The following is a 142,090-nucleotide window of genomic DNA, read 5'->3' on the forward strand; positions in this document are numbered from 1 at the left end:
ACTTGCTAACTCAGGAAATATAATCATTTCCTATTGGACACTATTTCAGCATCCTACTGTCAAATAGGTCTTGTGGTGCCTTCCACATCTCCAGTCCTGCAGAAAATCAAGCCTTGCAGTCTCATTCGCTTTCTGGCTATGGTCCAGCAAGGTTTGATCACAAGTTTTTCAACTTTACTTTAAATCCATTATATTCACCTTTTTCTATGTTTCTCCTGTTGGTTTATCAACACCGAACATATAGTTTACCTTCTTCCTTGATTACTAGTTTTTGGTCTCCAACTGCATTCTGATGTAATTCCCTCTTTTTTACTTTCTTGTCCAAACTCTTCTCCAAAGAATGAGGTAAGTACATTACTTACCAGATCATGCCTGAGTTGGCAGTGAGTCAAATGGGTGACAGCTGCTTGACTGAGGGACTCTTGAGTGCTGCAGAAATGGCCTCATTTCTTGGTGGAAATGCTCTCCTGTGGAGATGCTTGTTTATCACTCTTATTTGTGCTTAAACAAATTACCGTGAGGCATTCCCCTTTTTGCTGAATTTGTGAAAGGAAATAGAAGAAAAATAATGACCCTTGTTAAAGTGAAAAACTTAGATACTGTGAAAGTTGCACGCAGTCATGTACAGCCTGTGGCAAAACCAGGAAGAGTATTTGTATCTTCTGAGTGTTGGCCCAATATTTCACTCAACCAATTGTATTTCCTCTCTTTTTGTTATTCTTTGCATTTGTTAACTGTGTCTTGGATCTCTGGGGTGGACATAGGACCAGACATGAAGGCATGGGTTGGTTCGGTGACCAAACCATGGCATTGTATTGGCACGATGGCCTCCTGTGTGGGCACCAAGCCATGGGAGAGTGGCACAAGGTGGGACCACAGCCACAGCACATATCAGCACAGTGCTCCACTGCCAGCTGCAGGGGCAAATCCAATCACAAATGGGCTGCAACTGGCAAGGGAGGAAGGAGGAGGCAGAAGCCCACCCAGCCTGGTGATCTTATTGCAAAGGCTCAGGTAGCTTAACTGATGAATAACTGTATCTGTTTTGTTTTTAATCATATGCTTGACTTCCACACAGTGTTAACTAATGAAGTCATGGTTTTCTTTATTAAAAATCACACGTATGTCACTGTTAGTTCATAACAAACAACATGGCTTCATAGTAAATTATATACGCAGTGTAATTATTTTCCACTCTTAATGAAAAACACACTGTTTGGTTTGGGCCATCTCCAGACTTTTCAGATATGAAGTTACTCACTGAAGGTGGAAGCTTGTGGGAGGTTGCTTTAAGCAACATTACTAGCAAAGCCACTTACTCCAAATACTGGCTGTTCTTTTACTTTGTTTGGATGAAAAGAAATATTTTCAAAAGTGTCAGAGCTACTTAGGAGTCTACAGCCTACATCAGAAAAATTTCACTGGTTCATGCTGGGCTGGATGTGATGTTTTTCCTTCAGTACTTGGTTCTTCACACAGCAATACAAAGTACTGGAACAAAGGTGCCTTTTACCAGCAGTTCCTTTTGGTTCCTGAACCAGAATAACCTGAATTGGCACAAGCACGAGTGGACTGGTGCAGACACATTCACGCTGAGGATTTTGTGTTTCTTGCATCGTACTCAGCAAGATGAATGTGGCCACATTCATGAGTGGTGTGAGACACTTGGAAGAAAAGTCCTTTTAATGTTTTAATGTTCAGTAAAAGCATTCTACCAAAACTTCATGCTTCTTCAGATAAGTAAATTCTTTGGGGAAACAGAAGCCTGGCAAGTAAAGGGACGGGGTACCAGAAATAAACAGAAACAGCTGTGCTACATGGGCTTTTTAACTTGATTTTGTATGGATGACTTTTCAGATGTTTTTCTCACATAACTACCTTTTGTCTGCTCACCAGCAAAATGGCAAGTTTAGCCATACCTGTGTCGCAGGAAGCTTCCAACGTGTTCCTCAAATGCTGGGAAGAAAAAATCCCCAAACCCTGCTGCAAAGTGCGGCATGCACTTATCCTGCTGGTTGTATCCGTAGTGGCAGATACCTCCCAGTCAGCCATCGCAAGCCAGAAAAGTCCATTTGCCAGGAGCTACTGGAGTGGCAAGAGAACATCAGGCTGTTGTGTTTTCCACCCTGCTAGTGGGACCCTGTCATTTGAATGAAGCCATATACATCCTTGGATATACCCTTCTCAGCTAAGCTGTACCCATCAAGCACCATCAAGTGCCGTAAAGCTGAAGCTGGTGCTTCCTCGCCTCCACCATCTCCTCCAGACTCTGTCTCCTTCACCCTGCAGGGTGAGATCTGGCCTCCCCAACCACATATTTTTCTCTAGCTTCACTGGCTGTGGGCTGGATTCAGAAGCTGGTGAGAGTAGTTTCCAAGGACTGCCGTCCCAGAGCAGCTTAGGTTTACATGGTTTGTTTAGTAAAGGAAGCTGCCATCTGTGTATGTTGACTAAAAACCATAATTTCTCCCTTTAGTTTTGTCCTCTGTGCTTTTCCAAGATTTTGTAGCACTTGCTCAGCTTCAGGGTGTGTTCTGCCTAGAAAAAAAGTGATGCTGCCCAGCTTCTCTCAGTTTTCCACAAAGAAATACAAAATAATAATAAAAACCCTATCCTCTTGAGTGAAAGTCTTCTAACCTTGCAAGTTTCCATGGAGTTTATCTAAGCAAATGTGCTGCCAGTGTTGCAATTTTGTTTTATTTGTGTACTTCGAATCAGTCATTCAACACGTCTCATGTTCCTAGACCAAAACAGCCATCACAACACAGACACTATGCATGCCTCCATTTGAAAGAAGGGAGGTCTGGCCATCAAGGCCCTCCTTCCCCTTGAGGCCTTGAGGTCTGCTTCCCTGGGGAAGCCAGGTGTGGCCAGCTTGTGCTTTGATCCACATGAGCCAGAAAGCAGGGCAGGAGCACTCCTGAGCCCACTGACAGGCCTCTATTTCTGCCCCAGGGTGAGCAGGGCTCATCCCACCATGAGTTCACCAGCACTGATGCGAGGAGCCTCAGGAGAATGGACAAATGTTCTGGAGACTAAACAACAGCTCATCCCAAGGCATAGTCATGCAAGGATACAGTGATTATGTTTGGAAATAAAACCCTTAACCTGTTCCAGGGTAGGAAATTGTGTTTTCGTGGTGTTCCTCCTTAAGCAATGCCATGGTGGCAGCCAGTGTTCCTGCAGGACAGTGCATCAGTGATAATGACATACGTATACTACTGGCATCTTCTCTGACATAATTTCTAAACAAAATAATTGTCACTTACTAACATCCAGTTGTGGATGAAGCTCAGCCCTCACTGTCAGCACAGAAGAGAGGGGTCTGGGAGGCAGTAGCAGCTGGCCTAGCTCAAACTAGGCACATTTTTGAGTAACTCCCTTGAACTAAGGAGTGTTTACATATTTTGAAAAAGCAGGATTGCAAAGAGACACTTGAGGACAAGAAGAATGTACAAACTTCAAAATCTGTGACAGAACAAGCATTAAAATATCCAGATATTGTGAGCCTTGGAAAAACAGAGAACTGAAAAAAATACAATCAATGTCAGTCCTTGAAGCATCTTGCAATCTTTCAGTGGTAAAACACCATTTATATAAAAACAGTTTAAATTTGCCTTGTGTGTGGGTGGGAAATGGGAAGGCTTATCCTTGTTTCAGTTGGCTTTTTTAGCCCTTACTTAATGAAATACACCTAAAACAACAAAGTCTTCTATCAGACAAAAAAAAAAAAAGAAGTCATGCCATGAAAAGGGCATTATTCATTCTAAGAGATTTAAAAAAAAAAATAAAAGGACCAACAGAAAATCTTTTCTGAATTTGCCAGAAAGCCTTTAAAACAATGACAAACAACATCCTGCACTGAAGGTAGGGGTTCTCTCCCATGTCTCCCATGCTGTCCTTCCCTCTCCAAAATTCTTCACTTCTGCATTCTCCCTGTGCTGTGTTTATTTCCCAATTTGTCCTCAGGGAATTACAAGGAAATTGTACCAGTTGTGGCAAGCACCTAGAGAAGGCTTAGAGGAAACTAACACTAATGAGGAGTTTGAACAGCTCTTTAGAAGGGCAGTAAGAAAGAGGAAGTCATAGAATCATGGAATATCCCCAGATGGAAGGGACAAGCAATCATCATAGAATCATAAAACCACTGAATGGCTTAGGTTGGAAGGGACCTCAAAGCCCATTCAGTTCCAACCCCTGCTGTTGACTGGTTGCCCCCCACCAGATCAGGCTTCCCAGGGTTCCATCCAGCCTGGCCTTGAATGCCTCCATGGATGGGGCATCCATAGCTTCTCTGGGTAAATGATCATTGGGTCCAACACCTGGCTCCACACAGGACCATCCAAAATTCAAGCCCTCTGTCTGAGAACTTTGTCCAAATGCTTCTTGAACTCTGGTGGGCTTGGTGATTCTGGGAGAGGCTTTCCCAAATCCACAGGCATGTGAATGCCACAGAACTAGGCAGAGGAAAGCTTCAGGTAAAAGTGGAGGAGTCCCATTGACAGCAGGTCCTACTGGGACCAGCCCATCTGCAGCAGCTCGGTGCTGGGATGAACACAGAGGAGCTGAAGCACTTTGCTAGAGTGCTTCCAAAGCAAAGCCAAAAGCCTGGTAGGCACCTGAGGGAGGTGGATGGTGGGGTCTTCCTGCAAACCAAAGCTGCAGTTTCCCAAATGCTACAAAGCAGAACTGGAATCAGCCTCCTGATTCAGTCCATATAACTCTCATGATCAATTTTTTCCTTATATACTGGCTAGGAAAGAAAATAGAAGTGCTTTTAGACATCGAAGAAGTATGCTACTCACAGCAATTAGATAGTAGAGAGTTTTTCCTAAAGAGGCTGGTTACCTGTCCCTATCAAGGTACATCCTTCCTATGCTTCTCTCCTGAAAAGTAGGGCCAGAACTGCAGCTTGCTCCAGGGAAAGAGGCATCCTTACTTAAATTTCCCATGTTCCCAACCACAGGTGGCTCTATCATCCCAGGCTACAAATAAGGTGCTTAAAGCCAGGTAAGCAATGTCAATGAGCGTTGGGCAGCCTGCAACAGCCAAGGCTGGAGTTCCTGCCCGAGGAGCGCATTGGTGGAAGGGGATACTATTCTGCACCAGTACCATGGGGATGTGCACACCTCATTTTTTCTCCCAGTTGTCGACGGTTTACGGGCGTTAGGCCCGATTCCGTGACAAAGGGGACAGGGGACCCAAGGGCCCACGTCCCGGGAAAAGGGGAAAGGGGAAAAGGGTAGGGAGATGGCCCTGAGAGCAAAGAACAGCGGCAACAATCTGAGGAGAAACAAACTAATTTACTAAATAAAATATCGGAATGCAAAACAACACACTATAATACAATATAATTACAATTTAAGCTGATAAATTCAATACAGAGAGAGAGAATGTCCCAAAATCAAGGTAGGCCTTACTCTACTACTGACGATAAGGCGGCTGGAGAGCGAGGTGCTGCCAAGACGAGAGACGGCGGAAAAAGGGACGAGGTCTCGTGATCTGCAAGTTTTTTATACTGCGAGCTTTTATCTTTTCCCTCCGGCTGGAAAATGGTAACAAAGGAGCAAAGTACCGTGGGGACTGTAGTAGTCCTTCTCTTCTGAGAACTAGGTATGTCCACTACATGATGTTATGATGTGGAATACCAATAACCGAAAATCACAAAACCATGACACCAGTGGAGCAGCTTTATAGTTCCAAAAAGTCCTGATGGTACTACATGAGTGGGTTACCCCCTGCAGTCCCAGGGCTATGCTGCAGGCTCTGGGCACTGTCACCCCAAGGAGGCTGGTTCTCCATGTTCATGTTTGGCATGCTGCCCACTGCAGCCCCATCCTGTGTTGCTGCATATGTTGTGTGTTTAATGTTAACAGATTACCATATAAGCAGTCTAACTTAGCCACCAAATTGTGATCCAGGTCTTAAAACAAAAAATTCCAGAGGCATTGCAGTGCATTTTCACAAAGTGTGATTTATTTAGCAGTTGTGTATTTTGGCTTTCTGTTCATTACATCCAGCAGTTGAGCCCATGGGGGCTGCTTTACATTACATATGCTGTGCCATTTAAAGCCCATCACCAGGGCATTCATTACTCAAGGATCACCAAGGAGGTTTTGGGAGAGGAAAAAACTGGACTCTTCCTTTTTTATGTTTTTGTAAGATACTTAATAATATCCCTATTTCTTAGTATGTAATTTTACCTTTGGAATGTCAACTTTATTTGCTGCTGTTTTGCTGAAGCAGGCACTTTGTTTTGCTTGTTATGTATGTTATGTTATGTCAGCTTCTCTAGCAAGGCCAGGGGTTAATCAGCCCTTTATCAGCCCTAGGTAAAGACACCTCTTTTCGTTAAAATGTTAATGAAGTGGGAATTAGCACAAAAATAGTTATAAATCAGTTATGCTCTTCCAGCACTGCAGTTCATACTTTTTCTTCAGTTCCACTTCAGGTGGCTTTGAAAATATGTGCATGGACATACTCATTTCCATATGTAAACTCTCTAACCCCAGTTTAGTCAAACTATGACCTTCTATGGTTAAATTAAAACTGTGGATGTATTCTGTGAGAAACATGTCCATGCACAGAAGAAAAGGAAAGAAAAGGAAGGGTGAAGGGAGAAAGAAATAGAGAAAAGAGAGGGAGAAAGGAAAAGAAGAGGGAACAGGGAGAAGAGGCAGCAGGCATGTCTCTGTGCAGGATGACTTTTCTAAGCATCATGAAGAGGCCTGGGGTTAAGAGCTACAAATGTGGACACGGAATAGAGAAGGGTGGGAAGGTCAGAGCCAGCAGCAGAAATGATTGCCCTTCATTGTCCCTGCATTTCATCCCTGGGCTGTTGCCTGGGACAGGCAAGCTCGTACCCCCACACAGACACAGTTCTTGAAGAATTTCCCTCCACACCCAAAAATACCAGCTCTCCCAATGAAGGGCATTTCTTGCATGCCCCATATTACACATGCTAAATACTCTATTGTACTAGATACAACCTCTAAACATTTACAGTAAGTGCACTTAATAGCAAAAGTGTTTGCCAAATCTCATTGGCTCTCTCTGTACTTGCAAGTTATAAACATGGTTTTGTTTAAACAGGAAAACAAATGGGCAGATTCCTGAGTCTTTCACATACACTTCTGGTTATCAGAAGTTTTTCACGGGCAAAAGGGAACATTTCACGGAGGCTCTTCTTAAAATGCTGGCAGCTTATCAGTGGATTCAATTTCCTTATACTACAGAAGACAGCAGCATAGTTTAATATCCTTTTATGTTTTTATCTCTCTCTCTTTTTTTTCTCATTGGTGAACTTAGAAAACAGAAGCTAGGTAAATAACTGTTTGGAAAATCCTCTCAGAGGTGAAAATGGGAAGAAAGGGAAAGATGTTGTCTTGAGAAATGGCTGAACAGGGTTGAGGATTAAGCTTGAAAAGCCTTTTCAAAGTGGCCTTTCTAATCAAACTGTAAAGCCTGGGTAGTTTGGTTCCAAAAACCTAGGAAACTGCAGTTGCAAAGATCCTCCATGCAGTTTTATCAGTGCACTGCATAGACTGACTGCTGTCTGCAAGAACTAGTGGGAAAGAGAGATGGAGAGACTTGTAAGGTAACTGTGAGGGCATACCAAAGCTCTCCATGGTCTCATGTCCCCTCTGTGGAAGAATCTACTGTCTCTTTCACTTGCAGATTTGGCACAAAATAAAGGCATCATCCCTCAGTACTAGCCAAGTCTAACACAAGTAGCAATTATCTTTCAAATATTATATTAGTAAAGACTGATATGTACCTCCTGAGTTGGCAAGCCTCAAGAATCACAGAATTGTAGCGTTTGGAAGGGACCCGTGTGTATCATCCAGTCCAACCCCCTGCTAAAGAAGGATCCCTATAGCAGGTTGCACAGGAAAACGTCCAGGTGGGTCTTAAGTATTTTCAGAGAAGAAGATGCCACAGCCTCTCTGGGCAGCCTGTTCCAGTGCTCTGTCACTCTCAGAGTAAAGAAGTTTTTCCTTATGTTCAGATGGAACTTCCTATGTTCTGGTTTGTCCCCATTGCTGCCTGTCCTGTCACTGGGAAACAACAAAAATAGCCTAGCCCCATCCTGCTGACACCTGCCCTTTAGATATTTAGAAGCAGTGTCTTCTCTAGGCTGAACAGCCCCAGCTCTCCCAGCCTTTCCTCACAAGGGAGGTGAACCAGGACCCGATAATCTTTGTGCCCCTCTGCTGGACTCTCTTCAGCATTTCCATGTCTTTCTTGAACTGGAGATCTCAGAACTGGGCAGTACAGTACTCCAGACATGGTCTCCCCAGGGCAGAGTAGAGTGGGAGGATCGCCTCTCTCGCTCTGCTGGCCACGCTCTTTTTAATGTAACCCAGGATAACATTGGCTTTCATGGCCACAAGGGCACACTGCTGGCTCATGGTCAACCTGGTGTCCACCAGAACACCCAGGTCCTCCTCACAGCTTCTTTCCAGAAAGTCAGCCCCTAACTTGTACTGGTGTGTACAGTTATTCCTTCCTAGATGTAACACTCTACACTTGCCTTTGTTGAACCTCATCAAGGTTCCTTTTTGCCCAACTCTCCAGCCTGTCCAGGACCTGCTGAATGGCAACACAGCCTTCTGGTGTGTCAGCCACTCTTTCCAGCTTTGCACCACTGGCAGACTTGTTGAGGGTACATCCTCTATCCTTTGACCCAGGTCACTGATGAAGATGCTGAACAAGACCAGACTGGGTATGTACCCAAAGGAAACAGTGCTAGCTACAGGTCTCCAACTGGACTCTGTGCTGCTGATCACAACACTCTGAGCCCTGTCAGACAGCCAGTTCTCAATCTACCTCGCTGTCTACCCATGTATACCATTCCTAAGCTTACCTACAAGGACGTTAGGCGAGACAGCATCAAAAACTTGGCTGAAGAAGTAGGATTCCAGATCTGTGACTTTTCTATTCTGCTGGCTTTCATTCTGGTTTAGCAATGTTAAGTACAGCATTTGCAAATTGTTATGTGGGCAAGCCATGTAACAGACCAAAAAGAAGTCCATATTTGAGATGTATGATTTCTGGAAAAATGAAGTATTGTTTCAGGATCACCTCTGTGAACCCTAACCCATCTCAGGGACCTAAAGGAGTAAGAGGTACCATGGGACAAGGTCATGCTTCAACACAGTGTGGAGGCCATGCCCTGGAGAAATGTCCTTGCTTCTCAACTTTGGCATCAACCTGGTTTACCATAAGTAAAAAAAACAGAGTACGTGTGTTTGTATCAAAGTCTCTCCAGCTGATGCTGTCCTCTTTAATTCCATTGGGGAAAAACACGTTTATTTCAAAAACAGCGTGGTTTTAGTACATAGGCAATTACTGCAGTGAGGATGTACAGGGCTGGTGGTAACAGCATTGCAGAGAGAAACTCCAGCTGGTTTATAGCAGTTAAGCCTGGTATCTGATACCATACTTCTGAGACAATGGGAAGGTCAGAAGAATCTGTAAAACCTGCTTCCTAAGCAGGGCTGCTTTGAGCCTTCCATGACAGACTGCTCCTGTGACCTGGGCTGGATGTGGCCTGGCCCATGGATATACAGCCCAAAAAACATACTCCTTGGAGCTACCTGAGTTCATCTCACTGACATGATATACAGGGAGAAACTTATGCTGACACTGACAAGTTACTTGGGAGGGGAAGGAAAACTAAGACATCAGTCATAAAAATGTATTCTTCTCTTTGACACACAAATCACGCAGACTTAGTTTGCACCATGGACATTTACTGCATGCCTGTTGAAACAGGGCAAGCTTTTGCTGGCAACTTTTTAAAGTAACGCCACAGCAGCATTCATGTGTAGGGAGGACAGAATTAAAGAGCTGACCTTGGGGCAACTATTTATATAACCCAGCTACTGGTGCATTATGGACAGGTGAGCATGGTTTTAGGAAGCCCTGCAGAAGCTCTTTAATGGTTTGCCATTTCTCCTTGTGCCAGTTATGTGCCCAGCTTTCAGCATCCCAATCAACAGCCACCCTGAAGCTACCAAAACATCCTGGAGAACATGGAGCAATAAAAGGCTTGACAAGAAATGCACTGTGTCAACCACAGAATGCTCTCAAATTTTCAAGTAAATGCTGTGACTCCATAAAGCAGTCTGTCACCCAGACTCTGTAAGAGCATATGTGATAGCAACAAGGAATTAAAATCCTATTTAATAATCCCTTAATCAAGGGCAATCTTTTCTATCACTTTCCAGACTTGTGCTGCTACTCAATAAATTAAGTAGAAAAAACACATTTTCTTCGACCTGCAAGTGACTTCATCAGCCATTTTGCCATTAATACACAACTTCCACTGCTACAATTGCTGAAACAAATACTTTTACATTTGAACTTCAAGAGGATTTACTTGGACCAGAGGCAGCCAGCAACAGAAGAATTTTAATGACTGTGGGAGGACTGTTGGTATTTTAAGAAGTCTTCTAAAACCCTTTGTAGGATTTGAGATAAGAAAAATAAGTGGAGCAATTTTTTTCCACTAAGTACTTTGCACCATGTTTTCCCATAGCAGAAAGTGAACTCTACATCTGCATAATGAAAATGGCAAAACCTGAATGGAAAAGAAGAAGTTAATAAAAACGGAGACGAAACCAAGTGGCATGGGAGCCACTCTAAAGAAGAGAGCAAAAATCCTGCTACTCCAAGCTCTTGATTTTATTTTCTTTGCTCACAGCAGCTTTAATTTCATTAGCTTGCAAAGAAACACTCAATCCACAGATCAGAGTTCTCAAGGATATAGGGAGATCATGTCAATAAAACAAAGCACTAATTAAATCTTTAAACAGTAGCCACATGGTCAGTTAGTTCCTGTAGTGGAATCTTAGAAGAAACTTTTGCATCTTGTTGCCTTTGATCTAAAGTATCACACTTTACCTTCTACAAGGAAAAGCCACGTGCTGCCAGAAGTGCTCCCAGTTTAATCTACCCCACAAGTGAAACTTATCTGCTGCTAAGAGTTCAGAAGGTCAGGTCCAGCTTCTTGAATTGCTGACTGTCTCGTTGGAGAAGGTCTGACCGACGTACCTGGGCAGCATCTGCCACCTGCTGCAATTGTAATGAGAACAGAAAAGCCTCCTTGGGCATCCATCTTCACGTGGGCCCTTGGGACCCACCAGCACGTCAAGAACAATCACGCTGCTGGTTACATTATTCAGACGCTGCTTCTCCAAAACTGCCGCACACTTTCAGCACAGAAAACTGGGGTGAATGAAACTGCTATTACTCAACTTCACCCTCCCAACTCATTCTGTAAAGAACATGCAAACAGCAGTTAAAAGGACACTGGGAAATGAGAAACCTCCCTCAAAACAAAGTGTGCGTGATGCTCCTCTTTTGTGTGGAAGGAAGGGACATGAAAGAGTGCTCTCCCTCAATCCAGGGAAGAAAGCAACTTGGAGCATTCTTGAAATAAGAAGAAAGAACTGTTTGTCAGATGCCCCCTCTCTTTGGAGACACTCTTACCCTCTCCTTTCTTCTGCTTACCTGCACTTGCCTGACCATCATGCAGGCACCATGAAACATTTATGAGTGGCTTAGCAAGCAGATGCTTTTAAATGAATAAGATCATGCTGCCTGTACTCCTCTTTCTCAGTACAGTCATGTGAATAAAACACAAATCAACCTTCAGATTCACTTACTCTCATACAGTCAGAAAAAGACTTCTGCTTTGTCCAAAGAAGTGCTACCTCGGTCAACTGGCAGACAGTGCTTCTTCTATCCCCTCTCCTCACATCTCCTTCAACACGGTCCATAAAAATTTGGCTCAACAGCACAAGTGAATTTCAGTTTTACTGAAGGCAGTGGCAACACTCTCACTTTATTCAGTGGAGTCAGATTTTGCTCACTTGTTGTTTTTTCCTCCCTCTTGCTTTTTCTAAGCAATTATTTTTTTCCCACGATTTTAAACAGAGATGCTAAAAACTCTCCTTTGTGATAGGCTGACCATCTCCTCTCCATTTCTTCCCTGCCCACATGGGAGAATACTGTGCCTTATATTACATTCCAGTACATTACACTGACTGATACACCTCAGATTTTTTTTTTTCCTTTTTTTTTTTTTTTTGCTATAGAGACATATTACTACAAGGAAAACGGTCCTAGAAATTTACCGTTGATTTATTTTACATCGTTAGAAGAACATAATTTCTCAGGGAAAGGTCCCAAGTTCTTTATCTGCAAAGTCCCATCTTTGCTTGTGTTTATTCCTGTCAAGGAATTTTGACTAACATCTTTGATTTTTGGGAAGTGACATTCATGTTAGTGGCATTTCTCTTTGAAACAGCCACATAGGAAAAAAAACCCATGTGTTACCTTAGCTTTTCATAACAAAGTGCAAGTGTGGCTATTACATATAGAAAAGTTCGTTTGCAGTAGACTACTAAATATTTGGCCTTGACTTTACAAAATATAATTGTACCTTGGTTCCTAGTAGCCCACTGCTTTTAAAATGCAGGGTAAATAAACTAAAAGATACCCCACAAACATTTCTCAGTGCAAGACACAGAAGTTATTTTGTTTCTAATTACAAGCATCTTCTTAAACAGTATGTTTTTTTCACATTAAAAATCTTGCTCCTTTCCATCACGAGCTAGAAAAGCATTCCAACGGCAAAAAAATATTTATTTCACGCTTACCAACATGACTTTAGCCCTAGAGATGTGTCCTGCTTTAAGAACTTGACCCTGAAAAACTTGGGACCCCTCATACGTTACACATTTCATACCACACTTCAAAGAAGAACATGAAATACCTTGTGACTAGAGTATTGTTTATTTCATAATCTAAACAAACACTGGAATACAGTCTACGCCTTTCTACTTTCCTGCAGACTTTACAACGAGCTTTTTTCCCCCCATAATTAGAACAATGCGCATACACACAGAACATGCATGCTTTCTAACACCAGTAACGAAGGTAAGGAGAGTCAGTTCTCATCATCTTCCTGTTGCCTGTATTAGAAAAAATACTTTTGCTTTTACTGTAGTTATGGCAGTGTGTCTAAGGATACGACAACTAGAGCTCAGTTTTACTCCCTGCACAGACAATGTTCATCAAAAGCATGCTGATGGTGATAAATATTACATGTCAATTAAATGAAAGGCATACTTTTATCCCCTTTACTCCCTTTTTAAAAAGACTAAGTGGCTACATGTAAATGCAGTGAAGCAGGTATAAGCTTAATTAATCAGTTTATTCAGACTGGCACCAAGACGCTGCAAGGGCCGACGAAGTCTCAGTGAGGCTCCCCAGGGGCCAGCTCTGCTGCAAGGTCTCTGCTTTCCACCTTCTGCAAGCAGAAGGCAAAGGCCTTGCAGCACGGTGATGCCGGCACAGCGCTGCACCGGGCTCCCTGGAAAAGAAGCGCTTGTGGTCCATTAGTGTTTGAGAAAATCTTGCGAGTGGGTTACCTCCCCGGGGCAGCTCCGTTGGTGGGGCAGCCGGCGGGGCCTTTACACCACCGAGTGGTCGTTGCTGTGGACGCCGGCCAGGATGGTGTGGTTGAGCGAGGAGGCCGAGCGGTCGGAGCCTTCGGTGGGGCCGTTGGCGCTCTCGCTGCGCTGGCAGCAGAGGATCTGCTTGAAGGTCGCGCTCATCTCCTTGTCCCGGTAGGAGTAGATGATGGGGTTCATGGCGGAGTTGAACTCTGCCAGGAGCAGAAAGAACTTCTCGTAGGCCAAGACATTGCACTGTGGGCAGCACACGTCAAGGAGCAGCAAGACTAGTCCTGGGGTCCAGCAGATTATGAAAGCACCTAGAGAGAGAAAGAGCAGACAAAACACAACACAGCTGGTCACACACCGTGAGATTCTAGTGGTTGGCAGCCCTATCCGCTGCAGGGGGTTAGAACTGGATGATCTTCGAGGTCCCTTCCAACCCAAACCATTCTATGATTCCACAGCCATCCAACTGGAAGCAGTGGTACTTCATTTTCTTTTTTGAGAGTATTCACACTATTTCTTCACTGATCTGATGAGATGGCTGCTTCTCAGAGACCCACAAATAGTTATGAGCAGCACATCAGAAGAGCAAGGTGCTTCTCCACACTCATGATTTTAAATGTTCTCTGCTTGGCAAGTACACTTGCATTTAACACTGATGATGAGGAACATCTTTTTCTTCAGCTAGAGACCTCTGACTAATCAATCTGTTGATCAGGAGAAACAATGCTGTAATTTATTTCTCTAGCTAGTAACAACAAAGAAAACCCTTTTGTGAATGCTGTGACTGAAGCAGCAGTAAGAGAGAAACAGTGGTGCAGGCAGCCATTCTCATGAAAAAGAAAGCCTGGGTCATGTTAATCCATTTCAGTCCCATTATGTAATGGAAAGTCCTAAACACACGTCCTTCTTGCACTGAAATGTCGTCCTTCAACAGATCTACTTTTTTTCTTAGGGCACTATTCAGCAGAAATTCAGAGGCTCCTCAGGCTTCAATAGGGTAAATGCCAAAGAGCCTTACTCTGATTAAAATGCTTCCCCCTCCCTTCCCTACTTTGTAAAGCTCTGACAGGCACAAAGAACAAAATTCTGAGTTCAATGCAGAAATAAAATCAGATTGGCTTGAATGTTTTCAGGAGTGAATGGCAATGCTAACTTATTGCAAGGTTAAGGATGTTTTGAATACAAACACCATGGGGAAGCCCTCGCACAGGGATCATGGCAGGGCAAAGATGGTGCTCCTGAGGTTCTCCAGGTTGACATGCTTGGTGGAGGTGGGAACTGGAGCCTTATCATCAGCCAGAGGGCTCTGCTCACGAGCTGCCACGGGGGCTTCCCAACACTACCCAGCCAGAGCTGTTCCCAGTGGGTTCCTGTGTCATTGTGGTATGTGCTAACATACCACCTCCTTCTTTTTGACAGCAATGTGCTCTGTGGGTGTCATGGCTGATCTCAGTCCATCTATTTGCCGTGGCCATCAAGAAGGTGCTGTGTGACACCTTTCCCTTTAGACACACCAGACTCAGTTAGGTCAAAAATAAAAGTGGTTTCCAAACAGCTTTGCAGGGTGTGCTGTGCTAGAGATGCTGGATGCCAACCAGGAAAGCACAGACGGGCTTTCAACACACCAAAAAGCAACTCTAAACTGAGCTTGCTTGCTAACAGTGGTGGCACAGTGCCCCTCAATGCCTATCGCTCTGCTGGCCAGCAATGCTCACACAGGGAAAGTAGCTGGAGGCGAACTGCCAGCTGCCAGTACAAAGCTCTGGCTTCTTTTGCCAAATGACTTTGTTAGGGGCTGCCAGTAAATTTACAGAAGAGGGCTGAAATTCTCCCACGCTGAGGTGGCATCAGACACATGAATCCACTTCATAGCTTTTGTCTGCAGGTCTTTTGGATTCCAGCAATCCTAGAAAAGAGTACTTCAAGCCTGGGCAAAGGACTTTATTCTTTCGTTCCTTCCTCATATCTATTCCCTCAAGAGCAGAAAATTGCATCTCTTTATGCACCCATTACCCAGGTTGGTTCAGAGGCTGCCCTCCATGCTGAGCAGCAAGGCTGGGCTGGTTTCTGCAGAAACTGAGCAAATCTTGCAAACTAAACCACTCACTGCAGAAGTGATGTGTGTTGTACTCACGCTCCTAGCCAGTGAGGCAGTGGTGGACTTTGTTCCAGTTTGAGCTTGTATTTTTTTCATTACAGACTGCCTCAAGACAATAACATCAGAGACGGGAATACTACAAGCCATGGGATCTCCAGTCAAGGACAAAGGATGATGACATGATGGCAGCATCCTCACCTGGCCTGCAGCACAAAGTCCAATGTGGGAACAATGGAGCTGGCAGGAAAGTTCTCCTAGGGCTGCCCAAAGTTGCAACAGAAAGCTTCCAACTTTCCAACAATCTATTGATTTTTTTTCTTTGTTGTTTTATTTCCAATCTTTTGTTGAGAAATTAAATACATCATACAGAATGTTTTATTGCCTTCTTTTTTTAAAATATCTTAGCAGTACTAAGAAAAAGAAGTAGAGAGCCATTGGCCCCTGAGAAAGCCCTGAGACCTTTGACTGAAGTCTGGTTGCAGGTGGAGTTCCGGAACCCCTCCGAGCTACACAGTGTCTTGGCTAGGTCTCATAAACTACACTGTTTTTCAAGAAATACATGGCTTCATACCCTGACTTTCCAGCTGGTTTCTTCCATACAACATCCAAGACTGACCTTTGGGCAGGCAGAGCAAGTTCCAAGCTTCTGAGCAGATGGCCCATTTGGTATTGGGAAGCAAATCCATCGAAGCCAGTCCCATTCAGTCTAGTGGGTTTTGGTTTTCTTTAGCCCCTGGGACCTTCCTGGCACAACTTCCCACCATGTTAACGGCTCCTGTGGCTTATTATGCAAAGTGCTTGCAAACCGTGTCACAAACAATGACTTGGGTTTTCTCACTTGTTATTTAACTGTCAGTACCCTGGAAAATACTGGATAGCATCACACCTGGTGAGGGCATGTTTGAATTGGGAACGTAAAAATGCCAGGCTCCCGTTATTTTAGATTGAGGTCATTAGTTAAAGTGGAATTCCTTCCCTGGAATGAAAAACTTGAAATTTATTTTTTCAGCGTCTTACTTGGAGTACTTGTCAAAGCAAAGTGCTACAAGCTAAAAGTGAGGTTAAATTCTTCCCTTTTCTGAAATCAGTTGTGCACTGATTTCACAAACACTGAAGATCTAAAAATATCATGTTCAATAAAACAATGAGTTCTGAAAGCCTCCTGCTGTCTACGTACTGAAAAGGTTTCATCATAGTTCAAAGTGTTGATGTATTCTTCTGCTCAGGAGCACTGCTGATGGCGTGAGCAACTTCCAGGTGCATCTTTACATGGCACAGAGGCAGTGAAACCCATGCTACAATGACATAGAAAGTGGATATCTTGCATTCAAAGAATCAAATCTGACCATCTGTGTGGACGTGTCATCGTTCTGCCACCACACTAGGAGAGCCCAGTATGCACAAATGAAGTGTAGACAGTATGCTGTGGTGGGGCTGAGGAGCAGTGCTGCCTGGTCACCCTGGGGTGCATGGCTGAGCTCAGCCCCGGGGCCTGGGAAGGCAAACCTGATGAGAAGTGTCTGTCAGGCTGAAGAGAGAATGGCTAGCTAAGGGGTGGGAAGGCTTGGGGAAACTATAAGAAACGGCACAGCATCTTTTAAAAAGATTTAATGAGACGAGAAGGGAAGTCTTGGTATAGACTGGGAAGCACATTTTTACAGCAGGATGTCTGAGCTAGAACAAAGCAGTCAAGAAACAAGTCTCATCTTCTAGAACTTGCTGTGTACCTGACACCCGGAGCTGAAAATCCCACTCCCTGAGTGCAGTTTGGCTTGCTGTGCCGTGGCAGAAGCCCACTGAAAGCTTTCCAGTGACCACAGTGAAACTACATCAGGTCTGCCCTGAACCCTTGTCAGGTGCAGCAGTCTGGATTGTATTTCTATAGTAGATGCAAGCTCGGAAACTCCTGTGCAAGTGTGGCATCACGTCACAATTTGACTGCAAGAGCATAAAACCATTGTGGACAATAGACATATGAAACCAAGCATGATAAATCACACAAAAATGAGTAACTTGAAAAAAATAAGAGAAAACAACTCCAACAAAATATCAGTGTAAAGGAAACAAGCTACATGAGAACAAACACTGACAAACCAGTCACTCATTTCTAGGACCTTGGTCCTCTCAGGAAGGTCTGCAAGATCAACACAACAACTTCAAACAGTAAAGAAAGAAAAAGCAGGAGAAAAGAGTACGATAAAAACAACGTCTGAAAGCACAGAAATATTACCTCAAGGCTGGATGTGAGATCACCTCTGTGTTACAGCAGCCAGCCATGCCTGCTGGTTTAGCTTATTGCCAAGAACAACCATCCAGGATGATTTGTTTTCCTACAGGGCAGATGTCTTACTCTGATGCCTGTATCTGCAAAAACTTGGTAAGAGATAGAGCAAGAACGAGTCACCTTCCTAAGAACCTGACACAACTGGAGGGAGGATCGCTTGTGGTTTGTGGTAAAGACGTGAAAGGGCAAGGAGAAACTCTGCCAGTTTGTCTTAAGGATCTTCCCTTTGTTTCTCAGTGAGCTGAAGGGTAGATCCAAAACTAGCCTTGTTTCAACCCCAGGGCCAGGTCCCACGCTCCTTGCAGCAGGTCAAGGACACAGTCCATCCCCAACAGCGAGGGCCCTCATGTGGTCCCCTCCCAGCCACCAGGCAGGATGACTGCTCTTGCAACTTCACACATCAGCAGATGAAGCATTTCCTAAGCAGCACTATTTTTTTCTCTGTCTTTTCGCCTTGGATGGCATAAGACTACGTTTGTTCCATGAGCGTTCATTTTCCTCTTGCTCACAATAGCGAAATAAAAGGAGCGCCTCTGCTCCTGCCAAGTCACACACCGCTCCGCTCACAGCCTGGCAGCCACTCCTCTGCCCATTGAGCACCTACTGCTTCTCACGAAGGAGGAGAAAAAGCCCATTTCGAGCAGAAAGCAATGAGGCAGACAGAGATGGAAGGAGGGTGAGGGAGGTCACCCTCAAGCTCTTGCCCTCACCACTACACCCCTCTCCTGAAACACTCCTGTTCTTCATTGTAACCACTGTGCATCTCCCCTGTGAGCCCTCCTCCACCTCTGTGAGTGTGCACCCAGGCTCTGCAGCTTTCCTGCATGGCCTCACACAGCCTGCTGGCTCCTCATGCAGAGGAGATGTAGAGGAGAGAGATGTATGGGAAAGGCCCATCTTAGGGAGGTAGAGAAATACGGAAAGCGCCCATCTTAGGGAGTGAGAGGAGTGGCTGTCCTCTACAAACCCTGGTCTCAGAGTGCACTCGGGCAGCCACACCAGCTCCTCCACCAGGGCCAGAAGGACACTGAGCATCACTGCTGGTCACCAACAGGGAGCAGGGTCTCTCTGCGCTGCCTGCAGGCTGTCAGCAGTGCTGGGGGGGACAACTTCCAGCAGCACAGACCCAGCTGGCGGGTGGCTGGGAGAGGAAGCTGGAAGGTGTGGGAAGCACAGCGAAAGAAAAACAAATCGCTGCATCCAAAACAAGCTGCAGGCAAGTGGTGGCCTGCCTGCTGTGCAGCATCTGCCACCTCTGTGAAGGTGCAGAGGAAAGTCAGCAGTGCAGCTGCCTTGCTGATTGAAAGCAAACAGAAGCAGAGAGCCCTAGCTCTGCTTAACAAAGCGTCAGCCACGAAGGGCTTCGGAAATGCCTGGCATTTTCCATGTCCCCACACAATCACACCCTCAGCAGGGAGAGCCGCTCGCTCATCAGCTGCAGTATAACTGCACTTCTTCATGCCCTCCCCATCTGTAAGCTGTATCAATAAGGCTTCTTATCACACTGCATACTGCCATGTGCATAGCATGAATAGCGATAAGTACTGTGCGAAACAGGGCTTATTTATAGCTATGCATTGTTTCCTTCCAGATAGAAATATTACAGAATTTAATGCAAAATGAATGCTGAATTATTATAAATGCAGAGGACCTGCAAAGACCATTCATCATGCTGCAAGCATGCAGAATGTAGGCGTCATTCTTCTAATTCGAGTCTGACATCATTGTCCTTGATTCTGACACAACATTACTACAATATAGCCTATAGTTCTTGGTGAATGAAAATACTTGTTGCTATTATTTGTAGTTGTTGCTGGAAACAGCATCGGGTAAGGATTACTTCCACCCATGGGATTCTTATGTGAAAATATAAAATACATCTACCACAAATGGACCAGATTAACAAAGGTAAAATAATCCCACGCTAAACTTGTAAAAATCTGTAGAAACCAAGGTATGAGAGTCACATCCCTGCATCCACTAACTCCACAGGTCTCTGTGAGGATGGCACTGAAAGAGCATCCTTGCAAATACTCCAGGCTTGACAGGGAGCAGCATGCAGTCTGTCAGCAAGAACTATCTTATTGAAAAGGGTGCTGCCCAAACCCTTCGTTTATTTAAGGTGTCTGTATTTATGGAGTTCCCCTGGATGAATAAGGAGCACATTTCTTTTGCCACAGTTTGTGTTCCTGATTGAGTGCAAAATGTTGCTTTATTCCCCTGGCTGAGAAACTCTGATGCAGTGGAAACTTTGGGTTTCACACTAGACGGTATGTGTAAGGGGAAGGGGGAATATCACCAGCAGTGTAAAATGAGAAATGAAAATAAAGGAAAGCTAATTAAAACCTGCATCTTTGTGAAAAAGCATCTTGCATGTACTTCTTGTAAGATGATTTAGAGCAGGAAAACTCAGTCAAATGGGAGAAAATTCTCAGCAAAGAGGCATATGGGAGAACCCTGGTGCTACGTGCTACCAATCGGTCTTTCCCAACACTATACTTGCCCCATCCCTGGGGCTCCCTGTTCTAGTGTCCCATGAGCTGCGTAACTCTGAATTTGCAGGTTACAGACAAAATTCTGACCTCCCTATGGGCCGGGAACAAATCTCCAACAGTTTTTTCCAGTATCTAAATTTAACATGGAAAACTGACAGGTTTGCCAGATTTTTCTATCCACTGCATGCCTGGTTGACAAAGGGATTTTAAAATAATAAACTGTTTCTCCTAGCACTGCCTCCGTTCCTGATTTCCTACCTTCTGCACAAAGAGATGCACACCCACACTCCCAGTCTCTTCCTGAATCCTTCTTCAGGATATTAAGCTGCTGTGTTTGGTCAGACTTTGCACAAATTAATGGCTGCACTGCAGAGGAACACAGGAGCCACACACTGCTCCAAAATTCACTTCTCCTTCCGAGGAGGAATACAGTACGTGTCTGCTTCAGCTTTGTCTTTGAACTCCTGTGCACAGAATTTATTCAGCATTTAAGGCGTGGCTATGTTTGTCAACAAATCATCCTCCTTCAGAGGAACCTGGCAGCTTCCCTCTTGAAACATTTATGCTTCACTTCTTAAAACAGAGTAACAACTTAACATGAGAGTTTCCTTGGGTCTTTGCCCTTGCTCTAGGTGGGCAGGAAGCACCAAGCAAGTGCCAGCAAAAAGTGATGTTCCAGTATATATCAGCACCATCTCATTCTTGGTCTTAATCTCGAGTATTTCATCTGTGACTGCTCACCACTTTTGTCCTCATCACAAGATCACAGAACAACAGAACAGCCCAAGCAGGAAGGGACCTCAAAAGGCCATCAAGTTCAACCTTCCATGGGAAAAAGGAGCCCCAGTGAAATTATCTACCACCCTGTCCAGTCGCACCTTGAAATCCTTCAGTGATGAGGACCAGGCCATGTCCCTTTGGTGGTTCTTTCAGTGATGGACTGTTCTCACTGTAAAAAATGTCTTTCTTGTATCATGACAAACCCCTCCCATTCCAGCTTACACCTTTGTCTTCTCCATGTGGCTCCTTGTGAAGAGAGAGCCTTTGTTATCTTTGCAGCTGCCTTTTAAGTATTGGAATACTATGATGAAGTCCTCCTGAGCTTTCTCTTGTCCAGGGAGAAGGCTTCCTTCTTTTTAGAAAAAGTGAGTAAAATGAAAAACTCTCCCTAAATTCACATACAGTCTTGACTACAATTGATAATTTTCTTGGCATACGAACTCTTTTGCTGGTTTTTGCTTTCCGTGCTCTCTTTCAAAGCTCACATCACCACACTGCCTCATACAGTTTATCATTTAAATACTTTGTCTTATAAATTCCTCTGTGAAACCTTTAAGTCTCTACTTTTAAACCACGTACTGTTCTGCATCTACATCTGTTGCACAACTGAATGTACACTGAAGATACACCTGACTCAGCACAGCGATTCATGAAATGCTGACAATAAATGCTATTTAACACCCTCAGTAGCATCCCTAACTGCCTAGCAGCATGGAAATGCACACACGGAAAACACCAGTGGTTGGTGGGGCTGCATCTACAGTCCTTACCATCGTTACGTTTTTCTATTTTTTGAGTGGCTGACATCCTTCAGTCTTCCTACTTCTGACAGCTGGCATACCATGGTGCTCCCAGCAGAGCCAACTTGGTTTATAAGCCTAAAGCAGAGATAACACCGAGCAGGTTTCTATCACCAGGAGTAACAAATGGCAGGCTTGACGTTTGTGGGGGGTCCTCCTGCAGCTGCAGGTGGAGGAAGGGCAGTGCTCTCCTTGCAGCGCATCACGCGCTTGCTGCCAGGTGGTGCTGGAGGCAGGGCATGCCCACCTCAGCCTTCTGGATGCCCTTCTGAAAGCCCAAGCTGCTGGGCATCTTCCTACTTGGACTCCGGATGGCCTTTCCACAGAGCCCTGCACCAGCTGGGGATGTTTTAGATACCGTGCAAGTCCCTGAGCCCTCGTCAGTCTTGCCAATGTCTGAAACTTTTGAAGTCCGAAATGACAACAGACAGAAAAACCTGAGGATGATCAACAGCAAAGCAAAACAAGCTAAACAGACAAATGAGATGTGGGCAGCAGCAAGCTGTCAGAATGGGCTGGTTCATTTCATGGGTACTCACTGAACTCTGTACCAGGTTAGCACTTGCTTGGTGTCATTCTTTGCCTGCTGTGAATTAAGTTTGCTGGTCTCTGGCCAGCTGATCCAGCCACATAGAAATAGACTTTGGCTGACATCTCTGCAGGAGAAATCTAATGCAAATGGAGGAGAATGGGGCTGTTTTTCAAATGATGGGTGCAAACCAAAGGTGTTTGAGTATAGCCTCATTTCAAATGTATGTTTTTGTAAATAAATAAATGTCTAAGGCAGATTATCCATATCCATTTGAATCCCTCAAATCAAAAGGTTGTTAAGAAAAAATGGATACTGTCACTGATCTAATGACTGCACGAGAGAGACAGTCCTTTTTTGTTTTTCCCTCACAAAAGACAAAACTAAGCCATTTATCCATAAAAAAGCATTTTAGACAAAAACAGGAAATCATTAAGTGTCAATGGTCAGGATTCCAACTGATTTTTAAATTCTTAAAGATATGTGAAGCTAATCTCTGAATAAAGACCTGGCTGCTGCCAAAGCAATTTGAATATTTATCTCTGTGTTAAGACAAACAGTAGTCCCTGTGGAGTTTCACTGTTGCCAAAAACCTGACACACAGAGGAAACTTTGGTGTCTTTTTCAACTTCCAGTGTTCTACAGGAGACTTAATGCTTTATTACAGACAGAAACGCTCATGCAGTCTCAAGCCAGTGGCAGCAGCTTGGTAGGGACAGGAGCACAAAAGTCCTGCTGATAGCAGGCTCCTGGGGCAAACAGCATTGGTGCCCCTTGGCCATGGTGACACAGGACAAAGAAAAGCAGGCAGCAGAGCTGTGTGGAAAATTAGGAACAAGAAACTGCCTTTCAGCCCACATCAGTTGTCCTACTTGCACCACCTAGCCCATATTCTGCCACTTCGGTGGCATGAGGTCATGACTTGATGGGCTGCTCATGGTCATTACATGATTCACCATATTGGGGACAGGTGGGTCTCAGAAGCAAGAGGACCTGGGTGGGGCTTTCAGGTCTCTGACATGGGGACCTGATGAGGGTTACTCACCAGAAAGCAGCTGCTCTGGTCAGAATTTAAGCTCTGGCACCAGACACCTGGAAGCAGAGGTGACCAACAAGCAGCCCAAAGCTCTTCCACACAAAGTATGGAAAACATTCCTCATGTCCATCCATAACCCCATGGAAGATGCCAAAAGCCCCATACCTGCCGTGAACACGGTGGCAAGGCAAGTGTGAAGGCTGATGGCCAGAGGTCACCTCAGGCAGGTGTCACCTGCAGACAGCTCACAGGCCAGGCTCTGTTCTGCCTGTGCCTGCGAGGTATATTTAGCAGGAGTGTTCCTTTGCTCCTGTACCTGCAGGTTTTAAGCACAGAAAAATATTTCACAGTGATGCTGAAAAAAAAAAATACCTGTATCCCCTACTTTTCTTTTGGAAATCCATTAGCTCTGTGTATTCTGGTATTTTCCCAGCGATGGTCAGAATCCTACACTTAGACAATACACTTTGATTGGTAGATTTCAAACAACACTGGTAGAAGAGATTGTTTAATTGTACATTCTGTTGTTGTTAAGGATGTTAAGCATTGCCTGTATTATGTTTGGATGGGCTCCAGTTGCAACACAAGTTTCCAAATGAAGCTTGGGTGGATGCAACTTAATGTGCAAAGGCCTGCTTTGATCTTACATAAGATGAAACCAGTAATATTAGAAGAGACATATTAACTTCTGTTTCCTTAATAGGAATAAAAACTGTTTCTCCCATGGTAGTACCAGACTGTGAATAGGAGAAAGTGCTACAAAAGGGCAGAGACACTTGAAATGACAGCATTATATAATCAACTGCCAGAAATCTGTGCTTGCTTTCTCTTGATAGAGCCGTAGTGAACTGATCTGATGATAGCTGGCTGGATAAGGTGTGGCACACGTCCCTCGAGGCAATCATGTTAAGTCCAGTTACTCACAACACAGCTTTTAGAAGCATCATCCACCATGACAGCTGTGCAAAACAAAGGGCACCGCTCCAGGGTGATGTGGACAGTGGGGTGGTTACGAGGACTCCAGAGTAAGTCCTCCTGGAAAATCAGTCTGGGTTTGTCAGGTCCCAAAGAGACCTCCTGCTCCCAGTATGGATGCTAAAAAAATAAGACACTGCCCGAGAGCAGCAGCAGCCTTGGGATACCACCGCATCATAGAATCATAGAATCCCAACAGCCTGCCACCAAGCAGTCTTCACAAAGTACAGGGAGAGTGTCCGTGCTGAAAGGACACTGCTCCTGCTATCAGACAGCGACTGACATGTCCACAAATAGCAGCAATAAAACAGAGGGAAGGGAAAAGCTGTGGGACAGCAGACAGAAACAGCATTGCTCTGCACAAGGGAACCACCGAGTGATTAACTACCTGAATTCTGCTTGTGTTGAGTATATGCTGACAGCTTATCAGACGGTCAGATTCCAGGTTTCAGCACTTAATTCTATCTGTGCTCATTTAAACCTGTCTAGATGAGGCTGATAACACGGGCAGAAAGCACAGCTTTTGGCTTGTATTTCTACTCTGAAGATGAGACATGATTTAAAGGGAAGCAGCTACCTCCTGGCTCTCACAGATGCCTCTGGTTTCCTTTGAAACATCCAATGTTTGCTATCTGGACAAGATCACACTGTCCTGTAACTTATGTCCTAGGTATCAGGGAGAAGGAAGATTAGTGTTTTATGAACTGCAATGAAGCCAGCCTCTGGATTCATTAAAACTATTACCAAGAAGAAGGAAGGACTGCAACAGTGTACAATAAGTAATTTTTTCCATCAGAAGGATATTTGCTATCCTGCAGCATAAAATTTCACTGCAGAAAAGACAGCATTTCCCATTCTTAAAATGGGAGATACAGTGAACAAGCCTGGAAATGTTTTGCTGCTACTGGTAAATACCCAAATTCCATAGGCAGCTTCTTTGTAACTTCCTTTGTCCATGCCTTCACTGTATCAATATTGATTAAAACTTTTCAGGCAAACACAGAACACCACCCTGATAAAATTTAGTCTTTATTACAACTCACAGATTTGAGAATCACATTGCCAAAACATGCCTAATACGGAAAAAGAGCATGCATCTTCAGCCGGTCCTTTCAGCTGTTAATGATGGGAACGCAGTCACCACTGAAGAGATGCTTTGCACAGCACTGTGTTTTGCTGTCAGGTCAGCAGGAGCAGGCAAAAATCAAAGCACGGGAAGAATTCAGAATGCATCAGACACCCCTTATTGCTACGAAAGAGGCAGTCCCAGCCTCATCCCCCTAGAGGGCCATTAATACTGCTTCTGGGTTGGATCAGTGATGAGTACTCTGAGTTTGCTCACATTTGTGCATTTATTGCCAATGTGAGTTTGATTCAGACCACCGGTCTGATTCCTGTGTCCTCACTGCTTTTCAGGAGCAGTGCTCTCCTGGTCTAAATTTAACCCCTGGTAGGCAAAGCATGGCACCTGGAAGTACCCAAGAGTAGCAATTGCCTTTCAGCTGCATTAACACCACATCCTGCGTCACTGTGGCTTAAAGATTTCTGTATAAATAGCTTCTGAAACCACAAAAAAAAAAAGAACACTATCACACTACACTGAAGGTTGCTCAATCCATGTGTTTCTGGGGATGTGACTGCACTAACCTCTAGCACACAGCTTGCTTCAGTGTCCCCATTAAAGACTGTAGATTTTGGCAATGATAAAAAGAATAACAACAATGAAAAAAAAATAGCGTAAGATCTTCTCTTTCGTTTCATTCTTTCCCACCTACTCATGAAAGAGCAACTATGCTGTGCTAGAACACTGTGAGGCTTTCCATGGCACAACTGGTGGTTCCCAGCCACTTCTGTCCAGACAGACAAAGGTCCTTTAAATCCAGCCCCTATCTACCCAGCAAGGAAGGAAGAGGTAACAACTCACATCACTATCAGGTAGAGTTGGGTAGTACTTTCATTTTTTAAAGGAACCACTAACACCAGACGTGTAAGCATGCAGGCCACAGCACTGGGTACCAGAAAGAATCTTCTCCATGCTTGGAAATCCTGAGACTGAAAGCAGAGTACGAAAAAGACTGGTATCCAAAAAGCAAGCCTAATTTGTTTTGCATGTTCAGGACAGGCCTTAGATCCTCCTGATCCTTCTAATTGATCCTGCATGCTATGCTCATGATGTGCTGCTCTGATCTCTCAGCCAGAAGAGGTTCTAGACTAAGGATTTGGGAATTGGTGCAAAGAAAGGTGACAGCATGTAGTCAGGGCACCACCCATCAAAGACATCATAGCCACACTGGCTGCCAAGAGCAGTTGTGAAAACAGCCAGAAAAGGTCTCTAGAAGAACAATACAAGGCCTCTCCTTGCTCTCTCCATGGAAGGGCACAAGAACTTTCTGCGAGATTATCAAAAGAAGTTCTTGGTATCAAAAGGAATTGTTGCGAGGTCTTCAAAAGAAGTTCTTAGTATGCACCCTTCTACTTGAAACAATACACAGTTGTGATCATAGACACAGGCTTCAAACCAGAAAACCCAGCCAGCATACATCTGCTGATATTCCCTGGTGAAAGAGGAAGTGGAGCACCATGTTTGTTACCAAGCCATAAACGCCATGTCCAGCTGGACTACCTTCAGCAGCTGCAGAATTCTGCAGCCAGCTATTGGCTGCGGAGTCACCAACTTAATGGAGTAGCAGAAAGGGTACAACAGAGCCACTGGGATTAAAAAAGACACCTCTGGTACTGAGAGGACAGGCAGTGCTCACAGGCATGGCTAAGCAGTTCCAGCACGTGTCCAGTAGGTTGAACGCAGGCACACAGGAATTACATTTTATTGAAGTACCAGAGCACCAACATTGTTTCTTCTACAGCAAAAACCTGAAATAGTGCCTGCCTGCAGGATCATTCACAGGTTTTGATTCAGTAGTGCTCACAATTTGACTCATAGAGTCATAGAACAGTTTGAGTTGGGAGGGACACTTTAAGGCCATCTAGTCCAACTCCTCTGGTACGAACAGGGACACCTTCAGGGACACCAGGTTGCTCAGAGCCCAGTCCAGCCTGACCTTGAGTGTTTGCAGGGATGGGGCATCCACCGCTTCCCTGGGCAACCTGTGCCACTGCTTACATCTGGTTACTTTGGGATGGACACATTGATGTATGAGTTTGCAAGATTTCTACAGTTCTTTTTAGCAGACAGTTGTGGGATTGCACCTAAAGCATATGGGAAGCAGTCTGAGTTAAACAGGAGATCTTCAAGGCCCTCTGCCCAGGAATTTTTTTTTTTTGGAAAAAAAAAAAAAAAGAAATGAATTAGTACCCTGTAAGCAAACTGCTTGCAAAATCTTTCTACTCAGCAAAGTAACTGCATCCGAGAAGTACTTCTGGTGCTCTATGTGAAACAAACAGCTTTTCTTCTTCTTCAGATAAGAAAAAAAAAACTTGAACCATTCAGTAACAGGCTAAAGGAAGCCAATCAGAGCTGACCTCATTTTCTTTCAAAATGTGTTACAACAAAAGAAGTATTAAGGAACATTTGCCAAAACGCCAACACGGGAGAGGAGTGAGCAGGGGTGCCCTGATGCAGCTCCGATAAGCCTCGTGGACACGATGGAAGGCTCCCAGTGGCCCTGGCTGCTTTCTCACCATGAGCTGTCTCCTTCCTGTGCTGAATATTCAGAAGCACAAACTTGCTGACCGAATCATTCCTTGCTACAGCTCTTAGCTAACTTCTACTGGGAGCATTTGTACTTAAAGTGACCTCGAAGGCGCTGAGCACCATGTCCAATCCATGCACATGCACTTCAGCCTCCAACGATGGAAATAACTTAATGCGAGCTCCCTCCACCTCCACCACAGAACGATTCAGCTATGAGGGGAGCTACAGAATTATTAAATGTCTTCGGATGTTTCTGTCAGTGATATCTCTCGTGCTGGTTCAGGAAGTTTCTGAACCTATCTCTAACCCTAGAAACCCTCTTCTAACAGCTCTTTAAAGTGCTGGCAATGTGCCTGACTTTTCCTAGCACTTTGCATTTTTTTTCTTTTTCCTGGGGCACTGAAGATAGCGGTCTTTAAACGATGAAAACATACTTCCAAGTACACAGACTTTTTTCTTTCCTTTTTTTTTCTTGAAAAGTGGTCAGTCCATGTCATGGAGGTAGTGGAGATAGATTCAAGATGTGTTGACGCACATCTCTTATTACCACAGATTTTCAAAGCACATGCAAAATCAAGTACGTTCAGTTTTGTAGGCAATACTAGTGCCTTCTCCACACATCATCATATAAATGCTTTCTTAATAACAAAAAAAACCCTAATTCTGAGCACCAGAAGCCTTCTTCTCATGCTTACTTTTTGTTTGTTGTGGTTCCTGTTGAAGAGATACTCAATAAAATTGCTACATCCAGCAGACATTCCTCTTTCCTGTTAGCAAGCAACAGCAGCACAAAGATGTCAGAGCTTCTCTAAAAAAAATGCTGGCAAATATAACAGTTTTTTATTATCCTTTTAGTTAATTTTTGGGAAATTTCCACTCAGCAATGAAATATGCAATGGAGACATCTCATAGCTGACACCCTGCTCTGCTGTATGAATTGAGGGTAATGTGTTCACCAGAGAAAGAACTGGGGGCAGAGGGTAGCAATGAGCTGTGGTGGGCCACAAGTACCAGAGGTCCATAGGCAATATATCTGAACACAGATGCTTTGAGCAACCACTCACTACTCAGCTGAGCAGGCAAGGTGGTCCTTCCACCCAGGTGGTGCTCCCCTACAGACAGAGAGATAAACCCACATTCGCTTGTGAAATTAAGATCCATACCCATAAAAGAAATGTAAGCGATTAAACCCTCAGCACATGCTCCTCACAACAGTTTGTTCACATCTACTCATTGTTTAAATAAATCTGTTTTTAATGCACACTGAATAAAACATGAGATAGGATGCCAATGGCAGTGTCAAACACAAGAAATGAAGAATACCTCCTGAAAATATGAAAAACAAAAGCCCCATGGGAAACAGCACCCACCACTAATGTATGCTCTGGAATGTGCTTAAAAAGCCTAATTTCCTGTGTGCATACAGCTTAATACAGAGCTCACATGCCTGTGTGGTGGGGCAGCACCGTGCATCTGGAAGCCTTTTGCTCTCCACAAACAGCATACAGCAGCATGCTATATTTTTCTATTCTTCATGCTATACTTTTTCTATTCTTCCAGATCAAAACCAGCACAGGAGATCTATCCAGAGGGATGTGGACAGTCTTGAGGAGTGGGCCCTCAGGAACCTACTGAGGTTCAATAAGGCCATGTGCAAGATTTTGCGTGTGGGTGGAGGCAATTCCAGATATGAATAAAGACCGGGAGAAGAACTCACTGAGAGCAGCCCTGCCAGGAAGGATATGAGGGTATGGAAATGCATATGAGTTGGGAGTTGGGTGGGCTTTGAGGTCCCTTCCAACCCAAGTCATTCTGTGATATTCTATGACAACTCTCTTCATGCAGAATGCTGGCTGAACAGCCAAAGATTAATACTGATTATCCTTAATGGGGGATGTTTTAACCCACACGGCCTATATAAACTACATAACCTGTAACCTGTCAGCTAATACACATTCTCTTCATTTTTACCTGTTCAAAACACAAAAGGAATATGAAGGATGATGAGCTGCAACACGCTCTGCTGTTGAAGGGAAGTGGATCCAAGTCAGAACAGCACCTGTGGCTCAGAAAGGGCAGGTGAAAGGCCAACTCACTGTGCTCCCAGCTCCACTACACTACGTAACAGGTACTTACATTAAAATAGTAACTAAAAATCATCAACTCTTTAAGGAACAATGAATACATTCCACTGCTCCATTCTACAAATGAATGCCTTGTTGAAATAGTTGCATAAATCCTCATAAAAACATCACACAACTCCCAGAAGCCATGCCAAGCATTGCAAGAAATACCAATCTATTCTTTGCCTGCACTGCAGCTGGTTTCTGGAAGCCAGGCTGATGCCATTCTTTCAAAGGTAACTTTCGTGGCTTTGAGGTTTTACACCTGTCCCAGCGCAAACCTCCTTCATGCAAGCACTCACACCTGCCATGGTAGGGCACTTAGAAGTTTAATTTGCAGTCAGTGCAGTTACCAAATGGACACTGAGGCTTTATGATGGCACGTGCTCGGTGGCCTGCAGTAGAAGAGTCACTGACCAAGCAAGCCTTTTGGTATTCTAAATTACATATAAACACTCACTGTAAGTAGACGCAGCTGTCAAATCATAAGCTTCTAGTGAAGCTGTAGGCACACTCACAGAGGCATAACAATGAACTACCCAAAATGGAGACTGTGACCTCTCTAACTTCTTTACAGGTTGAAAAGAAGAGAGAAATTTCTTGTTCTTGTGTGGAGGCTGCAAAACCTGAAGATCTCAGCCAGAACACCACATGCCACCCTCACTTCCTGCCCTAAGGTGGAAGAGTAGCTTGCAGTCTCCTCAAACGCTCTCCTCCACTCCTCCAAGCATGAGAAGGGCAAGGTTTCCAAGTTACAAATGGTAAATGAGAGTTCAGAAAGCTTCAAGGGTGGTTTAGATAAGAACTACAAGCAATACATGGCAGTTTCTTTTGTGTGCAGCAGTATGCAAACAAGACCTGCCGCGTAGGGGAGGCTGGATAACATTAGTACAAAACAGAGAGAAAAGAACTTTTTTGACTCAGAAATTGGAGAACCAAATATCCCTCTACATTGCTATTTCTTCAGAAACCACCCATCAGAAAATAAAAATACGATAGCTTTTTGTAAGATGAAAAGGGAAAAAATAGTCTTAATGTTTTTCGGTTTTGTTCTATGCAGTCTTTACACTATTTTTGCTTGGGCATACACACAACAAAGGCAGGGAATCTCCTGGGATATGAGCTGGTTTGCACTGAATGTATCTGCATGCGAATAGTCCCAAATGTTCATGTTCAGAGCATCAAAGCCTGAAGTGAAGAGTCAGGAGAGAGACACAGCTCCCATACTCCAATCTGCCACAAAAACAGCTGCAGAAAGAGGAACCAAGGCAGATACTTCAAACCAAACAATAAAATATACTCTATCAAAACTTCCATAACCACATAAACATGTGAAAGAGTGCTATGTCTTAGCAGTGCGAGGCACGCTGGCTATGCTAGGCAGTACTGCTGTGTCGGTCAAGATGTTTGCATCCTGGCTATGGACTGCGGATGCAACAACATCCATTTTGAGACTGGTGCAGCTTTCTTCCATGTCACTCACTGCCTCCAGAGCAGTCACCATGCCTTTCTATTTGCAGAAAAGCCATGCTTTGGGTCCTTCAGCGTAAGCCTTGCCCCACCCATAAGACTTTTCAGAAAACCTCTTTGTATTCCTTTTACAAATTAACTGAGACAAAAGGTTGCCTTCCACATCACTTAAAGGTGGTAGTTCCTTATTATACATTGAAAGAAAATATATTTCCTTGTTAAACATTTGTAATCTGGAGGTTGGTATATCATTACTTAAAGTACTCACCCAAATAAATGGCTATGCTAGCAAATTCTTAAGTGTAACCTGCCTGTGTCAAACACAGACCTTGCAGCTGATGATTAGTAAGCACAACAACACTGGCTTTGCAAAAATGCTATCAGTTTCTCTTCATTTCTCATCCTGCTGCCAGCTGAAGAGAGAAATCAAAACCCAGTCTGTTTGTCAACTGATCACTTCAACTGAAATGAAATGGTTCTCCAGTAACTACGCAGATGCTCTTTTGCACAACTCTTGGGAATTGGCTGACACGTGTGCATGGATTGTTAAGTGACACTGGGTCCGCCGTGCTGGTACAACTGCACCATGTTAGGTGTGTGAGCAGGGTGTCCAATGCCCTCTCCTCTAAGAGGAGTCAGATGCAGTCATGGTAGAAAATGTTTCATTAAATAGGTTTATTTTGATGATTGACAAGGGTTAATGACTTAAAAAAATGCAAAACAAGACATCCAGTTACAAATCTAAAACCACTCGATATCTTTTTTTTTTTTTTTTTAAGTATCCTTCCTTTTCCTTTCATGGACTAGAATTTCATTTTAGTTTGTTTAACAGAAGAGTGCAGCAACTGCTCTACAAATACACAATAGATTTATACAGCCTTTTTTCTTTCTATACACACAGCTTCTGCTGGGAAAAGTTCAACTCTTTGTTACTCCTCATACTTCTAGAAAAGTAAAAAGTGGGCACATAGAGGCAACTTCAAACAAGGGGAGAAGAGATTTATCAATACCATATGTAAGAACAACTTCTTCCTGTTGCTACAGCAGTATCAGAAAATGGGAAACAGCTCCCAGAACCGCTTTTAGGTGAACAAGGGAGGCACTGAGTCCAGTCATAGGAAACAATTTCCATGAAAAGGAGATAAATGTGTCAGCTTGGCAGCTTTTCTTGCTTGTAACAGCTAAATTCTCTCCCTCTTCTTCAGGGGAACATTTCCTCTTTCACAAAAGGAGATATTTCAAAAAACTCAACTGTCCTTGCAAATCTACGGTTATATTTGCAAATGCGTACTAAGATACAAAGTCATTTATTGAAGGACAAAGAGCCAAGCAGACACCCCTTAGTCCAACACAACAAAAACCTACAGGCATGCTCCTTCTCAATTCCCTCACAGGGTTACTGAAAGTGTAGTTTTGTTGGTTTGTTTGTTCCAAATAACCCCCTAGGCTTTCAGCACCAGCATCTAAAGGGTACTAATCCAGCACACTGCAACAGATGCCTTCTGGACACCAAGCATCTTCATTTACAGAAGGCTCCTGAGCTTGAGCACTTCATTATTGAGCACAGCCTCCCACCACCAACACCACTTGAGGGTGGAAAAGAAATGCATCAGACTTAACAAATGATGTCATCACTTCAGAAGCCCTGTGACCTTCCATACCAGCTCAGAGTCTTTTTATCTGCTCTCCAGGTTTTCCTCCGAGCTCACACGGATCATGCTTTTTGACCTTTCTCACTGTGCCAGGGAATTAAAATAAACAAGAGAGTAAATTCTGAGGGAAGCCAAGTTCCCGATGAGTTCAGGATTTCAGACAGTGCAGCTATGGGGAGTGGGGAGGAAGAGGAGGGACAAGTAAATGCCCAGACCCAGGCCAACACCGTGCTCGCCACCAGCCTAGTCATGGCCCCAGCCATGACACAGCAGGCCTGACCACCTGCTTTTCTGCAAGCACCCGCATTTTCCAACAGCATCTCTCTGACAACCTGTGGTTACAGACAGAGGGCTGTTTTTCTTTTTTAGGCTGAGCCAAGTGGAAGGGTTCCAGAATGAAGGGTTCCAGAACGAGACCTGCAGACAGCATGAGGATTTTCTGCTGTTGTCATTACTTTCAGCATTAAAGCAGTGCAACAAGTGTGCAAGTGCATGACTGAACCTTACTCATAGAAGGGCTGAAAACAAAAATTAAAAAAGCAGACTTTTGTCTGAAACTAAAAAACACACGTCCATCTGTGAGCTCAGTGATGGCATCCACAGATGTACGAAACAGGAAGCTGTCCTGCTAATAATGCCAGAAACAGAAGCGCTCCAATCACATTTGTCATTCACATTCAGCTTCAAAATGCATGCATTGACAAAAAAAACCCAGGCCTTCTTTAACACGTTTCTCATGTGGAGACTGCAAGCAGGGAGGCACAAAGGCTGTTGTTTGAAGGCTGCAGTCACTACCCACCAGCCAGGAAGAGGGCCGATGATGCATCTTAGATATCTGTTTCCACATGCATTCCTACTGGAAACAATTTTATATTTTGATGTTAAGAGCCATTAAAACTACAGAGGCAGGAATAATTTCAGACAGAAAATTCTATTTTTCTATTTTCAGGACCCGGAGTCCTTGCTCCTGATGCCTGTGTGGAACGAAACAACTTGCCAGCAGCACCCTTCTCCTCTCCCACAAAACAGCCTCTTGTTCAAAATGTTTTCCACTGCTGCAAACAAACAGTCCTTCAGTGCCTTGCTGAGTACAGTCTTGCTGTGTGACAAGTTAACAGCTGGCATTTTTGTGCACACAGCCCTAAGCTGAGGCCTAGCTGTAAATTCGGCCTTGCTCTCTCGTCTTAGCATTTCAGCAGTTTCCACTGATACACAAACACCATCCTGAAGATGAAAATGCAAGCCAGTGTCTGGACATGTTCTGTACTCCAGGTCTCCCCACACTGCAAAACGATGTACTCTAAGCCTGTCGCCCCTTCTAATGGATGGATTCCCATTTTCTGTTCCAAAAATTCAGGTGAGGAAGTCTGAGATCAGAAGGCCTTCCTAGCTGTGTGCTTTTACAAGTGTGTCTACTTAGATACACCAACTACCTGCTTTTTTTATTGATCACAACTTCTAACTTCAGCTTTTTTCAGGTTGCTAAGAACTCTGGCTTAAAACAAACATCCCACAGGTGTGCGTCCATCTCAGCTGCTTCAGAGAAGCCCAGGCTGATAGGAATGGTCATGGCTGCAGCATGGCTAAGCTGAATTAGGCAGCAGAGAGTGCGCTATGGCACTGATGCATTTTGGTTTAATGTGGATTTTCACTAAGTAAATTTAACCCTGGAGCCAGTGGTTTGTTATTTCACCTGGACTCAAGAGAAAAGGGTGTCCTCTACTGCTCGGGGATAAAGGTGTGACTTTCAAATCCTATTATTCATAATAAAGATAAAAAACAATTCCTTTGGCCCTGTAGAGAAGAAAACCTATTTTTGAAATTTATTTTTGTAAGACTTTTTGAAACAAGAAACAACCAATGCAAGCAATTAGAAGACTTTTTATTTCACTTTTATTTTTAAATAAAAAAAATAACATTCATGTAGACCTTGAACTACCCAAGTTTTATCTCTCTCTGGCCATTCTTAGAGGAACGCAGAGAGCTCTTGTTTGCCCTTTAAATTTATTTCTTCCCTGAAAGGTAATAAATTACAGTGAAGTCAGGGGAAAGACTTTTATTAAACAAGGTCTCCTTTCCATCATGTGTAAAGAAATGGATTTACTAGAGGGATTTTTCCCCTTTGAAAATAAAATAAAACCACATTCCTGCCTTGGGAAACGATGGAAGTTCCTCAAACCAGAGTTTCAAAGGATCCCAAATGTAAATAAATAATACTTATTCTTAACTGAAGGGGGAAAGAAGGGGAAAAGTTTCAAATGGTTTCCCCAGGGTGAAGTGATGAATTACACAGGGATACCTGGAATACTTCAGAGGAAAGACAGTTACCAAAGACATATCAGCTTTAGCTGAGGATGCAATAAATTTAATTGGGAGAGTCAGTGAAGGAGTTAAAGAAAACATTATGAACCAAACTTCTAACACACCCCGTCAGGCTCTGGGTTCAGAGAAAGAGTTGTGTGATTCCAAGGCACCAAAAAACTTCTCCTTCAGAAGCGAGAGCTTGCACGGGCTTGTTTTGAAGAAGGAAGCTAGTCAGGAGTTTTATCACACAAAGAAACAGTCCAAGGTAGTAATTTCTACATGCCATGCTTCTTTATTCTTTTTCTTTTCAGTATCCTCACCTGCCAAGCAGCACTGAAAAGTTATTTGGTTTGGGGCCACAAGGCATGATTTGATAAGATCAGCTGGAGTACATTTGCAGGAATAAATACAGCAGTAAAACTGACCAGCAAATGACATTCAGAGGGACACATTAACTGTCAGAGAGCACACAGAGTATTGCTCTTTCTAGCAGCATAGAAAAAGCAAGAAAAAAACCATCAAATCCAAATTACTGCATAATGATGTATGCATTGCAGCTTAGACTCTTATCAAGTTTTCATGCTTCCATTACTACTTCAGCTGAGAGCAGAAACCCTTATCTCTGATTTTTAAATAGACCTCCATGAAAACTATTTATCCTTTTATTGAACAATGCAATATCTAGTTAATTCAGCAAGTGAGCTATATGAAGAAAATAAGAATATGGACACTTACAGGTAAGAACATAAAAAGTAGTAATCCGCTTTTCTTATGGGTAATAAACAGCATGAAAATTTTATTTTTTGTTGGTATTAAATCAGAGTCATTTCACAGTTAAATACTGTAGCAAATATCAGCAATAATCTGAAGACTTCTATTTTCTCTCCTTATGTGCTAGTTGAAGGTACAAAGGTTTTTTTAAATTTCAACATCAAAATATCATTAGGACAGAAAAAATGATAATACATAATAACAATCTTTGAAGTCATCCGCATCTCAACTGTATGCACTATTTTCCTTAAAGGAAGCTTCAGAGGAGAAATCATAATGGCTTTTATGGAATTCCACTGAGAAAAAAAGAAAGAAATCCATCCCATCAAGAATCACAAAGGACAAAATATGATATTAAAAATATTGTAGGATAATTTTAATGAATTCATTACTTCATGCGCATATTTGATGACACAGCTTGGAAGTATTGCAGCCATACTACAGCTTTGAAAGCACTTACTATAAATCTTCTGTTCCTCTACCTTCCCCACACAATAGTAATAAGAATTAATCTTATAAACTCCATAAGGAGCACTCCATTTAGACTACGGCCATCAGCCACAATTTCCCAGTTTACTTGACTGTGGGTTAAATTCACAGTTTATGCACTTTTAAAATATACTTATCTAAAAACACTGGGACTGTGCATAACTGCACCCTGTGTGTTAGAACAGAAAGTCATTGATGCTCAGCCTCGTATTGCCAGTGCCAGTCCCTGAGTTTATTGCCCTGTTTTTCCACCAGGACTAAATCAATACACAAGTGACATTGCTGTGATGCAGGGGTCAGACTGGGTTGGTAACTCTGAATGAGACCCCATGCTGGCCACAGGGTAACCTGGTATTTATGGCTTCACATTCCCTCACTTCCAGAGAAGATGGGAAATGTCCTCATGCTGGCCAGACCTCATTACCCAGCTCAGCTCTCCACGGAACACACAGTATTCATGAAAACAACTGGATGCTACTTTTTTCTGCAAACAGGGCCACCAATACTTTGTTGAAGGATGTCTTCAAGGGAAGATGACAGGCTCACGGCCAGCTGAAAAACGCTGCTGAAGGCTGTGTCTCTCTTCATGCCAGCACAACTCCTCAAGGAGAAGATGGAGAGGACGAGCTGTCCCCTTCCAGTCGCAGGGCTCAGAGTTCAACCCCAGCCTCTCTGAAACATCCTGCTATCAGCTGCACATGCTACCAGAGCTGTTGTTTGCTTTGGACCAGGAGAATAACCTTCCATGGGCAAGGAAGGTCTGCTGAAGGTCAAGTGAAGCCATGACCAAGCCTTGTCTAAACAACATCAACTTGATATCAACCCAGGACCACTTGGCAATGGGTGAAACATATTTAATAAACGTTAGATATGTCAAAGCCTTAAGGTTCAGGAGCTAATGAAGACAGGCGATGTCTGTTAATCACCTGACGTTGCATGAGAGGTATGGAAATGAAGACATCCCCTAGCGAAACTCAGAGTACTCTCATTCAGGTACTAGTAGCACTAGTTCTTTTCATTTCCTTCTGACAATTTAGAAGTCATGCTGCATGAAGAACTATGCAGTAGTTATACCACTGGGGAGGAAGTGGGAAAATATGGAGAATGCATGTCAGGAGAGACAGCAATGATATTGAAAACATCTTTTAAAAACGTACCTTCATAGAACTCCACAGTTTTGATCAATCAATGAGACAGAAAGGTTAAAGTTATCAATACTGTATTTTATTTGCTTTGGTTGCCTGTCTACAGTATGTTGAAACTTGGTGCATTACCACATTTGTTTGCAGCTTTATGTCACTATCTGGTACCCAACTGTGAAAGAAAAGCTACAGAAGTACAAAAAAAAAAAAGAAAAAAAAAAAGAAGTCTCTCATGCAATTTATAACTGTAGCAGAAAGAAAGGGCAGAAAAAAGCTGCTCCTGAGCAGTTCCACCCTTCCAGATGTTTATACTGAACTTCCAGATGTTTTCCTTGCATTTATTGCTTCAGTATAGAAAGGCAAGGGACTGTCTTCAAACACAGTAAGACTCCTTTAAATCAAAGTAGTTTAGACAAAAGGAATCTTCACTTTTTTTTCATCTGTGTTCACAGTAGTTTCCAAATTTTGCAGATTAAATCACGTTCCTACAAGCAAAGTAGATAGTATCACAGCCAGTGAAGGCCTAAAGTGTCGTCTTAGTTCCCAGGAACGTAAGGGGTGAGCAGTGAGGAATTCACTGTTTGCTCTGCCTGTGTCAGGGTGTAGCTGTGCTGCTCAGCCCAACAGGCGTGCCTGGTTTTGGCCAAACACCACTGAGAAGTAAGGCTAACTGGTCGGACTGACTGTAGAAGAGCTGTTGCTATTATAACTTAAAATTTAGTTATAAAACCTCAGAATCATTATCTCACCGACAGCACTCTCCCACCCTGTCTCAAGGAGAGCTACTGACTAATTACTGCAAAAGGATGGGCAAAACCACAATTTTAAACATTCTGCAGGGGGACCACACAAAAGGTTCCAGTTTGTGGTTTTTTTTTTTGCTTTAATTATCTCTTGTACCATAACGGTGCCAAGAGAAAGGTTCTCAGACAAAGACTACCATCTAGATACAGAAGATAGGTATGAGGAACAAAGATAGGTATGGAGGAACACGGAAGAGTTATTCACATTATGAAAACAGGAGCTGTAAGTATGGCAGGAGACCATACAGGCTGATCAGCACTTGTGATCTACGCTGATACTTACCTACAAAAATAGGTTTACAAAAACGTCTAAAAACACTTCACCTTTCATGTCTTATTTCAGGTCATGGAAAGCTAAAGCAGAGCTCTTTTTTCAGCCTGGAGTTCTGAAATCTACTGGTGGTATCCTAACAATGACTTTTACCACAAAAAGCAGCATAGAGTTGTCCTTAAAAATAAAACACAAAAATGGGGAGGACAGAAGGGATGACGCCAGCTCTCGGCTATTGCATCCTCTGGGTTTCTGCGTGTTCATTTGATGGCTCATTTAAACATAACACGTGGTAGTGGTGAAATGCAAAGTGTCACTGAGCTGCAAGCCAAGCCAGACCCTGCTTTATGGCCATGTGTGGTGTACAGATCAGTTCTGCCTTGGCCCCAGCATACAAGAAAAGGCATGCTCTGGAGAGAGAGCTTTATGATCCTTGCTTCATTCAAAAGATTTCAAAAGCTGCCTTGTTAGAAGGAAAAAAAAGGGCTTAACTATGAAATCACTTCCTCCTGTTTAAAATATTTCACTCGAGAGGAAAAAAAAAACACACACAACAAAAAGCAAAAACAAAAGAGCAGCAAAAAAAAAAAGAAAAGAAAGAAAAAGGGGGAAAAAAAATCTGATCTCTGCCTCTGATGAGTTCCTAGGACTATGCGCCCTGGGATGACGCTGGGTGCCAGACCCCGACCGCTCCTGATGCACAATCAGCTGCTTGTGTACAGCCAGGGACATGGCGCTTTGTGCAAGCACTCTAACAAAGGTCCTCAAGCAAGGATGTGCGTGCTTCCACCTGCCATTGCTCACAGGTGTACCCAGCTCCCGACCTCCCTCAGCTCTCGGGGGTCCCACAGCAGGAATCACTCCAGCTCCTTCCCCACTCAGCTGTGAGCAGAGCTGCTCACCCACCGAAACGCTGCCTTTCCTCTCTCTGCCTTCAGAAGAAGTTGCTCTCTGCCTCCAGTGTGATGTATTAGCCTGCTCTGCATCATTAAGGAAGGCAGGGTGGTCCTTTCCTCTCTGCTGTGGAGGCTCACTGATGCAGAAAAAAGCAGAGGGCATGAGATAAACATTCAGCACACTGCTGCAGGCAGCCCTAGAGGTCCACCCACCTTTACTGCCTTTACCAAAGCAGAAACAAACTCTGCCCCTGCAGCACTGCCTTTGGAAGGAGGTGGTGGGAAAACACCACTTTTAGAAATTAAATCTGTTGCCTGAGAAAACTGTAAGCCAGATTCGCAAGCAGACTTCAAGGAGTGCAAGAGCACCAGCACACCAGGGATTGCTGCAGGTCTCGTCTGAGCGCAGACTTCACCTAGCCAGCACTTGAAACTGCTCAGAGCCAGAAAGCAAACTTTCTTTCAAAGCGATTATTTGGAGATGTGGGACAGCACTTGCGGGCTGGTGGCAACTAATGAGCTTTTCTCATGGCTCAGCTGGTCATCTGCTAAACGCCCTGACGTACAAACATTCAACCTCCCCAGTCTCGGTGGTTGCCCCCATCTTCATCTTGCAGCTGTGCCTGTGAGGCAGCAGCAAGGTGAAGGCATGGTTTTAATTGGTAGCCCTGTGACTGAACTCATCCAACCAAACGGCCTGGAGATTCATTTATTTTCCTCTAAGAGATTTAATAAAAGAACACATTGTCTCTTGCTATAAATGGTGTCGTATGCAGATCAGTAGAGGTGCTACAGCAAAACAACACTGAATTTAGGGATAGGAAATAAGGCCCTGTCTGATTTTTGTGGAAAACATTACATGCACTACCTGCAGTACGGAGAAATTGCACTTGAAAGAATCTAAATGTGGAATCAGAGGTACTACTAAACTCCAACAGCATTTTAACTTGAGTCACCTTCAGTCCAATGAACACTATTTAACCAAAGACGCATTCTACTGTTTCCAGAACAGGTGGAAAAAATAGAGCTCTTAGTAGGAAAAAATAACGGCTAGTTTAGGCTTTCTGTACACCTCTACTGCTGTGGCCACAATGGGTGGCCTATCAATCTTCAGTGAGATCTGTGCTCATATTAACAGGAGAACAGAGAAAGATGCAGTCACTCCCTACACTGCCATCTACTCCCAGGCATGCTTCATAATAACTACAGTTTGCTGTCTGTTCAATGACTTGTATTTATTTACTCCTGCAACAATGCATTTTACTGATACCAGTGTTTACTATCCCCCACTCATTTTTTTTAAAGCCTGAAACAGTCCTTTTCCTCAGAGGAAATACTTCACTGGTGTATGAACAGCAATTAATTCAGAAGAGGAAATAAGGATCTATTTCCAAAAAAGAAGTCTGCAAAATCTAGCTTTTTTTCATTTTCTTAACCTCATCTTGCCTACTCTGAGGAGGGAGGTGGGGGCAGCTGTCCAAATCATAAAAGGTTTTACCCACCCCTACAGCCCCCCATGCAAAACATGAAGGAAAGAAGAAGAAAAAAGCCAGGACACTTAAGAATAGCTTTTCAATAGCTGAACAGGGCAGTGAACTACACAGTTCACATTGTGCTTAAAGAAAATATTACTAGGTGAGAAAACAGCATTTACATTCTTTAACTAAAATGAGAGTTGTCACAATGACTTACATCAAAGTCAATGATCAAAGTCAGCTATCTTCTTTGTGTAGGCAGTAACTGCTAGAAATCAAAAGTCACAGTGTAAAGCCATGGAACTCAGGATGTCAAACAAGAACTCTGGCTAAGTTTTGGTCTTTGTAAAGTTGGGGACAGTTGCATTTATGGACAACTTGGCCAAGTTTACCACGCAGCAGGGGACTAGCATTGCAAGAGACCCATGTACCATGCTGAAGGACCTGGGGAGGTACATAGCTGGGGACAGAGACAACTGGCACCATCCCTACCTGCACGCAGCTCACCGTCATCAGCTGCAGCAAAGAACAGAAGGAACTGCAAGGAAAATCACCAAGGAGTGGTAACAACCATCCAGGCTGTTATTTTGCACAAGAAAGCAGAGAGCCCAAGACCAAACCAAATACACTTGTCCAAAAAGACAGAAACCTTTAGACTTCAAAGTGCATTACAATGTTTGCTTGATATTTCCTCATTTTTCAAGCCTTGAACCTTAGGGACCTCCACAGAACTGTACCAGTACCTCATGTGATATCTTCATGTATAAATAAAGGGGCAGGTATTTCAGATGTGCCAAACCTTATAGCAGAGACCTGACCATACTGTGCATAAAGTCTTGTTTAACATGTGAAATCACAGAACCACACAATTGTAGGGGTTGGAAGTGACTTCAAGAGATCATCAAGTCCAACCCCTCGGCTACAACAGGTACCCTACAGTAGGTTGCATAGGTAGGCGTCCATGTGGGTCTTGGATACAGAATCATAGAATTATAGAATTAGCAAGGTTGGAAAAGACCCACAAGATCATCCAGTCCAACATACATCCATAGAAGGAGGTTCCACAACCTCACTGGGCAATCTGTTTCAGTGCTCAGTCACCCTTACCGTAAAGTTCTTCTGCATGTTAGTATGGAACTTCCTGTGTTCAAGTTTTAGGCCATTACAGCTTGTTAAGCACCCTTTCAACAGAAGCCTGTAGCTCCTCTTTTTATTTCAGACACAAAATACTGCTTTAATATACACATCACTTTTTGGGTGGCAAAAGGAAACAACAGTTATTTCAGTGTATAAAGCGTATAACGGACCCTTTTCATTTGGCATCTTCCCATGCAAACAGGCGAACAGTGCCTGGAACAGGCTGCTAGAGTAGGTTTTAAACTTGCATTGCTCCAAAAAGCTCTTGCATATCAAGGTCCTGTTATTTTCATCAGTTTCATGTTACACAGCTGGGTGACCACGTCTCTGATATCCTTTTTCATAAATAAGCTTGATAATACCAACACAGTAATGAATGTTGGGGCTTCTTATTGCCCCTGCCTCTTCTACCATCTTCCAAATGATGCTGACCTCCCAGAAGCTGGATATGCATTACTGCAATCACCTGGTAAGAAACAGAGGGGGGAAGGTAGAGGGGACAATGTAAACACTTACCAAGCACAATGACCACAGTCTTCAGGAGGCTCATCATGGTGTCCCGATTCCTGCGAGGTCCAGAACTGTGTCTGGACATTCTCATAGTCCTTTGGCGGACATACCCAAAGATATGAGCATATAGGACCACCATGACCACAAAAGTGACCAGGTTGAAAATAGCCCAGAAGACCAGGTAGGAGTCACTATAGAGTGGTGCCATGTTGGAGCAGTGAGTGATATCACAAATACAGTTCCATCCGACACTTGGTATGGCGCCCATTACGATGGCCATAGTCCAGATAACAACAATTACCACCACCACTCGCCGGTTGCTCATCCGAGTATGTAGCTGCATGCGAAAGACTGTAATGTGCCGCTCAATAGCAATGGCCAACAGATTGGCCACAGAGGCTGTCAGGCTAGTGTCAATGAGACCCTGACGGAGAAGCCAGGTGCTTACAGTCAGTCTTCTAGTATTAGGTCCTGTGTTAAACATTAAGTAAAAGTAGGCCAGCCCTGCAAAAAAGTCTGCAGCAGCTAAGTTGGCCATTAAGTAATAAATAGGAAAGTGGAATCGGCGGTTGACATAAATAGCCACCATAACCAAGAGGTTGGCCAGCATGATGAAGATGCAGACGGTAATCCCCAAGCCCATTACGAGCTTGCTGACAGTATTCCATTCAGTGGCTAGATATTTTCCACTCCGGTTATAAAAGAAGGCAATGGTTTCATTGTAGTAGCACTGTGGTTCACCCATGGCTGTGGACTGAAAGAAGAGGGGGGGTGGGGAAAGAGAGAGAAAAAGAACGACATCAGAACTAAAAACATATGATCGCCTCCATGGACAAGGCATGCACAGAGAGCAGGGAGAGGCACTGGAGGCAGAAAGGGAACATGCTTCAGAACAAATTTACTTTTTCAGAACAAACAGCATTCCACAAATCACAAACAATTGCTCTGAGGAGTCTAGTAACTGCAACCAGATTAGAAACAACCAGAAATGCTTCCATCTGCTCTGGGAATGAGCATGATTTCTGACATAGCTGTAAATTACATAATAAACATAAGAGCTTCTGTCCAGGCCAACCTGCTGAAAAGCTCACTTAGGGAGACAGGCATGCAATTCTTAATTAAAAGAAGTTAACTCTGTTACAGAACATTTTGTTTATGTTATCAGTGCATAAAACTATTGTTTGGCTGTAGCTGTGATAAGCTGCTCAAAGAGGAAGAAAAGTTGCTGCACTTCCCAGGAGGTTTTGATTCACTTAGATCTCCATCAGGAACATTTCTTGTTCTATTACAATCAATTACTCAAAGTGCAATTCCCAAAAGGCAAATCTCACAAAAAGAAACTCTTCTGAGTAACATACTGGTTCCTTGTTTAGTGTGGTTTATCAGAAAGGACTTAATGACGAAATAGTAATAAAAAGAAAACCAACAAGAAGTTCATGTCTCCGTCTGAAGAGACTCAGGAGACCTGTCTTTGGTTTTACTGCTGTCAAAACTCTACTCACTGAAATTCATTTTTATTTTTCCTAATGCAGGAACAGAGGAGTTTTAGCAAGCAAGCAGGTAGTATGCCTGCTAGATCAACAAAATTAAAATGTAAGAATTTCTTCCCATTAAAACATGCAAACAAAAAAAAAACCATGTTTTGGACTGCTTCAGCCATTCTGAAGGAAATGCTTCAGCTAACATAACCTTCAGGTTGAAACTAAAAATGTACACAAGTAGGAAACAGAATTAGTAATTGCACTCAAGTTAAAGTAGTATCTGATAAAGATTTCCTGAGAATTACTCAAAGCTATTTCTCTTTGCTTTCATTTGCACCTAGTTGTCAACACAAGTAAGCTAATTCCAATAAAGCAGTATACAAACCTTTCCACCCATAGCCCAAATGCTTTACATAGCAGCTAGATTTGTGCTACAGAAAAAGTTTTTTCTGAAAATGATTTTAAGTCTAACCTAAACATTGATCAGAAACATTTGCAAGCCCAGGATAATTAAGAACTAGAGTAAAGAGTATTTCTCAGCACACTGACTATAAAACTTAAATTGCTCCTCTAGGATACATCAACTCTTAGGATAAAAACCTTTCAGTCTTAATTATTTAAGAATTTTTAAAAGTTCTCATATAAGATTTCTCCACTGCCTAGAAAAACTGATTTACAAGGCGTATTTAACAAAGGGAGACTTAGCTACAAGACATCTGGCTTTAATTCTTTGCTTAAGGACTGTGTGGTAACAACAGGTCAAGTATAAGAAGCCTTGAGGGAGGGAGGAAGTCACAGGAATGAATTAGTGGCCCTTACAAAAGCTTGCCAACATCTGCATTAATTATGTGAATGGCCTAGTTTTTGCCCTCTATAGGAATATTTGGATGCAGTCTTACAATTTCAATTGCAGAGGAGGTCAGGTCTCCAAACTCTTGTAAAAGTTTGTTATCCTGAATAAATTCTCTCTTTGCCTATGTGTTTATTGATCTGAATTTTTCTTGCAGCTGGCTGCTGCCCATACTTGACAATTTTCACTCTGCTGTTGCTCCTGTAGAGAGAGGCAAATAACACCTGGCAGAATACATAATTTAAATGCAGAAACTTGAAATGCGGAAGATACTCCTTTCCTTTCTCCCTTGTTTCAATTTTATTTTGTATATGGGCTTCGACTTTGAAATGCTGCCCTGATATTGTAACAGCCTTCCTGCCCTCCTCATATGAAACCTGAAACAAGGCTCACTGTAACACGCACCAAGTGCAGTGCATTTGTCTCATTCATAAAATGCCAAGCCAGGGCTGAACCAGTGCAATGCACATAAGAGTATGTAAAATGCTACACAGTGAGCCCTGTTAGGTTTGAAAACTGGACAGGGCCCAAATAACCCTGGAGTAAAAGCATGAGGCTGACTTCTTTCTTCTCTCATTTTGAAGACACAGGAACAAAACGCCCTGCTGGTGTAAGGGATTCTGAAAGAAGTTTTGCGTACAGGCTGTGCTAATCTATAACCTGGAATCCTCCTTTAAAAGCAATCTTTTCAGTCCCAGGGGAAAGAGCAGTGTATCTCAGGATCTTGGTTGTGCATGTGCTTGCTTCTGAGAATTGAACTGGGAGCTGATTTGTGTCCACCAGTGGAGTTTCCAGGCGCCATAATAAATGGGCCCATTTGTGAGAGTAATAAGGAACAGGTCACTGACCAAAGTTCAGACAGGGGACTTCTAGATGATCAGCTTTCTTAGATGCCAACAGATGTCCTACAGGAAAGTTTTGACCTCACAGGTCACAAACATATGGAGATCCCAAGGCATCCCATTTATGCATGACACTGCTGTCTGGCAGCAAAGGTTCGAGTAAAAGGAAATGTAATGTACCTCTGAGTACTGAAAGTGTTAACATCCTATAATGGCACATGCGAGCAGGCAGACCCAGCCCCACTCCTGTCCCTGCAGGAAAAGGGGCAGGGAAGTTTATATTTTAATTTCCTGAAGTTTCACTCAGTGTGTTTCATTGCCTGGGTAAGCCAGATGTGCAGTGCCCCGAGATTTACCTCATCCACTTAGTGTATCTCAACAGAAGTTTAAAACAAACGGAGCTGCAAATTGCCTATGTTAACTAAACCCCGAAGACACATCTGTGCAGGAAAAGAAAACATCTGAATTATAAACCAACAAGACAGATAAAGGAAAATGGAGTAACAGCAGGCTGAAATCAAAGCCTCCTCTAACCATAAGAGGTTAATTTAATACTTGAGACACAGTTGTTCCAATCCAAAGAACATGAAAATCCTGAGTATACGAGGTTAAGTCTCTTAAAAACGCAAGACCCAGTCACAACCACAACACAGAGCACGCAGACCAGGAAATTCAGCACCAGGACTTAATAAACAAAGTTTACTCTGCTTCTACAGCCAACACCTATTCATCTCCTGATGAGAATACTGCCTTGGCACTGGCATCTCCAGCCACTATCTGCTACATGTGTCCCCTCAGCTCCTCTCCTGTGGTGGTACACAGCCATGTTGCTAGGGTGGCAGTGGGAATATTGAGAAGAAAAGTGACTTTATCTCCAGAGTTTGGTGCTTGATTCATCCTTCTGCTTCCCTGGCCCCCCAGCACAGCTGAAGGAGTGGGGTAAGGAACTGGACCAAGGCATGGAGCAGTCTTGCCCATGGGATGCTCTTGGGTGAGCCTGTCACCTCCTCTTGCAGAAGAGATTGGAGTGGAGAAGGCATTGACTGCTCAACGCAGCAAGTGAGAGGGGAGCTTGGTGGTGAGTGACAGCCCAAGTGGGGAGGGCTGTGCACCTGGGGATGGGTAAGGCACAAGATACACTGACTGATACTGCCTAAATGAAGTCAGCACAGGGTGCCTGAAGGGCAGACAATCAGCTTATAAACCCCTGCCATCTGAGAGTTTGCAGAGCTCCTTAGTTCACTTACTAAGGCAAAACCCCAAAAGACTCCTCCACCAAGAACATGGGCACACTTATTTCTTGCTGAGAGAAAGGGAGCTGAACATTCTTAGAATACTAAGGTCTGACTTTTACAGAGCCTTTAAAACTTGGAAGCCACAAAAATGTTTCCATATCCAACAGAACACTTTAAAATATTTTAACCCTAAGCCTTCCAAATACACTCTGCTTCTCTCCTTTCCCCTTTACTGAATTAACCTTGACATAACTGATGTTTTCTTACTTAGAACACAAAGAGAAGATGAAAAGCCAATTATCTGGCAAGGAAGCCTGAGGAAGATGACAATTCTGCATAGAATGATATGCCAAGTGGAAGCCAGAGACCTCAAATTTGCAGAAGTTATTCAACTTGCATGCAATCTCCTTGAAGTTTGTGAGACTCAGAGGAGACTCATCCCATACAGGATGAGCTTTTAATTCTGAGGTAGTTGCCCTTGGATCCCAAAAATAATATTTATCATTCTCAGTGTTATCCAGAAATTCAGAAAACATTTCAGAGGAAAGGCAGAATTGGGAATGGTAGGTTAGTACTCCAAAATAGCAATAGGTGGCTTACAGCTCTACATTTAGAACAGCTAGCAGTGAAGACAGAAGCAATAGCATGCTATAAATTTAGCTAAATACTCTGAAATTTACCAACATACCAGGAAGGCTAGAGCAGAAAAACCTGGGGAAATGGCCAATTTCAAAATCCTCAAAAAAGATATAAATTAAGAGTATCTTTAAAATAAGCATAAAAGAGTACATTTAGGAATAATTGAATCAATATGTGAATAATTTCTCAAGCTGCAATTGCTAAACCACAGACTTTATAAAAGTAAAGTTGTAACAGATGAGAAAAAAATCCAATTCGCAAGAAAAATTTCTCCACTATCTAATGAAAAGCATAACCCATTGTTCAGAATGCAAAGGAAACAAGAGGTTCAAAAATAAAGGGATAAAGGTATTTCCTTTAAAGATAAAAGTAGAATTTGATAGGAGCCATTTATCCAACATGTCAAAATCAATAAAGTCTTGAGACAAGGCTACCGATTCATCATAGCCTGATGCAATTATTTATATCTGTAAAGCAAAGTATAATACACTATCACCGGGACACAACAGATCTTCACATACTCTTTCCAGAATGGCATTAATTGACAGACTTGAATAAAACTCGTATGTTAGATCTGGTGGTTCAGTCACAGCAAGCCGCTCCCTCATTTCACTAGAAACATTTTTCATTCCTCACAGCTGAAAAAGCAGGAGAAAAATCAACCCCTTTGCAAGGGGATCCCTTTAATTCTGCTATGAGATGATTAAGAGAAAAATAACACAGACACTGTGGCAACATCTTAAGAACGCTTATGTAGTTGATTCTATTGCTGAGTTTCAGATCTAATAGATGTTGCAGCTAGTACAAATCAAACTGAGAAGTCTTTGGCTATCCAGCAGCTTGCACCTGAAAAGGGCAACCTAACCTATCTAAGCACTCAGGGCAACAAAGAGACACAGCAACACTGGAAAAAGAAGCAGTTTTGTTGCTGGAAGGTATAATTCACAAATGACACAGATCCTGATGGCAGCTATGATTACAGCAACTTCCAGAGGTCGGCTATAAAACCAAGAAGGGTGTTGACTTTCCTTAGTGCTTATTCACTGTGATTGCTACAAATCAAGTTCAAAAATAGCTTTTGAGGACTAAAAAAACAGAATGGGCAAGATCTGGAAGTCCAGAAATAGCTAAAAATTATTTTCTTCTGGAAGCTAACTAGCCAGTCTGAAATACACTAAACAGTACAACTTTTCAGGATAGATAAATCAGGAGCTGTGCCATTCAGACTTGAATTCTCATTAGTGCAGAGCAGCGATGGTAAGAAACACTTTTCCAACAGGCCCCCAGATTGCTAACTCCCTTGATTCAAACTTCTGCCCTTTCTTCAGTTGCATGAAAGATGCATGCACATGCAAATACAATTCCTTTCACTGCAGAAGGAAATTTAGGAAATTAAAAAGCTAAGAGAACTGAAAAAAAAATGCAGTGAAAGACAGAGAGTGAAGCCATCTCTCCAGCAACTTACCAAGTAATTCAGGTCCTGCTGTATAATTGTTCCTTTCCCACAGACCCAGTATTTTCATATGAACTGCATCCTTTCCAAGCCCTACCTACAAGTTCTGATGACTACTTTCCAACTCAGGACAGAAAGAGGACCACTTGATTCAGGGTGCAGTTCCACATCACCACATTCCCCCTTCCATTAGCTGGATGGCTTGAGCATTGACTACTTGTTCCCAGACCACTCAGCACTCCCCTGCTGCCCCAATATTGCCCTTCCAAGCTCCTCTCAAAGGAAGGCCATCTCTACAATGCAGAGCTACTGCAAAAATACGCTAATTGGAAAGACAGGATTGAGTATGTCTTGCAGATTGTTGAGTCTGAATGTTCCATGCACACTATGTAATGGGTTTTTGCAAAGCTCTTTGAGTTTCTTCTGGTGGAGCTTTTAAGACTGCTTGAGCTTTCCAGCTGTCCCTTCCCTCTGTAAGAGGGAGCTCAGCAAGGGCTGGTACAGGCCCAGTACCTCCTGGCTCTGGGGGAAACACAGCAAGGTGATTATATTCCATCAACTAATATACCTACTAGAATATGCTGCCTCTCACACTTTTAAAATAGTCTGTGCTATGGTATAGACCAGACTTCTTCAGTGTATCACCTGATGCCCTCCTCCGTAACCCTCCACCTGAACATCGCAGCTGACTCTGACCTGCTCAGTTATTCCTGCATCAAGGGTAGCTCAGGACAGGCCTACCCAGCCCCAGGAGGAAAGGGCTTTTGCTCTATGTTTGTTGCCTTCGAAACTTTCAAAGTGGAAGAAACCAGGGGGAAAACAGAACAAAACAAAACATAACAAAACAAGTAACAAACTGAACAAGCCTCCACAAAACCCACACCTCCAACATCCTGAATGAGTTCCCATGCATAATGAAACACAACATGCATCCCTCAGGCCCAGTTTGGTGCTCTACGAGCCAAGCTGGGGATGAGCTTTTGGCTCCAGCAGCTGAAAAACTGGTCTTTTATGCTGAAGAAATCCTGCAGGCTACTGGGGCTGTTTTCATCTCCAGGGCACACCTACCATCACTCCTCACAGAGCAAACGAGTAACATAGGCACTTGGGAGAGTTTAGGCTACAAGCAAAATGCTTATTCAGAATTATGTTAACGAGACCTGCACATTTCACTGTGGGCTGGAAACCAAGATTTCAAAATGGGAAGAAGATTGTCCTGTGTTTACTGCTGCAAATACATTTTTTTTTTTGAAGTATACATTGGATAGTTTTTGTTTCTTTTGCTTTGATGCACTCTCGTGAAATGTATAAACACAATACAGAAAAATCTTTCTCGCTCAGGGCTCTGGCAGGAATGGGCCCCATATAAGTAACATGTCCATACTGTACTAAGCAGCTGCCTTTACGGCAATGTTGGGCCATTTTGAACAAATTGGAATTGTACTTTAAACACCAGACTATTTCATTTAGTATCATAAAAAAAGGCAAAAAAAAAAGCGCATATTTTTAGTTAAATTTTCCCTATGGTGTCTGCCTGTACTTGGGTAGATGTATCCCTTATCACAAACTGTTTGCTTCTTCCTGTCTGACTGTTTCCTTTTTGTTCTCTCATTTACCTTAATTACCACTCTCAGAGGCCTGTTTTGGTGCGGAGGTTAATCTGTTTACTCACTTTGAAGTAGAGAAAAATGAGTGCCTGTACCAACTGCTCAAATTTGGGCAGCAAATCCAAAATATGAAACATGTTGGGTTTTGCTGGGGAAACAGGTGACGACAGCAGTGTCACCCCACAAGGAGCCTGTTCTCAGGCACCACTGTGAAGAGGAAAAAGCTGCTGAGGATGACCATTCTGTGGCATGGATAGCTTAAATCTCTTCAACTCTACTTTCAACAACGGGAAGGGAAAATAAAGAAGTATTCAGTGGCACTGAGTGGTAGAAGTGGTTTTTGGCTCTGGTAACCACGCAGCCATGAAAGGACACTATAATGGAATCTGCTATGGGTTTCTCTTTGGAACAGCTGCAAGGCGGTTATTTAAATGTATTCATTTACTTCTAGTGTTTGGCTGGTAGAATCCACTGCTGGCAAAAGCAAAAAGAGACTGATGAATTTTGTTGTTTTCTTGTTTTAAGCATTTCTGAAGCACTGTTGGAAGTCCCTAGTTCATTAAACAAGTAATGCTCACATCATTTCTTCTTCAAAGCTTTTATAGCAGAGTTCATCTCATGCCATTCACAAGAAGAGAAGATACTAATCACTCCACAGAGTAAATTGCTCTGTTTAGATCACCACTTGTTATGTTTCCTCTTTGCAAAACCCAAAGCCCTCGGGGATACTAAAGGTTTCCTGCAGGCTGCTTTAACTTTCTGCCTTACTGCATTATCAGACCAATCAGGTTTCTGTTATCTTTTTTCACATACAAAGCTGAAGCATGAAGTTGTCAGATCTGCAAAAAAAAAAATAAAATCCTGAAACTAAAAAAAAAAAAAACAGAAAGTTTTGTAATTTTGCTGTTTCTCTCTCTTAATGAACAGAATGGCTTGTGACTCATTTGAAATCAACAGATTCAGCCTTACAATAATACTCAATCACCAAAACAATTTTGTTAAATACGGCAATTTTTCTTTTAATTGATTTCTTTGATATATCGGGAGTGAGGTCCAAGGACCATTTTCCATTCCAGATTTCAGCTGTGGACAGTCAAACAACCCTGAAACTTTATTTATCCTTCACATTTAAACATGGCTAAGATGCATTAAGTCTGTGCTTTTATTCACCAGTCCTTATCTCTGGTGAATGCTGGAGGTGGAAAGAAGGTTGGAGCAGAGCTTCAGAGAGATCAGTGTGTAGGAGGATATCGAGAGACATTACTGTAGAAAACAAGTGTTGCTTCAGTAGAAGCTTGTAGAGATGCATCAAAATCCCCTCCTATGCTGACAGATTGGCAATAAGAAAGCAGTAGCAATGTCACACCTGGTATTAAGAAGCAACTTTTCAAACCCTTTCCAAAATCTGAGCCTCTTTGTTACCCGACTCAGAAAACAAATCTCATGAAAAATACCAATTGTAATTAAATTAGCAAAAACTTCCCCATTGTGGTGTCACCACAAGCATCTGTGGGATCAAGCTAAGTCAAAACCTGTCAGAGTGGGCTTCGGACTACAAAAAGCACTGCTGAGTTCTCTGGGATTCTCCTGTGTGGTAACAGCCTATTCTTGCTTGTCCTTGTGCAGTTAAGGGGCTGATGACAGTCAGAGGAATATTTGTTTCTGTGATGAGTACACACAGACTTATTTCTAACCCTAAAGTGCCCAAATGAAAGGAAACCAACTGTCCTGGTAACGTTAAAGAAAAATTTAATGCTAAAAGATAAAAAAAAAAAAAAGAAACTTTGAAGTAAAGTAGCAAAACACTTCCTTTTTTTAATAAATGAGATGCCATCTAGCTCATGTAGAAAGCATGTAAGTCTACTTCCAAGTTGTTTTATTTTCTTAATCCTTAAAACATTAGCCTCTAAATGTCTTCTGCAGCTGACTGTGGTATCTACTCAGTTTTAAAAGAAAAAATAACGTGCTGCAGAAAAAATGGTATTCTAACAAAAGTGTTTTTTTTTTTTCTAAATGATAACCAAAGCTCGTTTTAATGCTCATTTAGCACAAATGCTAAAGGCAAGCCCATTCAGGACGAAACTGCTTTATTTCAGTAATTCTATCTAATGATCCTCCTCTTTAGATGTGTTACAATGCCCTTTTCTGTTTAAAAAAAAAAAAAAAAAAAAACACGTTCCTCACCCTCAGAAACACAAGTCTCCAGGCTGTTTTTTTGGAGCCGTTTCTCCTTTACATATAGGTTAAAGCCCTGTAACCATCGTATCCAGCATGGCTTACTGAAATCTGTGGGGAATTCACACATGCACTTAAATCTTCCCATGTGGATATCATCTGTGAAACTGGAATCTGCTTTTACAATATGAGGATCAGAGAATAGTATTGTGCAGCCCACACCAAGATATCAGTCTTTCCTTTGCTTCCTGTTGCCATTTTGTTTTTGCTCCCAAGTCAAATCCTATGGAATTATGGCCTCTGAAACCTGGACGTGGAAAGTAGAGCCACAGAATCATAGAATCACCGAGGTTGGAAAAGACCTCTAAGATCATCCAGTCCAACCACCCACCTATCACTAATACTTCCCACTAAACCCATCTGTGTTACCAGCCAACGTCTAGTAGAATCTATTTGCCTCTTGTCTTTGGTTTAGAGATTCAAGTCCTGTGCAAGATATACTCAGCAGAAAGTCCCTGCACACACTGCCAAAGCGTGCATTCATGGTAAATCCAACAGAACTGTGACCATGCGGTTTAGAAGGACACTTTCAATCAGACCGCTTACAAGTGATAGCTTTTCTCCCATTCATTCTTATGCCACAGTTGACCTTATTTTCTCTTCAAGAAGGCATTTATCCTGAACAACAACCCCTGAACAGGTGCACACATTTCTTACACACAAAGAAGCTTTCGAAGAGAGAACCCATGGAGACAGTGGTACAAGTGCCTTTCAGAGCACGCAGGGGATGGTCTGTGGGAGCCCTTCTTCAGGAAGGCAGAAGAGTCCATCAGCGGCCTCGCATCCTGCAACACAGCCATACAGGATCTCCTTCCTGCCAGATGTCCTGACCTGCTGTGAAGAGACAAAATCCTTCTCTGACCCTAACACAGACTTGAAAAGCAACTAAGATAGTTTTAAAATTTACTAGTTTGTCATCTGAAACCCAGGAGGAAAAAGAGCACGAAGAAGTCTCCCTAAAGAAGATTTCGGACTCAGCTCCACCACCCATTAATAAGTTTTTCACAGCTTCACAGAGGTTCAGGGATCTCTGTAGACTGCTGCATTCCTCAGTGCTCACTGCTAAGAGATTCAGTTCTCCTGAGTCAAAGGATCTTTAGCAAAAGGAAGAAAAAGGAAAAAAAAAAAACATTAGATTGCCAATTTTCTGATGGTATCACCTAACTTAACAAGTTGTGGTGTGATGTGTGATGTTCAGTAAAGTACATATTCTTAAAAGTTTTAAGTTCCAACAGACACATGGGTCTCAAGTCAAAGGGACTTTCCGAGATGAAACCTTTAGCGGAACTAACATCTCCTTTTCTGTTTGTAATATTTACTTCACTAGCAGGCACAAGTACGTGATGTTCAGTACGTGGAGCTGAAGAAATCACTTAGGTATTTATAAATATCAAGTCTTAAACACGCACTTTGACTCATGAAAGTAAGATTAGTATTTGTTAGTAATTGTAAGTATATTATTAATTTTATTGCTGCTTTTGGCTTAAAACCTTAGCTCTCCTGGTAAGAGTGCTGAACCTGAAATTTCCCATGCTTTTATTCCAACTGAACCCCATCGTGACCTTCTTCTACTCTGTATTCGTTGCACACAGTAAAATCAAACCACATTGCAGGGAACACCTACGTGGAAACAACAAAGATCATAATATGCTGTATCTTTTCTCCTACAAATAGCAGTATAACACAGTGTCATGCCTCGAAGTATTCTTACAAACGGTGAGTGTTTTTAATACAACGTTTCAGGGAAAATTCCCTCGATGACTCAAAACTGAGAGAGAAAAAAAAGCAGGGATTCAATGGAGAAATAAAAAAGGTTCAGACAGCTCGGCTGCCTGGGTTTCACTGTGATTTCCTCACCTCAATCACTTCAGGCTGTGACATCATGGAGGATGGCACCAAGTCAGTGGGGATATCCATTTTAGCTCAAAGTGTTCCTGTTGTCCTTGCACCCCTCCTCTGCAGCCACAAACTTCTGGCAGGAATACGGAGATGCCTCCTCAGATCCTAGTCATGCTGACATTTGCTGCTGGCAAGAAGAAAAAATATGGTTGAGAATAACACGAGAACTGGGTATGCACTCAACAAGCCCCAAGCCCCTCAGCTGCTGCAAAACTAGCCTGGGAGTTTGCACAACCCAGCTGGCTCACATGGCCATTTACAATAGACTCACAGGAGGAGTTTCAAAAAGCACCATGTAATTTGGTCCAGAACAGCAGAACAATTCACTTGACCACACAAACTAGAATTCACAGAAACTACATACAGCAAGAAGACTAATGTGCAGACCCTGCACACCTTTCTAAGGAAAGACGGTCACTTGAGAGTTCTAGAGTCACAGTAACATTTTTTCCCCACTGAAAGGAGCAACGGGAAAACCTCACATAAGATTATCCTCAGGTTCTCAACCGCTATTGTCTTATATTTCAGTGACCGCAAACATTCTTCTTCAACTTAAGGATTATGACAAACTTATTGTAGATGAATTTCAACTGTACTTATTCTTTTTGGCAGATACATACTGTGGGTGAATACATTGAATTGATGTGTAAAGGCTGATCAGATGATGCAACAAAACAAGTTACTTCCCTAGCTATCATGTTTATCAAGGCTTAGATCAGCTTCAGCATATGTTTCTATTCCTGTGTGCAAAGGAAACCAAACAAAAGGGCAGAAAAACTGCAAATGGCTGCGGAATCAAGCCCACTTAAAAATTCCAGACTTGTGCTACTGCAGCTATTAATTTTTTTCCACAGTTATGCAAGACATACACGATACAGCCCACAGACTAGCCACCAGAAAGGATTTTAGAGAAAGACCTATTGCTCATAGCATCTACCACTTCCTACTCTGTAAGTCACGGTGGAAAACCACCCCCGCGAAGTGTACTCAGCATTCATCAAACACACCTAAAATGACCCCTGATCTAACTGGTATTTTTCAATCTGAGACCACGGTACAAGCATGCAGTCAAAGCTTTCCTGGCCTTTGGTCCATTTTCTGAAAGCCAGCCCATACTTACACAGTCAGGAAGGAGCAGGTAAGTTGCGCTCCACATGCTCTTCTGAGTTGATTTTGTCTTTTTGTGTGCCTGTGTGTCCAAACTCAGCCTTCACAAACCACTCTGGAAATCACTCCTCCTTCTCAAAAAGCATTATCTTCAAATGCCTGCTTCACATTTCAACACATCCAAGCATGCCTGACATCACTTGTAGCTGCCTGGTTCGTCTTCCAAGCACTAGGATCATTTTTCCCATCTTTATATAGCTTTCCAGTGACCCTTATTCCTTCTTACTCATCTCTTGCTAGCAGCCTTTCATTCTTTCCACTCCTTGCTCCAAATTTTTACTACTGTGCTTATGCAGAAGACAGAAAATGGAGATTTAGCATTCCTTCAAGAAAACCTTCACTGGAAATCAAAGAACCACACTGTAGATCTTTCAGGCCTCCTATTTCCATTTCAAAACAGATTTTTGGTCTATTTTGTGAAATTCACTGCTTTTTCCACTGTGCACGGCAGATGAAGGAAACATTACTACAATGTCAGCTTGAAACTGCTGCTATTCTGACTTAGGGAAGTTTTGCTGTTTGACCAAGAGAGTGACTTCCAGTAAAACTCCATCAACAGCCTCAAGATCATCAGCTGTGAGATACTGTCACAAATGTAACTCAAATTAATACCTCATTAGGCCTCTGCTTCTGCCCTTCTCAAAACATGCTAACAAGTAGCAATGATCCTGCATATGCCTTACAACAGCTCATGGTTTATTCCTTTTTGAGTATATACTTCTTTCTTGTTCCTAAGATGTTGTCACTCTTGCATATTGAAGAAGAAAACAAAATACACTACACATGATGCAGACTTTAGAGAGGGCTATCTTGAACAAAAACGTATGTACGCTCAGAATTCTGTTAGCCACATGTAAAAAGGAGATAAAATTATTTTTGTTAGGGATCATCACAGAACAGAAGAGAAAAAGCGAAAATAAAAACCTTAAACCTGTTCAGCCTTTAACTAGCTCCAGGTAGTACACCAAGAACAGAGCAAGCCTAATCTTGTAATAGGCCCCTAGTCCTTTAACACAGACAAAAGAAAAATATGTCTGCAGTCACCTTCCACCATCTCTCCAGGAAACTGAAAACACAGGATTTGTGAAAAACACTTTGGCGTGACCATTTTGTGCATCTACCTAGCTGCATTTTCACTGCTTGCACTGCACTGATCCCTCCATTCAGACAGGCAAAGGAGGACTCTTCTGCATACATCTTGCATGGAAAAAGGTGCCTCCAACTGGTACAATTAAAAAAATGCAGGATGGAAAAGATTAAAGCAAAACAGGATTCACACATGATATCCTGAATGCCACCCATGCCATTAAATTGGCTGCTTCTTTGTCTCTGCCCAGCCAACAAAGCCTATAAGTGGGTAGGAGTGGGCAGACAGAAGGGGACAGGGACATGAAGGATGGGGTCACTACTGCTTTTGCACTATACTGGAGCTGCTCAACCTCCTGAGCATAAGGTACGTGGCGATGAGGACTTTCTGCCAAATGGTTATGCTCCTAAAAGCATTCCTGCTGAAAGTGAGTCAGACTGTACAAAGGGACTCTCCCCCTGCCCCCAACCCACCCCAGCTCCTTCAGCAGTAACAAAATGCGAAGGGGACTCTGCTTTCACAGCAAACAAAGGTGGCTCCTAATTTAATACCCGTGTGAGCTCTGGGTGCAGCCTCGTGTTTTTCAAGAACTGCAAATAAAGGCAACAGGATCTCCCAATGAACTCCACTCAGGAGCATTATGGCAAAAATGCAATCTCTGCTAAAAAGGAAGTCTGAAACACAAAAGCACAGGAGTGGCTTCTTACTAATGAGTTTTTGATGGCTTACTGCCTACAGCACTGAAAAAAAATCCCAAAATCTGGAAACAGCTTCCCATGTAGCACTCCCAAACACTGGAACTGGAAGTGTCACATTGCAACAGTCTGCATTGTCTTCTCTGGATAGGTGCTGCTGTCTTTACTGATACCACTGAGAGTACTACCAAGTGAGGAAAGACATTCAGTACTTATTTAAAATTAGAAAAATGAAGGTTATAGAATTCTTATCGTCTGTGAAAGTTACTCAACTCCAACAAATGGAATTTCACCATAAATACAACATTCAGGAAGTTATTCATGGTAACACACTGTGTCCTGGGGTAACTTTGAAAAATCAGCTGACACTTGAAAGAGTAATGCCTATCTAACACATGGACCAAGAGCATGTTCTCACCAAATGAAATAAGGCTCATAAACACATTATGATTAAGCTTCATAATTTCTGGATCACATCTGAGAACGCAGAAAAGAGGAGCAAAGTAGTTCTGTCATTACTTCAAGTAGTTAGGAGAAATGCAGTTATGTACCACAGAAAAACTGATGGAACTACCTCTGAAATATCCATTGCAGTGACAAAAATAATTACCCTATTTCTGCAAAGACCTTCAAAAAGCCAACTGTGTTTTCAGAATTTGGGTCTGCCTCTTGTGTCAGTTCATATCAGATTTTTGGCACTGTTACAGCTGTTTAGCCCTGATAGCTATCACAGTATCCTTTAGTACCACTGCCTCTCTCCAAAGACTTCAAGTTTCTGGATTAGGTAACTAAGGAGACACTGATTCAGCACGATCTTGAAGCGACTGTATTTGGCTCAGCTAAACAAGGCTACTTTCCCTGTCCATCTCTAGTGAATAAAAGCCTAACTTGCAGTTGTAAAGAGGACACATTTAAGTACTAACTGACACCAGATGGCTAGGAAACTCAAGGAAAATAAAACAAAAAACTGAAGCAACTTTTAGAAAGCCAAGATTAGAAAAAGATCTGATACACGGAGTTCCACTTCCAGATGTCACTCCAGAGACATTTCACGTGGCATCCCCAGACTTGCCATCCAAAGAGCCATCATCTGGCACCACTCACCTCCAGCAGCTTCCTTTGCCAAACAAACTCTGCTTGTGAGCTTGAGCGTGTTCAGCACACAAATAAAAGCATGTCTCTCCCTTGGCAGCCTTACAAGACGAAAAAGACATAGAAACATGGTCCAGGGAAGGGCTGTAACGATCACCTACTTATCTATTGCTTCACTGCACTGTTAAAGTGATGGCAATAGCATGGCCCACCTCACATGGAAGCTCTGACAGTCTCACCTGTTATGCCAAGCAGTTTCAGGGAAAGTACCTAGGGAAGAAGCAGGTCACACTGCTCCCTCCACTCTGCAGGGTCTTCATATCCAACAGATCAATTCATGTCTTTGCATAACATATTTGCACAAATAGGTTTGGTTTGAAACTACCATGCTCAGTACTTCGCTGCTTGCTTTAGTCTATGGAGGGCTTGTGATTTCTCCATCTCATACAGATGGAATAACCAGTAGTAACACAACCCTTCCAGCCTTTTGTCTTTTAGTTTAAAAAATCTTGTTTTCCTCTTAAAAAAAAAAAGAAGGAGAAGGAGAATGATTTTACAATGCAAACATGAATTTTTGGTTACCTACTATGGACTCATGGAGTTGTTGCTTCCCTCTTCAGTAATTTCACTGAGCTAATAAAAGAACAACCATAGATACACTCTCTGGCACATTAAGTAAAAATGAAAGGCAGAAATTTCATTTCAATTTCATGCTTCTAAGAAAAGAGAAGACACTGTACTGTTATTCTTTCCTTTGTTATAGTGACTGCTAGGAACTATTGCAAAAATTTGGGCTTTCTTCTGCATGTTGCAAGGCATTAGATCCCCTGCCTAAAAGAAAGTTATTACCTCTTTTGAGTCCGTGTTATTTTATGTGAAGTCTTTACTACCTCTGACGTTGGCAGAGCAGATGTGCAGTTTCATTTATATCAGTGCAATTCTCTTCCTTAAAATTATTCAGAAATTCACAGCGACTTTTTGAACTTATTATAGAATCGCAGAATGGCTTTGGCTGGAAGAGATCTTAAAGATCAGTCAGTTCCAACTGCCTGCTTCAGGGCTGGCTGCCACCCAGCAGGTCAGGTCAGAACAGGGCCCCGTCCAACCTGGCCTGGAGCACCTCCAAGGATGGGGCACCCACAGCTTCTCTGGGCAGCTGTGCCAGGGCCTCACCACCCTCCAAGTGAAGAATTTCTTCCTAACATCTCACCTAAATCTCCCCTCCTTTAGTTTAAAGCCATCCCCCCTTGTCCTATCAGTATCATACTGTGTAAAGAGTTGGTCTCCCTCCTGCCTGTAAGCTCCCTTCAGGCACTGGAAGGCTGCAATGAGGTCTCGCCAGAGTCTTCTCTTCTCCAAGCTAAACAATCTAAACAAGCCCAGCTCCTTCAAACTTCTCTTCACACTTCTCTTCATATATACTTTAAAGCGATAAGAAAAAAGCTGAAAAACTCCAGGATATGTCAACATGACTTCATAAGCGATCAGAAGTATCAGCAACAGTGAAACAATCACCCCAGAAGACCAGCACAGGGTAATTCATACCACAGAAGTATAGACAAGAAATTCTTGGTCACCCTGAAATTCTTGTAGCAAGCTTCAAACTCTGCTCTCAGCAGGGACATCTGTGAAAACAGCAAACCTTTGTAAACTGTACTGCATTTTTTTCCCCACATTCACCAATTCTACTAGCTAAAACCAGAGGAAAAGATACATGACATCTCCCTGCTCTGTCACCAAGGACCTTCCTCCTTCCCTCATGGTGTGCCTTGTGTGGCATGTGAGCAAATGCCTGGTTCTGTGTCAGGGACCAGACTGCTGCATCTCACTGCAAGTTCTGCACGTGGTGTACTGTGACAAAGACATCTGCAGAATGAGCTCCGTAAGAGATGGGGAGCTTCACTGAATGACCCACCAAAGCATACTGACAAGCCAAAATAATTCAACTGGTTATGATCTCTACAATGCACTTTTCCTCCCATTTCTGTCTTCTCCTTCTGCTCCAGGATGCATTTTGCCTGCAAATGAAGATAACCTCCTGTGAACCAAGTTAAATTGCTCAGTGATTAAAGTTCCACAATAAGTTAATAGCTATGAGTCCGTATAAAGTAAAAGAAGCGGAAAATAAAAAGAAAAAAAAAGGGAAATTTCCAGACAGATGGTGTGGCATGTTGTTGTATTCTTACCTTAAATCCTTCTGATCAACCACAGCAAGCTTGCTGGTCTTTTTCATCTCAGTAAGACTCTTCCTCTGTGGTCTTCCCTTAAAATACCTGCTGTCTCAGAGGAGGGACCTCCCCTGCCCTACCCTCAGCAGATGTGTCAATGGCTTGGAAGCCAATATAAAATTAACCATACCTGTCAGACTCTGCTTGCCATGTGTACATTAGAATACACGTTTTACGGCAGTTTTTGCAGCCTGGTTGACACCAGCTTAGCCCATTCACCTGATGTCTTTCTCCAACAAGCAAGATAAAGGTTGTCTTTGTATCCAACACTCATTACTATAGCAGTAAGTATCAGAGTAGTTCTAGTAATGACACTGGCTAAACTCCTTGTCAGTGGACACATTACTTTAAAGAGTAGCACACCTACCAAATCTCGCCCATTCTTACAGAGAACTTCCAAATGAATGCAATCACTGTGAAAGTGGATTTGTGAAGTTCTACTGAGGGGCCATGGGAGTCCGGAAGGGGAGTGCCAAATAAAAGGGACAAAGTCACTCTATTGGACGTTTCTGAGTCCAACTTCACGGTCTAGAAACATGTATTATTGTTATTACTTAACATATGGAAACATTCAGGCACGATGATGGGCAACCTCTACTGCAAAAAATAGAGAATGAAACATACATCATGTTCTCTTTCCCACTAGCAAGAGCTCATGTCACTGAAATTAAAACTAGCCCTAAGCACCTAGTCAAAATTTTCAACTTGAGAAGAAAGACCTAGAGCAGACTAAAGATGCAAAGAACTACTAATTCTGTGCTGCAGAAGCAACCAAGACACTCACAAGAAACATGGCAAAGTTTTCCATGCTGCTGTTAGACTATCACATCATACAGGAGGTAAAATTTGTTTTTTGCACGCACCTAGACAGGCACTAATAACACTGACTGCAAGATGCTTATGTAAATAACAGCCCATCCCCAAAATGCCATACACACACTGCCCAAATGGCAACTGGAAATTAATCCATATCCAATAACATTTTTCCATCAGATCACCGTGGATAAAGAAACTATTCATTTCTTTTCGGTAATGAATGGTTAATTCACTTAGGCATTAAAAGCCATTTATCTGCAGGTGCAATTTAAGAGATGAAATACTTTCTTTTGCAGGCTGACTGTCTTAATCCAGCAGCATCGATTTCCACCCAGATAATTTCTGTTTCCAGAATGTCCCTACCAGTGAAGTAATGTATTGTTTGTGCACGAACATTTCCAGAGCAATTATTTAAAAAGGGATTTATTTTCCCAACATGACAGAACAGACAAAACACAAAGCAGCTGAATAAAATATCATTAAGGCTTAAAAGGGAAAGAAGGAGGCAGAGAGGAAGTAAGGGAGGGAGATACGCAACAAAAATAATGCTGTATTTCAGATGTTTCTCTGTCATCAAGAAACAACTTGTTAGTAACAATCTGGCAGTTACAATGGAGTGTTGAAACTGAAAGGCAGAATGGGGTAGTGCATTCTCCTATTTAGTAATACAGAAAAGCAATGGGGTTTTGCAATCTGACAGTCATAGAAATACAGAATTGTTTGAGTTCGAAGGGACCCTTAAAGGCCATCTAGTCCAACCCCCCTGTAACGAACAGGGATACCTACGGCTTGATCAGGTGCTCAGACCAGTCTGACCTCGAATGTCTCTGGTGTCTGGCAGGTGCCCTCCAAGGCAGGGAGCTGGAGGGGCACGACCAGGGCTCCAGGAATGGGCACAGGATTCCCAGCGCAAGCACGCACTGAAGAGCTGCCACAGGGAGACCAGCACGGCCTCTGTGGAAGGAAGCATGCCCTCCAGCAACGAGAGGCCTCCAGCACCCATGCTGCCCAGCCTGCTGAGGAGCAGGAATACCCCTGGCCTGGGTCACAAGGATGGAGATCCCCTCCTCCAGCTGCTCAGAAACATCCCTCTTCTCCTGTGGGCATCATCTGCTTTCTGGTTCAGGCTTTTATGATCTAAGCACTTGTGACATCAACAGCCAAAAAAGCAGAAGGACAGCAACTTCCACAAGTTTGGGCCTAGCCCAGCCACTGAACATGTCAAAGCAGATATCTTTTTACCTGTTTAAAATTGCTGCTGCTCCGTCTTCAGAGTGAAGACTTCTCAACAATTGCTTGGAAGCGATTCAATGCTTCCAAATTCCCAGATAAATGGGGATTTTGTTTTTGCTGTGGTCCCCTCTACCTAATACATCTGTTTCTATTTGCATGATGTTTGCTTTGATTGCCTTCTGTCAATCACAGTATAGATTCTGCATAATGCATGCACAGCCAGCAGCAAAAGCACAACGTGTGTTTACCTGTACACCACCTTGCAGATTGCCTGAGAAAAGTGATGCAGGCCACAGCACTTAGCTTCCACGCAGACCAAACCAAACCAAAATAACAACAAACACCACCCCGGGAAATTTAATTTCAACTTGCTCAGCCAGCAGGAAAGCATCTATTGAAAAACACAGGGGTAAGAGAGCTAACTTACCGAGATAAAAATGAAAAGGCAGAAATCCAAGAGTGTATTACTAAAGCCAAAAGAGGAAATCATCTTTTCAACTTTGCCTTCTGCCTACTCACACCTGTACTGCTCAAAGAGTCTTAAAAAAATTCTGCAAGGGAACCCAACGCTGCTTGCAGCTCAAGGAGACTTACATTTTCCACTGTCTCAGTCTTTCATGTTCAGAAGAATAATACAGATGTTATCCCTCCCTTACATAAGGAAAAAGATGAAGTTTTCAGCAGAAGCTAGAAAGAAAATTGTTTCAAGGTATTGAAAAAACTGCCCTTGCTGTCAGCAGGAGCCTTTCACAACACAACAATCAACAGAAGACCTCAAAACTACGTTGCTTGCACTCGCAGCTCAGCCTGTGCTTCAGAAAAATGACATCAGTCAAACCTCTCTGAATAGGGGCTCTGTGGCTAAACAGGGAGAGATCATTGTTCTGGCCTCCAGAATTAATGATATGAGTGCTGCAGGCGGCTGCTAAATCTTTCCATGGCAGAACACAGCCAGCTAAGAGCTGGGCAGGGAGTGCAGAGAAGTGCGCCAGGTGGAGCCTCTGCATCCACGCCAAGCAGCCTCACAAGGTTTGCAGAGACAGGACTGGGTAGGACTGCCCCTTCCTCATCACAAAGCAGCAAAACTCTTGTGTTATTCCTTTCCCACACACTTCACTCATCTACAGCAGAAAAAGAGTAGCACTGTGCAGTGGCCCTCCCTCCAAGAAATCATCTGCCTATGTAGAGAATGCATGGGTCAGGAGATAAACCTTCCCTGTCATCCCAACGAGGCACAATCAGAGTCCCTCTCCATTCCCCAAAAAACCCCAAAACCCATCAAACACCAATCTGAATACATATGAGAAAGAAAAACATTTCTTTCCACAAATTTGCAATGCAAAAGTTTCAGCAGACCATACACTACCCTGAAGCATTTATCCTGCAGGGAAATCTTTTCCATATGCCAATCTGGCTTGACTGTCACCATGCCTCATAGGCCTTTGAAGATGACAAAGGCAGGCTGACCACAGCTATGCACTGGGTTCCACCAAAGGGCAGACAGTTCAAGCGTCTGTAATTAACCTGTGCTCTTCTGCCTTTCTCCCTCAGCTACTCTAACGCTTATCCGCAGAAGGGACCTCCAGATGTCTTGCTGTGGCCACCATGAAGGCTCTTCAGAAAGCACGTTATTCCTAAAATTGCAAGTTATTCATTGTTTTTGAAACTGTTTTAGTCTTGTTTTTTTTTTTTTTTTCTTTTTTCTTTTTTCTTTTTTTAGTGTTGTTTATTCTGGCAAACCAAGAGTCTGACCCTGTGCCCATGAAGTTCAGTGGCAGGCAGGAGGACTCCCGCTTCCCAAACATTTGCTACAGGTCCAGCCGGGCTGAAGGCAGATGGCCCTGAGCCCACTCTGCTACACATACCCACACAATTTCCTGCTGCTGTGGTTACTCACGGCAAAAGGTATTTGAGGGGAGGGCTGGGAGATGTCACTGCAGTGTTGATAGAGGCAGAATGGATGCTTGTTGGGCCCTCCCTGACATTTGCTTCCAGATTAATGGAAATGACCACGAACATCTTGAAGAGAGAAAAACAAACATCTTACCTCCCTGTGTTAGTGGCATTAAGTGGCTCATTTTAAAGGTATTTTCTAAAGGCACATAAACATCTCATCATGAAGCCATGAAACTAAACACTGCTGTATCTTATTTTAAAAAAGGAGGAAAAAAAAAAAGAATTTTCTTGGCCTTTCTGGTTTCTGCATCCAAAATAATTAACTCCTTTGCCTCTGGATGTTCTAGGGGACTTACATCTTTACTGTTCTGATTTCTGAAATCAAAAGCAAATGCTGCATTTTACTAATAAATAGAAAACACATTTTGAGAGGACAAACCCACAGTATTTGGCTTTGTAACATGTGAAATCATAAATGCGCTCTCCCTAAATCTCGTCAATTATGGTAAAAACTGGACTCACATCAGCTGCAGGCTAATCCACAAGGCATGCAGCAGCACACCAAGTTTCTCTGCGCACTGCTCAGATGAGCTTAAAGAAGCCCAAGAGACACTCTTCCTTCTCTACTAAAAGTGCCGTCACCACACTGTCCACAACCAAATCGTGCTCCCTTTCCCCACTGAACACAGGACACAACTGCTCACTCTGTTACAGACTGAAGGCTTTGAAATCTTTTCTACAATTAGTTAAGACTTCTGCCTCGTTTGCTTAGGCACTCTTTTTCAGACTTTTTTTTGTACGTCCCTGACCGAGGTCAGTTTGCACCATCCAGCGCAATTCACTCAGCTTCCTCTCCTGATTACTGTCATATTATTTCTGCTCTACACCCATCTCTTGGGCGGCATTTTCTCGCTGTTTCTAAATCCAGAACTGTACTTCATCTTTTCTCAAAGCTTCCACTTCTCTGAAACGCTTCTTCTGAGCACTGCCTGAAAAGTCTAAAAAACTTCTGCACGGCTTCTCCAGATTTTTTTTTCCTATTTTCTTGCAGTTCTCCCTTTAAAGCCAACATGTCAGCTGCCTTCCTCTTACCACCCAGGACCTTTAGATTTATTTCAGTCATTATCCACCAGCAGCGCTACTTTTCGCAATGGCTTCCATTAATGCCTGCAAGTTGAAGACTGCTTAGAGATGGTTTTTGGTTTGCTACTCAGCCAGGCTGCAGAGCCTCCTCCTGCTCTCACCCTGGTGCTGAGCATGCATCTGCCTCAATGTCCAGGGCTGATAGCGGGCAAATGCATGTTTCTTTGGCTACATCAGGTGCTTCTTCACCAAAATGAACTGTTCAAGAAATGAACAGAAAAACCAACCATCCAAAAAAGTTCTTTAAAGCATGCGTACTGAGCACAGTATCAGCTACAAGAAGCAGTTGACTGGAACAATGAAATATCCCTGAAAGAGAATTTCTGATTTCCATCCTTCAAGTACAAGCAATGTGGACTGGGAAAACTCCAGAGTTAACAACCCATGCCATTAGTGAATTTCAACATTATCTCATTACTCTAAAATAAGCTTTATAAAAGGACCACCAGAAAACAAGAGAAAAATGTGAGTAGACACCGCCTGCCAGAAAGTAACGTCAATATGCTCTGGCTGATGTAAACAACTGACTGCAACATGGATGTTCTCTCAGAGCACAACCACAAGGAAGCTTCTGTCATATGACAAAGTTTTCTGCACTTTCATCGTAATGACTTCTGAAGAAATAAATGCTTCTAAAATAAGCCACTTCCAAGCAGTTTCTGAAATTCCTTCAAAGTGGTTTATTCTTACCAACAGACATGTGTGAAGAGTTTAACTAGCAGGGAGAAAAATTCAGAGTCACCACGGATAGCTCATCATTTATGATGCATCACCAGCTGCCACCAGCATCACTGGGGGGGAGGTGTGAAAAAAAAAAAACCATGTTGCATGCTTTTGTCCTCCTCCTCATAAACAATCGCCACCACCACTGAGCAAGGAGCTCACTGAAACCATTCGCTGGGACAGCAAGCAGCATCTTCCACACTGCTGAGCCATGAGGGGGGCATGGCCTCACACAGGTAGCTGTGAGAATTTCGCTCTGAGGGAACTCTCATCCCTATTTTTCTTAGTAATTGGGATGACAATGGTAGGCAAAGACATTTATATCAAGGTATAAATCACCATATAGCACTATGATGCTTTTCTCCAGCTATCACTCCACTGCAGGAAAAGCAGCAAAAAGCATTCTTCATAGCAACTTAGAGGCTTCTAATATATAGTTACAAAAAGAAAAAAACAATGTAATATGATACAACACTTTCATGGATCAACAACATAGGCTCCATCCACTAACCCCACCTGACATGACCCACCCCTTGTTTAAAACACAGAAGAGAAGTACTAGTCTGGCATTCCTTTGAAACGAGGTTGTGTTTAAATGTTAAGGCAATATCCTTTTCACTGGATAAAAAACATCTGGATGATAACAGAACGTCACAATTCCCTAAACAGCTCTGTGGGGGGGCAAAGTTAAAGCAAATACTTCCCCCACCTCACATCCACAAAACAGATGTTCAGTCTTCAGACAGAATGAATGACCACAAAATGCAATAATCTGGAAGTGCTGAAGCCAAAGGAGTCCACAATTAAGTGTGCCAAATCCCAAACCCCAAATTACAAATGTACCATCTTAATACGGATTTGCATGAACCCTGAACAGTGGTGTGCAAACAGGTTAATTAAGTCTATCTGAAACAGGAACTTGCCCGCCGCTCCTCGCAGAAAAGTACATAGAAGATGGCAAGGCATTAGCTCAATGTGGTTGAGGCCAGTACCAATGCAGGCACAGCAGCTGTTCATCACTCACTCAAAACAAACTAGAAATAGCAGTTATGATGCTTCAGAAAATTGTTCCTAACATCTGCATCAGTTCAATTGACTTATCACGGCAATTTCTGCAGCACTGCATTTTGCATAGCTAAGCTGAATGAAATTTGAAAGAACTAAGAATCGACAACAAGAAAGAATTATCTTAATGACAGGGTTTAAATTCCTTATTCTCACGTCACTGCTTTTTCCCAAGGCCACAAACAAACTTATCTGATGGACAGCAGTGACCCAGAAATAAGATCTTACCTTTGATCTCTCCACAGTGGAGTGGCAGCGAATCCAGGAGCTCAAGACAACAAAAATCCTAATGTTGACAAATGAAAGGTAATTACTTCTTGCCCACCATGCAAGCTGCTGGTGTGTGATCCTAACACCAGGCAATAGGAATTCATGAGCCTGCGATGCAAACTCAAGGCTGGCCACTATTTTCCTAGTGGGGATCAAAAGGACTTCCTTCGTCCCTCTGGTCCACTCCGTACTCCCCCTCACCACCCCACCTCAACTTGCTGCAGTTTTTGAGGAATAGTTTTTAGGGATGATCAGGAAGCAGTGTGCCCCCAACAATGTCCCGGGTGTAGCAGCTGCCAGAGGTATTTCGTGGAGAGCTGCAGCAGAGCATTGGGTTTTGGCCTCAGGTAGCTCATGCTGATCATTCCATGAATTCAAGATTTATAAACACAAATCAGTTCTGAAACATGCCCTAGAAGGAAACACCAAAATTTAATCACCTGCCCCTCCGACCCTTCCCCTCCCAGTTATCAAGTGAGTTCAATGCAGCTCAGGCTGTTGCCTATCTGAATACACAGGTAAACAGAGAGGCTTAGTGCGCAGCTTGACTAATTCGCTTCAAGAATCTACTGGGATTAACTCTAAATTGTGTTCAGCTTTCAGTGCATAGAAGAGGTCACATGAATTAAGTAGGCTGTCGTAAATTCACACCATACTTGAGTAATTACTCAGCCTCTCTGACCAGGTCCTCTGCACACACACTGTCCAACATGAACAATATACTTTGGTCAGAATGTTCAGGAGATACCAAGAATTCAAGAGAAAAGAGCCAGGAGGCAGAATGCAGTCGATGTGAAAAAAAAACAACAAAAACAAAAAAACCAAACCACAAACAGAATAGTTTTAACACTTATACAGGATGAGAGAAAAGTTAGTGTCCAAGGACTACTACCTAGTCTCTCTATCTTACTGTTTTTCAGACACATTGCTTTTGCACATCTCTTAACAAAAAAGGAGAAAATGCTCAGAATTACGAAGCAGTACAGTAGTTTGCCTCAAACTTTCTCATTGGAATTCACATTAGCAAGGGTACAAACACTGAAATGAACACTGCAAGGCCTCATTCCAACAGCTAACAAACCACGAACCATAACGCACTACCAGGGAACTTTCCGTGATGATATACATAAACTGAGCAGTCCGAGAGATCCAGACCACAGAGGTGAAGGTACTGCCATTTGCCCACACGCCAGAATGTTTGGGCATCCCAGAGTGGGTGTCCACTGTACCAGGCCAGGTGGGCAGCACTGGCTCTGAGGAACCATCTCTCACTGGACTTCCCAGGTTGGTCAACCTCATGCAAATGACACCACTGTGGAGAAACCCAGTCCTTGCCCCTCGGCCAGCCCCTCAGATAGCCATGACTGGTTGCTCCAACAATGCTCTACTTACCCAATGGGTAAGAACATCTGCCAGGCAGCCTAAGGCAATGTAAATGGCCAAATCCTCAAAGCTATATAGCATAGCTATACTGGCACCCCCCTCTAGTGGAGACGCAGCTTATACCAGCTAGAGTCCCTTCTGCAGAGTCACGGGCTGGGGGGGGACAAGGAATTTAATCAAACCTCATGCAGAAGTGGAGGGGGAGATATGTGTCACCACCTGGCCTTGCAGCTCCCAAGGAGAGCGGCATTTCCTCTCCCTCCCACCACACATGCCTGAAGATGCTGCAGTATGAAGCAGCCAGTGCGGCTGTGGTGCCAAAGCCCTTCCTGCAGTTTGTGCCACTATGACAAAGGAAAAAGCAACTGTGTTCCTAGAATGGTCACGCTTACAAATCCCGTTGCATAGACCTTACACAGCATTAAAAAAAAATTTCGATAGAACTAAAAAAGAACCAACCAAATCCCTCAATCAGAGCTTTGTCACAAAAATATTGGCAACTGTTTTGTGTTCATAAGAAACTTCATGGAGGAGATGCGGAGGAAGCAAACATGCAGGACTGCAGCAGGAGTGTTTGTTGAGGCATATTAGTTTCAAGGCATTTCCGTGTGTTCTGCAACCACATGACTGCTCCTGTCATCAGGATGTCATCAGCTTGCACAGCTCTCCCAGCATATTCTTCTCCAGGCTGAGCCTCTCAGGAAGCTTTTGGTTGTGAAACTCATGCAACCTGAGCAAGGAACAGAAACATATGGCACTTCTTGGAGAACCAGGGGGCAAATTACACACTTCCTATCAAGTGTTTGCAAAAATGCAATGGTTTCTAGAGACCCATTTTAAGCCTATTCACTAATTACCTGAATTGCTTTGATCACAGTAATATCCTGCAGCCTCAGCCAGCTTCCAGCCTCAGCTACACAGGGCATTTGAATCAGGATGCTACAACTGCTGTCAACAAGAAGCTGAAAGATGAGGGCAGCAACTGGATTGACTCCAAGAGTTGTCTCCAGTTTGCATGCCTTCTGTGAGGGGACGTGCTCTGCTCTAAAGCAAAATTTTTATCAGTTCCATCCAAGGAAAAGCGAAATGAACCTGGCATATGGCCAGACACATTTGGGACAGCTCTCAAAGCCCCACACAGACACTGTGCTCAGGGCAGGTCCAACACAGCCTGGCTGCAGTATTCCTGGGGGAAGAGCAAACCAAAGCAGTGACCACTGACCTCTACAGTTACAGACATTTCTTTCAAGCACAATATGTCCCATCTACAATGCTATGTTCAATCCTTGAGCACTGGATACCTAACCAGACTCCCATTTTCACAAAGCTGGCTACCCTGCTGCTGTACTATCTGAGGAAAACAATAAACCAGTCCAGTTTCCTCGACAAAGAACAAGAAGCACAAATGGTGTTGGAGTACTGGCCTTGTACCTGCAAGAGTGTAGCAATATTTCAGATCATCTTTAACCACCATCCTGAACTTTACACATGGACAGAAACAGCTGAATGTCCCGAGAATCCTACACCAAAAGCCAAGCCTTCACTCCTTGACTGCATCTAAAGATTCTGTGGTTGGCAAACACCTGCTTAAACGTGACTCCCAGCAGGTCCCAGGTGTTGCTGTGGCACAGGGGACAATTTGCTCTTTGTACCTTGGCCTGGTTTCTCCTGACAGGACAGGAATGCTTGGGGACATTCCAGTGTGAACTCTGAGAACTTTCAAGATGTTCTGTAGTACCAATGAATTGCCAAAACCCCCTCAATCTGACCATAAGCAAAGCTGTGTACACATTTGCAAAGATAACCTTCTTCCAAGTGCAATATTCACAAGAAATGTGGTATTAGTATGGAATTTAACGTGCAACAGTTTCCTCTAGGATTTACATGCTTATTGTCATCAGTCTGAATCTATTCTGGTCCATTCCTTTACCAATTTCCTTAATGCTTCTGTTCTTTAGTAATTAGTTTTATGCATTTAAACTAGCAAACAACAACAGAAAGGTACTAAAAAATTTAATCCTGTAAGCACAACCTGAGGCAGCGTGGCCAAATTGTCACTCTGCATCCTACGCTGCAACTACATTACCACATCAAAGCAACACCTCTTCACCGCAGCTCATACCACAACTGCACATACCTTGTAAAACTACAGATCCACTCTCTTTGGGGAGTCACAGGAAACATACCTGTTGTAATATGCATAGAAACAGCACTAAGAGGCATCTAGTGCATGCAGTTCACTTCTACTAGCTGGATTATTGGTAGAAGTGCTCACTACAGCATGGATAGAAAAAAAAAAAAAACAACAAGAAAATAAAAAGACAAACAAATAAACCCAGCCCTTCCTCTCTCTGCTTAGGAAATTTTAAAGGTGTTAGGACTCTGGAAATCCACAAAATCATAGAACCGCAGAGTGGCTTAGGTTGGAAGGGACCTGAAAGCCCGTCCAGTTCCAACTGCCTTCTTCAGGGCTGGTTGCCACCCAGCAGGTCAGGTCAGAACAGGGCCCCGTCCAGCCTGGCCTGGAGCACCTGCAGGGATGGGGCAACCACAGCTTCTCTGGGCAGCTGTGCCAGGGCCTCACCACCCTCTGAGTGAGGAATTTTCTCCTAACATCTCACCTAAATACCCCCTCTTCTTCTTTAAAGCCATTTCATGTTGTCCTGCCAGTATCAGACGGTGTAGAAAGACAATCTCCCTCCTGATTTATAAGCTCCTTTTAAGTATTCAGAGGCCACAGTGAGGTCTCCCCAGAGCCTTCTTCACGCTGGGCAAACTACATCACAGCTGTGTGGTAAGAGATCAGATAAAGAAAATGGATCTGTCTTTGCAGGTCTGTGAGCACCTGATGCAGCCCTGAGAACCAAAGGAATACGACGTGTTAGCCACAGTGACGACTGCCATGGTCCCAGGGTGAGAAGACTGCTTCTGGGGGCAAGGTGACCTTGGCCTGATGTAACCACTGGCTGGAGATGCTGACCCACAGCACATCAGACCATTTGCTTCTCCATCCCCTAACATGCCAGGAGACTCAAAGTGCTCCACACCCGACAGCCTCAGAGACCAACACACATTCAGTGAAATCCGTCGGTATGGACCCCTTCCCAATATCCTGCTATAACAGAAAAAACAACGGTGATTGCGCTTGGAAGGTATATGGCTATTCCTCATGATATGTTAGCAGTCCTTCTTTCATGAAAATGCCAGACCGAAATGTAACCAACTACATAGCAAATGGACGTGACCTGTACCACAGGTCACCAGTAAGTCCTTGAAGGAGTTCATGTTAAGCTCAGCGCTTAACACTGCTTAACACTTAAACAATCACTCACTCGCCAAAAGAAGATATAAATTTCTCTATGCAGTGAACATTCAGTACTCATCTAACTTCTTTATTATTTTTTAAAGAGAGCTGTGGCTAACTTCTTCATGACCAGAAAAAGGATACTGCCCTAGTTATACATACATTTTTCCATCCACGCTGAGAACAATCATCTCCAAATGGCCAAATAACTTCTAAGAAAAGGCTCTGGAAACTGCTCCCATAAATAATGTGCTGGCACCATTTTGTATTGAAACACACTCCCTAAAAAGAGGGGGAGGAGGCAGGGAGCGAATGAGAGGGGCTTACAATGAAAAACAGTATGCATTTCCTCTGCCAGGCTTTTACCACTCTAAAAATTTCCAGCATTTTGTACAGAAAGATCTTGCCTTTGATGTCAATCCAATGCTTTTTTGCTTGCTCCTGCAAGCACTGTAGTGTGCAATACATTTTCTATCTGGCAAAGAAACAGCGTACTGTCTGGAGGGTGCCTGTGAAATTCACCCTACTCAGGGGGTCACTACAGCACATAAATTCCTAAGGAAAGGGTGAAATGGTGTGTGGGCCTCGCTGAAAGTGGTGTATTTCTGAGACATGAACTTCATCATGCACGACAGTCAAGCTCATCAGCCCTCTTTGAAAAACTGACTTCAGCAGAGGTTTGCCTGTTGCAGTCAGAAGCAAAAACAGAAAGACAATATTAGTCTTGCATACTTGGCACCCTTGTATTTTTAAATAGAAGGTGAAAGCACCAAATTTTGTCTAGCTTTTGCCACATGGAAGCCAAAAAAGAAAAAAAAAAAAAAAAAGAAGTTCCAATGCCTCTCAAGTTAAAGTAATGTAAAAAAACTCAAAAAAACGAGCTGGCACAAAACTACGGTGCAGTTGTCACCAATACAGTACCCCTAACCCAAACCCCACCTCTCCCCCAGAGAGATGCAGCCTTCCACATGCACATCTGGAGGCACTTCTCCTGCTGACCCACTGCCTCTCAGCAGCCAGCTCCACGGCCTGGTCATCACCCAGGTCTGCTGGCCATGATCCTCATGGGTGCCAGGATCAAAGCACCAGTGGTTGGCTACCACCGTGCTGCTGGCACAGGCACGCACACCTTACCGACAGTGGCATCCATGGCTGCTGGCATCTGCTGAGAGCATTCATTCTGTTTTTAAGAAGTTGTTCCCTGCCCTGGGGTAAAAGCACCAGCGCTCTCCCCTTTATGTGCACTAACATAATTGCTGACATTATCTGACACAAGAAGAAGCTGAATCCAGTCAGACGTAAAGGCAGGACTCAGAAAAATGTGTTTAACAAACCACTCCAGGCTGTGCCTGTCAGGAAATGCTGAAGACTTTACACTACTCCAAGCAGGGCTATTGCTCCTTTATGCAGAAACATGCACAAACCTACTCAGGTCTCTTCCAATGGTAGCACAGTGGCCATGTGGGATGCGGTCGCACTCACACTACTCGAGCTGGCACTAAACAGGCTCTTTTTGTTACCAGTGCTACGTGTTGCACAAGTGAAACTACATTTTCAAGAGTAAAAGGCACCAGACATTTAAGTTAAATACTAAATTATTCTTAAGTGCAACCTTCAGCTAAGCAACAGCCAAGGATTTGCGAGCCAGGCTGAACAGCTTGAGTGGGTGGGAAGGGTGACCGGCGGTCAAAAATCTGCTCTGGGTGAAAGTAGAAGGGGTCTGGATATACAAAGATAGACCTTCCTGAGAAATCTCCTCTAGCTTCACTAATAATTGCGAAGTCACTGTGCCTGGAGGTGTTCAAGAAACTTGTAGATGTGGCACTGAGAGACGTGGCTAGTGGGCATGGTGTGATGGGTTGATGGTAGGACTAGATGATCTTTGAGGTCTTTTCCAACCATAACGATTCTGTCATTCTACGATCAGAACAATGCATCCAACCTCTTTCTGAAGTTCACTGTCAATTCCCTCAGAACAGCAATGAAGGAACAGGAATGAGCAGGCAAAGCTTCTACTTGTTTTACGACAATTAAGCTTAGAAGACAAACGAAGGAAAACAAAAATTCAAGTTCCCTGAAATGTAAACGGAGAAGCAGCTTTTTTTCCCCAGATAGAGCTTTCCCCTGTGCTGGGACTAATTCCATAGTTCCGTCAGAGCAACACTTCAGCCTGGGGTCTGATCCAAAGGTGTTCACTGTAGATCACTGACATCAGTGGTCCATTGATGAAGCTAACTATGAGGGATACTGAGACAAAATGCAAAATGTTTAAGTTCAGCCTCAAAGTGGCACCGAGGTAAGCCACATTTCTGCAGTATCACCTTGTGATGCATGGGAAAGCAAAGCTGCACACACACATAATCATTACCATTTCAAGCCATTGTCACCATCAGTCATTCATGATCAGACCTTTCTGATTTCTCCCTTCAAATCATTGTTAAATTCTAAGAAGTGAAATGGGCACATCAGCTGAAGAAGAAACAACCTTAAAGGACATAAAAATCCACTATGGTTCTCTTTTGGTAACTCCTGTGTTGTGTTTGTTTTGTCTTTTACAATCACATCGTTTCTTTTTTGAAGTTCATCTGTTCATCTCCTTTTCTATCCCTACGAAATGTCAAAAAACTATATATATGCATGTATCCCATCGTGCAGGAAGAAGCAGTAAAATAATACACTGCATATAAAGAACTAATTCACAAACAACTAAAGGTGAAGCAGGGATCAAATTTTGTTTACTCTATCCTCCTTTCAGTAAAACAGTGGAATGCTTCTTTTCTCTAGCACTGCTTCTAGCAGCTGCAGTATAAATAACTCGTTTAGCTGCATTTAAGCTGAATATAAGCATACCTTATTTTACACATACAGTTCTTCACAACAAGATGGGGAATTCCCATGAGCATATCAAATTCCAATTTGTTTTTGGCAGTGATGACGGAAAAGACAACAACTTCACAGTACGACCTGTTCCTGCTCTCAAAGTCTTGTAGGTCCATTCTTGGACCATCACCAAGCCCACAAGCAATGGTTACCAACAAGTTCTCATCAGCGAAAGAACTACACTCAGCATTTTGGCTGTTTCCCCCACCAGCCATCTACACAGCAAATGGCACTCTGATGGTGTTCACAAGATGCTAGCAGGTTACCACCCAGAGGTGCTCAAAGCCAGCTGACCACCAAAGTTGCCGGGTCCTCAAAGTCGGATGCTGGTGGTCTCCCAGTGACAAAAGATACTGGGAAGAAATGCTTTCTTTTCAGTTTAATCCTTTGAATACTGGACAAAGCAGGCCCAATACAGAGAGGCTATAGAAAAACAATTAACTATTCATTAAAGTGTTATTAATGGTTCATCACAGCAATGTAAAATCTGACCCTACCAAAGATCCCACCTAAGATTCAGCTCCAGGGCAAAACACTTTCTCCAGCACCCCTTCCTGAATTCCCCACACGCTTTCTCTGTGACACTTACCAGAAGACCAAGAAAAAGACTGATTTTTATTTTATTCCACTTCTTAGCAGAAAATGAATTATACTTTAGTTACAACACATTCTTCCAGAGTTACTGGCAAAAGCCATGTGGCCAGAAGTATCTTTGTCACAGGGCTGGGATTGCCTGCTACTCACACGTCTAGCTCACAAACTGAAGCTGGGTACATAGCCTAGCATTACTTCAGTTTTGCATTGCACATGTGGTTCGTCTCAAAGGCTGTTTAATCATTCCATTCTCAATATTTGTTTTGAGGAGAGGGAAAGAAAGCAGACACCAGTCAGTATTTTTTCCCCTCTCAAGGCAGTACAGTTACCAGTGACTTCCCAGAACAAGGTTTATAGCAGCAGCCAAGGGTCCAAGCAGCACAACCTGCAGTAGGGAGTGGTAAGAGCAGCACAGAACTGATCCCCAGAATTCCTGAATAGTGCTTTCTCAGTTATTTTCAGCTGCAAAGATAGAATAACCACAGTACGCACAGAATTGCATAGGCTGGGACAGTGCCAATGTTTTCTAGAGGACAGCATCTGATTTTGAGTAGTTGTATGTAATTAAAAAAAAACGATAAACCGAGACATACCAAACTACCTTCTGAGCACTTATCAGTTAAGGAGAAGTACACGGCACGCCTACAGCCCGTGCTGCGGGACAGAGCTCCAGCTGCACCTCCGCAGGCAGAGTAACGCTTCAGTCCATGGCTGAAACTGCCAGCACATATTGTTTTAATACTACTCTGCCCATCCTAACACGGGAGTAATGAGGCTGCATGGCACGCAGCCCTGGCTGCCAGACTGAAACACGACTCTCAGACCTGAGAGTGACTCACTTCAGACCAAATGGTACGGCACACCAAACCTGACTTCACATGCCAGAGCCTTTCTTTGAAAAGATACAGGAGCAACAGCTTCCAGCAGTCGAAGGCTGCAGCTGCCCCACTGCCCCAGCACTTGGGGAGCACCGGCTGCCTTCAGAGGCTCTGCCTTGAATCTTCAAAAAACAAAAAGAAAAATGCAGTAGTAAACGGAAAAAGGAAAAAAAAAAAAAAGAGGGAATTAGAGAGGCTTCTAATTTTTTCACAGACAGCTTAAATGCAAGAGAAACCAGAGAGGTGTGAGCTTGTTTCAACGAGAAATCCACAAGAAAAAAAAAACCAAACAACTTGAGATGTTCCAACATTTTCCTGATCAAGGGCTATGCAGAAGACTTTTCGTATGCTCTCAAAAGAAGGCTTTTCTGGGTTTTCCCACTACAGGTCTCTAAAAGAGAGAGGATCGAAGCGGGTCCCTCCGATTCCACCTCCCCCTTCTCACTGCACTTCGCTGGCGGCTTTGTCCCGGCGCTGCCCCCCGCCCCCCGGCACTCCGTACCGCTGCGTTTGCCATCCATCCTCTCCCGTCCCGCAGCTTTGCGCGGGCGCGCGAGGGCAGCTCCCATCCCATCCCATCCCACCTTCACGGGCTCACGGTCCGAAGGACCGAGGAAGTCAGGAGGAAGAGGTGGCAACCATGTTTAGCTGAGACTTCTTCCACCGCCTTAACTTGGCATAACCAGATCCAGAGGGACTTAACAGGGAAAAAAAAAAAAAAAAACGAAAAAAAAAAACCACCAGAACAAGACGGGCCCTAAGTAACCGAACAATGACAGCAGTGTTAGTGCCCCTCAATCCAACAAGTGCCCATTACTCACTCCGGGCCAGCCCCAAAGACGCTCGTCCCGCAGGAGCAGCTCGCTTCCCGCACACTCACCGACGTTCAGTCCACTTTCCGAAACACAAAAGCAACCGCGAGTGGAGGGGAAAAAAGGCACAGCCGGATGCGGAGCCGGGAGCGGGCACCCCGGGGCGGGCAGGGCGGCGGGCTCTTACCTGCGGGGGCTGCGCGGGGCTCCGCGGGCGCGGCTGGAGGGAGCGCGGCTCCGCCGCCGCCGGCCCGCAGGGAGGGAGGAGGAGGAGGAGGAGGAGGAGGAGGGACGGGGAGGGGACGGGACGCGCTCCTCCGCCTCCGCTCCGACCGCCCCCGTCGGGCGGGAGCCAGGTGCGGCCCCGCGGACCCCCGCCCGCCCCGCTGCAGCCCCGCGAGCTGCGCGAAGGGGATGGCCAGAGCTACCTGGAGCGAGAGCGGTGTGCGGAGGAGCCCGGAGCGAGCGGGCAGCTCCTCCTGCAGAAGTGCCCGGAGCTCCCGCCGGCGTCTGCAGCGAGAGTTGGGGAACCCCGCTTACAAGCTGAGCCGGTCCGTAGGGTCAGCGAAGCCGTGCAGTTGGAAAGGGATGGAGTTGCACGATGGGTATTTTCCCAGGTTTTGAAGAGTTGTTTCTGTATACAAAACAGGTTCAAAAGACTTTTTTTTCCTTTTCTTCTCCTCATGAGTTTTTGTTGTCCAATGAGGTCCGATTTAGTTGGATTGCAGTAGCATCTAGAGGCCACTCGTGCATGTGCATGCGTCTAGTACAAAGGCAGCGTATACTGCAGCTCGGTGGCTGAAACGGCTCGGTGTTTCCACACGCCTGTTGAAAGATTTCTTGGAGAGATTACTAACAGCTAAACGTGCCGGCTGCACCTCCAGCAGCACTTGAAGCCTCTAATGAAAGACCCAGCCCATTCCAAGCTCTCCCTGTGCTTCCCAGGAAATCAGACACCAGCAGATTTCTTCCTCTATGTTCAAGGCAAGCTACCGAGTGTTGGCAAATGAACCCAGGAAGGATATTCTGTCCCATGCTTTAATACCTGGCTTAGCATCCGCATGCTGCGTCCCAGTACATCTCTTGATAGCTGTGCACAGACTGCATCCTGTCTGGACCGCAGCTCAGATTGCTCAGGTGTCCCCCCTGCCTTTGGGGAGGAACTGGTGTCACTCACATGGCCTACTGCAGGCAAAGCAGGTCTACAGAACGTAAATGTGATTCCCCCAGTGCCGTGGCAATATGCTTTCCATGAGTGGAAAGCTTTTCCTTGGCTGCACAGTGGGATGGTGCAGGTACGAAGGTGCTTTATGGAAATGCTACCCCTTCTGTGTACTGGATATCTCCACTGCTTCCATGAAAACAGTGGGATGGTCACTCAGCTTTGCTGGTCAGTAGTGTCTCTCTAGTTAGTGCAGGAAAACTGTGCTATGCTGGTGGGGAAAGGCTGCCTCACAAGTGAGATGGAATTATAGGAAGGCAAAATGATGGCATACATTAAAAAAAAAGAAAGGGTATTTCTTAGTCCACAGAAGTGGTGAGTCTTGGAGGCATTCATGAAACGTATTGATGTGGCACAGAGAGACATGGTTAGCGGGCATGGTGGGGATGGGTTGACGTTAGAGATCTTTTCCACTCCTAATGATTCTATGATCTTTCTAGTTGCTTTGACTTCTGTGAGTACCTTCACGCAGCCTCACTGAGCTCTGAAACAGTGACTTGTTATTTATTCAGGGCTTGGGTAATTAATGTAATTAATTAATTCACATTTTCTGGTTAGAAAATGTAGGCAATCTTCAGTAAGTCTTAGAAAAAGGCAAATACTGAAGAGAAGATCACGTGGCCCAATGGAGTTCAATGAAAGTAACTTCTATGAGGCTTGGCTGTGCCGTGCCGCAGTCTGCAGCGCGTTCCTCTAATCACATACAGATGTACTGAATTGCATTAGATAGGGAAGCAGTTTCCACATCCTTCAGTCTGGAAAAAGCGTCTGTTTCCAGAACAAACCACAGAAGTTCCATGTGCCTGATTTTGTGAATTGATTCAAATCATAAATGTGCTTAACGTGTACGCACATATTGATCTATTTACATTTAATTCTCAGCGTTCGTACAGTTTGAACTGAGTGTCAGCAGGATTAGTCATACAGGCCCTGAAAAGTTACACATCTCATTCCAGTTCAGTCCAGGCCTGGAAAGCACCTCTGGTGCTTTTAATTAAAAAATAAACATTTGGGGAATTTACAGTTAAGACGTCTTTTCACTCCGGCACTTCCCTATGCAGCACACTGTGGAGTTCTTCTAGTGATGGATAATTTAATTTCAGGTTGGAAATACACTGAATCTCTTAGTGTAATGGATGCTTTGAAGGAAGTGTTATCTGCAACCACAATTATTGGTATCTTAGTGACAAAAAAAGGTGAGCATCAGTGTCTCTGAGATAGGAGTAACAGAAGAGCATGAAAAATAGACTGGATATAAGGAAGAAGTTTTTTATAAGAAGGGCGGTGAGGCACTGGCACAGGTTGCCCAGAGAGGTGGTGGATGCCCCATCCCCAGAGACATTCAAGAACAGGCGGGACCAGGCTCTGAGCAACCTGATGTCCCTATAGGGGTCCCTGTTCATTGCAGAGGAGTTGGATTACATGACCCTTAAGTGTCCCTTCCAACTGAATGGAATCTATATGAATCTATATTTTCAATGTACACTTTCTATTGATTGGATGAAATGGCCTTACAAGTAAACAGCATTAAAAAATATTCCAGTTTTCTAAAATACTGCAATCCATCGTGCTTTGCATGTTATGAAGAGCAGCTACAGCAATGCAAGAGGAAAAAAAATGCTGTCTGGAGTTGATGTATCATTCATTTATTTAATTCCAGAACCCCAGTGCTCACAAGTGTTTGGAGAGGGTGCAGAGGAGTTTGAGCAAATGACAGCATTAACTCACAACTGGAAGTGTGCTGCACTTCTGAGCAACTTCAGAAAGACTGAAGTCCTGCAGAAAGCAGCACTATCCCAATGCATGGCATCTTTGTGTCGTTGCACTTCCGCCCTGATTCAGCCCCATGCAGCCTCACGCTATGCTTTCAGAGGTGCTGCGTGCAGCGTTCCATGAGCCAGGAGGTCTGAAACCTGGAAAGCGCTCCCTCAAAAAGCATGCCAAGTCTTTCTCCCAGACTCGTGCTGCTAAGACCTGAGTTCATCCTGGTCCTCCTGCAGCACAGCTAGCTGCTGGAATGTTAACATAACTCTATCACACCAGGAAGCCAAACCTTGCCTTTGGGAGAAGGCTTTCTGGCTGTGCTGCACCATCTCCAGAGCACTGGGACATTTGGAGCAGCCCAGTGCCAGGCAGGAGAGCAGCACCCATCCCAGTGACCAGCTCTTGGTGGAAGGGGAAGGGGTTTGCCCTGCCTTTTGTGCCATGTGAAATGATTGCACTAGGATGTGCAGGCAAGTTATTATCAGACAGGCAAAAGATCTCAGTGCATTGCTGGAATGTCCAATGCTAACTCGCATAGGACCACAAACCTCAGCACTGCAGAAAATCTTCTGAGCCACGTAGCCCCTTAGCTAACACAGGAAGCACCCCAAATGCATGATTTATCCCCATCTGCACTTTTACCTGGAACTGAATGATGCTGTGCCACAGGTAATCTGAACGCCATCCTCCTTGGGAGGATAATAAAAAAAAGTTTGGAAAAGTCTGATGGATGGCTATGTACTGCACATAACCTCGCACACCAGTTCACTCTGTTTAAAGGTCAGATCTATGCATGGCTGCTGGAGCATTTGGAGAAAAAAAATAAAAAGCAGGTGAAAAATTCTCTCCTACATTTCATTTGAGCAGCAGCATTTATTGTAAGTGTTGTTACTTCTGCTGAAATATCATTTGCTCCCTTCTCTTTCTTCCAGAGCTCTGGCAACCAAGAATCACTAACAGTTTTCCAAACATTGCTGTGCCCACAGTGCGATGGAAGACACACACATCCCCAGAGGAGATGCTTAGGGCTGAAGTGTTAACTGGACAAAATGGATAAAGAAAAACCCTCAAAACACAAGCTAGAACCTGCAATATTAGCTGAACTGTGAAGAATTTGGATACATTCAGCTAATGAAAGCTTTTGCTTGAAGGTAAGATTGGGTCATTTATGTCTGCACAATAACAGCCTCAGCAAAGAACATATGAATGCCAGATGGCTGGAGCTGTTCCATTAATGAACTGATGCTTTCATTGTTCTGAATTTGATTTTTAGCTTTTTGCTTATAATGATTTGATTGCACCATTAGAAACCTTCAATAACGTCCCGATAAATTATTCAGTCCTCAGAATGCAAAAGAGGAGATGCCTCTCAGCCTCCACTTTCCACCAACCTCAAATGGGACACACAGGTGTGCAACACCTCTGGCGGTCAGGCTGTTTCCTTACTGCTGCCATTTAAATAATGTATGCAGGACCCATGCACAATATATGCTACCCAGCCTCCAGGTTTACTTAATGACTGGTCCAGGAGCTCACTCCTTGGGTCTGTTACCACGGGTGCATTCCTTTCTCTGACTTACACCTCCCCTGTAAACCTGCTCTCAGCTCCAGTACTCAGCTCCATGCTAGATGCATCTCCACCGTGGCTCTGAGGCCATTCATTGTCACAGATCGAACTGTGCATTTCTCTGTCCTCAGTAGCTCATCTCTGATCTCCATGTGTGAGCAGAGCTTATGGATAGGGAGCTTGGAAAAAGGAGAAAAAGGTATTTAAATATTAGGTTAGCAGCATGCAAAGGTTTCCTACCAAAGCTAGGTTTCTGCTGTATTCTTGCTTTGGAGATGCTGGAGGGGCTGCAATCCCTCCTGTCAATGGTAAAGCCAGCTGTCTCATTTCCTCTTTTACTTCCATGCCAGTTCTTCGAAAGTTGTACTTCTTAAGCAAGCTAAAAAGAAAGTAAAATAAAATTTAAAAAATTGTGGGAATAAAGAGAAATCCCTCTTTCTGTGCAGAGAAGTGTGGACGCAGACCTCTCACAAGACCCTTGGAGACATGCTCTGCTTTCTGTATTCCATAGGGCCTCCTTTTTCACCTAGTCCCCACACCCCTTCCCTGAGGTTTTCCTGATACAGATCCTTGGAGTGGGATCATGCTGAGAAAGAAATGGCTGAGAGATGTTTTGGTGGAGGAGACATCTCAAGGCTTTGCACAGCGCTGTGGGTGCAAGGCTTGTGAAACCCAGAAACCCACGCTGCACCCTTAGAATTAGCAAGATTGGAAAAGACCTACAAGATCATCCAGTCCTCACTTCTGCTCTGCTGGCCTCTGGTGGGAAATGGTGGCCCCCACCCCTCCCTGCCATCAGGCTGGCCTGCAGACTGTGAAGTGTCCCCTCTTTGCCACACACAGAGGAATGACTTGGGGTCAGCTCAGCCTCCTTAGTTAATTATTAAGGCTTGGCTGCTACTGCAATCTGTTGTCATTTAGGGCTGAATCACTGCTGGTGTTTACAAACCTACGCATAATGTTTGCAGCATTTGTTTGCAAATGTTCCTGACGTTCCTTTGTGCTGCCATTGCAGAGTAGGCAGAGTAAGGGGAACAATGATAAACAAATAGAAAGTATTTGCTTAATGTCAATGGAACTGGGGAACAGACTTCAACCACTCAAGCCATTTTAAGCTTGATGGAAGCCTAGCCCCATAGTTTTAAGAGATGAGCACACCTTCTCTCCTGTCACTTCTGCTTTTCTGAGCAGCTGGCAGAAGTTTACTGGCTCAGACTGTGATATTTGAGTGTCAAGTTCTCAATTCCTTTACTAGGAAGAAAGTGTCCGAAGCATTGAGGAAGTGTTGATAATTCCCATCGTATTTCAGTGGAGACATTCTAGTTCTGATTGTGACCTCTTCAGCACTGATAGAAACCTGTTCTTGCTTTTGAACTGTGCCATGAAACAAATGTGGGGCCACATCACCTTTTGGCTCTTAGTTTTGGTTTCAGGAGCAGGGAGAAGACACAGGAGGATGCACAGCTCCAAGGGGACCTGTGAAAGAGCTGAGAAATGAGAGACCAAAAGCCAAGGACTCCCAACACACGAGCCCCCTGTGCCACCCCTTGCTTCACAAAGGGAGGAGGAGGTGGGTCGGGAGCAAAACTGAGATGTCTCTCTATGAGTTTGTTTGACTGTTTTTATTTTTCAATACCAGAATCACTTATTAGAAGCGTACTAAATAGAAATAAAATAAAATTGAAATTTCTTGACATTTAATTGTTTGTTTGTTTGTTTGTTTTAACTTCATGACAGAAAGGAGAGGAAAAAGCCCACCAGGTTGATGGTTCCTGTAGTTTTGTTGATGGAAGTAATGGATGTCATGTTGTACAGGACTAGCTATATCTGAATTAAAGGTCTTACTCAACAATGGCTTAAGATCTTCAAGTCAAGAACATGTAGATTCTTTTTTAATGGAAAACATGCTTTATCAGTCACCACTTTTGCACACAAAGGGTGTGTAGAAGCAGGAATGTATGTGGCACATGTTGCACAGGAGGTCAGACCGAGTTTTCAAATATCTAAGTTGAATGAAAAGTTTGATTCTGCATGAGCCTGAGCAAGAAATATCCTTCCTTCCAGAAATCGATAACTATGTTAAATGGAAAGGAAAAAAGTGTGCTGCATTACAGGAGCAAAGCACCGACCTTTCCAGAGGTTAACAGGCAATGTGCAGAATGGAGATTTTTTGTTCATTAAGAGGAAATATGAGAGTGTAATTAGAAACAGGCTGTACTGTATGGTTTTGCCTACTACTACTATTCAAGACAGCAGAATAGAGAAAGGCACCCACTAGTTTGGAGACTGAATTAACAATTAGAAATTCAACAATGAGTGATTAAAATAGGCACTCTATTTATTTTCCCCCAATAGGAGTTAGGAGACTGATCTGCAATTGTGTGTTTGGGTTTAATGTCAGTTGAATAATGGCACTTTTAAAAATATGGAATTTTGGATTATTTGATGGTACAGCGTAATGGAGAACATACACTGCTCAAGCATTTCATTAAATGAATACCACAAAAAGAGGCAGCAGGAAAATTATAAACATACCACTGGAGACAGATCTATTCAAACTGTCCTGGAAACCTGTTCATGGAAGGATCTGAGCCAAAATTCGGTCTCCATCTCAGCAGATGTACATGAAGGCTAAAAGCAAAGATATTTCCCTCCCTTTGAGGTAGGGGAATAAGTCCTGTGAAGTTTAATGAGAATATAGAAGCATCTACTCCACAGAAAAGTGGAGATATAAATCATACATTATTAAAATGCTCAAACAGAAGCCTGGGTTTTAGCATCTAGAGCCTCCACAGACACACTGAGCTTTTTAGCTTTTTTCCCTACTTAGCAAAAGTTCTCATGAAATGTTGAGGTTGACTAGGATAGAGTAGGCCATGGTGCAAGGCTGCTCAGCACTATATACTGGGAGCCCTACCTCTGAATGGCACGTGCTTGTGGCCACATACTTCAGGTGCTCTAAGTAGAGGCTTTAAAAATCTGGCCCATCCTGACTCCTTTCTACCAAGGGCTACCAAGTCAGGAAGTATGCTTCAAGCCAGGGCTTTAACACAATCTCATGGTAACAGAAACAAATCCTGACTCAGGTTGCATAATGGTTGAATCACTGGAAAAAGACGTTCATTGCGTCTCTTTCCATTCAGCTGGCATATACGTGACAAAGTTCATAGCTTGAAAAAGATCAGATATCCACCTCCTTTAGAGGCGAGACCAAATGAGTACCTTGCTTTGTGGTCACAGATCTACCATCCTGATGATGTATCTTAGTTTCTGATACATAGCAAAGAATCTGTGTTTGACATTGTTAGGAAAATATCAGATTACAAGAACAAGAAAGGACTTCCTTTATGTCTATGCTAGGGGCCAGTTTTCCTTTTTTAAGGCACGTTAGAGGGCTGTGAACAGCCAGATGACTGAAGTGAAATCCACCTCTCAACCTGGGTTCTTCCCAGCTGAGGGAAAACACAGGTGAATGACAGCAAGTTTTCTTACAACCCAGATCAGGAGAGTACCTGGTCCCTTAAGTAGTGTGTAAATTAATTTAGCTGTTTTCCTTTACCAGACCAAAAGTGTTTCCCCATTTGGTGAGCAGGACAAAGTGGCCACTTCCAGGACTTGTGTATTTTGTACCCCACGCTTTCATTTCAGAGTACAGAGCTTCATAAAGGAGGAGGTAACTAATTCTCCTTTAGGGAGAGGAAACTGGTTGCAAGCGTAGAAAACACCAGCTTCTGAAAGACCCACTGTGCATGCTCCTCAGTAGGTGAATGGGAAACAATGCTGAAAATCTAGATGAAGTACTAAGTAGCTGGAGTTTATAAACCTTTGGAAAAATGCTATGGCAAAATACTTAAAAATTCTCTTTGTAACAGGACTGGTATCATGTATAGTCTTTACATTAAAAGAAAAAATACCAAAAGCAATCTGTATAATGTGCTACATAAGCCTTTTGAATACCACGATTTATTGCAGCTTCATGAACACTGGTAGAATAGATTCTGAATTCATTGCATTAAAAATAATATTCTTAGCCCTGTTGCTCTTTCTTGCTTTTTGAGCTGTGGCCTATTCTCATCCCATGTGATTCATCCAAACTTCTACTTACTGCAATCAGTGAAAGTTTACATTTTGTGGAGACCTAATGCCTAAGGAGAAAACCTCTGTAAAGTGATTCACACAGTAACATGCCTATCTTTTTTGAACTCCAGAAATCAGTTACTGCTCAAAAAAAAAAAAAAAAAAAGAGTCATGCAGATAATGATGAGTTAATGTTTGAGGTCAAGATCAAGTTCTCAGTGTCAGGAGAGGGCTAAGGTGACTTAAGCAGCTTTACACAAAGCGGTCTACACCACTGTCTGCATGCCAAGGCAGCACGGCATGTGACTCCCATTAGCACTTGAAAGGAGTATGATACAGCAAAATCCCTCATCTTCAAACTAGCAACATACCCTCATATTTCAGCACATTCCCAGGAAGGCTGGAGCAATGCGTTCATTGTGACTTGGGGTGAGTGGTTTCCAGATGCTCTTTTGGACAGTCAGTCAAGCAGGAGCTGTGCACAGTGCTGCTCCTCAAATTGCAGTGCTCCTTATGCTGCTCATTCTGCAGAACAAATACTCATGCTCCCCAGGATGACATTTAAGAATAAAAGGCAGCAGGACTTCCTTGCGCTGCTTCCTAGTGACTCGGGAGCTTGGCTTTTGGCTTTGACACCAAAGATTTATTGGCTTTATGCTACTGGATTCTGGGTACAAGATTTTCTCTCAGAGTAAGGGGGCTCCCTGTGCAGAGCACAAACAGCTCATGTCAGCATCCCTGGCATTATGAGAACATTTCTTCCTTTCTTCCTTCTGATGCTAGTTTGTTGGTTTCCAGCCTGCCTCCCGGGGACTACCAAGAGCAATAAACTTACTTGCCTTCTTCCCATGCACAGATTTTGTCTAGAGGATGATTCTCTTAGAGCAGATGGTGAGTGGCTGTCTGTAAAAAGGATCTGTCTTTCAGAAACGTCATCATCCTTAGGAACTCCTCCATACTAGGAGCGGTGGAGAAAAGGCTGGGGGGAATGTGGAGGAAAAGGATGGCTTGTGCAGCTCTGGAATCCACCTGTGAGCTGGACACCTGCACAGTCCTGGCATGCTGGACTGCTGGAAGGATGAGGGACAGAGGCCTTATGAAGGCTGGAGTTGAGAACATAGTCTCTTTGGGATGGGGTGCAGAGTGGAGCTTAGAAAAAACTCCGAAGTTAATCTCTGCATTTAGCAAAGAATATAGTGCCTTCCACTTTCCTTTCAAATGCTCCATTTAAAAGCATCCATACAAAACTTGGTGACAGCAACAGGACATTGTAAATTCTTTGGTGCAGAGACTGTTTTGACAAAGTAACATCTGCTTTGAGTGGAACCCATGGGTGTTATCATAAAAATATACCAATGCTGCTGAAACACTGCCACCCTGTAGATCTTGGCTTGTTGGTCACATGTGAGTCATGGGTTTGAGCTTCAAATGGCACAAGACGTCCACTGACATTAAGTGTCACTGCCACTGGCCACACACCTTGCTACACACCTTTGTCAAAGCAGACATTGACCGGGTTTTGCTTAAGTTCTGAAATGATTTGCACAACCCTGCCATGATGCTACAGACATGTATACGTGCTCCATGATGACATCAAGGCTACCAGAATTGCCTCTTTTCTTGCTGGTAATGGATATGGCACATCTGACATCCAGCAGTGCAGGAGACAGCCCCTGCACTTGGGGACAAGAGCGAGGACATGAAGCCTGGGCCTGTGTGGCACAAGGAGACTGATCTCCAAACACAACATGGTGCCTGGGCTGGGCTGAGAAAACGATCCCACAGTGGCTGAGGGCCGCTCTGTGCTGCAGCGGCAGATATGACAGCTGTGGAAAGCCAGGAAACCATCGAATAAGCACAGCTGGAACACATCAAGTCCCCTTCCCAGCCTGCAGCAAGTTTGTTAGCAGCCTAACTTTACACATCCCCCTCCTCCGCCCCACGTAGCTAGTTGCTGGGGGTCACTTGGACCTGGGTTTGTGGGCACCAAAGGTACAGGCCTGGCAATCAAGCCCCCTTAGACGTCTTCATTTGGGAACATTATGCTGAGGAGTTGGATTTGGTGGGATTACATGGAGTGCAAGAACTGGCAGCAGGAGTCTGGGAAGGCTACGTGCTGCTCTGAGATTATAAAGTAGCCATTTATGGAAAGGCAGAAAGAAAACTGAATTTTGCCTAAGCAAGTATCCGGCCTAATAAAATAAAAATAAAAAAGACCTTTTGTCTGCATGAGTTTCATTGTTTCATCTTGCAATCAATGTTATCTGAAAAACAGGCAAAATTTCCATTTAGTTCAAGGACCGTCTCAGCCCTCTCTGCACTGCAGGAACAAGGGAGCAGCACTGCTATGTTGTCTTTTTAATCAAAATGTCTTTTTTTCCCGTGCATGAGAACCTCCCCTAAGATAAGTACTTTAGAAGAGAGCATACTTCTCTGTCATTCTGAGTATTGCCTGCCGTTAAGTTCTGTGGCGTGGTTTCCATGCACGAACAGCTTCCTGTGACTTTGAGAGGCAAGCACAGGATAAGTACTACCAGTACTGAGGATGCCAGAGGGAACAGGAGAAACTCATCACTCTTTTATGACAAATAAATGTATAAACAAATTCAAGTCATGTATTTGTCTTGATTGGAAACACCACCAGGAAGTGATTATACACCTCTGCTCTTTTGTTTAATCTTGAATAGAGTAGTACTTGCCTTTCCCTGGGTGTGAGCGTTAGGTTGCATGAAAGCTCATGACTGCTCAAGTGCTTGTCTCTGTCAGAAGGCTATCTGTCAGAAGGCTGTCTTTGACTAGCTGTCCACTTAACCTTCACTGCAGCGTAGTCCCTTACTGGTGCATCTCGAAATTTTTTCTAGTCTAGCAGCACCTACTTTCCCTTCTTCCTCCCAGCCTGCACCCATGGAGATCAGGACTCTACTGAGACAGACATGCAAGTTGATAGTCTCTATAGATTACAATCTAAATAAGCAAGAAATGCAGGGAGTGGGAGGGAAGGAAGAGTTATATTCCTCATTCACAAAAGAAGATTTAGTGATATGCTCAAAGTTGCGGAAATAATTTCTGTTGGAGTTAAGAATCGGAAACAGGAGTCTGGAGCTCAGAAGTGCCAGAACTAGGAAAGGAGACTTCTGCAAAGCTTGCTCCGCTCTGATTAAAGGATATAAAAATGCACCTTAAAAATGAAGCCCAAAGTTTTATATGCTTGACATAAATCAAAACATGAGCAAGTAAAATCCCTCTTTTCTCAAGCCTAGATTCCTTATGCATGTGCAGACACACACGAAGATGTATTCAGAGTTTAAGTGGGTGAAGCTTGGTTTATTCTGCTGGAACTGTGCCTGTTTATATAGGGCTAAACTAGAGGTATTTTGTCTTTAACAACATGCTCCATTAATATTTTTGTACATATGCATCTGCACTACAAATTCCAACTGTTGTCTATTGCTCTGTTTTTCAGTTGTTTAAACTTTTCACCTTCCTGCTGAGTTTCTAATGGAACAAATTCATAATGCTCTGGTTTCTGGTTTCTGTTTTTTTCTCTTTTAAGTTTTCTTTATTTTTCTTTTTTTTTCTTTCTCCTCTCTTTCTTTCTTTTTCTTCTCTATTCTTTGTTTTTTTTTTCTTTGTTTTTTTTTTCTTTCTTTCTTTCTCTTTCTCTTCCTCTTTCTGTTTCTCTCTTCCTTCCTCTCTCTATTTCTCTCTTTCCTTTATTTTTTATAAAGTTTGCAAATAATGTACAACACTTCAAGCAAAAGCTTTAGGAATAAAATAGTGGGGCTAATACTTTGGTGCTTCCTCAATCTGAGGTTCCTCTTTTAGTTTCAAGAGCAGAATCTGCAGAGCAAGAAGCTACTCAGCACAAATAAAGTTGACAGAAGGAGCCATTAAGCAGAAACAGAACTCCTGTCTCTTAGCCAGAAGGCATTATAATTTCTGTGACAAAGGAGATCATATTGCACTGTTGTTCCTACAGTCACAATAAGAGGAACAGTCAGTTCTCAGAAATATGTGATTTTATTTTAAGCAGTTTTGCACAGTGGAGAGAGCTGAGCTAACACTGAAGCTAGCCTTCTGCAAATAAGAAACAGAAAAAAAATTCCAGGGTCAGATCCTCCTGCTCTCTTTTGTCCTTCAAAATACAGCTGAAGGGTGTTAGGGATAGCACGCCAGCCAGCCGTGACTACGTGACTAGGTGCCCCCTCCCCAGTCTGTCTGAAGTTGACCTCCAGAAGTTTTATCACTGAGCACAGCAGTAGAAAATGCCTGACCAGGTTCTTCTAGTATTAACATGCATCTTTAGTCTACATTATATCTTGTTCCTACAGTGAGAGAGGGCATTAACACACTCTATTTAGCTTAAAGCAGGAGCTAAAAGATCTATGACATGCTAACCACCTCCTATACAGGTACACCTTTATGACCCCAACTTTTCTTCTGAGAAAGGGTCTATACCTTTAGAAAGGGGGGAGGAACACAATGGAAAATGCAGAGTAGATATAGTAGAAGGCAGAGCATGTGTTGGAAAAGAAAGTATTGAGAAAAACTTCCCCTTTACCAGGGAATGGGTTTGACAGGAGGGAGAAAAACACACTGAAAGAAAAAATGACATTATTCAGAGACAGCACAGTCCAAGCTGCATGCAGGACAACTAGATGTCAACCCAGTGAGCAAGAACTGGAGGAGCTGGGAGACATGGAAACTTTCTGAGCAAAGTTCATTAAAAAAAACTAGGAAAAAAAAAGAAAAATAGTTGGAAGCAGTCAGAGCAGAGAAAAACAATGCGAAGAAAGTTATGTGAAGAGATGCTGAAGATCTAATGACTGAGGCAGAAACTGCAGTAAAGTGGGAAAACATAGAGCTTTGTGCCAAGTGGCAATCTGTAAGAGAAGAAATGGGTCAATCAAAACCAAAGGTGGAAACACTCTCAGATTTGGGTAGAAAAAATGCAGAACAGACAAATAAAGGAAAAGTCACAGAATTTTCAAAAAAATTTAGTTCCACCTTAACAAATCCTCCTGTAAAATATAGGAACTTAACCTAGATATTGTTAATATTGGTCCAATAAAGGTGTCAGAAACAAAAGTTGCATTTGAGAAGATGAAAGACAATAGAGCAGCAATCAAAAACGTCTCAGCAGTAATGCCAATGATATGTGACATCTGTGACTTAAAAGACGATGTGGTGGAGCTCATCAGCTTCATCAGCTGAAAAATAAAAGAGATCCCCTATTGCATTGGAAACACAAAATTGTTGTCAAATTTGCACATGATCACAGCAATGGAGATGTCTGGAGAAGAGTTAAGAGCTATCTTTAGTCTAAAAAGTTTTCTGCAAGGGCTTCATCCCATGGGATAAAACGAATGGTGGATGGAAAGTTTTGAGAACAGTTTTCTGTATGCCAGACATGTTCACTAAGTCCATTAGAGATGTATGCATACAAATCTCTGGCTTTCAAAAGTACCAGAATAACTTCAAGAAATCTTTGCTGTGGTGTATCTTTTGGTCCTGGACAAACTTGGTTGTCATTATTATTAACACTAAGAACGAGAAAACTAAGTGCTGTATCAGAGAAAGAGTAAATAGCGTTTTGGCAGGAACACTACTATGAAAGTTGAATGCATTTCTCTTCCACTGATACTGGCTCTTGCATGAACGGATTATGGATTTGTGCTTGCACAATACAAATCCTAGCGCATATGGATCGCCAATAGTTCACAGAATCATAGAACTGTTTGACTTGGATGGAACCTTTAAAGACCATCTATTCCAACTCTCCTGCAATGAACAGGGACACCTACAGGGACATCAGGTTGCACAGAGCCCGGCCCAGCCTGGCCTTAAGTGTCTCTAGGAACAGAGCATCCATCACCCCCCTGGGTAACCTGTGCCAGTGTCTCACCACCCTTATTGTGAAAAAAATTTTTTCCTTATATCCAACCTAAATCTCCCCTCTTTTAGTTTGAAGCCATTTCCCCTTGTTCCATTACAACAGACGCTGCTCAAAAGTCTGTCTCCTTCTTTCTTCTACCCCCTCTTTAGATTCTGACAGGCCACTATCAGGTCACCTCTCAGCCTTCTCTTCTCCAGGCTGAACAGCCCCAGCTCTCAGCCTGTCTTTGTAGGAGAGGTGTTCCATCCCCTGGATCATTTTTGTGGCTCTCCTCTGGATGCGCTCCAACAGGTCCCTGTCTCTCCTGTACTGAGGACTCCCCATCTGGACGCACTACTCCAGGTGAGGTCTCACCAGCACAGAGCAGAGGGGCAGGATCACCTCCCTCAACCTGCTGGCCACACTTCTCTTAATGCAGCCCAGGATATGGATCTGAGATGACCTAGACTTCATTGCTGACATGCTACTGAACAATGCTTCTGAGGAGCAATTGATAAAAGCAAAACACATAGATAAGGAAAAGCAAATCAATCATAGCTCAGATTCAGTTATGCCAAAGAGATTTTCCTCAAAATGTGGCTGATCAGCAGGCATAATCCTGGGTTTTTTTCTTTTTTTTTTACTTGAGGAATACAGTAACACCCAGCAGAAACTACAGAAGTTGTTATGAAATTAAGAAAGATAGGAAAGGTACCTGCAGCATTCATGCAGTGTATCATAGTATGAAAATCAAATATACATGTTCATAGAATCAAACTTAGAATTTTGAAATTATGTTGAGTCTGCCTTATGGAGATACATGGAATCTGGCATCTTACCAAAGTTTCAGATTTGAAACCTAAAAAAATTCCTGTGTTTTAGAAAGTTTTGAGGGTAGAAGACTTAATTGCCAAGCAGAATAATTCATTTCATCAGCCAAAAGGAACATCTGGACATACCTGGAGCACGAGCGCTGAATGGGCCAACATGTAGTCTCCCCTAAAAGCATTCAGTGGAAAGCCAGAAGAGCAAGGAAAGAAGGGTGAATAGGAGAAAACTTTTAGGAAGAATTTTTCCCAGGGAGGACAGACATGCTGAGGCTACAGCTTCAGAGTGGAGAGAATCAGCATTTAAGGGGAAAGCAAAGCTAAAGAGAGAGGTTCCCACACTGAGCACCACCGCTGCTAATGAGAAGACACTAATCCACTCCTGACAGCACAGATGTCCCTATGTGTAGCTAACTGCCACACAGAGTCCAGGTTTTCAGGACTTCTCAGGAAAAAAATAAAGGCTCAGACTTTGCATGACTGCATGGAGCATGTGAGCCTACAAGGATTGTTCTTTGGAAGAGATAAAAATAACCGTGCCTTAAAGAATAAATCTCAAGGCTTTCTGGATAGATAATGGAAGGCAGTTGTTACGTTACATGGGCTGAGATCCATGATCACACCTCTTTTTTTATGTGCTTGACACATCTAGGACTTATCTGGAGGGTGTAATCTGTTGTGCAACCTTAAGTTGACTGCACAACGCATGTGCAGAAGTAAGTTCTTCCTGCGCACTTTGGAAGGCCTCTGAGAAAAGCTGCAGGAGACCAACACCAGAATAACACATACACGTCACCCCTTTTGGTCCTTTTTCTTTTTTCTCTAGGCACTTTAGAATAGGCTGGATCCATTCATCCTAGGGCCCAGTACACTCCATATTGCTACTTTTGCTGGGAGTTCTGTGACTGCTCCTTCACACAGCAGATTAATTTTTTGGTTGTGAAATAATACCAGATCCAAATGAAGTTTACATTGCAGCTATTGTTAGTTGACTGTATTGTGTGCTTTGCACAGTCACAAGCAGTAGGAGTCTACTGTTTCTTCTGGAGGACACCCTAATGCACCTCCCTGGTTTCTTCACCACAGGCAACTAGCAGGTGAGCTTCCATACCTTCGAGGCCACTCTGCAGCATGGCAGTCACCTTTCTCTGCCGCTCAGCCATTTAGACTACATGGCAGTATAAGGATGGACACACACCTACTCTGACTGATTTTTTGGTAGTATCCCATGGCAGGTTTGGGATACGATGCTCATATTTTCCTATTCATTTTGCAATTGCTTCAGTGCACCAGAGTATCTAAGTGCTTACCAACATACTGAGAGTTATACCAGGGTCCACAGAGGAAGAAAAAGGTTATCTGAACCCTTCCCCTCAAACTGCTTACCCATGGAGGCTAAGTCAGGAGCTCAATCAGCAGGTTTTGATTCAAGGCTGCCTCCTACAACATGGACAGAAAACATCTGCAGATGCTCCCAGCACAATATTCAAAGGGTGCAGCAGGGAAATATGTGGGTGAACATGTGGACATAGGATTTGTTTGTTTGTTTCTGTTGTGATGGGTGTTTTTCCTCCATCAGCTTGTTGTGATGCAGACAGCAGGCTCTGCAGAGATAGCAGGGCTGTGCTTAGGAGAGCAAGTTCTGCACACATTGAAAAGCTCTGTTGCAACTGCTTGCATTGCCAGCAACCATAGGACACAGGCTGGCTTTAGTAGGATAAATGTAGAATCACAAGGAAAGGCAAGCAAGATTTTTAATGAACTTTTCCTTGGCTTTGAGTGTTGTCACTTTGTGGAAACTTAGGCAGCATAGAGAGAAAGAAGGGGAACTCCTCCTGTTTTGCACCACTGATTTTTGCCAGGGACTAATCATCACTCATGCACTGCAGTTGTATAACTTATTATCCCAAATTTAATTAAATCCCTGGAATCCTTAGAACTCTGTGCAGTTGGGTCACCAGATTTAACCATTGTGTTTAGTCAGTCAGCAGCAGAAGGAAATTCTTGCTTAGAATGTGCTCTGATTCTCTGTCTCTCCTCGTATCTTCCAATACCCGGTTTCTCCAAGGAAGAAAGCTTTGCAGTTTACAAGCTGAAATCATGTAAGGATCTCGTCTGCTTTTGCTTCGCGTGAGCATCGTCACAGGGGTTCACACTCTGCCACCCATGACTCTGCATTAAACATAGATTTATTTAATCTCTCTGGCTCACCCTGTGCTTGAAGAAGGAAGCTCCTCCTTTCTTTCTTCCTTGAACTTCACCTTGAAGAGAACAGTGGCTGCAAGCTGAACTAAAATGCCTGTTGCATGCATGCAGAACTATTTCTTATGTACTCACATGACCTCAGCTGCTTCTGAAACTTTGTGCCATAACTGAATTGAAATGGGACTCCCAAGACACTAAAAAAAATGAAAACTGCCCTAGCACCTTAGTAATACTTTCTATATTCAGTCAGAAGCTGGGAAGGTTAGAAAGAGGCTGCCACTCATTAGTGTGAAGAGCTGTTGTAACCAACAGATTGCTGCACGTCTTACTTTGTCTTGTGCCATTTTTCTCCAGCAAAGCAGCCATCCCTTTTCCTTTCTTTCATCGACTAAGAAGGATAGTATTTTAAAGAGCATTTATGTTAGCCAAAATTGTCTCAGTATTCTCAGAAGTGAGAAGAGGAAAGCAAGCCCAAATTTTTTCGTGCACAAAGAAGTTAGAAGTCTGCTTCTCTGGATATTGTTTTCCTCAGTGATGCAGTCACTTTGGTATGAATCTGATTGATTTCATGAGCAAAGTAGCAGAATGTTGGCTAACGTACATTACTTCTATTGTGCAGCAAAGTAGAGAAAGTAATTGAAGATGGCTCCTACTCTGTTACCCCAAATGGCTCTTGAGTGCTGGCTAGAATGAAAGCCAACAAAAAATAATAGTATTGTCACTAATGCATCCAGACACGACTCTAAGTTCAGATCAGAAACAGAACAGTAAAGAATGGAGGTGACAGATTTTTCATATTTCAGAGTAAAGTCACATTCCAAGCAATGAAAAGATGGGATAATCTTCATACTCTGGATCCTCAGCAGGGGACAAGATGACTTGTAGGAACAGTGATGTCGGAACTGTGATTTTGAATTTGGCCAACAACAGCTTTAAAGAAATGGGAATATTTAAGATACATCCAAGTAAATACAGAGAAGATTTGTGCCACATGAGAGGGTCATGAATGCAGTGAGCCAGTTGCCTTCAGCACTGAATTACCAGCAGTCAGTGGTAACAAGTATGGCTAAGCACAGTTCTGAAAGTGCTTTTCATGCCATTTAACATCCTACTGGTGCATCTTTCAGTAGGACATGGAATGACTGGACAACAGGTGAATGCAGAAGGTTTACCTCTGAGTTCAGTATAGATTTATGTATAGCCTGAAATAGTAGTTGGCCTCAACATGTTTGAGTTTGGTTTGATAAAGCACTAAAACATTCAGATGCTTAGTGGATCCTTTCATCCTATAGGACTGGGTTAAAGAAGATAAATGCAAGACCTTCTTTTTAAGGATTTTCTATCAAAATAATTTGGCTGGATGCATAAAGTGCTCCCATCTGACAGAAACAACTTCCTTTTCTGTCTCCATATCCCCAGATTGAAATTGCACAAAAAGCTCATAAAATCTTGGGAGAATTCCATATTTACATCATGGTGGGTTTCTCCTTTGAGTGCATTTCATTTATTCTTCTATTAGAAGTCCAAATTCATCTTTATTTCTTTGTCTTCTTTTCTTCCAAAACTCATTTCAAAGTCTTGCAGAGTATGAGACACATTAGGAGCACATAATTGTAGCCTCTATCCAAGGAATACTTCAGATAGAGAGTGCTCGGAAGGCTGCTAGTATGAAAATAACAACCTCAACAATATACTCACTCACAAACCACAACTGAGTAGCTTCACGACTAATGATTTCTAGAATATATCTTTGCTCCTAATTTAACTGTAAAAGAAATAAGAGCTAGAGTTCAAGTCACATCAGATGATTTTACATGATGTTGCTTTTGTTAATACTAAAAGCCTTTCTGTAGATGAGTTTTAGATCAAAAATGACCTACCATTTTAAGTCCTATCACATTTTATCTGGCTATTGAACAGACACTGTGAGCAGAACTACTCAGTTTCAGGAAGGTCCACAAAGAAATTTTTAAAAAAGTATATTAAAAAGGAGAAGATTTAAGAAACAAAGAAGTAGAAGGCAGAACAAAGGATGTAAGTGAGATATAAGTGAAGAGATAACAGGACAGAGAGGATGAGGTTTTGTGTTGCCCGTTCCAGGAAAGCAATTTAAATTTCTGCAAAACCATTTATTCTTATTACAGTACAGTACAGGATTGTTTCCATGCTAGTCTGGCTTCCCATCTTAATCTCCTGTCCTCATCTACTGGTGTATCTTGAATTTGAATCCTCACAACACCGACCTCTGAGAAATGATTCATGCTAGGCTAAATGGAAACACTCAGTAGATAGTTTCCATTCAGCACGTGATTAAAGTCACACAAGTGAGCTCCTAACTCTGTGATGTTGAGAGAGAAAGTAATTCTGCAATTAAACTCTGCACAGTACAAATGGATGTAAGAGAACTCCCAAGGCATATGGATCAAAGCATTGCCTGCTAAGTCACATCAGAGTTTGAGCTGAACTTAATCTAAATGGTCTGGGAAGAGTCCAAGGCGCCTTCCATGTGACTGTCTACTGAGTGATGCTTAGGAGGGACTCCAGGAATCGATATGACTGCTACATAGGATTGATCTCTTTTGTTAAAGAGATGAAAAAGAAAAGAAAATGAAAGGAAAAAGAAGAGTTTTTTTTAAGAAAATAAAAACCTCTTTAAATTCTCTTGCACTGTTTGTATTGCATAGACATTTTCAATAGAGATATTTTCTACAACATCATCAAGTTTTGGACTAATCTGGACTTGAGTGGATACCAGAGGCAAACTGTCAGGGAATCTCTCGCGTAAACTGAAAATACAACCACTCCTTCCTAATTTCTGGAGGGTAGTTTTCCTTCAATACCAAGAAAAAATTAAAGGAACTTTAAATAAAGTGGATGATCCAACTCATATTCACCGTGTAACATGAGGAGAACTATTTTTAAAAAATATCAAATTAAGGCAAATAAAGTTATTATTTAAGCAAAATGGGGCAGTTTCTTGATACTGAGGTTTATAATAGGTAAAATATTCCTCTTTTTGCTGGAGTCACATAAGGAGACATAACAAGGGGGTTTTAATGTGCTGTTAAACTCAGGGTAAAGCACATAATTGCTTATAGAGTTGCCAAGAACATGTAAATCTATTAGAACGTTATAGGTTTTGTGTGTTTGATACCTTCCAAGAAGGACCTGAGTAAAATTTTGGGGTCAAACTAGAAGGCTATATTGAGCGATACACGTTGGAACTTTTGGCCCATCCAGCTTCCCCTGGTATTTAAAGATGAGAATGCCAGTAATCTTCGCTCATACAAATAGTAAAGGTAGTTAATGCATCTTCATTTGATTCCCACCCTCCAAGATACACAGAACTATGCAGAGTGTTAGAGACATCTCGATTTTCCTTTCATTTCCCTTATAAAAACAACAAGCTTGGCTCGGAGAGAAGTGTAACAGAGCTTTCATGTTTTAGCTAAGTGTAAAGGTAAGCCAACCTTTTGAGGTCACAGGTTGGCAGAGACCACTGAAAGCATTTTGCTTTGCAAACTCTGTGCAGACACGTCATAACCCTCTTAATAAAGTTTGCTTTGGAGTTGGAAGACAGATTTAGGAATCATAAAACAAAACTAGAGCCAGGTCTTTTGGGAATGCTGCCATTTTTTTCCTCTAAGGAGCTGTGTAGCATTTTCCCACTCTCAAGGATGTACTTCACTGTGGGACAAGTTTCATCCTTCTGGAGTAAGGCCCTTTGCAGTTGGTAAGTATGGTGGAAGTTCTAGAGAGGCTGATAAGACACACAGACCTGTTCTTTATGATGAGTACATCGTGTGTCCAACGGGTGTTTCATAACAATTCTTGTGTCCCATGTATGTTTTTAATAAGAGGATTGTGAGGTAAGACAACTCTTTGCTATTTTGTGAGTTTTCACTTTCCTTAATTGCTCTCAGCAAACTGCTCCTTCTCAAACATGCTGCACCATGCTGGAAGCTGCCACAGTTGAATCTTGTGGCTTTCTCAGAATAGCTTCTTTAATTTTTTATAATTCAAATTCAAATCCATGATATCAGAAACATACATTCTAACTGTAACTTGGGAACTAGCTATCAATAGTAATTGTCTGCCTTTCCATGACATCCCTACTATTGCTCTTCTGTCTCTACTTCAATCTACCTGGACTAATCCTAGACTTTGGCTTATGTCAGAAAAACCCATTGGAACTTGTATATCTGTCTCTTGGAAGCTAAAAACAATTGTCCTGAATTCACTGCTTGCTTCACGCCACTGCCATAGCTCTTTCAGTCCCTCTGTACTTAATTACAAAATTAATCCAACAATGACCATCGCACAACTCAAAGTGGTACCCTGAAGTATGAAGTTTCTAAGTGCCCTGCTTGAGGGATCTCTAGGCAAGAAGTCTACATTTACTGTGGTCTAAACTTGCAAATACCACTCACAATTTTCCTTTGGCATTTAGGGTTCTGTTTTATTGCACTCCTACCCAAGATGCATAGCCTTGGGTCAAGACTAAATTTTGGGGACTCATAGGGAAAGGCTTTCTTAATCTTGTCACTGAGAAGATCTGTGGCTATTGTCCCTGTCCTAAATGAATCTGGAGTCTGCTTTCACCTGGCAAACATTAAACATGAATTCAAACTTCAGCATCTTGTTAAGGCTCAGGTTTGCCTCAATGATACCCATAAAATGACATTCCCAATTCTATCACCAACAAAGCAAACAGCTGTTGACTAAAGTTTGCTCAGGGCAGCTCAGAGAGCCTCAGTGAATACACTCCCTTCCTTCACCTTCACTCTAATTTTAACCCTTATCCATGCTGAAGAACAGAAAGATACAATAAGATTCTTAGTAACTCCAGTTATCTTTTGTCCTAAATGTTTTAGGGTAGGGAGTGTCTCAAAAAGACATTGTTACTGTATGTCTTTAACATCTGCTTTAAGAAACTAGTTTTCTCACCCCAGACTTACTAGTTATCAGCATGACATTTATCATTGCTGCTGGCATGCAATCCTATGCTGAAAAAACTTCTCCACTTATTTCCTTTCGCTTTTATTTTTCCAGTTAGATTTGGTAGGTTTTATTTCAGCTAAAACGGAAAGCTAAATTAGGGTAAAGCAAGAATTTAAGGAATACGCTACCTGCTCAGGTCAGTGGTTTTTGATACTGGAAACCAGCATAAAGAGATACTGTTTGGAAAAAGCATGCATGCCTGACTTTAGCCCATTCAGCTTATACTAATCTCACAGCAATTTTGTGTCATGGATGTTAGACAGCGCTTCTCTATGCCTCATAGACCTGTTATCCACAAATTTGTTCCAATGCATTCTTGAACTATGCTGTTCATATCATTTACAGAACATTTCATTTTTTTTTTTAAATTAAGTGCTGCTGGTTTTATTTTTCTAGCTCCTTGATTTCTATGAAGTGTGAACTATGAAGAGTTAGGTTTCTTCTGTTTTCTTTTTGTGTTGTAGCACAAATTTTCTACTCCTACAATGGTAATTTTAAAAGCTCCAAGGTTTCTTTTTTCACTTTTCTTTTCTGCCTTGATGCTTTGTGATGTTTTTACAGTTTGCTTCATTTTACACAGTTCCTTTCTTAAAATTAAGCAGCTGTGTGCTACATTTATTTCTCTTATTCTCTCCTACTATAATGTTGAACCTTTCAAGTAGAATTTCTACTACAGCTTCTAATTTTGTTATCGAAAGACCTTGGGATTTTACTCTTGTAAGATCATTCTGCGGAGTCCCCTGAATGGCATTCTTATTGCTGCTCCATACCCACTTTCCTGAATTTATGCTTGTTATAGAGAATGGAGTTTACTCTGTAATTTTTCATTGTCAAACCTAGTGGCTCGCATAAACTTAATTTGAATCTGATTTGCTCACTGTTTGCTTCACTCACTGTTGCTTTAGAGCCCCCACCTTTCTGAACTGCAAACTTCATTCCAGTCATGGAGAGCATCCAGCAACAACTGAAATAATGGCGTTCTCATTTCCCCGTGAAACCTAAAGTATCTCGTCCCCAGAAACACTCCGGGATTTGTTTCCAAAGAAATGGTTTTAAGATATCTTTACTGAGAAAGATAACTTGTGTATACAACAGATTTAATGCAGTTACTTAACACTAATATTTCATGAAAAAAATAGTCAGCAAATATAATTTTATATACTGAGCCTCAATACTGAAACTCCTCATGGTCTATCAAGAAAGATTCCCAGCCTTTTTACAGCTGTATCTGTCCCTTTTGCTGAAAGGATACAGGGGTCTCTGTACCTGCTGGGAAGAAACCCAGGCATGCTGTGAGATTGAGGACAGAGGGATATTTTTCTGGAGAGGTGATTTTCCATTGTTAAATCACCATTATTGACTCTTGTTATCACAGGTGGCTGTACTTAGTTTTTCACCTTTTATTTTATTTTTTTTTCTAGAAAAGATAGCCTATGTTTACCCTACTTTCTTTTTTTGTATCTGTTTTGTGCTTATCCAAATCAGTGCATTTTGTTCAGTGAACTGTTGTAACTGAGGAGCTCTCCTTGTTCCTCTGTCTCCAAGCCTCCGGCTCCTGGGTGCTTTTTATAGACGCAGAACAATATTCCTCATTTTCTCCCTGACATATTTCATAGACAGAGTCCTCACTTGAGGTCCATTATTCAATTACAGTCTAATTCTCCCTGTAGAATTTCTATTTTATAAAGCTGTACACATAATGCTTTAGCGATAAACTGTGTTCTTGTGGTGATAATGCATGGAATAGCCTTTCTAAATGTTCTAGTTAACACCTTCAGATATTACCATGCCCAAAATTATGCTTTCCAGCTGCACAGTTACTTTGATCCAGACTGGCCATACTTCGGTGGCATTGTTCTCACGGATGATGACCACTCCTGCTGTAACTCTCGCCTCTTCATATTTTCACTGAACACCTGAGCACTGATTTGATTTATTCTCCTGCACTCCTATGAGATGCTGCACTGCTGTGTTGAGACTTGAGTTACTTTATCATGGTTACAAAGGGATCTTATGCCATTGCAAACAATTCATAGAATTGTAGAGTCATTAAGGTTGGAAAATAGCACTAAGGCCACCAAATGAAACCCACCCCCACCATGCCCACTGAACCACTTCCCTCAGTGCCCCATCTACCTTTTTCTTGAATGCTTCCAGGGATGGTGACTCCACCACCTCCCTGGGCAGCCTGTGCCAATGCCTCACTACTCTGAGAAGAAATTTTTCATAATATCCAACCTGAACCTCCCCTGGTGTAACTTGAGGCCATTACTTTCACCTTATCACTGTTACCTGGGGGAAGAGACCCCTCCACCTCACTACAACCTCCTTTCTGAGAGCTGTAGAGAGTGGTAAGTTATCCCCCGAGCCTCCTCTTCTCCAAACTAAACAATCCCAGTTCTCTCAGCTACTCCCTCTCCTCTCAATCTAGATGTCCATTGCCTGGTACTCATGAGCTCCTCTGCTTGAATGCCAGGGACAACAGGCAAATGTGGCCCTGGCAGTAGGAAAGACCCTAAAGAACCAATTTCTCCACATTTTTTAGACAGTGCTTTCCTTTGGCAAGCCTATTCAGTGCTGCAGGAGCGTGTTCTACTGTCAGCCTTGTGCACACAGAGAACTGCTGCTGCTGGTATTACCTTCATTTGATGGTTTCATCTGGTACCAAATAGCTATGGCTAATCCCAACACTACTGAGTGCTGAAAGCTTAAAGTGAATTTGTCTTTGGGTATTTTAGCAGTGGTTGGAGTTCAGATAACACAGCAATTTAACTGCTGAGATAAGGCATTATGTGACTGAAGCATTACCAGTGCAGCAAATAGAAATGTATATGCAGTCTGCCTGCTATCTTTTCCCGTGCAATGTTCAGTACTATTGGACTTGGGGAGGGAACTATCTGCTCTGTGCTGCACAGTGACAAATAATGCTTTGAAAGAGCATGAGCTAACATAACCCCTGACATGTCTGTTGATTTTTCCAGTAGCAGCTTGGGAAGATAAATTTGCCTAAATGTGAAGTGAAAGTAAGACCATGCAAACAGGGAGTAAAACCTCCAGCATGACTGCTGTAATTGTAGGCTGGACAAGTCCTGAATATATTCCTGACACACAGGTATATTCCTGAATGCATATATGTGCAGCTGTGTGAACAAATCAGCCTTCACATTAAAACAAAAGCACAACCAGTGCTAATACAGTGAGCCTCCCAAGCAATTACAGTTTCCAGCTCAGAAGCGATGTAACTTGTCAAGGGGCATTTTGGTGTTTTTTGCTTTTTTTAGGCAAGGATATGACTCTGGGTGTTATATCTAAGCATCTTGCAGCTGTTAATGTGTTTATGCTTATCTCTGTGAAATTTCCAGTATAATTTTCATCTCAGCTGACCTGCTTGAAATGCTGTGTTGCCTATCAGCATGGGGGCTGAGTGCTCCTATGACTATGTTGGCACTTGCTGCACAATTCTCATGCACCAGTGCAGCTCTTCCCACACAGGTCTGAGCAGGGGTACTGGGGGCAAAAGTCCTGTCTGGTGTCAGACACATGTCCCCAAGGCAGGACTACACCATGCAGATGAGTCCCTTGTCCATATACAGTCCGGATGTCACCTTTTCCAGGTACTGCATGGATATTTAGGACCACTGCAGCAGCACGCTGCAGAGCAGGTCAAGTTTTGGTGCAGTGGCTAAGCCTGGGCTGGGGTGGGGAGGTACTTGGTTGCAAAAGCATCAAGAGGTAGGTAGATGCCTCTTTTCCTCTTCTTTGCATGCACACTTCATGTAAGAAAGGCCTGCATGCTGGCAAGGCTGGCTTTGAGGATAGATGAGGAATGTTTTACAATTTAGGAGCAATTAAAAAAACCTTATCCATATTTGTTTTCCTTTTTTATAAAACACTGGGCTGCAAAAGGGATACAAGTTTCCTCCCGCTATATTCTTTTCGCCTAATCACAGTTTCAAGATATTCTTTGCAATAGAATAGTCAAGGACAGTTGAAAGAAGATTTTCCAAACAATAAGATAGCAGCCAGGGGCATCGTTCCAAGCTGTCTACCTCTGGTGTAAGATTTTAGGTCCAAGTCACCTCTTCTCCCAGGAATTCTGCCTTCCTCCAGTGTCAGGTTTGGAACATTCAGAATTTATTTAGAAAACAAGCTCCTAACAAACAAGCCACACCATATTTACACATGCAGCAGCCATCTGACTGAAAGCCTGGAAACCCCTACAGCGAGGGACCTGACTGATGCTTTCAACACATTATTTAAAAACAATCTTTGTTGGTTTTGTAGCTTTTGGCTACATAGACAAAATACAGCTCATTAAAATAATAAAATGAAGTAAAATAAGAAAATGTTTGATAGGTCTTAGGCTCTTTCCTTTCCATGCCTTGCTGATGGATATTGGGTTGAAATCACAATGCATTTTGTATCCTTGGTGCTCTGAACACCAAGAGTTACTCCTGTGCAAAACTGTCCCCGAGGGTTTCTACAGGCTTCCTGACACATCACCACACTTGTTCTGATAATGCAATAAGCCTAATTTGTTCCAAACTGGGCTTCTTCTCTTATTCCTACCAGATTTAATTACTTCATCTCTTGTTGTCATTACCGTACTCAGAAGCCTTCAGCTTTGCAACACTGCGGATGCTTTCCTGAGCATATCCAATTATATATTTGGCCATACTACATATAAATATTATTTCTTTTGCCTCCTTCATATGGCTTGAATCCTGTGGCACTCTATAATAAGAACAGTTAAAACAGAAAAAGGAAGATCTAATGAGTAAATTAGTAAGTAGGTAAATAAATAAAGTATCTGTTACAGGATCCAACAAAATGATCAGAGGAAAAGCAGCTTATGTGGCTTTCTAAATAATGAAGACTTTCAGATGCCTAGCCCAGTGATTACCTTCCACTGGCTGTTTGATGGAGGTACAAATCCACTTACACAACCGTAAAAAAATGCACACTTATAAGTAAGAAACCATTCCGTGGTCATTTTTGTCTATTCCATCAGGTGTTCTGAAGTCAGCGCTATACTGTGGCATTTTTTTTTTTTTTTAATGCTGTGGGGTACTTCAGTGAACTGCAGAGCTGTTCTCTTGTCAGTTTATACTCTTCTAAATATCCCTCTCAAATGGCAGACAGCTAGCTAAAATTAAAATCATATGTCTTTCCAGTTGTAGCCAGTAAATGAGGATAAAGGCATTCCTGAATCCCATTAGAGGATCCCTGTGGTATTTCAGACATCTTGAGGTTGCTGCCATCAAGCCTGACCCTACTGAAGCTCACTCCAGCACTGTAAGAAGCTCACCCTCACCATTGCCCTCAGTGCAGCACTAATTATCCCAGAAACCAGGCGGTCACAGCAAAAATGAAGCCACACACTTGCTCCTGTAGTGTAAAAGGACAGGCTGTAGTACTGCCAGCTGCCTGTGCAGGCCAAATCCTGGAACCATTTGTGAACCTCCTGCTTATGTGGAGGCCCACATCCTGGAGAAAGATCAGGTGTTGGATGAAGTGCATCAGCAGGAGCAGAGGAACACGGGGAGAAGGCAGCAGTGTGGCTCTGGACAGGCCAGGTCAGCACAGAGTGTGAATCAGAGAAGTGATTACGTGTAGCGTATTAAGCAAATACGACATTTATCAGAAGGGGAAGGAAACGAGCATTCAAGTCCAGTAGGTGGGAACACATAAGATCATGTAATTCTTTTTTATCACCAGAGCCCCTGAATTTTGTGCATTTTCTCAGCCCCTATAAGCTATTTTGAGTTTCCAGATGTTTTAGCATCATCCATCAAATTACCTGCCATCCCGTTTGCTTACTAACACCAGAGAACAAAAATGGCTTTCATTTGCAAAATGAGGTATGGCCCAGCAATTGCTTGTGGTTATTGCAAGCCCAGCACAGACTTCCCACACACGGAGCTGCACGCCCTGTGGGACCTCACACCACACACACAAGGCAGCCTTGTGCGTCAGAGCCCTCAGGGGCTTGGGTCACGCCAGTTATCAGTTTTTCTGCAAACGTTGCTTCTGTGGGCCCTTCTCTCAGGGCAACCACACTTGCAGCTGTGACCTTGAACATCACTCCCAGTCATACAGACCAGTAGGAAAAAAAAGGTTAACTGGTGTGGGTGAATTGCTCCTCCCTGCTTGCCTGCGACTGCTTGACCTGGTGGAAGCAGTTTTTGTGGTAAAACCACAGCTGAGCTGTGGCTGCAGATGGAGGGGCTGTGACGTGAGGCACAGCTCCCTCCCTGCCTCTCCCTCTACAGACCTCTCCAAAGAGGCCGCTCTCCTCAGGGCTAACTCCATCAGAAGATTCAGCCCTCAGTCTGCACCCTGCTGCCAATTGTGGTTGTCGTAAATTAGCTTTTGGCTGTGGAAACACAGCTGAAGGACAACTTCTTCCTTCCTGATCTTCCTTCCAAGGTGCTGAGTTGAATCGTTGTTCCCTTCTTTACACATGATGTGATGGCAGCCACTGATACACAGCAAGTAGCTATGTGAGTGCAAGAAACAAAAGGCTACTGTAAATAAAGAGAAATGAGAAGTTGTATGGAAGGTTGTGATGTTTCCTCCTTATCTTCCCCAAGGAAACCAATTGATATTCTGGAACAGAAAAATGTGGGACACTACTACTACTATGTTACATTTTAGATTTTTTTTTCCTTCCTGGATGAAGCTATTTTTTTGCCTCAGTTGCTGAAAATATTCAGCTAATGATTTTCTGATTAGCCACCATTGCCACAGCTAAATGGATACAGTAAGGTTTCCACCAAATTAAAGCAGCAAAGCAAATGCATGTGTTACTCTTTTGACCTGTATTTTGGGAATCCCAAACAAGAGTGCACTCTTATGAAAAGAAGCCTGCAAGTCTGAGGTCACAAGGAAGGTAAAATCAAGGGCCACAGAGTTTCTTGATTGCTTATAATGCTGAGAAAAGTGACTCAGGATTTAGAGTGCAATCATCACCTTTAGGAATATAAACTGCTTATAGAATTATTGTGCTTCTTGACACATGGTTTACAAGCTACCTCTTCTCTTTTGTATTTTTTTCAGCCAGATTATGGCAAAAACATTTTTTTCAGGTAACCAGGTGAGAGAATTAACTAACTCATGAGGTTCCTTGGCATCCCTGAAGCCATCTTCCACTCCTGGAGAGGTAAGACTAGTGTCTTCTGTGGGTCTTTGTCGTCCTTTTTATGCAAAGCTGACAGAGTCACCACAGAAGGCAGAAGACAGTGGCACAGATACATGGCAGAAGGTCCAAAATCGAAAGAGAAGAGAGAGGTTTCAAAATATAGGCCATGCCCAAAATAGAAGTTATCATGTATATATTTTAACTTCATATTCTGGGATTCTGTTCTGCTTGCATGTTATCACCTGCTTTGCACAGGCACTACTTTCCAAAATAACATTTCTTCATTTCTCGAGTCTTGCCCTAAACTATATGCTACCAATGCCACAGCCTTTACAAGTGGCACAGAACAGTGTGCTCTGCAGATCATATAAAGGCATTAAGTCTAAGAAATTAAATGTATATTAAGCATAAAGAGAAATATTCTTTAAAATAGAATGAGTTTTCACATCTCTGGAAGTGAGAAACTGTAAAGCTAAAGGAGGCTTGAGTGACATGGGTCAAGTGCAAACTGAGAACCGAGTATTCCCAAAGCCTGGTGGTGTTTGGATACAGAATTTTCCAAGTGAGTATTGAAGCTGCAGTGAACTCTGAATTTAGTTTCAAATGCAGCACTGAATACTCTTAAATTTCCATCAGATGTAAAATCTTGATCTGGGAAAAAAAAAAAAAAGTACCTTAAACTTGTGCTTGGTGAACCTCGTGTCTGTTTCTGCCCTCTACTGGGAATGGACCTGGTGGCACTTGCATAGTCGCAGCAAACCCAAAACACGCTTACTGGCAGAAAAATATTTCCTTGTATGTGCATGGGTGGCCAGGCTTATTTTCTGCTTTTGTGACTGCTGAGTAGTGTCACCAGTAAAACCATTATTTTGGGTGACAATACCAGAACAGAAGCAGCCTGTAAGCCTGAAGTACTGTTGTGAATCCAGTGAAGATTTTAAGACAGCAAACCATGGGGAAAGAATTTAAAAAATCACGTTATCACTTCTACATTCTGTGGTGCAGTGTGGATCGGTTTCATCTGGCCGTAGATGATAGGAGGGGCAGTCACATGTTGGTGACTGACAGGAGTACCTCTCCTTTTTTGCTGGGGTGGGATTCAGGAGCGTGCTATCACCTCCTCACCAGGGACTGCCAGCTCTCCTCTAAGTTATGATTATCACTGCACTACTGTATTGGCCTGTGGCTATGCCAGTCTGCCTGCAATTGCAAGACAGCCTTTTCTGAGAGCTCTGGGAAAGAAGGAAGCAAATCTGTTTGGGAAAAAATAACTGAGAATGTGCATGAAGTTATGAATAGCCCTACAAAGTTAGACAGCATAAGCAAATTGGGCTGTTACATAGAGAAGGAAATTTTAGCAATTCCTTCTGAGGCATTCTAGGGTGAAGTATTCATCCACAGATTCAAAATTGCAGGGGCTGGGACCTCTCTGCATCTCTCTCTTTGTTCTTTGGTTTCCTTTTCTTGGTGTGCCATGTGTGCCAGCAACTTTAGGAGGCATCATGAACTTGTAGCAATCCCAAAGCAAGTATTCACTGTAAATAAAACGATCCCAGTCTAAAGAGCTGCTGTGTGAGCACACATCTGTATTACACTTTCCTATTTAACACCAAATCAAAATTAAGGCACCTTATATATATTTTATTGTTGTCTTGATAAGAATGTAATATGCTGACAGACAGAAGGCAATACCATATTTTTGTATCTATAAGTCTAAGTTGAGCTCCCCTGGAGCCTTAGTAATTTTGTATTTACTACTGTATCACTATTCACAAAAGCTACAGGTTTTTCCCAATTTGTTGTTTAAAAAGAAACTCCATTCTGCCTTCCTTTCTTTCTCCTCACTGTTCTTTCCATCAGCCCTTGCAGAAATGTATTCCTTTGCAGGGAGAATGAAGAATATCAAAACAGTTAGGAGGTGGGTGGTTAATCTTCATGAAGCTTCACAACTGGTGTTGCTTAGCATCACTCTAACCATCTGCAGCTTTAATTAGGCCAGTGCTTCTGGCTCTCTGGTCTGGCCTTAGGTGCATGCTCAGTTCTTGCAGCTGGTTGTAAGTTGTTTGTAGGAAACTTCAGGTTTCCTTGGGTGGTAGCAGAATGCATGTTCAAGCCGATATCTGCAGTGAGCAGCGTAGTGGAAGTAGGCAGTGGGCAGGCTGTCAGGATGACTTGTGGAAAAACTGCAAGCCTGACAGAAAACCACAGTGCATTTTCTGAAAGCAAAACCCCAACAAAACCTCACTGTCTTCACAATCTGACATTTCCTGCTCTGCAAGAGTCATGAAACATGGGGGAGAAGGTGAGTATCTCTGACCACTGCCTGCAGAGCCTCTCCTGCAGCCCTAATTGCTGTCCTGGTGGTAGCAGGGAGGAGACATGGGGCTGAGTCACCCTCTGAGCTGTTTGCAGTATCAAACTGTGGTTCAGTGGGAGCCTTGTGCATGACAGCTTCACTTCAAGAGGCATGCCCTCAGCACTTGCAGTTATGTCAAACGCTTTTCAGGGCAGTAATTTTTCCCATGTTCCCAAGGAGGGACAAAAGGGAATACACTGTTACACCCAGATGCAGCTTCACCAGGGCTGATGAAGGTATGCTGGGGTCAGCCACAGTTTGCGTTACAAAGCAGGATACATTCTCTCTGAGAGAACACGCCTATTTCACAGGTCTGTGCCAAACCAACGGTCAGCAGTCACTCCTCTTCCCCCAGACAGACGAACATTTCTCACTTTTGCTCCCCTCTTTCAGGTGCTACCCCACCAGCCCAGGGCTGACACAAGTGTCAGCTTAGCCTTGAAGAGGTGACACTGCCTTATTTAACTTCAGCTTACTTTACTCTATCTGGAAAGAGCATTTTCCTTGTCAGCTTCTATTACTCTCTCTCCACTCTTCATCCCACCCCAAAAGTGTCGAGAGGGTTTCATTTCCATCTGTGTAGGAAAGGGCAGAGAGCAAAACAATTGACAGTGCAGCCAAATTTCAACTGAAAGAAGACATTGCACTTACTGAGCTGTAAATATAGATGAAAAGCTTCTCTGTTACTAAAGGGAAAGGGTGAAGGGAAAGCCATACTCTGTCTATATCAGTAAAGGCAGCTGCAATTTCATGCATTTAACATCATTTTGCACTTGAGCACAGGCAATGCTTTGCTCAAAATCTACAGATAAAAGGGCTGAAGCAGGAGAAATGGCCCCCACTTCTGCAAAGACCACTTCATCCTGGCCAGGATCTTCTTGTTGGCCTTGAGGTTAGAAGAAATCCAATCTTATGCTTTTGGGTTTCACATGACAGTGAGTGAGGGTTCAGCCATGTCATAACAAATGAGGAAGGAAAGGTGTACATTGCTCATCAACAGTATGTAAGGCAGCACTGGGGAAAACTGACCGGCAGTTACAAGTCATAGTTTTGCGCTGAACAAATGACCTTTTTAATTCTGATTTATACGAAGCTCTGCCTGACCTAAAATTTGTCCTTTTCTTCTATTTTTCCAAGTTTACATTACAACAGCACATGGAAAATTAGAGTACAGTCAGCCTGCATTTCAACCAAACCTTTCTCCCTGCTCCTTGGTTCAGATCTACCCAAACTGCAGGAGATGGGGCATTGTCACTTTGGTCAAAGATTTCCCTTTCCATCCCTAAACTGGGTTACTTCTGTCAGTCCCACCCTATTGGGTGCTTTGATGAAACTGGCCTGGTCAGGCATGTGAGATGTCTCCATGACCTGAGAAGTACCCACCATGTCCCATTTTGAGCAGGCCAGCTGGCGTGGGCTCAGTCAAGTGTGTGGGACCCAGTGAATGGCTGTGCCACACTAGGTCTGAAGGCCACCCTGCAGGAATCTCTCCTGCCTGTGAGACACACCTGATGCTTAGCTTCCATACCAACTTTCTTGTCTGCAAGACAGCATCACTTCCCAGAAAACTGCACTTACTGTGACTGAAATACCAAGAGCGTGAGTCTGTCTCAGGGATTTGCTGCCTTCACGCTGTGCTCCAGCTGTGCTTTCATGGCAGATGACATCAGCAGTGCTCCTCAAGCCCAGCATATAATATTCTCAAAGCAATACAGAAACTAATTAATTCCAAGTGTGCCCCTAATTTCCTGACACAGCTTGTATCTGCCTTTACTTTTGCACATTCAGGAACCAAACCTTCTTCTTTCTCCTCATCCTAAGTGGTCTTGAAATAAGCAACATTAAATAAACATGCAAGGTTGTATATATTCCCTACAGACTGCATGGGGTTTTTGCAATGTGGATCTCATTAAGATCAAATGGGCTAAGGGAACAGCAAACCTGGCATTGAGTAGCAAAATAATCATGATAGTCCTTGTGTAAACCAAAGCTTTCAGAGGAATTTACCACCAAATTCAACATTCCAAAAAAGTGTCCTATAATTTTGAACACATAACTACAGCAATTCTGTGATTTCAGAACCTATCTAACACTGAACACAAACTACTAGTGACATGAAAAATCAGGAGATAACAATATCATGCCCACCCAGCAACTGTCTGATCAAAACTCAGCAGAACTGATAAAGTTTTTCAGAAAAATCAACAGTTCTTAGAGCACATCCTAAAAAAAATCAATCCCAGTCTTTTTAGGGACTGATTTACATACAAATACTTTTGAACCTCTCTTAGCAAAAGTTAAATATCTCACAAAGTAGTTAAACCTGTTTGAACACAACAAGAAATGGATTTGGTTAAACTGATCTAATTTTACCAGAAGCAAACTGTGGCAATATGACCCTGACTGCATCATCACAAAGGTTAGTTTGATACGTTTTCTGGAGCACAACACTAACCTGTGAACCCCTCTTTGCCTGCTAAGTTGTTGCTGGAACTCCGCAGACAGCTGCAGCACAAGACTGCTTCCATTGTAGCTTTCAGAATGACATGTAGAAGCTGGCAAAAGTAGTTAAAACGTGATAGTGGAAAGAGAAATATCAGTTTTGCATAGATATAGGTTTTTCCTCTGCTGTGTTTTATTTTTTCCTCAAATATTTGCATTTATCTTGCTCATCCTGTGTCCCATTCAGCTTTTTGCTCGAGGCTACATTGAATGAATGAACATGAATGAAGCTCCAGGAAATGCATCTTTTTTTCCAGAGTTTCTACTGCTCAGTGGTGCAGAAAAGCTTACAAATGTGAGAAAAGTAATTGCTACGTGGTTCACAACTTTAAAATGAAAAGAAGGGAAGTCACTACAGAGTGGCCAAAGAGGTTGCTCAAGGTCCTTTCTCCTAAGCTGAATTCAGCCATCTTCTGGATTTGGGATGCTTGGTAAGACTGGCAACAGCTTGCTATGGTGTGACTTTGACACTTGAGAAAAAGTGGGGAGATGATGACTGCTGGAGATTATTAACTGTAATGCTGTCTTACCTGCCATTGAGTATCCTCATCTGTAATCACTCACAATTAAAAAGGTCCTTTTCATTAGGCTATTGCACATTCCTGTATCTCCCACTGTGCACAACATGCTTTTTGTGCAGTTGGTCTCTCCAAAGATGCTTTCATTTAGCTGACTGAGCCTGAAGACTGGATTTTTCCCTGCAGTTTTTAGGAGACTTGATGTCGTGAACCCAGAGCTACTCTACACCATCCAGTATCAAGGCAGCCTTCCACACAAACCATGCCATTTAAGAGGGCTTGGCAACTTCTGAGTTCAAACACAGATCTCCCAGACCCCACAGTCATGATGCTGCAGGCCAGCTATGAATTAGGTGAATTACCTCAAGCTATTAGTTCTAGTGATGTCTCCTTCCAACTAATTAATGGGGAGGAGGGAAGAGATGTTTTCCAGACTCCTGCTGTGAGGTAAGACTTGGCTTCCCTGGGAGCAGAAGAGGTCCCTGCCCTCATGAGGGTGGGCTCAGTGGCAGTGGGGACTCCAGGCCATGTGAGCAGCCTGGTGTTCAGCATGCTATGTGATGCTCGAGCACTGGTGAAAGAAAAGGTATAGGGCTGGAGCCTGGGGTTATGCCAGCACCAGTAAAAGTAGCATAGCTCAACTGCAGCCAGGGGATTTTGCAGGAGGAGATAAGAGAGGAATCATCCAGCACTGGGCTCCAATTATGAGCCACAAGCTTCTAGAACACTGTTGCGACATTTAATAGCAATTGTTTTAAAAACTTGATCCTAGGGTTTTCCATCACAGTGGAAAATGTCATTTGCTCCATATCCACCTAAAATCATGGAGATTGCTGGTCTGAGACTTTTCTTGAGTCACGATGCCAAACACTCCTTCCCTTGAGTGGGAAATTATTATTGAGCTCTGCAAGGCCCGATCCCATGGCTGGGATATTCCTCAATAGAAGATGAACAATAGCCCCAAGAGCACTGAAGGCTTCTATGTGAGATGAAGTCTGGAGGAGGATCTCTTTCTCTCCATTCTACAAGCTGTACCAATACCCTATTGAAAAACACTAGAAGATTGAAATCACATCCCTCATAACCAGATAGCTGGGATATAACACCTGTTGTCTTTACACAGGCCAGGAACCAGCCCTGAGGAGAACCATCCCCTCAGCATCCATCAAAGAAATGGTGCATTTAAGGGGCGGTGTGCAGAAAGAATGGGAGCTGCCACCCATGTATCTGATCTGAAAGCCTGGTCCTTGCAAAGAGGTCAGTGGCAATGGACTGAACTACTGAGGGGTGCAGAAGCACCTGGCATTAGCAAAGATTAAATTGATTATACCAGAAGGAAATATTTCAGTGCACTTGGGGTGCAGTGGGGCCCAAATTTCAAAAAAGAACTCAGTGCATTCTGTTGTTCAAGTGCTTAGATACATCGTCTCTGAAGTCTTGCTGTATTTCCATATGTTGGACTTGATGATCCTTGTGGGTCCTTTTGAACTTGGGATGTTCTAAGATTCTTTGATTATTTTTTATTCCAAACTCACTAGTGTATGAAAACTTAAAATAGCTATTACACACATTACATTATCTTATATTCAGTCTTCCATGAATGTAATCAAGCTCTAGGCTATACTGGATATTAAATTTTGGCTGGGCTTACTCCTTACTCCCTATATTTTTCCTTATTTTCCTGATGCTGGTTTTTTTTTTCCCACTGGATTCTTATTATCTTTAATTAAAATAAATAGTTCCAATGTATCCTTTCTCCAATAATGTAGACTCTCCAAAGAACACTGGAGCAGATGTTTTAATTCACTTCCTTCTAAAATCTCCATCATAGCTGATGCCTTCTTTGGGCCACTGCTGAGATTCTTTCTAGTCTAGTACTTCTCCCCTTGAACACTTTGCTCTATTTCCTCCGTTGGTTCCTTCCTCAGGATCTATCAGGCAGACTTTTCTAGTACAGAGTTAGAGTGGATAAGGCATCTCTTAGGAAGCGGTGCGCGTTGCCACAATCGTTCTGCCCTTGTGCTGGAGCCCATGGGCAGCACTGACAAATACCAGAGGGACCTACTGTTGCGGGACACGGCCAAGAGGCGACACCAGGTTGAAGAATTTTCCTCTCACTAACACTCCTATATACCATCAGAATGCCGCTGGCAAAACTATTTCAAGTGAATACAAATAGTCTCCCTACTTTCTCCAGGGGAAGAGAGGTACTGCGTGGCACCACAGACAATATAGTAACATAAGTCACGACTGCCATGGAATCATAGAATCGTAGAATCATAGAATGGCCTGGGTTGAAAAGGACCTCAAAGATCATCTAGTCTCAACCCCCCTGCTGAGTGCAGGCTCACCAACCACTAGACCAGGCTGCCCAGAGCCACGTCCAGCCTGGCACTGAATACATCCAGGGACAGGGCATCCGCAGCCTCCCTGGGCAACCTGTTCCAGTGCGTCACCACCCTCTGAGGGAAAAGCTTCCTCCTAATATCTAACCTAAACCTCCCCTGTCTCAGTTTAAAACCATTCCCCCTTGTCCTATTGCTATCCACCCTCGTGAACAATTGTTCCCCCTCCTGTTTATATGCTCCCTTCAAGTATTGGAAGGCCACGGTGAGGTCCCCTCGGAGCCTTCTCTTCTCCAAGCTCAACAAGCCCAGTTTCCTTCACCTTTCCTCATAGGAGAGGTGCTCCAGCCCTCTGATCGTCTTGGTGGCCCTCCTCTGAACCTGTTCCAAGAGCTCCGCGTCTTTCTTGTGCTGGGGGCCCCAGGCCTGAACTCAGTACTCCAGGTGGCGCCTCACCAGAGCCGAGTAGAGGGGGACCACCACCTCCCTCTCCCTGCTGACCACTCCTCTTTTAATGCAGCCCACAACACAGCTGGCCTTCCGGGCTGCCAGTGCACACTGCTGCCTCATGTCCGGCTTCTCATCCACCAGGACCCCTAAGTCCTTCTCCACAGGGCTGCTCTCAAGAAGTTCTTCCCCCAGTCTGTATAATTACCTGGGATTGCCCCAGCCCAAGTGCAGCACCTTGCATTTCGTGTTGTTCAACCTCACTAGGTTCACATGGGCCCACTCCTCCAACCTGACCCTCCAGGTCCCTCTGGATGGCTTCCCTTCCTTCCAATGTATCAACTGCACCACTCATCCTGGTGTCATCTGCCAACTTGCTGAGGGTGCACTCAATTGCATTCTCTATGTCATTGATGAAGATGTTGAAGAGCACCGGTCTCAAGACTGAGCCTTGGGGGACACCACTCGAGACTGGCCTCCACCCTGATATAGAACCATTAATCACAACCCTTTGGCTGCGACCAGCCAACCAGTTCTTAACCCAGTCATCTTGACAGATATCTATTTTCATTGATTTACTCTAGTACTGCTTACATTCAGTCTCCCATTTCTTGACAATACCATTCAGTCAGTAGTAACATACGAGTCCCATATCAACATCTCCTGGCTTTCTGACAACCTACTTATGGCTGCAAGCTAGCTGCAGACTTCTGTATCCCACTTTGATATTGCTCTTCATAGTGCCACAGCCTGCTGCAGGCAACAAATGCGCACACTCCAAGGATGTCCAAAAGATGTTTGGGCCATCTAGCAATGACAGTAATTGGCATTACCCAGTCCCTCCATACAATGTAGGTGATACTTTTAGGACTTCTATCTACCTAAACAGTCTTTTTCCTCCTAGAAAGTATGACATTACGGTATCAGACAGAGGCACACTTTTCACCTCTGCTAACAAGCTCCCGTTTTATGTGTGAAACGGTGGCAACAGAGAAGTTCTAAAACATTACGCAGTTCATTTGCACCAGATACAAAGCTGGGCAATTCAGGCAGGAAAGATTTAAGGCAAAGTGAAGACCTCCTCACTGTAGGCTCCCATGAAACCTAAAATTAATGAATTTTAATTTTAAATGAGCCTTTTCCTGAACTTCAGAAGTTCTGAACTTTCTCAAAACTTCTGACTTGACTCAAACATGGGCCAGTTTTCACAGAAACAGGTTGTGCTCCTTTCAGAGCATAAGCTAACTTCTTGCACTGCTGAGATGGAAAAAAAATTAGGTGCGACATGTTGTTTGCTGAGATCTCCTACCAAATTGTGTGGTTGTCCAATGCAAAACTAGTTGTGGTTGCCTCAGCAAAACTAGTAGGAACCCTGGACATGTAGGAGTCATAACGCTGAAGTAATTGCTGACTACTACACGCTGCATTACAACGGGAAAATGCGAAGAACAGAGGTTCCTGGAGCTATTAGCAACATTCAACTCAGTTAAAATTCTGTGTCGCTGAAAGTTTTGTCTGGGAGTTTCCGGAGATTTCTGAATAGATGCTGTAACACTAAGGACTATCCTCCGTAGAGGAGGATCTGGCTGGAGAGTGTATAAACAGACTTGACACACAAAAATCCATGGACCAGCTTATTCCGGATATCATCTCAAAGCAGGTGGAAAAAAACAAAACAGGAAAAGGGTTTTCCAGAGCAGTAAACTTGGTTTTAATAAGAAAAAATCATGCTTGACTAAGGTGGTAGCCTTTGTAGATGTCATGACTGGCTGGGTAGATGGCTTCGTAGTCTGGCTTAATGCTGGATCTGATAGACGTTTTGAATCACGGAATCCTGGAACGGCTTGGGGTGGAAGGGACATTAAAGTTGAGCAAGTTCCAAACTCCTGCAGTGCATTGGTTGGCGCCCACTAGATCAGGCTGCCTGGAGCCCTATCCAGTGAGGCCTTGAACATCTCCACAGAGAGAGGCTCGCTTGACAGGAGGGCTCTCCCATCAGCGTTGGCATCACTTTCATGGAGAAGCTGGAAACGGGGCCAGGCTGGATGAGCAGGGATGCTCCAGAGTGACTCCAGGACTCCAGCCCAGGACAAGGTACAGCTCCTCTCCTGTCTCTGGCATGGGGACCATTACCAGCGGTCAAAGAAAGCTATCCTCGGGAGTTTTCCTGACTCATTTTATATGTAGACTTGAAGGGAATCATGGCCTGGCCATGCCACTATGCCTCTGGTGATTGTATAAGGCTAGAAGGCTTGGGTAGGAAAGGACCTTGACGCTCAGCCAGCCCCAAGCGCCTGCCCGTGGGAGCGCTGCCACCCAGCAGGTCTGGTTAGAACAGGGCCACATCCAACCTGGCCTGGAGCACCTCCAGGGATGGGGCACCCACAGCTTCTCTGGGCAGCTGTGCCAGGGCCTCACTGCCATCTGTGTGAAGAATTTCATCTCACAGTTCACCTAACCTCCTCTTTTTCCTGGTCAAAACCATTCCCCCTTGTCCTATCACCATCAGACTGTGGAAAGCCGGTCAGCACACGCGCCAGAAATGCCACCTGTGCTGATGACCCACAGGCCTTTCCTAGACTCTCTCTGCTGGGTCGTCCCAACACGGGCGCAGTGCAAAAGGCCCGAGGGAGGCCATCCTTCCTCCCTGCTTGCAGCAGCAGCGGGCCCCTTGCTCAGCGCTGCCTGCAGGAGCTGCTGCCCTGCCCGTGTGGGTGCCACACCCTCAGCCCCGTGAGGTGGTGACCATGATGTCACAGTGGCGGCAGGGAGCGGCCATTGTGACCCGCGGGGCCAGGAGCAGAGCAAAGGCTGTCAGGCTGAGGCCGTGCTCAGTGTGCGGAGACAGCAGGGACTGTCTTGTTTCTCACTGTCGATGCCGATCATGTCCGAAGAGAAGGAGGAGGCCCCCAACTCTGGGGAGCCGGGTGAGAGCAATGTATCCCTGCGCGTGGCTCCCCGCCGCTGTGCAGAGGGCTGCTGGGGGTCTGCCTGCAGCTGGGAGGGGAGGAAGGGGAGGGCAGGGCCTCCTCAGCGCCATGGGCAGGGCCCCTCTGCTCCTCGGCCACGGGGCCCAGCTTGGGCTGTGGCTGCCTGCTGGCACCGCTGGGCCTGCAATGCCCCTTCCCCTCCAGCCCCTCCAGCCCTGCCCCTCAGCACGGAGCAGGCTCTGGGGATGGCTCCCAGGGACACCCAGCCCCACCAGCTCCTCACCGGTTCTCTCTCACGGTTGCTCTCTCCTTCCTCTCCAGTGTGCATGCTGTGCCGTCGGGCAGAGGTTGACCCGGACATCTGCGGGCGCACCTTTGCCGTGAGTGGGTTTTGTGCCCATCACTTCTGCTTGGTGAGTTCCCTCCAGGGCTCCTGCCAGCCTTCTGCCAGGGATGCTCCCTTCCTTTCTGGCCTCACGAGAGCCCGCTCTTTTCTCTCCTACAGTTCTTTGCCAATGGCCTTCTGGAACAGAGGCTGCCAAGGGGGGGAATTTTTGGCTTCCCCCTTGATGCCGTCCAGAGCACAATCCAGCTGGCAGACCAGAAGGTGAGGACTTGAAGAGAATGGGGAGCTTGGTGCCAGCAGAGGCTCGCACCAGCTTCTCATGGGCCCAAAGAAAGCGATCGTGGCCCTTCCAACCGGCTCCAGGACAAAGTCCTGCCAGAGCCGATGAGCCTTGTCTGCCAGGCGGCTCTGCAGAGTGCGACGCAGCAGCGCCCACAGCCTGCGCCCTGCCCTGAGAAGTGGGGCTGGCTGTGGAGGCCCTGAGCCTGCTGCTGACGGGGGCTGCTCTGCTCTTTCCAGAACTGCTTTGTTTGTGGCGGGAGAGGAGCTGCCATCAGCTGCGCAGAAACAGGCTGTGAGCGCAGCTTCCATCTGCCCTGTGCCGAGGACGGGGAATGTGTCACCCAGTACTTCGGGCCACACAGGTAAGGGCTGTCAGCAGCAGCCAAGCTGCCGTTCCTCCCTGTTTCTCCCCCGGAGGAACCCGCAGCGACACCTCCCAGCATGCTGCCAGAGCCAGAGCCCAGGCCTGGCGCTCCTCCCTGGTCCTCTGCCCTCCTCGCAGCACTTCTCACTGTGCCCGTCCCTTCTGTGCTCCTGCCCAGGTCCTTCTGCTGGGAGCACCGCCCTCGGCAGGCAGCAGAGGCAGCTCCATCTCCGGACACCGTCTGCGTCATCTGCCTGGAGCCCGTGGGGGACAGCACGTCCTACCACACCATGGTGTGCCCGGTGTGCAAACAGGCCTGGTTTCACCGGGGCTGTGTCAGGGTAGGAGCCCTCCCCTCACCCTGTGGGCCCGGGCGGTGCTCAGCAGCACCTGGCCCCCGCTCACGTTCATGCTGCTTGTGCTTCTCCTGCAGAAACAGGCCATGCACGCTGCCATCCTGCGCTTCTTCTGCCCCGTCTGCAGCGAAAAAGCGACATTCCGTTCCGAAATGACCATCATGGGAATCCAAACCCCAATCAGGTCGGTGTCGTTCTGCCCAGCTCTGCAGACACTCAGGGACAGGTGCTGTGCCTGCCTGGGCCTGGCTCTTTGCTGTCCTGCGAGCGCTGGTCTCAGCTTCATGGAGAAGCTGGGAATGAGCTCGAGGTGGATGAGCAGGGATGCCCTGGATCTGCCTCGCACCTAGGGCACCGGGGGCTCATCACTTTCCTTCCTTTCTCTGGCAGACGACCAACTTGGTGGGACGACAAAACATACCCATCGCTGAGACAGAGGCACAGGCGCTGCGATGCCAGCGAGTGCCTTTACCAAGAAGGCAGGGAGGAGGCAGAGGAAGAGGGGTGAGTGACCTCTGCAGTCCTCTGGGGCTCTGTGTGGGATCTCAGCCTCACCACAAGCTGGGAGAGCAAGGACTGAGCACCAGAGCTGCGCTGGCTACTCCCTGCCTCAGCTTGCTTCATCCTCACAGCCACAACCCGTTTGCTTCCCCAGGCCCTGGCAGCTGCTCCTCTGCAGCTCCTGTGCCGCAGAAGGCACCCACCGGCAGTGCTCTTCCTTGGCCTCCAGCACAAGCACCTGGGAGTGCGACACCTGTGCCGGTGTGGGCACCGGTAAGAGGCAAAGAGCCGCGTGCTGCTGGACTGGGGCCAGGCAAGGCCTGGCAGCAGGTGCTCACAGCGGCCTTGCCACAGACTCTCTGCCCCATGAGGGATGGCAGCCTGTCCTGCCCTGGGGCTGCAGGTTCATCCTGCTCACCTTCCTGTCTCTCCTTACAGCCTCCCACACTGACTCCGAGCATGCCAGGCCCAGCACTTTCAGTCAGGAAGCAGCAGGGCCACCCCATACTGTTTCAGGGCCTGAAAACATCAGCTCTGGCCCCACCAGCCAGGCAGCATTGGGCTTGTCACGCAGCTCCCAGCTGCCTGAGCGCAGTGTCCAGCCCAGAGAGCCTGCAGCAGAGCAGAGGACCACCCGCCCAGGTCTACGTGGGAGGAGACGGGCACCAGCTGCAGGCGCTGAGAGCTGCTCCCGGAGCCCCACCAGACGGGGGACAAGAGTGTTCTCCAGAGGCTCCCAAGCAGCTGCTCGCAGGAAGCGTCCCACGCAGCGGGGGAGAGGCTGCACAAGAAGCCGATCCCCGTTGCAAAGTCGGGCCTCAGGCTCCCAGAGTCGGCCCCGAAGACGTCATGGCGGCAGCCGTACGACACCCCGAGGTGCTCAGAGCAGCACCCGCACCTCGGCCAGACCAGCGCCATCGAGGTCCTCCAGGGCTTCCCCTCTGCCTGCGCGCAGACGACGATCCGGGCAGCGAGGGCGGGCCCACACTCGAAGCCGATCCCCAGTGGGGCGTCGCGCTTCGTATTCCCGCAGCCGGCCCCGAGGAGGCCGTGGGAGCCGGTCCAGGCAGCGGGGACCAGCCCAGGCACGAAGCCGCTCCCGGGTCCAGCATCGGAGCAGACGTCCCCGCAGCCGGTCCCAAAGACGGCGCAGGAGCAGCCGTGCCCCATCCCCGCGTGATGGTTTTGGTCCCAGGCGGACAAGAAAATAAACCTGGATGATGCTCCACACCTGTTGGCTTCATTCTTCTCCGCTTGTCCTGCGGTGGGCAGTGTTAGGAGCTGAGACCACGGGGTTGTATTCTCCCCAGCAACTTCCCAGACGTTCCTCAGTCTCGGCTGAGCTGGGTTCTGGCCCCAGACCCAGTGGGGCACAGCCTCCATGGGCCCCCATGGGCCCAGCTGGTCGCCCAGTTTTGGGCTTGTTTCTTGGTCGCACGGGCAGCTTTGGGGCTGCTGCCAGCTGTGGGGTGGGCCAGAACCTGGGCTTTCCTCCTGCATTTGGGCAGTGTGGGCAGATTGGAGGGGTGGCTGGCTCTGGTTTGCAGATGCTGGCAGCCAGGATGTGCCTCAGTGCATTGAGTGTGCGCGGCTAGCGCAGGGCTGTTTCTGGGCTGAGCTGCAGCCTCAGATGCCCCGCTGCTTCCTCCTGCTGCCTTCAGCCACAAGTGCTGAGGGAGCTGGCAGAAGTGATTGCTGGAGATGGAGAAGTGATGGAGAGTGGGAGAGGTGGCTGAGGACTGAAGGAAAGCCAACATCACTCCCGTCTTGAAAACAGGCGGGAAGGAGGAGCCAGGTAACTGCGGGTCAGTCAGCCTCACTTCCAGGGAGGCACCCACTGGTAACTTCTCTGGGCAACCTCTTCCAGCGTCTCACCACCACCGTCGGAAAGAATTTCTTCCTTATACGTAGCCTACATCTACCATCTTCCAGTTTATAGCCAGTACCCGTAGTCCTATCGCGGTGCGCTCTTGTAATAAGTCCCTCCCCAGCATTCTCTTAGGCCCTCTTCACTGTACAGCCACTGTAAGTTATTCCCCGAGCCTTCTCTCTTCAGGCTGAACAAACTCCAACTCTCTCAGCCTGCCTTTACGTTCCATCGCTTAGATCATTTTTGTGGCCCTCCTCTGGAGGTGCTCCAACAGGTACACGCCTTCCTTGCATTGAGGGCTCCATATCAGGATGTAGTACTTCAGGTGAGGTCTCCCCAGTGCAGAGCTGGGGAGAAGAACCACCTCCCTCAACCTGCCGGCCCTGCTACTCTGGATGTAACCCAAGATATGGTTGGCCTTCCGGGCTGCAAGCACGCATTGCCAGCTCTCGCTGAGTCTCTCATCCATCCCCCCCCCGCCAAATGCTTCTCAGGGATGCTTGCAACCCACTCTCCACCCAGCCTGTACTTGCACTTGGCGTTGTCCTGACCCAGGTGCAGGATCTTGCACCTGACTGTGGGAAAACAAAGACTAATCCCCCGCTTTGACTAACAAAAGACCTTGGGATGGGTGACCAAGGGGTTGTTATGCAGGTATGAAAGGCTGTAAGCACGTACAATAAAGGGTCTTCGTTCTGCACTAGCATCGGTGTCCGAGCCTCAGTTGCCACGCTTGACTTTGTTGAACTTCATGAGGCTGGCATGGGCCCACCTCTCCAGTCTGTACAGGTCACTCTGCGTGGCATCGCTTCCCTCCAGCACAGCTTGGTGTCACCTGTGAACTTGCTGATGGTGCACTCCATCCCACTGCCCATGCCACCTACAACGATGTTAAACAGTACCGGTCCCAGTACCATTCTGTGAGGAACACCGCTCATCACTGGTCTCCATTCAGACACTGAGATGTTGACTGCAACTCTCTTAGTGCAACCATCCAGCCATTCCCTATCCAGCGACTAGCTCATCCCTCAGACTCACATTTGTCTAATTTGTTGGCCAGGATGTTGTGCAGGACAGTGTCAGACACTTTGCAGAAGCCCAAACAGTTTGTGTCAGTTGCTCTTTCTTTATCCACTGATGCTGCAACTCCATCATAAAAGACCACCAAGTTGGTCAGGCGTGATTTTCCCTTGATGAAGCCATGTTGGTTGTCACCCCCTCTTTATTTTGCTTGTGCCTCAGTAGAGCCTTCAGGAGTATCTGCTCCATGATGTTACCAGGCACAGAGGTGAAACTGACTGGCCTGTAGTTTCCCAGATCTGCTTTTTTTTTTTTTCCCTCTTGAAAATGAGGCTTATGTTTCCCCTTTTCCACTCAGTGGGAACTTCACCTGACTGCCATGACCTTTAAAATATGATCGATAATGGCTTGGCAGCTTCATCCGTCAGTTCTTTCAGAACCCGCGGACGGACCTCGTCGGGTTCCATGGACTTGTGCACCTTCAGGTTCTTTAGCGAGTCTCAAACCTGATATTCACTTGCAGGGGGCAGATCTTCCTTTTTCCATTTCTTCCCTTTACTTTCTACAGATTGGGCAATGCAGCTGGAGCCCTTGCTGGTGAAGATGGAGGCAAAGAAATTATTGAGCACCTCAGCCTGTTCTGCTTCCCTTGTGACCAGGTCTTCAGTTTCCTTCTTGCGAGGGTCCACATCTTCCCTGGCCTTCCTTTTATCTCTGGCTAGATTTAATTCTATCTGTGCTGTAGATTTCCTAACCTGGTCCCTGGCTTCTCAGACAGCATATTTTCACTCCTCTCAGGGAACCCACTCCTGCCTCCATTCCCCACAGACTTTCTTTTTGTGCACAAGGACATCCAGGAGCTCCTTGTTTGTCCACGGAGGCCTCCTTACTCTTTCTTGGGAGCCACTGCTCCGGGGCTTGGGGAAGATGGTCCTTGAATATGGACCAGCTTTCTTGTTCCTCCCGGAACCAGCCTCTGTTCCCTCCAGGGCTTTGTTCCATGACACCCGACCAAGCAGTTCCCTGAAGAGGTTGAACTCTGCTCTCTTGAAGCCCAGAGTAGTGAGCTTGCTGCGCACCCTCTTTGATGCCCTTTTGATCTTGAACCGATTCTGTGGCTCCAACAACATGCACACAACACAAACAACAACACAAACAGGTCGTTATGGTGAGCTCCTTGCTGAAGTTACCAGTCATCTTTACTGACTGCCTGGAAGGATGTAACCCAGCAGGATTCCAACTCTAGGAAGCCTTGTGGTTTACACTGTGGGCAAATGCAAGTGTTTTGTGAGACACTTAACACAATTTTGCATGCACAGAGACAGACAGGCGCTCACTCTCCTGCCACGCGGCAGCCCACAGGTTTCTAGTGCTCTCCTGGATAGTGGGACCCGGCCAGTCTATCGCTAGCTGCAGGTCTTGTGTTTCCTCACACTTAAAAAAACCTTCCCGTATGTTAGTCTTATTTTCTCATGAAGACAAATTTTGGGGTGAAAATGAAAATGTATTCCTCCCAACCCCACTGTAACAGTGGAACAAGCACAAGACCTCCTCATGAAACTGAATGTATATAAGTCCACAGAGACGGATGATATGCATCCCAGGGTTCTGAGAGAGACGGCCGATGTGGTTGCCGGGCCGCTCTCCATCATGTCTGAAAAATCATGGCTGTCCGGTGAAGTCCCCGGTGACTGGAGAAAGGGAAACAGTACTCCCATTTTTAAGAAAGGGAGCAAGGAAGACCCAGGGAACTACAGGCCGGTGAGCCTCACCTCTGTGCCGGGGAAGATCTTGGAGACGATACTCCTAGAAGCTTTGTTAAGGCACATACGAGACAAAGAGGTGACTGGAGACAGCCAGCAGGGCTTCACCAAGGGTAGGTCTTGCCTGACCAATCCGGCGGCCTTCTATGATGGAGTGATGGCATCGGTGGACAGGGGAAGGGCAACAAATGTCATCTATCTAGACTTCTGCAAAGCCTTTGATGTGGTACCTCACCACATCCCTCTCTCTCAATTGGAGAGGTATGGATTTGAAAGATGGACTGTTGGATGGACTAAGAATTGACTTCTTGACAGCAGCCCTCTGGAGAAGGATTTAGGGGTCCTGGTGGACGAGAAGCCAGACCTGACGCAGCAGTGTGCGCTGGCAGCTCGGAAGGCCAGCTGTGTTGTAGGCTGCATTAAAAGAGGAGTGGTCAGCAGGGAGAGGGAGGTGGTGGTCCTCCTCTACTCGGCTCTGGTGAGGCACCACCTGGAGTACTGAGTTCAGGCCTGGGGCCCCCAGCACAAGAAAGACGCGGAGCTCTTGGAACAGGTTCAGAGGAGGGCCACCAAGACGATCAGAGGGCTGGAGCACCTCTCCTATGAGGAAAGGTGAAGGGAACTGGGCTTGTTTAGCTCGGAGAAGAGAAGGCTCCAGGGAGACCTCATTGTGCCCCATCCCTGGAGGCACCCGAGGCAAGGCTGGATGTGGCTCTGGGCAGCCTGGTCTAGTGGTTGGTGACCCTGCACACAGAACACTCAGCAGCAGGGCTAAAACTCGTTGATCTTTGAGGTCCTTTTCAACCCAGGCCATTCTATGATTCTACAATTCTATGATTCAACTCACTCCCTGCCACAAGTGAGAAACAGTTTATAACTATTGTTTTGTAACCCACTTGAAAGTTTATATCCTCTTGCGTCTTTTTTTTCCCCTAAATTAAACACCTCTAGCTGTTTATAGGAGAAAGAAGGTAATACTTTCTAAATATTTTATGACTTGTTTGGCTCCATCTTTCACACAGTGAAGAGGCCACAGCACATTCCTGCCAAAGCCACCCCAGCTCCAAGTAGGAAACTGGTGAACGCGTCATATAAAACCTGCAGCCTGAATGAAGATGGGGAAGGATTATCCTGCAAAGGTTATGGAACAATGATGACCAATGGCCTGTTTCCTACCTATGTGATATATTCAGAGACATCATCTGATTGACTTATTTTCAACTTCCCTTTTAAAAGAAGTATGTTTTAGAGCAGAAAAGCCACTGTACTGACCCGGAGAGACAATGTGTGTTAGACTGTTTTTCTTAATACCTGGCAAATCTCCCCACCTCTGCAATGGTTGCTTCTTTATCTGTGTCTCCTCCCTTCTACCTTGCATTATTCATCATCAGCAACGTCGTGCTTGGATAATTTGCACTTAGCAGCAGCAGATCCATACACACATGATTTTGCAAAAGACAACCAGTGAGACACACCAGGTATGAGTTTAGCGTATGTAGGACATAACTGAACAACCAGAAGGAACCTGTTCAGTTATGAACACCGAATTTCTTTCACCACACGTGGCATTGAAAATCTTACAGACAAATGGTGTAGACTGTATGGGAGACTGTTTTTACAAAACTAAACAAACAGGTTAAAAAAATCCTGTACGCACTTTTTTTTTTCAGAATGGAATCATAATGGCTATTTTATGTCTACCTGTTCACTTTTCATGTATTATTTCACAGGTTTGGAACAGGATGTTTTCAGAACAGAAGTACGTTTACTTATTTTCATTGCCTGCCATCAAAACAACAGCAACAAGGACCTGATAAATCTAAGCATGAAAGAGTAACATAGGAGAAATAAAATAGTGGAAGAATTTAGAAGAAAAGAAATATAAGGAAAAATATTAGTAATGGACAGGCATGATTAATGCACTATCATTAATCATTCTGCTGCTTCTGGAAGCCTGGCTTGGAAAGTCATGTGGAGCCTCCCAAAAGACTGTATTTCTGTTCTTGTGAGTAAGCCACTCTTCTAACAGAACTTCTACCTAGACGCAGCCCAGAGGCCGAAATGTACAACAGCGCTAGGAGTGATAGGCATTTCAATGAGTTGGTTTCAGCAGGTTCCTCAGGGGTTTTCCCGCAGTTGTTGTGTTCAAGATGCAATGGGGAGCAGACCATCTCAACAGGCCATTTGATTCCTGTTCTGGGCTGTGGCATTTTGTCAGAACTCAAGAATTTATGCAGTGTCAGACACATGCTATCAGATGCAAACAACTGATGGTCAATCTTTTTTCTGGGCTACTTTTGGAAGAAGACCCTAATGCTTATAGCCATTCTCAAAACCATCACCTGGGGACCAAAGGACAGACTTCAAAGAAAATAATTTTCTCCAATCTTCTTCTAAAAAGACTGTATCATTCCTGTGTGGCTATCCAGCATCAGTTTTTGAAGATGAAAAGCTGGACATGGTTTTAAGCCATGACTGAGCCCAGACACACAGCAGTAACACAGAGTTATTCTCTTTCAGATCCTGTACAAAGTAAATCATGTAATACTGAGACACTATTGTCTGATTTTGCTTCTGTTCCTGTTAACAGAAATTTCACTGCAGTTTTCTGATGCCAAAAGCCACAGTAAAATGTGTACATTTCAGATACACCTGAACATACAAGACTCACCCCTAAATAGAAGAGGTGAACACCAATGACATTCACAAATAACCAAAATGAGAAGCGAAGCAAACAAGTACAAGTACATTTAAATTGTATTCCATAATTCTTTGCTCAAAACCTGAGTTTTTTTAAAGGCTAATCTCACTAACTACAAAACTGCATTATTCTGTGAGGAACATTTTCTACTTGAAAACCTTTTCCTCTTCCTAATTACAGGTTTGATAGTGTTCCCATCGACGACAGAAGCATATCTGCTATTATATCAAAATGGAACAGCTGTAAGTGTTCTTCTCTGAACAAATAAGAGATATAAGATGGTAAGGAAGGTCATCTACCTTCCCAAGGTTCTGTGTTCATCAGACTGCTTTATATAAGATAATACCGTCTTTTCTCCAATAATCTACAATTTTATTTTAGTTACACATCCAGTCTTTTAGTAGGCGACATAGGAACTGTAAGATAACCTGCATAACCACTGCCAAGAAAGGTCATGGCCCATTTGTAGCGCTTTGAATACATACACACTGGGGTCAGCAGCTGTGCTTAACATCCGTGAGATATTCCATGACGATGTCTAAGGCCATATGTATTTTCATGCTTAGCAGCTAATCTCATTATCAGATTTCTAGGAAACACACAAGCATTTCCTCCAGGCTCCTCTATTCTTAGAAAACTAGTTACTGTTATCTAATATTTGGAGGCAGGGGAGGATGACCTTTGCTGTACATCTGTGAGATAAAGAAAAGCATCTCCTGGGAGAAAGAATATCTGTAGGACGGACAATCCAAAAACAGAAATTTTTGAGCATCTTTAGTAAAGGACGTTGAGGCTACCATAGCCCAGTTTTGCAAAACAGGAACTAAGGACAAAAGGCAAGGAGTGTGCGATTCTCACAGGATCACACTCATCTATATCAGAGCCAGAGGAGCTATCTGCCCGAGGAACAAGAGTAATAGCAGCAATATTCCAGGCATGCAGGGGTACTGTTTAGCTGCCTGGTCCTCCCTCCACAAAGTCTCAGGGAGAGAGAGAGTGAGGCAGGCCAGCCCTGCCAGAGGCTTCTCCCCCCAGACTCCTGCCTTAACAAGGAAATCTATGAAAGAGTTATCATTGAGAAAATGAGATTTCTACAATGATCTCTGCACTCCCAGTTGTCCAAATAATTTGGAAATTTTAGAGATATTACTGAAAATACAAGCTCAAGTTCATTCCTGGTGTAACATCAGTGTCACCAATGAAAGCAGAGCTACAGTAGCTGAAATTTATTATGTCCAGATGTCAACGGTTTACGGGCGTTAGGCCCGATTCCGTGACAAAGGGGACGGGGGACCCAAGGGCCCACGTCCCGGGAAAAGGGGAAAGGGGAAAAGGGTAGGGAGATGGCCCTGAGAGCAAAGAACAGCGGCAACAATCTGAGGAGAAACAAACTAATTTACTAAATACGATATCGGAATGCAAAACAACACACTATAATACAATATAATTACAATTTAAGCTGATAAATCCAATACAGAGAGAGAGAATGTCCCAAAATCAAGGTAGGCCTTACTCTACTACCGACGATAAGACGGCTGGAGAGCGAGGTGCTGCCAAGACGAGAGACGGGCGAAAAAAGGGACGAGGTCTCGTGATCTGCAAGTTTTTATACTGCGAGCTTCTATCTTTTCCCTCCGGCTGGAAAATGGTAACAAAGGAGCAAAGTACCGTGGGGACTGTAGTAGTCCTTCTCTTCTGAGAACTAGGTATGTCCACTACATGATGTTATGATGTGGAATACCAATAACCGAAAATCATAAAACCATTATTATGGTTTTAAAACCAATTTTTATTATTATGGTTTTAAAACCAAATTTATTATGTCCAGAGATATAGCCAATAATGCAGACAGAGCAGGGATAATGTAGTCAAACAGGAAATTCACAGTACTGTTTTTACCTTATAAAAGAAGAAATAAATCTACTTGATAGATGAAGGCCAAAAACATTAATGTTATTAAAATTGCACTCAGAGCAGACAGTTTCTTGGGATGCAGTGCCTGCTTAATCACTGCTACGTCTTGCTGGGAAGAGTAGTAGCCCATGCTCCTGCTCCAGAAGTGACACTGAGCTGATGGTGCTGAGCTTCATCTGGTTATCAGAGAGTTGCAGTGAGGGTTTTCACCTGCACAACTGAGATCCAAACTGGAGCTTCAGTCTTCAGGAAGCTGAATCTCTCTTTGGAATTATGCAAACATCCTCTTAGATTTAAAATGAATTCTGCTTGTGATTGTGCTCTGGCCCAGGTTCATGTGAAAAAGTCTGCTCTGAGTCCCCAGAATACACATACAATGGAGACCTTGTCAGCATGCTCATTCAGTAGTCCCTGCAGCTAGGAAGCTGTGCCACAAAAAAGAAGAATAAATCACTCATGGACTCGCTTGCTTTATAGCTCGTATTCCTTTTCCGGTTGTGCTGCAGAACAAATGCTCCAGAACAAACACTCACCAAGCAGAAAACAAGAGAGGCTTCACTGCACTGCCAGAAGAGCACATCTTACAACTGAGCACAACTAACACTGAAGAAGCTCTGTCCTCCTGCTCTTAAAAATGATTTTGTGATGTTAATCATTCTCAGTACAGAAGTTGTACATGATTGTCCAGGCAAAGAAGACTCAGAGTTTTTCTGTCTTGTTTAGGTGAAAAAAACTGCCCTGATCTCACTTCCTGGCCTCCTGCTCCATCCACGCATCTGGTCTCATCCTGCTGGTGTGTGATGACAGCAACACAAAGTGGAGTGCAAAAAGTTTTATATTCCATGAGCATCTGACTGACATGCAAATTCTAGTGAAACCAGGATCATTGCTGGGGTACAGTGAGGCTGTTGCTGCTTTGAGGTTGCTCTTCCACCCCAGTGGGAAAACTCCTGTGGGTGGCTCATGTCTACCCTCTTGCTCACCTCACTTCTCCCCTTCCACTTCCCTGCTTCTGTAGCAATGCTTTTGGCCAAATTAGCTGGGTTTGTCCCATCAGTAGGGGATCATGGTGTTGTAGACTTTTGCTTTTTAACAAAAATATTCCAACAACATCCTTTTTGCAAGCTCATATTTCCCTGCCTTCCTTTTCAGATCAGTCTGCCTCAGGGAACAGCCTTTCTCTTCCCCTTCTACCAGAAGGATTTTCCCCAGGGGCTGCCACAGTCCCAAGCACAAGAATGATGCACCGTTCATACGATGGCAAAAGTGCTGAATGTCCCAGCTCTGAGGTCCTGGCTGAACTTCAGCAGCTGGCCTATTTGTCATCTGTTTTGAGTCAGCTCTTATCTGCTTTCTGATCCTGGCATCCAGTTCATGTTCAGTCCAGAAGATGAAAGAAAGAGATGCCGCTAGACAAAAACAATATTCTGTCTAAAATGGAGTTGTCTTTTCACATGCAGCTGAGCTGAAAGAAGAGTGAGTTAAATGTGGTAAGAAACATCTGCTTGTGCTGAGAATTAAATGTCAGGCTGAAGGACAGCGCATCGGTATCCCAGAGAAGAGATGCCACAGGATACATTTGTATACATGAACTTCTTTGTTATTAGATGATAGCACAGGTTTCAGCAAGGGGGATGGGTAGAAAAATCCCAGCTTCGGCAAACACAATGGCTTCACAGAGCAACACACGTGACCTAATTTTACAGCCAGCTTTGTGTCTCTTGTTGAAGGGCTTGCAAATGAGTGCACATGAAGAAAGCCAGCAGCCATCAGAGTATAAGTAATCCAGGCAGGAATGCGGCTTGTTACGGAGATGCAGAGAGTTTTCTCGACACAGTGTGTGACTCCTCGGCCCACGGGTAAGCAGCACTGGTCTGGTGATGGCTGTAGTGGTGGTGCTGGATGGGATGGGAGCAAGGAGCTGAATGACACCCTGTTATCAGGGCCAGCTCCTTCCCCTCACCTGAAGCTTTTGTGGGGATGCACAGCAAGGCTGAGATGCAGCTGAGATGCCTACCTTGTGCTATTCCTTGTGGAAAGAAGTTTTGCTCCTTACAGTCTCTCTACACGTGAGGAAGGCCTTGCTCACACTGCATGTCCCAGGCTTGCTTCTTCTGCTTTCTTCAAACATACAAGCACTCAAAAGATACACAGATTCATGGAATCACGGAATCATGGAATATCCTAAGTTGGCTCATTGAGTCAAATCCTTTTCTCTACACTCCCCTTGGACTGAGCTCTTTTAAGGAAGAGCCAAGCCCAAACTGAAGAAGAGATGTGAATACAGAAATGCAGTGTCACAGAGGAAAATAACAAAAAGATATCCCAAAACTACTCTGCCATATCTTTACCAAGTTGTCCATTAGTGCAATCTTCCTTGTGCCACACACACAAAAAAAGAGTAAAGGCAGATATTTTCATACTCATAAGTTTAGAGTTAACCCCTTAGCTGCTGGTGCCATGTGACATTTTTAATTTCTACCACCAAAGACCCTGTCATGTTTTTTTGCTGCAGGGATACAGTGTTAGATGACACCAAGGAGCACATGGACTGAATGAAGTGAATCATCCAGTGGAGCCTAATAGGTGGAGCTCCTTGGTGGTTCTTTCATTTTTCTGCCAAAGCCAGCTACATCTGGAAGCTGCCCCAGCTTTATCCCGGACCTGCCTGAGCCAAGTACAGGCTCTCTTCCTGAAGTCTTATCTCATAATGCCTTCAAAATTACTCTTTTTCTACTCTGTTATTTTCTGATACAGACTTGTTGCTTCCAGATTGTCCAACAACTTTGACTGTCATCACAGAAATGATCTGTAATTCAGTATGACCACAGTAGTCTGACATCCGTTTTCCCCATCTTTCCATCTGTGTTCTTGTTGGACATCTCAACAGCTGTGGAAAAGGGTGACATTTAACTCCTTGTGTTGATAGGAATGGTGGCTGTTTGAATACAGCAAGGCACGCTGCCCCTGGATCTTTTGTGCACATTGTCTGGTATTTGGAGTTGTCTCAATGTAAGCCCCATTTTATTTTCTCTAATTTTTTAAAGATTTTTGGTGCTTGGTGCTGATGGAGGCATAATGATCATAGTAAAGTTAGTTCTCAGTATACGAGAAACTGTAGTTTGATAAGGGTTGGATAAAATATTGACTGATGATTTTGCACACAACTAGATGTTGGTGCATTTTTAATTGTTTCAGGTTCTCTGCTTTCAAATGGAAACACATGCTCAGAAATACGTCCTCCATGTTAGAAATTCCTGCACCCACCATATAAAAAAATGTTCAGATGTTTCCAAAACAGACATGTGTATTAACTTTTCAGCTTAGAGTTTATAGATATCATTAGACTGGGAAAGGAATAGAAAAAGCCTTAGAATAGGGTTCTTTTTTTTTCCCCCAGAAATTACTATACCACAATAATGCACTTATACTATTCCCAGGGCTATTTCCAGCAGCAGCACTTGCAATACTTTAACCTTTTTGTTTCCTTAATGTTGTGAGATCCAGACAAGGACTAGTGTCTAGAGTAGAAAATTTGTGACTAACTGCTAGAAGTTCACTTTTAGATTTGACATTAATTTGATAAGTCTTGGATCCAGAATTGGCATTTGGTTTTAAGAAGCTTTCTGACATGGCCCACCAGGTTCAACTGGGCACTTTTCTTAGTACTTGCTTTAATACCTTTTGAGATCTTCAGCACTTTCTTGCAGTTAAATTAAGTCTGGAGTTCAGAACATTGCTCAGCTTATTAAAAAGCTCTGGCAACAAGAATGTGGTAAGTAGTCTATGATGAGAACTTGAGGACTAATGTCCAAATGGCTCCCTGTCATATTTCCCAGCTGTTTTAAGAATAAAGCTGTACCTAGCTGTATGAGAGTTATAAGTCAGTTTAATGTTACGAAAAACAAAAATCCTAAATCCGATGAGTATCACAAATAAAGATCATTGAAATGATTTAAAAACTGTTTCAGCACTTGTCTTTGAGTCGTTTTACAAATCTTTAAGTTAATACTGGAATAGATAGCTCACAGCCAGGGTCAGAAATCAAAACAAAATGTTGAGCTGGGGTTAGATGTCCAGAATGCATCATTAGGCTGAATTAAGGAAAAGTGCAAAAGTTGATCCCCTTACTGTTTTCAGCCCACAAAGTCTTTGCGGATCAAGAGGCTCATTTAGCATCAGGTTTATGGTTAAGATGATACAGTGATTGGAAAAAAGATTGGAGAGAATCAGAAAATACATGCACCACATACGTGCAAGAGGCCTGAGTGCAAGACCAGCTTATGGCTTCCTAAGGTTCTCCAGGCACAGCAGGACAGGGCTAGCCTGAGGTTAGGAAGGACTTCAGTCAGGGCCACAAGAGACACATAAGCTGTGCTTATAAGTAAATTCAGTATTAATGCCACCCTACCCTGTGATTAATTGCTTGTAAAATGGAACTCAGTTATGGCTAAGACCCTCGGCTAGCAGCAGGGGCCTGACTGGAGGCATGCACTAGTGCAGAGTATATTCCAGATATATGGCCAGCCTAAGAGCGTAACTGGTCCCAGTTTCCCATTCCAGCTTTCTGTTGGACACTGGAGTCAGTAGTTATTACTGAAACTGGAGTTAGATTTTGGACTGGGAAAAACTGGCAAGCTGGAGAAGATACAGGAATAGCTAGTGTCACCAGCCCTAAACTAGAGGTCCATCTCAAGGCACATTTTGAGCTGCAGGTTAGTATGATGCCAGCCTCATGCCAACTCTTGGGAAGGCGCAGACCTTTGGTATAATTCCTATTCCATTCACTCCACAAGCAACAGAAAGGAACTGTGGAGAGCCTAGAAGGGAGTTGCTGAGTATTCAGGGTTAGGGTTCAGAGTAGGAGAATGCAATAAGCAAAGCCAGTAGGTCAGGGGGAAGTACTAGCCATGAGCTCAACCACGTCTCTGCATTTCCAGTTTTGGCTTTTGTTGCCATTCATGTTCTCCCTTCCCTTTTCCTAAGAAAGTATCACCAATAATCTAGGACATAGCCTTAGCTCAAGCCTCACCCATCCCACAAACCTTAGATCTAAAAACATACAGAAAGCCACACAAGGTCCTAACTTAGGCTCCTGGGCTTTTCTCGGTTGTTATTTTCTTTTTTTCTACTTTTTTTCTTCCCAGCCTGAATGCCAACCTTAATCACAGTCCCTGTTTGTCTGTGAAAACCAAACCTCAACATCATCCAGTGCCGAGGATTTTTAGAAACTGAAACTCAAGATGAGTGACATTAAAGGAGAACAGAATATCCTTCCTGGTTTCTTACTTCATGTACTGTGAAGACAATTCTAACACCAACAGCACTGCAAGTCTGAACCCCAGCCTACTGATACCTATGAGCCTCATCTTAAAATATCTTGGAAATAGTAGTAATACTATCTTTCAGCATATTTGGTGACCTACTTTGATTTTATTCCTCTACCCAGTTATTCACCTGAGCCAACACGTAATACAGCTCCCAATCTAAGATGTGCAACACCCATGAAACTCAGATTTAAAAGAGGTAATGGAACCAGACATGACAGCTACCAGACTCAATGCAAGATTATCTGGCAATTTTAAATCACATTTTTGCTTTAAATTTTAGTGCCCCTTTCTTGATCCTAACTTCAGTATAAACATCAAAGACAAAAAACTGACTTTCCACTATTACTTCTTATTACTTCTTATTACTTCAGCTCTTATCTTCTCAAAGCCTGAGTCCTAACTATAACCCTAGACTTATCTTATAGACCACAAAAATTAGAACATCTATAAGTAGCCCTGTAACTGATGCCTCTTTTTCCTCGGGTCCATTTGGAAACTTGCTCTGAATATCCACATCAGAGGTGATTATTGATTTCTTGATGCCTAAATCCCATTTGGATGCTTGGTCATTAGCCTGTAGCATTAGTGATTAGTGATTTTCTGAAACACAAAATGTAAATCCAGTGTGATGCCAGCTCTCAGCACAAGGAGATGCTCTACTCTGAATTTCCCATTTCTCCATACCTCCCTAACTCCTAAAAGTAACTCCAGAAAATTATGACTATATGAAACCCAAAATTTAAATATAGTCTTTCCTAAGAGTACACATTCAAGCAACAGCCCCAAATATAATCTGCTCTGAGGTCCTTCCTTCCCTTATAACCTATAACCCATTCATATTTCCAAAGCAGATCCCTCACTAGAGCTACAACACCAGTTATAGTTTTAGTATTAAAATAAAGTCTCTCACTCTTGTGAAACTTTCACCTTAACATTTCCAGTTTGTGCCAAGACATCACCACTGCTGTGAACATACTACCTTTTACTTGTTCACTAGTTTGTCTCCCTGAAGCCTGAGCACTGATTGCAAATGCCATCCTGATATTAACCATAGTTCTGTATCACCTATACATGGAAGATATGTTTTTCTCTGAGAAAGATAACTGACCAAATTCTCAACCCTAGCCTCAGACTAAATCTCATGGCATCTAAGAGCTCCAAATCTAAAAATGTAGGACATTGTAGTGTAGTATAATACAAATGTAGTGTATTTTTGCTCATTTGCTGAGTGTGCTGGTCAGTTCTGCCCCTACTTGTAGATTCTGTCCTGCTCAACGTCTTTCTTCTCGTGTGACTGGGGCTCCTTATAAACATAATTTTGATATGGCCCATGTAAACCACTGTTGTAAACCATGGTACTCTTCGTGGGTGTTTCCTTACAGTACTTGCACAAAGTGAAAAGACAAAGAAAGAAGGCTGAGGCATCCTATTCATCCAGCTGGATCAAAAGGAAAGCTCTGTCACACATCAGAAAGACCTTCTTGGTAAGAAATCTAGACAATGAAACAGCCCATATGTGAATAGCACAGTACCACAGAGAGAAGTCCAGAGAGGTCCAGCACAGATTTCTGGATTGCTGGCCATAGCCGACTGCCCCTGGGAATCTGTAGCTCTGAGAACAAAGGTTTGATATTTGGCCTTGACATAACTAAACAGGCCACAGCTCAAAAGGTTTGCAAATCCAAAAGAGATATTATTATTTTTGTAGTGAATATGACAACATAAAGTGATATAAATTGAGATAGAAAAGGCATCGTCTTCTCAAATAGTCAACATGCATATTCATCTAAAGTTTTTGTGAATCTGCCACAAGTTACTGCAAGGGGAAAAACAAATATGCATTTGTGTTGGATCCTCAGAAAAGGTGGTCTTCCAGATTTTCAGAAAAGGCACTGGAGAGATGATGTAGTCCAGTCACAGGAAATCTCTTTCAAATGTTCTTTCCCCCAGGACAGAAGAAAAATTACTTCCTTTTCCTATGCCCTTGTCATCCAGAGGTCAGGGAGAAAGCCTAATGAAAGGAAAGCACCCATGGTTTACTTTCATTTACCACACTTAGCATGCTCATGTTTGGATTTGGACTGGGCAATATGTTTTTTCTAATATCAGTGCTAGAAGGTTCTCTATATTGTCTGGAAAGTAACGGAAGCTTTTGCTTAGACAGACTCCTCATTGTGAAGAGTAATTTGCAGAATATTTATGCAGTTTAGCTTACTTCATGTGTGAGCTACAGTTTACACACAGTATTCAATAATAGTTAAAAGGTAGTGGTACTGCTTATGCCTGTTAAAAAAATAAACAAAAACAGTTTTTAATAGTAACATTGGTAGAAGGAAGATTTTCAGTGACAACTGATCAAAGGTTTTTTTCTTTCTCTTCTATTTGGAGATCCTTCTGTAAATCAAACTCATGAAATGAGCTCCGTTTGAGTTTTGTATTTGAAAAGATAAGCTCAAACTGAAAGGGAGATTTTACCAAGCTTACATTACCTTAAAAATAAATACATAGGAAATTTCATTCTGGATCAGAACTAAGGATTCCCCATTGCTTCTGCATAAGTTCCTTCAGTACAGTGAAACAAAACTTCCCCTTTGTCATTCATTAATGTTGGGAAGAGTAGATCTTGTCTTTCTGCTAGGGATGACAATAACATCCATCAGTGGAGGAAGCTTCTCCTGTTGTCGTCTCATGTGGAAAACCTGCATCCATTCTGGGTGAGACTGAGAAATGAAGACAGTGGTTTCACATGAAACAGAAATCCAAGTTTCTGCGTGCACTCTGTTGAACGCTGTTCCGCAGACATCTTCCCTTGAGGTTGCCAGTGAGTCTGGTTCACACTTGACCTTCATTTAGGCTTGTATCCATCAAAGTAAACCTTGAGGCCCTGCTCATTGTGATTCCAACAGGAAACAAGAATGCCCATGGTTTTGGACCATGGGTCTTTACCTCAGTTTATACAAATATAAGATTTTCCTTCAGGATTTTTTATAGTTTTGTTACTGGTCTTATTGACAGGCTGACATCACTAAATTACACAATCATTTCAGACAGATTCACTTTGAAGATAAGATTGGTCTGAGGTGCAGCACTTCCCTCATACACTCTAGTGCATCAGTTCCTATGAACAACAGTGCTGGCATCCAGGTGTAGCTCAGCTGATCATATATCTAAGATCTATTTGTAGAATTCAAAGCCGGATTGAGAGTGGCTCTCAAATAATTATTCTGTTTGGGTGAATTGTAATACAAAATATTTACTCAAGCCTTATTTCTCTTTTTGTGTATGATGTTTATACACACGTGCTCAAAGAAGTTTCAGATGCTCAACAACACAAAAGGCCAATCCAAAAACCATTGGGTTTTTCTACCTCCTGTCTTCTAACACGGTGTTTATTTTTTGCTATCCAGTGCAGCCAGTAGATCTGCCAGCACTACAAAAAGACACTGTTCTTCCAGATTTGAAAGGAAATTTAGTCATTGCCATCTTAAAGATACGAGCACATTTGCTAAAAGAAACATCCACCAAACCAATATATCTTTGTCATTTCAGCTAAGTACTTTATGAGTCAGACATCTGGTCCTCACTGGGTGCCTCTGGATAAGCTCTTTGTTCAGTGGGCTGAAACAGTCTCCAGGCTGTTTGTAAAGCAAGCCTTGCCTTCTCCATCTGGGATGAGAAAATTGTGCATGAGTTGAGAATCTTTTCCCTGATGTTGTACAGCACAACCCACAGGGCATTTCTCTGAGATAATCTGTACATTTCTCACTGGGTTAAGTTACTATCCTATAATGCTAAAAAAGAATGGGGAAACCTGCAGAAAAAAATAACTTCACTCAGGAACAAAAGCTTTCTTTTCTAAGGATCCCCAGAGTGGTTTCAGTGTCAGTGACTTCACAGTGTTTTTGAGACAGAAACTAACAATGATAAGGATGACAGAAGTACCCCACCAACTTTACTGAAATAACTATTTTGATTCAAAACACTTAGGCTGCATTTATAAACCACTTACTGGGGCCTGATTTCCGTTGCTTTGATGTCAATATGCTTAGTTTGAATCTCAGTGTAAATCAAATCCACTTTCAACCCCAGGAAACATGGGGAAGGTGCCAACCAACAAAGGGAAGCTCCTTGTGGGCTCGCAGGGAAGAGCATCTGCTCAGTCCACGACACATAGAGAGCAGGCCTTTGCAGCTATGGGTGTGTGGATACGACAGGAATATGTGTCTCAGTGCAGTTTAGCTTTTGGTATTTGAGCCAGGTCTCCCTGAGGAAGTCAGAGACACCTCAGGAAGACTGGGCAATCTTGGGAACTTTCAGGTTCAGCCCCTACCACCAGCCTCAGCTTAGCCACCCCTATGAACCCTGCTCATGAAGTATACCCAGATTAAATTCATTAACGCCAGCCAGAAATTATTGCATCCTCTACACCTGCTGAAGTGGTCTTCCCTGGAATGACAGCAGTGTTGAGGTTGAAAGCTCTTTCCTATCCTCTGCCATCTCAAAGGTCTGTACTCATCCAAGCCTTTGCTGTTTTTTTTGCATGCAATAATGCTGACCGTGCCTTCAGAAGAGCACAAATCCTTTTTCACCCTTGCGTGTTGCCACATTCACAGTTTCAAATTTCTGTTATTAGTCACTGTTGCTGTCACAGAAGTACTTGTAATTTACATTTTAAGGACTGTGCTCAGACTCCAGCCTTGGACCATAACACTTGCCAGGTCTGCCCCTTCTGCAGGAGCTCAGGATTGTCGGTCACCTTGCAACAGACTCCACTCCACCCACAACTCTGATCAAAAGCGCTGACAAGTGACCACAGCTGTGACCTCAGCTGTTAAATATGACTAAGTGTCTTTGATGATCAGGAGGTCAACACAGGCTTCAGAACATACACAGTAGCAGCTAATTGCCTTTCAGCATGTTAAGAAGCTTTGAAAATTAGGGACAACAGCCAGAAAGGGCTTCTTCAGGGAACTGTTTCTGTTTTCCTAAGTTCATGTGCCTGGGAGTGCAGTGGCTATTCCATTCCAGACCATTAGGTGACAGATGACTATATTTGTTCCAGACCAAATAGATAAATTATTATTTACAGACGTTCTTGTGGCATTAACAGGTATTGTAACCACAACAGCTGTATATTAGCTATTGACTACTATATTGATGATACTAACTATGGACCAGACTCTATAAACCATACACTAACTATTAACAATGAACTTTGGACTAATACTTTAACTATATTAAGAATTATTTATTATCTATTCTTTTCTGTCTAAGCAGATACACTGAGCAAGCAACAACAACCTTTTGATTCAAATCCTTCAAAACCTCCCACAAGCTGCAGCTTTTAACACTGACCTCTCATGGTCACCAGGAAAAGTGATCAGTGAAGGAACAGTTCTAGTCACAACAAAACAAAATTTCACATTTATTTTTAATTAAACATGCCATGCCTGTGTACACAGGTACTTGGAAAGCCTCCACAGCGTTCCTACACAAATGTCCCCTCAAATAATAAGCCACTCAAAGCTTGATTCTGGTTTGGGTGTAATCTATTTGAACTAGGCATCTTTAAACGAACTTCTTTACCCACTCTGGCCAGGCTGGATAGTTCAGGCTGCTGATAGCTACTGCAGGTGACATTATTTTAAAGCTTCAGCATGTCCACAGGCACCAGCAACACCACTGGTTGAGATGCAGTGAAATGGAAATGTCCCAGGTGGAGAGGCAAACATTGTTTGTTGACCTGACCCATGCACTCTCACTGTTCTGCAATATTTCCCCGTCTGTTTCTGGCTTCTTGGCTTGTACTTCCATCACCATCTGCTAACTTTGACTTCTGCTTTGTCCTTTACCAAGCACCTTGCATGGTGTGGATCTAGCCCTCAAAGAACCCAGAGCATGGGTTCTATACACACAACTGGTAACAGAAACATCAAATCAACAACACTGCCAACTGCAGACACTGCCAAGCCCTGAAAAATCAGTGTCAGGTTTGAGAGGATCATGGCAATGGTTTCCATACTGACTGCAAAAGGAGGTGAAGGACATCTGGCCGTCAGTTCCCCTTGTCACTGGATGCTGTCCCCATCAAAAACATTATCATAGAATCATAGAATTAGCTAGGTTGGAAAAGACCTACAAGATCATCCAGTCCAACCATCCACCTACCACCAATAACCCCACTAAACCATG

General features: G+C 43.8%; 2 protein-coding genes across 9 annotated transcripts; one reads left to right on the forward strand and one right to left on the reverse strand.

The window, feature by feature from the left end:
* On the reverse strand, positions 10,672-78,948 carry LPAR1 (lysophosphatidic acid receptor 1). 7 transcript variants are annotated; one of them, XM_021379823.1, is made up of 4 exons: positions 78,862-78,948; positions 55,367-55,535; positions 43,174-43,921; positions 10,672-13,786 (listed from the first exon to the last, which is right to left on the reverse strand). In XM_021379823.1, exons 2-4 carry the CDS (start codon positions 55,424-55,426, stop codon positions 13,485-13,487), a joined length of 1,110 nt encoding a protein of 369 aa, XP_021235498.1. In that variant the 5' UTR covers positions 55,427-55,535; positions 78,862-78,948; the 3' UTR covers positions 10,672-13,484. The 7 variants fall into 7 exon arrangements, with proteins under 7 accessions (XP_021235498.1, XP_021235500.1, XP_021235505.1 ...); XM_021379825.1 differs by having other exon boundaries at positions 55,367-55,532; positions 78,862-78,947; XM_021379830.1 differs by lacking the exon at positions 78,862-78,948 and adding an exon at positions 78,743-78,849 and having other exon boundaries at positions 55,367-55,532.
* Positions 119,285-122,524, forward strand: LOC110390370 (PHD finger protein 7-like). Of its 2 annotated transcripts, XM_021381637.1 has the most exons (9): positions 119,285-119,448; positions 119,773-119,864; positions 119,957-120,058; positions 120,317-120,441; positions 120,622-120,784; positions 120,877-120,983; positions 121,190-121,303; positions 121,455-121,573; positions 121,739-122,524. In XM_021381637.1, the coding sequence occupies exons 1-9, from the start codon at positions 119,397-119,399 to the stop codon at positions 122,509-122,511; spliced, it is 1,647 nt and encodes a 548-aa protein (XP_021237312.1). In that variant the 5' UTR covers positions 119,285-119,396; the 3' UTR covers positions 122,512-122,524. The 2 variants fall into 2 exon arrangements, with proteins under 2 accessions (XP_021237312.1, XP_021237311.1); XM_021381636.1 differs by lacking the exon at positions 119,285-119,448 and having other exon boundaries at positions 119,472-119,864.

The sequence above is a fragment of the Numida meleagris genome, chromosome Z, assembly GCF_002078875.1.
Source record: "Numida meleagris isolate 19003 breed g44 Domestic line chromosome Z, NumMel1.0, whole genome shotgun sequence".
Classification (NCBI taxonomy): Eukaryota; Metazoa; Chordata; class Aves; order Galliformes; family Numididae; genus Numida; species Numida meleagris.

What these genes read in the sequence shown, in the direction of transcription:
- LPAR1 (XM_021379823.1), bottom strand. Translation starts at nt 55,426, where the DNA reads ATGGATATCCCCACTGACTTGGTGCCATCCTCCATGATGTCACAGCCT. An exon ending in CACAGCCTGAAGTGATTGAG is followed by an intron (nt 43,922 to 55,366) that starts GTGAGGAAATCA and finishes CTCTTCTTTCAG; the next exon opens with TCCACAGCCATGGGTGAACC. An exon ending in GACTGTGGTCATTGTGCTTG is followed by an intron (nt 13,787 to 43,173) that starts GTAAGTGTTTAC and finishes TTCTCTCTCTAG; the next exon opens with GTGCTTTCATAATCTGCTGG.
- LOC110390370 (XM_021381636.1), top strand. Translation starts at nt 119,697, where the DNA reads ATGGCTCCCAGGGACACCCAGCCCCACCAGCTCCTCACCGGTTCTCTC. An exon ending in GGAATCCAAACCCCAATCAG is followed by an intron (nt 120,984 to 121,189) that starts GTCGGTGTCGTT and finishes TTTCTCTGGCAG; the next exon opens with ACGACCAACTTGGTGGGACG. An exon ending in CTGTGCCGGTGTGGGCACCG is followed by an intron (nt 121,574 to 121,738) that starts GTAAGAGGCAAA and finishes CTCTCCTTACAG; the next exon opens with CCTCCCACACTGACTCCGAG.